Source organism: Zootoca vivipara, chromosome 12 (genome assembly GCF_965207765.1).
Source record: "Zootoca vivipara chromosome 12, rZooViv2.hap1.1, whole genome shotgun sequence".
NCBI classification, from domain to species: Eukaryota; Metazoa; Chordata; class Lepidosauria; order Squamata; family Lacertidae; genus Zootoca; species Zootoca vivipara.
In genome coordinates, this window is record NC_142595.1 from 35,865,748 (window position 1) to 35,996,163 (window position 130,416).

At 43.9% G+C, this 130,416-nt stretch overlaps 5 protein-coding genes across 6 annotated transcripts; 3 read left to right on the plus strand and 2 right to left on the minus strand.

The window, feature by feature from the left end:
• The first annotated feature begins 2,409 nt into the window (after nucleotides 1-2,409).
• LOC118095495 (galactoside alpha-(1,2)-fucosyltransferase 2-like) lies at nucleotides 2,410-3,936 on the plus strand. Its single transcript, XM_035136745.3, has one exon. The coding sequence runs from the start codon at nucleotides 2,410-2,412 to the stop codon at nucleotides 3,613-3,615; it is 1,206 nt and encodes a 401-aa protein (XP_034992636.3). The 3' UTR covers nucleotides 3,616-3,936.
• Nucleotides 3,937-7,014: 3,078 nt separating this feature from the next.
• Nucleotides 7,015-44,752, minus strand: LOC118095496 (scavenger receptor cysteine-rich domain-containing protein DMBT1-like). The gene is made up of 11 exons (XM_088654730.1): nucleotides 44,740-44,752; nucleotides 43,196-43,543; nucleotides 34,852-35,157; nucleotides 32,509-32,835; nucleotides 29,469-29,774; nucleotides 25,176-25,484; nucleotides 24,946-25,074; nucleotides 13,456-13,761; nucleotides 12,463-12,765; nucleotides 10,773-11,078; nucleotides 7,015-7,722 (listed from the first exon to the last, which is right to left on the minus strand). The coding sequence occupies exons 1-11, from the start codon at nucleotides 44,750-44,752 to the stop codon at nucleotides 7,601-7,603; spliced, it is 2,775 nt and encodes a 924-aa protein (XP_088510856.1). The 3' UTR covers nucleotides 7,015-7,600.
• Nucleotides 44,753-62,164: 17,412 nt separating this feature from the next.
• On the plus strand, nucleotides 62,165-63,544 carry LOC118095498 (galactoside alpha-(1,2)-fucosyltransferase 2-like). The gene has a single exon (XM_035136749.3). It carries the CDS (start codon nucleotides 62,260-62,262, stop codon nucleotides 63,361-63,363), a length of 1,104 nt encoding a protein of 367 aa, XP_034992640.2. The 5' UTR covers nucleotides 62,165-62,259; the 3' UTR covers nucleotides 63,364-63,544.
• Nucleotides 63,545-69,266: 5,722 nt separating this feature from the next.
• LOC118095499 (galactoside alpha-(1,2)-fucosyltransferase 2-like) lies at nucleotides 69,267-70,405 on the plus strand. Its single transcript, XM_035136750.3, has one exon. It carries the CDS (start codon nucleotides 69,278-69,280, stop codon nucleotides 70,379-70,381), a length of 1,104 nt encoding a protein of 367 aa, XP_034992641.2. The 5' UTR covers nucleotides 69,267-69,277; the 3' UTR covers nucleotides 70,382-70,405.
• Nucleotides 70,406-79,051: 8,646 nt separating this feature from the next.
• LOC118094504 (leukocyte immunoglobulin-like receptor subfamily A member 2) lies at nucleotides 79,052-106,602 on the minus strand. Of its 2 annotated transcripts, XM_088656364.1 has the most exons (15): nucleotides 106,318-106,602; nucleotides 104,540-105,247; nucleotides 102,399-102,451; nucleotides 101,067-101,104; nucleotides 96,271-99,674; nucleotides 95,403-95,438; nucleotides 93,867-94,153; nucleotides 89,047-89,349; nucleotides 88,255-88,542; nucleotides 86,287-86,577; nucleotides 85,173-85,463; nucleotides 82,997-83,284; nucleotides 81,136-81,426; nucleotides 79,589-79,704; nucleotides 79,052-79,424 (listed from the first exon to the last, which is right to left on the minus strand). In XM_088656364.1, exons 5-14 carry the CDS (start codon nucleotides 96,300-96,302, stop codon nucleotides 79,589-79,591), a joined length of 2,223 nt encoding a protein of 740 aa, XP_088512490.1. In that variant the 5' UTR covers nucleotides 96,303-99,674; nucleotides 101,067-101,104; nucleotides 102,399-102,451; nucleotides 104,540-105,247; nucleotides 106,318-106,602; the 3' UTR covers nucleotides 79,052-79,424. The 2 variants fall into 2 exon arrangements, with proteins under 2 accessions (XP_088512490.1, XP_060137228.2); XM_060281245.2 differs by lacking the exons at nucleotides 104,540-105,247; nucleotides 106,318-106,602 and having other exon boundaries at nucleotides 102,399-102,585.
• Between the last annotated feature and the right edge of the window lie 23,814 nt (nucleotides 106,603-130,416).

The following is a 130,416-nucleotide window of genomic DNA, read 5'->3' on the forward strand; positions in this document are numbered from 1 at the left end:
ATCTGGCTCCTTATAAATCTCCTGTTGCTTCAGTGACCAAAGAAGAGGACTTTAACTTCTAGGAAATTTTGACTCCTGGGAATTTTACTGTGTTGCCATATACCTGAATGTGGTCAAAAGTGGCAGAATACTATCTTAAGAACAAAGAAGTGAGGAGACAGGAGGCCTCCCTTCTTGACACTTGCAGTTAAGAATGTCTTTGGTTATGCAAATACATTAGAAAACTTAGGCAGGAATTTATTTTCAATTCTAATTTCAAGTAATTAGCAACAATTAATTTAGATCCAAAAAACAAGGTTAGATAACATATGTGCAGGGCCGTCTTAAGCATATCTGCCGCCCTGGCGCCGTGGTGCGAACTATCCCTCCGGCATGTATAGCATAAAGGGTCACAGTGACATCTAAGTCAGGACTGACGTACGACTGACGTATTATTATTTATTATTATTAAACATTTTAAATTGGTTTTACAAGATTTTTTACATTTTAACTTTAACCATTTCTTAAAAGACTGGAGTAAATTCTTAATTTATTTAAAGGGTCATTGTAAATCGTTAACATCATTGGCAGGGATGTAATGACACTAGAAATGTAGAATTAAGTATGGTAACTACAGGTATTTAATAGATGGATAAAGGCTGTTTCTTATTCTTACTCAGGCAGGGCATGTCGCATAGGAGGGGTGCAATGCTACATGGAGGCAGATAAAACAAGATTCGCTTTTTTCTGGAGTCCTGCCCACATTTCTCAGAACACCCCTGTAGCCTGGCTGCAACTTAGAACTCCAGGTTAATTCTTGCCTGCGACCAGGTGAGAAGCAGTGCTGGGAGATCTATTTGCTTACTATGTGTGTGTGTGTGTGCGCGCGCATGAGAGGGAAGAGGCAAAACACATGCAAGAAGCAAGACTAGGTGGTGGAGAGATGGAACAGTGGAGGGATTGGAGAAGCAAAGGTTAATCACCTCTCCCTACCATGAGCAACAGAACATGGGAAAAGTGGATGCTTTGCTGGGAACTGAATGGACCGGTAGAATAGAACCTGATATCAAGGTGCTATGGAGCAAATAACTTCATATGGAGAAAGAAAAAGAAAGAGGGGAAATGATTGTTCACGGAAGAATGACAGTGTTACAACCTGGGATAATCATAAAGGGTATCTGGCTCCTTATAAATCTCCCATTGCTTCAGAGACCAAAGAAGAGGACTTTAACTTAGATCAGTGATGGTGAACCTATGACACGCAGAGCCCTCACTGCTGGCACGCGCCCCATCGGCCCATTCACACTGTTGTTGTTGTTGATTCCCTCCCCCCATTTGTTCTCCTGCTCCTCCTACAGCTTGTCTCCACTATAGCTTGTCTCTGCTACAGCTTGTCTCCACTGTTAAAACCAGGATCCTTTTTTGTTGTTGCTGCTGGTAGCCAGAGATTGGTTTTTTAACCCTTTCTGTGCTGTTTTTTTCTGGTGCTTTGGCAGACTATGATTTGGTGTAACAGCGTTTGTTTTTTAACCTGTTCTGTGCTGGGTTTTTTGGCACTTTGGCAGACTATGTCGGTGCTGCGTGTTAGTTCCAGCGAAGGTATTATTTGTCATTTATTTCTGTTCTCTTCCCCCCCCCAAAAAAAACCTTCAAAACTTTGGTCAGCAGTTCCCCCCAAAAAGCTCAACAACTCTGGGCACTTTGTGATAAATAAGGGGTTTTTGGTTTGGTTTGGTTAAATAATGTAGTTATATATTACAATTATACATTTTTGTTATTTAAACTATAAATATCGCAAAATTATGTTTTTTCCCTCGAAGTGACACACCACCTGAGTTATTTGGCAAATTTTGACACACCAAGCTCAAAAGGTTGCCCATCACTGACTTAGATGGACATCTAGGAAATTTTGACTCCTGGGAATTGAACTGTTTTGCTATATACCTGAATGTAGTCAAAAGTGGCAGAATACTATCTTAAGAACAAAGAAGTGAGAAGACAGGAGGCCTCCCTTCTTGGCCTTTACAGCTAAGAATGTCTTTGGTTATGCAAATACATTAAAAAAAAATTGGACGGAAAGTCTAATTTCAAGTAATCAGCAACAATTAATTTAGAGACAAAGTTGAAGTAAAAATGCACAAATTTCCACAAACAAGATTAGACTAGATAATAAGTGAAGAAATGGGAGAAGGATTTGCATAGTGCAAAGGCTGGCTTTACTTTAAGTATCCTTCTAGGCATTTGTGTAGTGGCTTTCAAGCTTATAAATTCAAAATGGAACTTGATACACATTATGGACATGTATAGCATAAAAAAGGGTCACATTGCCATCTAAGTCACGGCTGACGTACAACAGTGGTTCTGCATGTTGATCTTACCTGTCTTTTCACCCCACTTTGCTCTTCTTTTAGGTGTTCCTATTGTACACTTATGGATCTCCCCCAAAGATGTTCCTTCAGCCAACCTGCCCTCGTATTCTTCCTTTACTTCTTTGGCCTCCTGTCCTTCTCTACATTCTTGTACTTGTGTGAAAAAATGCCATACCAGCAGTGGAGGAATGCTTCAAGTGGTATATGGACAGTGAACTCCATTGGCCGTTTGGGAAACCAGATGGGGGAATATGCCACCCTCTATGCCTTAGCCAAGATGAATGGACATCAAGCCTACATCTATCCCGCCATGCACCAGTACCTCTCACCAATATTCAAGATCACCTTGCCTGTGATCAATGGTGATTTGGCTGACGAAATCCGCTGGAATAAAATTGGTCTACACGATTGGATGTCAGAGGATTATAAACATATCAAAGGCAAGTACGTCCGGCTGACGGGCTACCCGTGTTCTTACACCTTTTATCACCATATCCGCCAAGAGATACTTCAGCAGTTCTCCTTCCATGACCACATCAAGGAAGAAACCAATCAATATCTTCAGGAGCTACGGGGGCAGCGCCAGGAGGTGACATATGTTGGCGTGCATGTCCGCAGAGGGGATTATGTCTATGTGATGTCCAAGATCTGGAAAGGTGTGGTGGCTGACAGGGGCTATTTGGAGAAAGCCATGAACTATTTTAGAGAGAAGTACCCCAATCCCATCTTTGTGGTGACCAGCAATGGGATGAAGTGGTGCAAGAAAAACATTAATGCCTCCAGGGGGGATGTTTATTTTTCTGGGGATGGGCGGGAGTCCTCTCCAGGGAGGGATTTTGCTCTCCTTGCTCATTGCAACCACACAATAATGACAATTGGCACTTTTGGCTTCTGGGCCGGCTACCTGGCTGGTGGGGAGACCGTCTACTTGGCCAACTACACCCTCCCAGACTCTCCCTTCCTTAAGCACTTCAAGTCCTCGGCAGCGTTTTTGCCCGAATGGATTGGAATCCCAGCGGACCTTTCCCCTCTGCTGTCCAAGAAACCAGCCAAGTCCAGAAGCCAGAAGCTTGAGCAGACAGTTGTTGAATCATGTCTAATGTTACTGTTGGAGGGACTTGTCTGGGCACTGATTCCACAAAGCATGTATGTGAGAGTGGTCACCCGCACTCCGGACAGTGGGCTCAAAGACCTAGCTTTGTCAAACACATTGATTCCACCTCTTTTAGACCTCACTTTGCAGTATGGTGAAGAGGTTGGGACATAACCATTTCGAAGCCCTTACACAACCAAGCCCTTAGCAGCAATATGTACACAGGCATTATTTCCCCCCTCCCTGGTTTCATTGTAGAACTTTTTCTTGCCCCCCTATTCCAGATGTAGATCATCACTTTACCCCTTCTTCCCAGGCACCATTTTGTGGTTCATCTCAGGTGCCAAAATGTCTTGGGCCAGCTGCTCTGATTGCCCAAACCTTTGCCTACCACAGATGTATGGTCACTAAGTTATAAGAAAACCAGTAGCTATTACTAATAATTGGCTCTCTAATAATAGGCTTTGGAAGGAATAAGAGCAGTAAAACTTTCCATACAAAGCAAGGAAGGTGTTTTGCTTTGGTCTCTAGGCTGGTCAGTCATAAATAATGCTTTTGGAGAGGCCTACCTCCAGCACTCCCGACTGCTGCCTTGCTTCTTAGTGCCCCCTAGGTAATCCCATTGCTTCCCCACTTTGGGAAATACAGAGTAGTATAAGGTACTACCTCCTGTCAAATTCTTAACCCCCACCTCTGAGTTTGATTGAAGACATCACAGGATATCATGCCTTGGGAGTTTCAAGGCTATCACACTCGGGATCATGTGACCATCCTATGATGATTTTAGGTCACTGTGGACCAATAGGCAGAGGTATTTAACCACCTAGCACATCAGCGAAAGAGGAAAGTGGACATGAATCAAAATGGGATGTCAGATGCGACCACTCCAGGATGACAGAAGCAGTGGTGGAGCTTCATGCTCCAGCACCGGGGGGCAGAGCAGGCGGGCATGGGGCTGGTGCGTGTCTCGGGGGCATGGTGCACCGCCCACAGGGGCGTGGTGTGCATCCTGGGGGCGTGGAATGCTGCCTACGGGGGCGTGGCGCCCAGCGAAGGTAGGAGGCAGCTGCGATGGCACCCACCGGGATCGTGCTGCCAGGGCCGATGTGCTCCCCCTGCACTCCTCTTCATCCGCCAGTGGACAGTAGGTCATCATGGATCAAGAACATGAGGTTTGGAAAGCCCTAGCCAGTCAGGAGAGGGGGAATCTGGACATGCTGCAGACTGGCTTTTTTTTTTTTTTTGCACATACCGGTAGCCACAAGCTACCAGTAAGGAAAACAAGTGATAGACAAGTTGATTAAAAAAGGGCAAACTTGATTTTAGAAACTTCTAGAAGTCTCCTTGCAACCTTTGTAATTTTCCAGTGTATTTGAGGAAGTGATTTGTCTGCTTGTTGAGTGTCAACTAATTATACATGTCCTTACAAGTTGTACCATGTTTCGCACACTGTACCATGATTTCGCACACCCTACAGGTGAGCAGGATGACTCTCCTGATATGCATATCACATAAAATGAAGTGGTGCCGCAGACCTGTGTTTCAGAGGATTATCTTGTTTATTGATCACATTGTAATTTTTGTATATTTCAACAAGTCTAGGCAGAAATGCAATCGAGTCATTTGAATTTAGTTAATTAGTTAAAAGCAGAAGAGCAAGTGGACTGGTGCAGTAGTTGTTCTTTCTGAGTAACACCATGCATTTGCTCCTGTATCCCGTTGCCGCTGCTCAGCAGCCTTATCAGGGCCCTCACTTACATCTTGCCAAACAGGTGGGTCATGATCTACCCTCTGTGGCCACTGCACTAGACTATCAAAAGCAGAGGAGATGGATGCTCCCTTTCGTCAGGTCCCTGTCTCTGGCTTCTGGAGATTTCACTAGATATATTCCATGCATTGTAAAGCTCCCGTCTCCAAAACCACGAGCTTAAGACTTGAGCTATTTTTCAAAACAAAAATTCTGGGTGTTTGTCTGAATTCTGGGTGTTTCCCAGAATTCAGAATTCCTCAGCCATCACAACATTCTAAGCTTGCACGGAATTACAGAAGACTCAAAGCACTGTATTAAGGCCATGGACACCATAAGGGACAAATCTAATTAGAGAAATTCTACATTCAGTTAGTAAGATGCACTGCTTTAGCAGGTGAACTTTTATTATTGTTGTTGTTGTTGTTGCTTCAAGTGCAGGCAGAAAACAAGTGGCCAGAAAACCTCAGACAGTTCTTACATCTGATGCATGTATCTGGTGTGGAAATTGGCCAAGAAACCTGCCCAAATCCAGAAGCCAGAGGCTTGAGCAGATAATTGCTGATTCAGCAATTAGATACTGCTGGAAGGACTTGTCTTGATTCCACGTCAGCATACAATTGGAGCCCACAAAGGAGCATATTTTTTAATGATGTGACTATTTAGCCTGGACTATGTTAGCATACATTTTCTGATGTCTTCTCAAATGGAGGTGGGTCCTTAGGAGCACTGTTTGGGTGAATGAGGTTGCGTCTCATCTTAAAGCACAGAACCAGGGAGTACCTGGTTCCTGCCTCACCTTAAACCTCCAAGATTTACTTCTCCAGAAAAATCTGTTTTCTCCAAGAGCACTTTGATCTAAATATTATGTGATTACTGAATATTATGAAACTTGTGCAGACTAGCTAGGTAAACCACTAACAGAGCACCTAAATGAATGGGCAGTTGGGAGATTTTAATACTCAAAAAAGTAAAGGAAAACTACAAAAGTAAGCTCATTGTTGACTGTATATTATAAAATATTAACATCTATTCTTAGCAAATAAAGTCATTTTAACAATATTGAATAATACCAAGCAGGTTTCATAAAAAGTAGAGTACTAAATATGAACATGAGACAATCAGTGTTATTAAGAATATTAAGGACCCAGGGGACATGTCTTCCAGAAATCAAAGGGACAATCAGGTGAAAGCTCTTGTTTAGAAGTCTGGTGTGTAAACAGCAGGCAAAAGAAAAGGCATTTAATACATACAAATAAAATGAGGACATGATGGAAAAACATAGACACCAGCAGGAGCAGGGCCAGATTTAGCTTTGACGAGGCCCTAAGCTACTGAAGGTAATGGGTCCCTTTATATGTCCAGCTGTCCTTTGTCAACAACAAATTGCCGCTGTTTTTTGTGTTGAATATATGCTATATGATAATTTATGGACCTAATAGGTATCTAAAGCCATTTGCACATAACAAAATACAGCGGTACCTCAATTTACGGATTTAATCCGTTCCGAACGGAGCTTCGTAAGTTGAAATATTCATAAGTCGAAGACAATGGGGGGAAAAATAAAAAAATCGTAAGTCGAAATCGCATCCAAAATGGCGGACGGAACTCTGTAACTCAAAACATTCGTACATCGAGTCATTCGTAAGTCGAGGTACCACTGTATGTATTTTATCAAAGTAATTGTTGAACTGAAATACAATTAAGAAGAAGTACAGTGGTGCCTCACTAGACTAATTTAATTCGTTCCACGGGTCTATTCTTATAATGAAAAATTTGTCTAGCGAATCCCATAGGAATGCATTGAATATTTTTTTTTAAAAAAATTGCCCATAGGAACGCATTAATTGAATTTCAATGCATTCCTATGGGAAACCGTGATTCGCTAGACGAATTTTTCATAAAACGAATTTGTCTAGTGAGGCAACCTCCGCTAGAAAAATCCTTTCTTTAAGCGAAAATTTTGTCTTATGGGGCGTTTGTTAAGCGAGGCACCACTGTATATTAATAGTGAAATAATGATTAAATGATTTTTTATTCATATTTTTGTTGGGAGGGGCAAGAGAGTGGGGCTCTAAGCTATAGCTTGTTTAGCTTATATGTAAATCCGGCACTGAGCAGGAGTCAAATGGGACAATTAGGAGAACCTACAACCAGGATGTCTTTGACTATTTACATTTTCTTCCAGTTGTAGATCTGAAGGGTTAGGCAGGGAGCCGTCACATGAGGACATTTCTCTCTACACAAAGATTCTTAGTTTCTTCACATGGAATAAAATTGAGAAGAGGTGAGCAAAAACAGAAAGCCTTGGCATTATTTGCAAACAGAGCTGGTTCTTGGGATTTTGCTTGGAGCGTCCTTGCGTGCATGAGGACAGGGTCTTGGCCATTGAAATGGTTCAGTCAGGGCTACTTAAAGCTGCCCTCTCCTCCAGCTGTACACAGCCTCAGCCACGATCAGCACCAAGACAAGCAGGACCAAGCCAGACACTCCCAGGCAGATGTTGCCCTCGACAGATGCGTCCCCTGTAAAAGCTGGAGAAGGAAGACTCTGTCACTTATTCATTGCAAATCAAAAGATGAGGCTCCTGCAAGCTGCTCACATGTCACTCCTGCATTGTTTTGTTTTCCTCTATATGCCCACAAACTGGTGCAGGAAGTCACACCTGTTTTTTGGGGGGGGGGGGCTCTTCAGCTTCTTGTGCCTTGTTCTATCCCCTTTCTCTTACAAGCACACCAACACCATCTTGTCTTGGTAAGAATAACTTCTTTATTCCATCTTCATATGTTTACTTAAGATAGTGCAAACTCAACTGTACTGCTCCCTCTGGTAGCCTGAGAGAGAACACATACCTGGGTTGTCCTGTATAGTGCAGTTTTGAACCTACATAATCTTCTGAAATAACCTAATCAATGGACCCAGAACATCCTTTTCTACTTATCCAAGATTCTGCAGGGAGTGGGGTATGCAAATGTCAGAGATTCGGGGAGATAGTGCCAGTTTTAGGGCGGTATGGGCAGCTCCCCCTTTACAGGGCGCCCAGCCAAGGGGGCGTAAATTGGATAAGATTCATAATTGAGAAAATCCATTTGGGGGTGCCAAATCTTTGTCTCACATGGGGCGCCATATTAGTCTGCCTCTGATGAAGATCTCAGTTCAAACTCAAAAATAAAAAGGAAATTACTTTATAAATACCCCATCAATAATTATTAATGAAGTGAACAATAGAGAGACATTATATTTGCAGGCAGGGACGCGGGTGGTGTTGTGGGTTAAACCACAGAGCCTAGGGCTTGCCGGTCAGAAGGTCGGCGGTTTGAATCGCCACGACGGGGTGAGCTCCTGTTGTTCGGTCCCAGCTCCTGCCAACCTAGCAGTTTGAAAGCACATCAAAGTGCAAGTAGATAAATAGGTACCGCTCCAGCGGGAAGGTAAATGGCGTTTCCGTGTGCTGCTCTGGTTCACCAGAAGTGGCTTTGTCATGCTGGCCACATGACCTGTACGCTGGCTCCCTTGGCCAATAACGCGAGATGAGCGCCACAACCCCAGAGTCGGTCACGACTGGACCTAATGGTCAGGGGTCCCTTTACCTTTACCTATATTTGCAGGCAGTATTTCCCATAAGGTATCAATTACAAGAACTTGCGGGCACTTGTAATTGACTTGTAAAGGACTGGGCATTTCACAAGCTACACGGTAAAGAAACATGTCCTGAGCATCTGGGACTTGCTGTTTTCAAAGGGATAATTTGAATTAGCCTGCCTGCAATGCCAATAGTGGTCTCATTCTGCATACCTGCCAAGTTGCTGTCAGAGAAATAAGGGACCGGGCTGGAAATAGCAGACCGGAAGTAGCGCTGCCGCCATTTTGGAACTGGGCGGAGCATGCTCAGAAGTGACTTTTGATGCTGCTTTGCCCAGTTCCAAAATGGCCGCCACGGCAGAAGTCACACTGCAGCCATTTTGGAACTGGGCAGAGCAGCATCAAAAGTCGCTTCTGAGCATGCTCCGCCCAGTTCCAAAATGGCCGTCATGCCAGAATAAACCAGGGGAAAACAAAAAAAATCCGTTTTTTCAGCTAGGAACAGCTGGAAAAACGGGGATTTCCTGGGGAAAACGGGAGACTTGGCAGCTATGTCATTCTGTGGGGCACACCTGACTAGGGTCCACCATAGTCTTCAATCAGCTCTGCTCCTTGGGGATGAAAGTGCTTATCCTATTTATGGTAAATGCAGAACTTTGCTTTTCTAGTGAAGAGTGAACATGTTCTTGGTTATTTCTCTCTCGAATATACCATATTGGCCTGAATATAAGCCTCACTCCACACACACACAAACACCCATTCTGACCATGAAAAGTTAAAGTGTGGCTTAAATTTGCGAGCTTACAAAAAATGGGCTTTTACGATCTTGCTGCTGAAACAGACATATGGTAAAACAGAACGGGTATAAGTGCCTGCAGAATTTTAAGGTGGCGGCTTATTTTTGGGTATTGTCTCTCCCCCTCCCCTTGAATTTTAAAGGTGCTGCTTATATTCATGTGCGGCTTATATTTGGGCCAATACGGTACATCCAGTAGGAGCTATGTGGCCTTGCCACTTAGCAGAGAATTGCAGGTGCGGTTTGGGATAACTATTACTGCGAAATTCAAGTTAACCTGCTGCACAGCCTTGCTTTCCTAACTAGTCATGTCCCAAGGAAACACAGCCCTGTGCAGGACTTGCTTGGCTCTGTTTCCCCCAATCTGTTAACTGCTTCCATGGCTCCCCTTGTTTGGGGAAGGGACATAGCTTAGAGGCAGAGCATCTACTTTGCATGCAGAAACTCACAAGTTAAATCCCTGGCACCTGCAGGTAACGTGGGGAGAAACTTTCCCGAAATCTTGAAGAGCTATGGCCAGTCAGTGCAGACGCTACTGAGCTCGATGGACCAATGGTCTCAGCCTCTCTAAGGCACTTTCCTGTGCTCACCCCGCCTCTTACCCAGCAACTTAGCATGGAGCAGGAGGAAGGCAGAATGGAGTCCCCAGGGCCCTCTAGGGGAATCATGCACACAGCATGGTTTTCCTGCTAAGGAATGGAACGGGCCATCATTATGTATATATGTATTTATGTATGCATTTATGTATTTATTGAATTTCCACGCTACCTTTCACTTGAGGATCAGAGGGTGGCTTATAGTATAAACACACAAAATACGCAGCAGAATAAGAAACAAAACAATAACCCCTAGACTTTAAAGATACTCTTTTAAGATGCCAGTACAGTCATACCTCGGTTTAAGTACGCCTCGGTTTGAGTACTGTACTTTCAGTTTAAGTACTCCGCGGACCTGTCTGGAACGGATTAATCCACTTTCCATTACTTTCAATGGGAAAGTTCACTTCAGGTTAAGTACGGACTTCTGGAACCAATTACACTCATACTTCGGGTTAAGTACGCTTCAGGTTAAGTACAGACTTCCGGAACCAATTGTGTTTGTAAACCGAGGTACCACTGTAATAAAATAAGAATACGATCTCCAGTGATCTCAGAGGTCTAAGCCCTCTACTGGGCTCTCCAATTACAACTTCCTCTGCAAACGTACCTGAACACTCCACACTGGCATCCTGGCTGTGGTTGCAGCTGTGCTCTCCCCAGAGAATTTGGGGGCAGTCATTCAGGGAAGCTTCTTCCCCAGTGCAGTTGACTCCCTCCAGCCAGATGGGACCAGATCCTTGTCCAAACCATGCTCCACTTAATGCTTTGGAGGCATTTCCACAGCCCAGTTCCCTGCACACAATGTGAGCATCCTGCAAATCCCAGCCAGCATCACACACAGTCCCCCACTGGCGGTTGTGCAGCACCTCGATCCTCCCAGAGCAGCGACTTGGGCCATTCACTAGGCGGAGCTCTGATGAGACAAAAAGAGTTGATCATAGTAACAAATATGTGGCCTTGGATCTTGCTTGTTAAAGAGAAGGGTTAAGAATTGGGAGTCCTGGGCCTGCTATTGTCACCAACCAATGATCTTCCTATGTGGTGAGAGGGGATCAAACCTAAGGCTTCCTGGGAGCCCCACTCTGCATCTCGAAAGCCTCAGGTTCTGATTCTGCAAGTTTCATTCATTCATTTATACTTTATTTAATATTATTTGAAAACCCTTAAACAGAAAAAGAATATACATTGGAATTATCAATAAAAGTCACCATTAAACAGAGATTAAATAAAGTATGTAATGTTATCATGGATATTAAAACACATGTCAGCATTACATCTTTAAATAGGCTTGTTTAAACAGATTTTTTTAACAAAATATTTTTTATTTGATTTTGCAAATATAAATTTATAACAAAACTAAATACAAATCCATATAAAGAGATTTCTCTGAATCTTGAGACGTCCTCCCATCTCCTCCATGGTTCCTATTATAAACATTTTCTACTGCATATCATTTCATAATCTATATTTTAAATGATCCATATTATCCATAGTATTTGTTACAGCACAAGTGAGGTTAAAATCCTGCTAATGTTTTCATCTGCTTACAGTAGTCTTCTAAATAAATTGCAAATTTCCCCCATTCCTTTTTAAAGGTTTTGTCCTCTTGGTTCCTGAGCTTTCCAGTCAGTTTTGTCATTTCGGCATAAGTCCATCAGTTTAATTTGCCATTTCTCTCTTCTTTCCATCAAAAGAAATTTTTTAATGAAGTGCCACTTCCTGGGTTCAACCCACCTACTCTGCTATGTTTGCTTATCAATAGATGGAGAGTACAAAGTGGGAAGAAAGAGAGAAATGTTGAATTTCGAGGCACCAGATATCAGGGCTCTCCCTTTCTGGACTCTGCTCAAAGAATTCTGGGCACTGTAGTTTGGTAAGGGTTGGTGATAAGTGTAACTCTGTGAAGGGTAAACTACAGTGCCCAGAATTCTTTGAGGGCAAGAATGTGCACTGGATTCACTTTAAAGGCATAGGAGCATGCAACTCCAGACATGATGCCATGGCTATGAAGGACATCAAACGTCATTTGGATTTAGAACTCCTCTAGGGAATATTACTCACACCTAGTGCTTATCTAGAAAGCTAGAACGGCATTGGTACACTTGTTTTGTTTCTAGAGAAAGCTGTATCTACAACAAAAATGACACAGAATGAAAATTATACTGTGAACTGCACCTCTTCCATGCTCCTCCGAGCTCAACTATCAGCATCAGAACTCTTCAGCAACCTTCTCTTGGCAAAATAGACTTACTAGTTGAACTTGCAGCCAGTTTCCAAGGCCACACTATGGCTATTACCTGAGCACACAACATGGGCAACTTCTCCATGGCTGCAATCATGTGTTCTCCACTGTAAGTTACAGTCCTTGAAGGCAGCTTCTGTCCCCTGACAACTGACACCAGACAACCAGGTGGGACCATTTCCTCTTCCAAAGTGAGCTCCTCCTGCAGCCAGCAAGGCTTCACCACATCCAAGCTCTCTACATACAACTTGGGCGCCGGTCAGATTCCATCCGTCATCACACACAGCCAGCCACTGCCAGTTGCGGAGCACCTCAACTCTTCCAGAGCAGCTGTTTGTACCGTTCACCAATCTGATCTCTGTTGAGAATGGAAACAGCTTCAGCTAAAACTGAGTCTACTGATAGATAAAATTAATAAGATGCAAGTTCAGCTGCTCCCCTCCACAGTAAGGATAACAAAGATGGAGAAGAGGACAGGATGTTGCATAAAATCCACACAAATCATGGTTTGAACCTATTTAATGTGGTGCATATGAAGCGAAGGAAAGACTGTGAAACATGGGCGTAGGCGGGGGGGGCAATTGCCCCCCCCCCCGAAGCAAAAGGCTGAGGGGCGCAGCATGGCAGAGGCACGGAGGAGGCAGCCACAGGCTTGCGTTCCCCGCGCGCCTCTGGAGCTTCATGCCGGGAGTGGGAGCCTGGGGCTGCCTCCTCGGAAGAGCTGGGAGGCGCAGGCCACGTAGCCCCGCCCACATTCCCACTGTGGCCCCTCCCCTCTCGTGCCTTGGCCCCGCCCCTTGCCCCCCTAATTTTGATCCTCCTTCCATTGGTATGATTATCAGCAGCAGAGCTGAAGGAAATGTGTTGATGACAAAACAGACATGTTGATTCAACTTGTAACCAGTTTCTAACCCAACTGTATGGCTCCTATTAATTAATTTATATATTAAATTTGCATACCACCATTAATCTGTATATCTCAGAACAGTTCACGTAGCAATACAAGATAAAAACACGATAAGGACTATTTCCTAATTGTAATTTTTACCTGAGCATACAACGCCAGCATCTTCTTCGTGCTTGCAGTCATGTTCTCCCCAAGGCTGTAGGGGGCAGTGGTGGAGGGTAGCTTCTGTCCCCTCGCATCTGACCTCATCCAGCCAGATGGGGTCATTGCCTCTGCCAAAGTGAGCGGCTTCTTTGACCGACAAGGCTTCCCCACATCCAAGTTGCCTGCACACGACTTGGGCGCTGCTCAGATTCCAACCATCATCACACACAGTCCCCCACTCCGAGCCGTGGAACACCTCAACTCTTCCAGAGCAAGGGCTTGTACCATTCACCAATCTGATATCTGCAGGGTTTAAAATGGTCAAAGTCCATTTTGTGCCTCCATCTCCCAGTTCCTCATTTTTTGTAGCTTCCATGGGAAATGTTAAGGGTTCTAGGTTAGAGCATGGATAGGGAATATCAGGCTCAGGGACCAAATGCAGCCCTCCGAACCTCTTCAGTCGTCCTTTGCACCTTCTTGGAGTTTCTCTTTTCCTGAACTGGCAAGTGGTGGTGGGATAATGCTCATCCGACCCCCTTGGACCCTCCAAAACATTTCTCCTCTTTCCATTCTGCCAACCTAGCAGAACCTCTCTCTTGCCTTTGCAGCATGGCTTACTGGCTGCAAAGCAGAGAGCCTGTCCATCAAGAAGCAGCTGCAAACACAGCATGGAATTTGAGCGGGATTCTGTGGGTATCAAGGTATGGGAAATACAAGAAAGTGAGATGCTATAGAATAGGGAGGAGAAAAGCTGTGATGAAGCAAGGGGGACTAAATGGAGAAGGAACATGGGGTGGTGGGAGGAGAGGGAAAACAGAAGACAGAAAGTGTGTGGTGGGAGTGGGTGGTGGTGGGAGCACAGTGGTGGCTCACAGCAGCGGAGGAGGCACCTGACAAGCACAGGGTGCTATCTATGGAGGTCAGATCTGCCATCACCATTAGTCAGCTGATCATAGAATCATAGAGTTGGAAGATACCACAAGGGCCAAACAGTCCAACCCCCTGCCAAGCAGGAAACCCCATCAAAGCATTCCTGACAGATGGCTGTCAAGCCTCTGCTTAAAACCTCCAAAGAAGGAGACTCCACCACACTACTTGGCAGCAAATTCCACTGTCAAACAGCTCTGTCAGGAAGTTCTTCCTAATGTTTAGGTGGAATCTTCTTTCTTGTAGTTTGAATCCATTGCTCCGTGTCCGCTTCTCTGGAGCAGCAGAAAACAACCTTTCTCCCTCCTCTATATGGCATCCTTTAATATATTTGAACATGGGTTTCCTATCACCCCTTAACCTTTTCTTCTCCAGGTGAAACATGCCCAGCTCCCTAAGCCGTTCCTCATAAGGCATCATTTCCAGGCCTTTGACCATTTTGGTTGCCCTCTTCTGGACACATTCCAGCTTGTCAGTATCCTTCTTGAACTGTGGTGCCCAGAACTGGACACAGTCCTCCAGGTGAGGTCTGACCAGAGCAGAATACAGTGGTACTATTACTTCCCTTGATCTAGATGCAGCCCAGAATTGACCTATTGATGCAGCCCAGAATTGTATTGGCTTTTTTAGCTGCTACATCACACTGTTGACTCATGTCAAGTTTGTGGTCTACCAAGACTCCTAGATCCTTTTCACATGTACTGCTCTCAAGCCAGGTGTCACCCATCCTGTATTTGTGCCTTTCACCCCCCCCCCAAGTGTAGTACTTTACATTTCTCCCTGTTAAAATTCCTCTTGTTTGCTTTGGCCCAGTTGTGTAATCTGTTAAGGTCATTTTGAAGTGTGATACTGTCCTCTGGGGTATTAGCCACCCCTCCCAATTTGGTGTCATCTGCAAACTTGATCAGGATGCCCTCAAGCCCATCATCCAAGTCGTTTATAAAGATGATGACCATTACTTTAAAATTTAAAGGGGACCTTTCCCCCCCAAAATGCTGGATTGGAGATATTTCTCTTCCCCTTTCTTCTTTTTCACACATACTCACATTCCTAAAACACCCCGAGCCATTTCCCCCAATAATACATCAGTGGAAAGATGCTCTATCTGGATGTCATATCCCTTGGGAGGGAGTGTCCTCTCTATTTGCAGAGCAACCTGCTGAAAAAAACACCATCTTTGAGGAAACATGACTTCCAGATACACCTGCTTTCCACAGAAGTATTATGAGGGAATATGGTCCTGGACCAATGTGCCAATGCAACTAACCACAATGGCAAAGCATTTTCAAGAAAACATTGAGGAAAAATATGCTTTTAATATCCTGAATTTCAAAATTGAAGTCTTCCTCAAAACGTTTAAATAGATTTCTGCTGGCCTAATTGGCAGAACAAACCTGCCTACTTTCATGGCAAAAGAATGGGGCTATGGATAAACGGCATGCATTCTGCTGCACACAATCATCACCACTGGAAATGTGCCCTTATTCCTTTTCGCTGATGCAAAATCTGGTCAAATTAAGATAATGTTGCTGATTATAAGTGAGAATGTATAATGGATGAGCATGAAAGGAGCTGATTCCTGAGATGCTGCTGAAATATTGATATGTCTGGAATGTTAGGCTAGCAAGTTATTCAATCCTTGGCAACTGGATGAAATTAGTCAAGTTTCAGGTTAGTCACCACTTTTGAAACAAAAAAAGAAAGGCGAGAATGTAGGGAAAGAGCAGAACAGGAGCCCAGAGGAAGAATTGTTCTTAAAGAGTGCACTTGCTGTATTGGCAAATACTAGTAAAGAAAGATTTGGCAGTTACAGCCCATTTAAAGTTGTGCCTGGTTCTACAACATAAAATCTAGAAAGTGGTGTACAAAAAAGGGACTAATATCCCTCCCTTCCAATGAAAAACAAGCGGTCCTGATGTTTATACTTGCTGAAAAAGCATTTGATAATGTTTCATGGGATTTTTATGAAAAAAGTTCTTGAAGAGATGAACTTTGGGCAAGATTTAGAAAAAGGATTTAAGCTATATATTCTGATCAAAAAGCCAAATTAATTGTGAAACAGGTAGTAACAGAGCGATGTAAAATGCAGAAAGAAACAAGTCAGGGATGTCCCCATCACCTCTTTTATTTATTTTGGTTTTGGAAGTCCTGGTGAGAAATATCAGGGCAGATAAAAACATTAAAGGAATTATGGTAGGAAAAAGGAATATAAGCTTAAAGCATATGCAAATGACCTTGTAATTATGGTGGAAGTTCCTAAAAATTCTCTTTTGAGGGTATTAGAGAAAATACAGGAATTTGGGCAAGTGGCAGGATTTAAGCTTAATAAAAATAAAACAAAATTATTAGTAAAAAAAATTAGCAAGAGATGTTAAAATAGAATTACAACAAAATGTAGAAATAGAGATCCATTAAAAAATCACATATTTGGGGGTCTGGTTAACAACCAAAAATACAAATATTTTAAAAGACAATTATGATAAATTTGGAATGAAATAAAAAGGAATCTAGAAATATGGAGAAGAATGAATTAATCATTATTAGGGAGGATAGCAGTAATTAAGATGAACGTATTGCCAAAAATGTTTTTATTTCAGTCAGTCCCGGTAATAAGTAACACAGTATGCTTTAAGAAATGGCAAAAAGATATTTCTAAATTTGTCTGGAAAGGGAAGAAATATAGAATAAAATACAAGTTACTTACAGATATTAAAAATAGAGGAGGCTTCTCCCTTCCAGACTTTAAAATATATTATGAAGCTGCCTGTGTTCCCTGGATCCAGGACTGGATCAAATTATATAATACAGATGTATTAGAATTGGAGGGATATGACAACAAATTCGGATGGCATGCCTACTTATGGTATGATAAAGGGAAAATACATAAAGGATTCTATAACCATATAATCAGAAGATCACTTCTAAAAGTATGGGAGAGGTATAAAGATTTATTAGAACAAAATACCCCATGGGGGCTGTCACCAATAGAAACAACATCAATAACAAAAATAGACAAGAAGAAAAAAATGGCTTACATACAGGGATCTCTTAACGGAAACAGAAGGGAAATTTGAAAGATTGAAAGGGAAAGTTGAAAGATTTTAAGGATATTAGAGAGCATGTAAATGATTGGCTACAATATTTCCAAATATTGAGGCTTTTTAAAGAGAATAAATGAGGCTTTTTAAAGAGAATAAAAAGAAAGGTTTTAGTTATACTTTGTCCAGATTTCAGAGAGAAATGATAGATGATAATACAGTACCAAAATTCTGAAGAAGACATACAGTCTGCTGTTAGAGTGGGAAACTAAAGATGAAGAAATCAAGTCTGTAATGATTAAGTGGGCACAAAATATAGGGCATAATATACAAATGTAAGAGTGGGAAAATAATGGAAAACTGATTTAAAATTTACAGATTGTGTAATTTTGAAAGAGAATTATATGAAAATGATGTATCGATGTACATGACACCAGTTAAGTTTCAATATATGTTGGAAGTGCAAGGAGAAAGAAGGGACGTTTTACCACATGTGGTGGAATTGTTAAATAATTAAAAGTTATTGGGAAGAGATTCATAATGAGATGAAAAAGATGTTTAAAATAACATTTAATAAAAAACCAGAAGCTTTCTTATTAGGCATTATAGGCCAAGAAATACCAAAAGAATTTAAGGACTTATTTATGTATGCAACAATGGCGGCCAGGATCCTTTTAGCCCAAAGACGGTAGGACGACAAGATGCCAACGAAAGAACACTGGCAACTTAAATTGAATATGCAGAGATGGTGAAACTCACAGCAAGATTAAGAGATAAAGACAACAGAGGTTTTTTTAAAAGTTTGGAATGTGTTTACATTATATATGCAGAAGCATTGTAAAGAATTAGATTCATTAGCAGGGTTGGAGTAAACACTTATAATTAACAAAATAGAATATGAAAAAGGAAGGATGATGAGTTGAAAACAAACAAGTATAATATGGGATTTTAATGGTTTGGCATAAATTTTGGGGGAAATAGAACAGTTTAGGTAAAGGAGAATGATATTAAGATATACTAAAATATGCAGAATGAGAAAATATTATAAGGAACCAGAAGAGGCGGTTGAGGGAAGTCCTTGGTTGGGGGGAGGGGGGAAAGGGGGTGTACGTTTATTTCTTTTTGTGATTTATGTGGATGAATTATGCTTTTTAAAATTGTAAACACTTAATAAAAAAAACTTTTTATAAAAAAATCCCTCCCTTCCACTTCCCATGATTTTCCGCAAAAAACCTCAAGTGGACCCTGCTGTTGAGAAAAAGGCTGATTCATTTTGTAGCCAGTTTCTCTCAACCTAGAATTACCTGAGCACACAACACTGGCACCTTCTCCTTGACTGCATTTACGTCTTTCCCAGTGTAGGCGACCTTTCTTAAATTTGTATTTCATTCCCTGACACCTGGCTGCAGCCAAGGAGGTGGAACCGCATCCTCTTCCAAAGGGAGCTCCTCTTGGGACAAACAAGGCTTCCCCACAGCCATGTTCCCTGCACACAACATGGGCGCCGTTTAGATCCCAGCCATCATCACACACCGCCAGCCATCGCTGGTTGTGGAGCACCTCCACTCTCCCAGAGCAGTGGTTTCCACCGTTCACTAACCTGATCCCTGCGGAGATTGAAAAAGGCTTTTTAACTTTTCAGTTCTGGTTTTGGTTTTCCTCAACAATACAATCAATGAATAAAAACAATAAAAAGAAGAAGAAGAATCAGCAATGTATCATAGCAATCTGTAGTGCCATATTGTACACTGTTGTGGGAAATACAGTCAGAACAAAACTGAAATGGAGAAAAGGGGATTGATTGGTGGAGGAGGGAGGGAGCAAAAGGGTTTGAATAGGCTCCAGCAGAGCCCATTCAGAATAAACATATTTAGGGTTAGGCTCCAGAGGCTGTTCATAGCTGCAGTCCTACTATTGATCGGCACAGGAGTTTTGACCTGGAAGTACTGACCTGCTGCAACAGGTTTAATTAAATACATCAAGGGGTACCTACTGGATGGTCTTGCTGGTTATCTATGGCCTTGCCTGTTTATTTAAGATAGGTAAATAAAATAATAATAATAATAATAATTATTATTATTATTTATTTATTTATTTATACCCCGCCCATCTGGCTGGGTTTCCCCAGCCACTCTGGGCGGCTTCCAACAGAAGAATAAAATAATCGATTAAAGATTAAAAGCTTCCCTAAACAGATCCTACCTAGGACGAGTTGCATTTCCATGACCATTCATTCATTCATTCATTTCATAAAATTTATAGTGTACAAAACGTCAAAGTGGTTTACAAAGAGATAAAACTATAAAATCCGAAAAAAATGGCAACACATCAAAAACCTACAAAACCCAAGAGACTCAAGCAGATTAAAATTCACACCAGCATTTCGAAGCACCTAGGTAGGTTTGTCTGAACAAAAGTGTTTTTAACAGGTACTGTAAGAGAGTACAGTGAAGGTACCAAATGGATTCCAATAGGCAGGGAGGCACTGCCACACTAAACAATTGAGTACTTACAGATGCAGAATGGGTATTATGTGGCACCTGTAGTAGTGCCAATTCCACCAACTGAAGTGGTCGAGAGGGCACATGTGAGGCAATATCATCTCACCATTTACATGCCCACCCAATCACGGCACTCTCTGGGAGAAGGTCTCCTGCAGACAGCATCTGATCAGGAGGTCCATAAGAACTCAGCCTTCAGCCTGGTGGAACCCACCCTTTGCAACTTCCTCCTGTGACATATCAGACAGACGCCATCTCTATTGCCTTTTTGGTATTGGATTTGAAATTTTGTAATATACTTATTTGCTTTATTAATTGAATATGTTATAATTGTTTATACATAAACATTTTCATTGTTTTGATTGCTATAATGATTTGAGACATTTCATAGGAAGTGAGTTTTAAATGGAATAAAAAAAACACCAAATTAATATTACCTGAGCATTCAAAATGACCATAACCCGTGCACATCATTCTAGGGACATATCTTCCTTGGCAGTAGTTGAGAGAAGCTTCTGTTCCCTCACAGGTGAATTTTTTTTCTGGCACAAATCTTGGTATAAGAAAACCAGATACTGCTCCGTGTAGCAGGAAGGGTCCACAGCCAATTTGCCTGCACATGACTTGGACAGTGTTCCGATCCAAATCATCGACACATAGGGTGATCCAATCCCGGTTGTAGAACAGCTGAAATCTCCCAGAGCAAATATTTGGACCACCCACCAATCTGATCTCTGTTGGGTGTAGAATGTTTAAAGACAGATTTATATCTCCACCTCTCACATTGCTCATCCTCCCTTTTTATTGCCCCTAGTTATCAGAGCTTATCGAAACAGAATCTATTGAAGTGTTTTGTTCGTTGGAAGTCATGCCTGAAACTGGGCACTTCTTTGACAATGATAGATATTTGTCTGTTGCTTCTCACTAGGGGGGCATCGTTTTCATTTTAAAAATATCCTTGTACTAAGCTAAATATTCATTTTGACACCCACCCACCCCAATTTCCAGAATTTTGGAGGGAAGGGCAGTAATTTCCTCCTTGCTATGGTTATCATCATCATTTGGATATATTCCAAATTTCAGTACAGCAGAGGAATTTCTACCCCCCCTTTTGTTTCCTCACTAGTTTTTACCATTGTAGCAGCAAGTGTGGCGAGACTCCCAGGGCACCCCAGAGTCCCTGGAAGGGCACTCCTTCCCCTTGCACACCCTCCCCCAGAAGAGCTGTGGGCAGAAATAGCCACTGAATATGTAAAAGGTCCATAGTACTGTAATTAGGTTTTCTGGAGATTTCTAGTTATTTCAAATTCAGCCATTGCATTAAACTGGTATGGTGTCCCTTCAACTCCCCAGCCCCCACCCCAACTAAAAGTGAATAGAAAGGACAAAAATGATGCAGGAGGCAGAACAAAGCCTAGAAAAAACACTGCGGGAACCTATATAATGTGGTGGTGAATTGTGTTCTAGATGAGACCCAGAAAAGAGTATGCAACAAAAAGAGGAAGGTTCACCCTCTGCCCCTTCCCAGGATGATAAGAGCTCAAGAGAAGCCAGCTTTGGCATAACAGCCATGATTCAAATTTCAGCCAGTGTCTAAGCCTACAGTATTTCTGTTACCTGAGCACACAACAGCAGCACCTTCTCCATGGCTGCAGTCTTTTGCTTGCCAGTTGTTTGGGGTGCACTCCTTGAATGTGGCTTCTGTTCCCTGACAATGGACACCAGTTAACCAGGCAGGACCATGTCCTCTTCCAAAATGAGCTCCTCTTGGGACTGACAAGGGAGGGCTGCAGCCAATTTCTCGGCAGACAACTTTGGCGCTGTTCAGGTCCCATCCCTCATCACACATGGTCAACCACTGCTGGTTGTGGAACACCTCAACTCTTCCGGAGCAGGGACTTGTTCCATTCGCCAATCTGATTATTTGGGGGTCTGTAAAGATTAAAGGAAATTTTGTTTCTTCACCCTCCAGTTCATCAGTCTTCCTGGCTTCCATTTAGGCTGAGGCATAACAAGTGGGCAGGTGGCCATGCTGGCATTTCCAGCTAGTATTTTTCTCTGTTGCTCACATTTCCCACTATACACAAACATGAAATTTTAACCAGGGGTAAAAATGTCCAAACTCCTTATAAAGATTTATTACATATACATCTTTCCTAGCCCCTCTTAATTTCTATATTAAATATTTAAGTATTTTCTAAATATTAAAGCTGATTATAATCAATTCCTATAACGGTTATTCACAATTCCTGTTTTACATGTTTTGCAATTCCTGTTTTACATGTTGAGCTACTGGATTGCATTTACATGATTTTTCTATTGAGATTCCTTGATTTCATCATGTAGGAGCCTTTTTTTACAATTTGTTTATGTTCGGTATGAGAACACTATTGTCATTGTCATCGTGCTGTTGGGGGACAAGAGCAGGGGGGGGGGAGGGAGAGAGATGTGGGGGAACCATGAATGCTTTACCTTGAAATGCTGTTATATTTTACTCTATTTGTGGTTGTGTGCTGCTTTGAGCATTACAGCAGCATACAAATAAACTCATAATTATCTCAACATTTTAACCTTCTCATAAGACTGCAGTTTACCAGATAATTCAAAATAATTGGGCTCACTTTAGGGCTGGAATGAACAGACTCTGAAGCACCAATTCTCACAAAACATGAAGCATCATTCTTTATCCACAACTATAATTACACTTTCTTAGATTTTTGTCTTAAGAATGATAAAAAGTAGCTCTTTTTGACACACTGTCATATTAATTGGGTTTCTTGGTGTAGTCAGTTTCTATGGCTATTTTATGGTACCCTCTGAGCACATGACACCGGCATATTCTCAATTCCTGCAGTCATCTTCTCGGAATCCTTGGACACAACCTTCAAGAACAACTTGTTTGAGAGTACATCTCATATGAATATGCCAGATGTGACCAACTCCACTTCCAAAGTGAGTTCCTTTTGTGTCAGACAAAGCAAATCCACAGCCAAGTACCCTACACAGACTATGGGCTGTTCTCATATCCCAGGAGTTTCCACACAGGGAACTCCACTGCTGGTTGTGCAGCACCTCAACTCTCCTACAACAAGGACTGGAGCCATTCACCAATCTGACTTGTCCTGGAAAGTATAAAAGCAATATTATTTATTCTGCCACTTCTTCATCTGTCCTTTCTTCTGTTCTCTGTTAGATGGGAGACATTCAAACTGAGACCTCTGGGTATAGGGTGGTATATGAATTCAATGAATGAGGTTATACTAGTGCTGTTTTGAAAGCAATAGGAACAGCACATGGGTCTGGGAACAGCTTTTACCATGTGTAGGGGGTTCTTTGAAGCTCCTTCAACACCCTCCCCTCATAGGCATCTAATTCCCCCCCCCCTCAACACCGGCAGGAACTTAGATAAAGCCAGGGACTGTCTTAGAGCTTGGCAATACAATTACCAGCAGGCTGCCACCACTCCCCGCCCGTACAATCCCATAGAAGGTTTAGGGAGACTCCTTCTACCCTTATCAGGGTTGCACGGCTTAGTTCACAAATTATAAACCAAATTAGCAGCAAAATATCTAGTAGCATCTGAATGGTCCGGCTCTGGACTCAGCTTCACTCATTCAAAGGCAGGTAAGACAAAACAAGAAATACTTTTCAGTATTTATTGTAAAATAAAATACTTATAAAGAGGGTGCACATTTCTTACAAAGCATACAAATTAAAATAAAACCTTATTCTAACTAATGTACTCACACCTAAAAGTTCAATCTTAATATTAAATCAAAAAGTCTCTCCATCAGGTCCCTGCACTCCAGCAAGGGGCATGGCGAACACTCTGGCAGACTTCCAGCAATCTTCTCAACGACAGACATTAGCATTGACAAAGGTTGCCAAAGGACAGCAATTTGCACCTCTAGACGGGGAGTATATATCCTCATTAACCCCACGAGGTATTGCGATCTTAAACCAATTGAAGGGATTCTTTAATCAGTCAAGATCCAATGATTAAAGACCTAGCTCCTAATTCCACATATCAAAACAATGTAATACAGCTGTGAGAATGTTAATTCACAAACGCCCTGGGGTATGAATCCCTCCCGAATTTCCCAGGTCTGAGAATTTCCCAGACCAACAGACTAATTACAATTGATTGCTCTTTTACAAGCCAAGACCCAGATAACATCTTCTTTCTTCCAGGCAGGGCAGTAAATCACCTCCCAGCAATTAAGGAAACCCAAGGGGGAACGTTTCTCTTTAAAGAAGAACGAACCCCACATTCCATTCTCTGCATACTAGGATTCTACACCCCCAGTGTCAGGAGTATGGGCAGGAGTTAGGCTCTGGGGCCTGTGGTGCTTTGCAGGACTGGGGCCTGCCTCAGCTTGTGCTGGAGAAGCAAGGCGTGGCCACACAGGTGAAGTCCTCAGCTTGTGCTGGAGAGGCAAGGAGTAGTCACCCAGGTGAGGCCACTTGAGATTTCACTGCACCTGGTGGCAGGAGCTGGGAGGGTTAAAAGCTCAGCTTTTCCCTTCAGCTCTTTGCCACAGCAACGCTATCCCTGCCTGGTTGCATCTGGCCTCCTGCTCCTTGGACCCTTGCCTTGCTGCCGCCTTGCTTCTTGTTCCTGGATCCTCCGCCTTGCTCCTTGCTCCTTGGACCCTTGCTTTGCCTTCACCTTGCTCTTGCCCCGTGGACCTTCGCCTTGCTTCTTGTTCCTGGATCCCTCGCCTTGTTCCTTGCTCCTTGGACCCTTGCTTCGCCTTCGCCTTGCTCTTGCCCCGTGGACCTTCGCCTTGCTTCTTGTTCCTGGATCCTTCGCCTTGCTTGCTCCTTGGACCCTTGCTTTGCCTTCGCCTTGCTTCGTGCCCCGTGGACCTTCGCCTCTGCCTTGCTCCTCGACCCTGCTTCTTCACCACCATCTTGCCTCTAGTCCTGACACCCGCCGACCGGACCGTGACAGTTTGCTGTGGCCAAACCCCGTCCCGGCCAGGGTGAAAGATGGACGAAGCCTGGCCTATAGACCTCACCGCTGTGCTGCAGAGCCTCCACACGCAGGTAGCTACACTTCAGGGGGAGGTGCAAGGACTTTGAGCGGCCCTTGCTGCAGCCCCAGCCCGACGGGCTCCCCCCGTCCCATCGCCGGAGAGCGTGGCGCCCTGCAGGGTTTTGTAAATCAGTGCCGGTTGTTGTTCGCCACCTGTGCTGCGGACTTCCCAACCCAACGGAGCCAGGTGTGCTTTATGGTGGGTCTGCTCACGGGCCCGGCCCTTGCTTGGGTTACACCATACCTTGAGGCCGATGACCCTCTGCTGGGGCAGTTGTACAATTTCATTGCCGCCCTGGAAGGCATGTTCGGGGAGCCGAATCGTGCTCAGACGGCTGAGATGGCCCTGCAGAAACTCCGGCAGGGGGCCCGCCCGGTGGCTGAATATGCCGCCGAGTTCCAGCGCTGGGCTGCGGACACTCAGTGGAATGAGGCAGCCTGTCGGTTCTATTTTCATCAGGGACTTCATCCCCGCATCAAAGACGAACTGGCGCGGGTGACCTCCCTGGCAGCCCTGGCAGACTTTATCACGTTGTGTATTAATATTGACACCCGCCTTTCTGAAAGGGATTCTGAATGCGGGTCCAGGGACCCTCCGGGGGCTAGCGCTGCAGGGGGGTTGGAAGAGGAGCCCATGCAACTAGGCGCAGCCCGCTGTTCCCTCTCTAGCCAAGAGAGGAGTCGGAGGCGGACCCTTGGACTATGCTTGTATTGTGGGGAAAGGGGCCATTTCGCAGCAGAGTGCCCGGCGAAGAGGTCCGCGCCGAGAAAACGTCAGACCCCGGCTGAACTAGGAGGGGTTCAGCCAGGACCCAGCCTTCGCGCACCCCACTTCCTGCTCCCTGTTTACTTCCTCCTTCCCCAGGGAGGCACGCTGACCCTGGAGGCGATGATCGACTCTGGAGCCTCTGGCGTTTTCATGGACATAAATTTCGCCAAAAAATACCAAGTACCGTCAGTGGCGGGTTGGATGGAACTCCCCTCGCTTCCGGCCCCGTTACCCGTGAGACCTGCCCGCTGGCCATGTTAGTGGCACCCCGACATCAGGAACTATTAGTCTTTGACCTGATCCAGACGCCTAATTTCCCGGTGGTCCTGGGTAGTCCCTGGTTGATCCGGCATGACCCCGCCATTTCGTGGGCGCAGCGGACACTGTCTTTTTCATCATCCTTCTGCCAGGATGTCTGCGCTCAACCCCCAGTGTTACCTCCATTGCCACCAGCGCCGGGGACGCCTCACCAACCGGCCCTTAGTTCTTCCACCTTACAGGGGACTGCCCCTGACGGAATAGCATCTCTGGATGTCCGGATACTCCCGGAGCCCTACCGGGACTTGGTGGACGTGTTTGAGAAGAAAGGGGCCGAGACTTTGCCCCCCCCATCGGACTTATGATTGCCCCATTGATCTGCAGCCGGGAGCAGAGATACCCTTTGGCCGCATTTATGCCTTGTCGGCCCCTGAACCTGGGGCCCTCCGAGGGTGCCACCCACGCAATCATCCCTGCACCCCCGTAGCTTCTCTCGTGCCTTCCGCCAATGATCGGGTCTCCCACATCCAGGAGACACAAGCCGACCTGGCACAGCACCTAGAGAGGGCCAAAGCGGACTATAAGGTGCAAGCGGATCGGCGGCGGTGGCAAGGGCCTGCGTTCCAGGTTGGGGATAAGGTTCAGTTGTCCCTGGAACGATCTTGGGAACCAGCTGACTTCGTGCACGCGCCCGCCAAGGTTCGGGCCTTCCATCGGAAGTTTCCAGATAAGCCTGGGCCATGACCGGGGGTGGAACCCCGTTTCCCTATGGGGGGGGAGTACTGTCAGGAGTATGGGCAGGAGTTAGGCTCTGGTGACCTTCGCCTTGCTTCTTGTTCCTGGATCCTTCGCCTTGCTTGCTCCTTGCTGCTTGGACCCTTGCTTCGCCTTCGCCTTGCTTCGTGCCCCGTGGACTTTCGCCTCTGCCTTGCTCCTCGACCCTGCTTCTTCACCACCATCTTGCCTCTGGTCCTGACGCCCGCCGACCGGACCGTAACACCCACCATCAAGCTACGCAGGGCAAGAACCAAGGTTTAATCCTTCCCCCAAATTCCCCTCGCACTACACCATGTGTATAATCTTTAGTTTTATATATCGTATATTCCGACGTAAAAGACGACTGGGCGTATAAGACGATCCCCAACTTTTCCAGTTAAAATATAGAGTTTGGGATATACTCGCCGAATAAGAAATACGACCCGGCGTATAAGGTGATCCCCGACTTTTGAGAAGATTTTCCTGGGTTAAAAAGTATTCTTATACGCAGGAATATACAGTACTTATTTGTGAGAAGTTCTAGAGCAGGGGTAGTCAACTTCCAGATGGTACCAGATGGAACTCCCAAGAGACTGCGATCTACTCACAGAGTTAAAGACTGGCAGTGATCTATCCCCTTTTTTGGGGTTCAGCTCAAAGTTGCTGAGCTTTTTTTAGGGAGGAGGAAAGCCCTGTTTGGGGGTGTGTGTGTGCAGGGCAACAGTTTTGAGCTTTTTTTAGGGGAGCCAAACTTGTTGAGCTTCTTTGGGGGGAGCCAGTGATCTACCAGTGATCTACCACAGACGTCCAGTGATCTACCCATAGATCACGATCTACCTGTTGGATGTGCCTGTTCTAGAGGAAAAGGCTGACAATTTTCTCTAAGGACAATGTGGAACGCGTAAGAACTGAATGCCTAAGGGACTTCCAGTTTGCCGCGAATGATATTGGAGTGTGAGTCTAGTACTCTGGGGCAGACTTGATTGTTGCAAGGGATTTAGGGGAAACGTAAATGTATCCCTGGAAGAAACCCAAAAGGGTGCTGGGCATCTGACTGTGCTCTTAGTGAGCTATCTTGGTTCTGATCCACTCTGCAAGATGGGGGAAGGAGGCGAGATTGAGCCACAAGTGCTAGGATCCATTCACTACCCTGCGGTGAGAAGCCTCAGGCTCTGAGCAGTTAAGCTCTACAATAAATTTAAAACAGGTGGGAATTTCTGGAAGGATCTCATTTTCATACAAAGAGGAAAAGCATAGATGTAAGGACAAGTCAGTTTTGAAAGGAATATAAAAACAGCTTGGAGTCAAAATAACTGAGGGAGAAACAGGCCTGGAAGATAGAGGAGATAAACAGGAAGAAGAGAAACAAAGACTCATAAAGTGTGTGTGTGTGTGTGTGTGTGTGTGTGTGTGTGTGTGTGTGTAATAAGATTGGAAGAATAGATTCGAAACATTTGACATGGAATGTTAATGGACTGAATAATAAATTAAAAGGAAATAAAATAGAAGACGTTTTAATAAAACAAAATTTGGATATAATTTGTCTTCAGGAAACACATGTTGCAAAAAAGCACAGAAGAGTCTTAATAAACAAAAGATTAGGAAAAGAATTTATAACATCACACACACACACACACACACACACACACAGGGGAGTGGTAATTTATGTAAATGACAAATATGACCCGCAGCAAATTTTTAAAGATGAAGAGGGAAGAATTGTAGGAATATACGCACCAAATAAAAGAAAATTGGAATACTACAAAATATTAGAGGAAAAACTGTTTGATTATATGGATCAGAAAATAATTCTGATGGGGGATACTAACGGGGTAGTCTCCCTGGATATTTGTCGGAAAATAAGGAAATCGGACTCAAAGAAAGGGAGTGTTACCTTTTCAATTTTATATGCCTGTTGTCTTTGTCAGAGACAAAGAGACATCACCTTGCCGACAAAGGTCCGTATAGTTAAAGCTATGGTTTTCCCAGTAGTGATGTATGGAAGTGAGAGCTGGACCATAAAGAAGGCTGATCGCCGAAGAATTGATGCTTTTGAATTATGGTGCTGGAGGAGACTCTTGAGAGTCCCATGGACTGCAAGAAGATCAAACCTATCCATTCTTAAGGAAATCAGCCCTGAGTGCTCCCTGGAAGGACAGATCGTGAAGCTGAGGCTCCAATACTTTGGCCACCTCATGAGAAGAGAAGAATCCTTGGAAAAGACCCTGATGTTGGGAAAGATTGAGGGCACTAGGAGAAGGGGACGTCAGAGGACAAGATGGTTGGACAGTGTTCTCGAAGCTACGAACATGAATTTGACCAAACTGCGGGAGGCAGTGCAAGACAGGAGTGCCTGGCGTGCTATGGTCCATGGGGTCACGAAGAGTCGGACACGACTAAACGACTAAACAACAACAACAACAACCTTTTCAATTTAGTAGAAAAGCTTAAGGGATATATGGAGATTTAAGCATAAGGACAAATTGATGGATAAATGATCCAGCTCTTGGCTCCTGTTTAGGAGGAACTAATGCCAGTTTTAGAGCTAGCATTTTCTACCTGAGTACCTGGCAAACATTTCTGCCATTCTCTCTGTCTCAATTATTTTCTGCCACCCGAAGAATGAATCCATCTAGCTTTCATCTAGAAATACTTGCTTTGGGCGTTTGGCCCTGCACAGGGTGCACTAAACAAAACCTCTCCTACAACACCTACAACATTACCTGAACACGCCACACTTGCATCCTGGCTGTGATCACATCTGTGCTCTGCCCATGACCTTCTCGGGCATTTGGTATGGGATGCTTCTTCTCCCGTACAGTTGACTCCCGCCAGCCAGATGGGACCAGATCCTTGGCCAAACAAGGCTCCACCAAATGCTTGAGAGGCATTTCCGCAGCTCAGTTCTCTGCACACAACATGGGCATCCTGTAAATCCCAGCCAGCATCACACACAGTCCCCCACTGCTGGTTGTGAAACACCTCAACCCGCCCAGAGCAGCGACTTGGGCCATTCACTAGGCGGATCTCTGATGGGGGAAAAGAGGGGATTTTTAAATTTAAAAAGGCACAGCTGTCATATGACCTTGTTTGTAGCTTGGGAACTAATGAATGAAATAGAGGAGTTGAGAATTAAGCCACCTACCCTGCCCCCCCCCATATCCTCCTATCACCCTTTCCACGATACAGGCAAACCTTGGTTTTCAAATGCCTTGGGAATGGAATGTTTCGACTCCTGGACGACTGAAAACCAGAAATGATTGTTACAGTTTTTGAATGTTCTTTAGATCCCTAACGTCCCATGTGAATTCTGCGGCTTCTGATTGACTGCATAAGCTTCTTGCAGCCAATTGGAAGCCGTGCCTTAGTTTCCGAATGTTTTGGAACTCGAACGGACTTCCAGAATGGATTCCATTTGGCTTCTGAGGTACCACTGTATCTATAAAGAAAGGGGATCTGGTAGCCAGATTTTGTACAATAGGAATCTCAAATTCTTATTCTGTAATGTAAAATTGATTTATTTTGTGAAATAAAAAAATTCATTCAGTAGCACCTTAAAGACCAACTAAGTTTTTATTTTGGTATGAGCTTTCGTGTGCATGCACACTTCTTCAGATACACTCCCATCAGATGTCTGACTTTTAGAAGACATCTGAAGACATCTGAAGGCAACCCTGTTAGGGAAATTTTTAATGTTTGATGTTTTATTGTGTTTTTAATATTCTGTTGGGAGCTGCCCAGAGTGGTTGGGGAAACCCAGCCAGATGGGTGGGGTAGAATAATAAATTATTATTATTTTATTATAAGTGGGCAAGTGGGCAGTAGAAATGGAGTGGAAAAGGTGGGTGTCAGTGGGTGCATAGTGGTGGCAATGCAAGTGGTAGGTAGAATTTCCTGTTTTGCCAATAGCAGCAAAATATCCAGGGCCCAGGAAATGCACTCTGAGCATGCTCAAAGCCTCTCTTGTCATAGGACTTAGACCAACAGGCAGACAACAAAAGGGGAGATTGAGTCAAGTTGTTTTCCCCTCACGTACTGCTGCCAAAGCAACAAAACCAAGTCTCTGATCTCAAACCTGAGACATGTGGCCTGGAATATAAAATCCCACAAGCAGAAACTCCAGAAACAGTGCCTCTTGTTCTTCTTACATGTCAATTCAGTTGACACACAAATCATTTGGTTTGACCTTCTCTGCTGAGGGTTTTCTATAGGTACTCAAGCTCCAAGCTGCAGTTCATGGGGACAGGAGGATGACTCCACTCCTCAGCTGCAGCCCAACCCAAAAATTGCCCTTTGTGGCACATTTAGTGTTGGTGGGGGGCCAGGGGAACTGCTATTACAGTCAAACCTCAGTTCACGCCTACCTCGGCGAGCAACCACTTCGGCGAGCGACCGCCACAGACCCGGAAGTGTTTACATCCAGGTTCCGCGGCATCGGATGTGCAGATGCGATCTGCGCAGCTTGCGCGTGCGCAGAAGCGATCGGCGCAGCGTGTGTGTGTGCAGAAGCGCTCTATCGGCACTTCGCGCATGCGCAGAAGCGTGCCTTTGATGAGCGACCAATTCGGCGAGCAACTGCCTCTGCGGAACGGATTGCGGTCACAAACCGAGGTACCACTGTACACAGGCGCGGCGCTAGGGCTTTTTGCGCCCCAAGCAAAAGACCTTCTGGCGCCCCCCGGGCGCACATGCGTCATGACGCACGCACGCCGATACCCCTGCGTCCCCTCCATTGGCGGGAGGAGCACGAGCCAAGAGGGCAGCTCGGCGCCATCCTGCCTGTGGAGGGAATGCTTTGAGCTCCTCAGTGGCGGCGGCTGCAGTGAGTGAGCAGCGGCGGCAGCAGCGTCCATAGCTGAAGGCTTCAGCTGCGGGCGCTGCCGCCGCTTGCTCACTGCAGCTGCTGGGGAGCTCACAGCGTCTCCTCCATAGGCGGGAGGGCGCTGAGCTCTTCTTTTGGCTCACGCTCCTCCCACCTGTGGAGGGGACGCTGTGAGCTCCTTGGTGAGCAGGCAGGCGACGGCAGCGCCCATAGCTGAAGTCTTCGGCTGTGGGCGCTTGCCGCCACTACTGCCGCCACTCGCTCGCTGCGCCTGCCGCCGCTGGGGAGCTCTCAGCGTCCTTTTCATAGGCGGGAGGAGCGCGAGCGTGCGCCTTGGGAGGGTGGCGGTGGCACGGCGGGTTTTTTGCGGGGCACGCTCGGCAGCGCCCCCTCCATTTTTGCACCCTAGGCAATGGCCTAGTCCGCCTAAATGGACGCACCGGGCCTGACTGTACACCAAATGAAAGGCTTTTATTCAGGGCCTATCGTAGTCGGTGGGAGCCATTTTCAGCACAGGAATCACAGTGCAGTATCCCTCCCCTAATCTTTCAAACACAGCTTTTAGTCTAGAGGAAAAACCATTCATTCCAATAGCAAGTTTCCCTCCAAGCAAAAACCTATGATGTGGCCTGTATAAGGGAACTCTCCTTTGCAGTGCATATGGCCTGTGTGTCAATTGTTCCCCACCATTGCATTAAAAAACCCTTCTAAACTTCCAAGATCCACCCTTTGAAAATATAAGAGCTACAAGATTAGATTTTGTGTCAGACATAAGCACAAAAATGGAGAGAGATGTGGGAAAAAGGAAAGATGTATTGTGGAGTGTATCTCTTTCCCCTTCTCATGACTACCAATACCAATATGCTGCCAACAAAAGAGACAGACTGATTTAACTTAAAAACCAATTTCTATGTCCACAGTATGGCATTCACACCCATTACCTGAGCACACAACACCAACATCTTCCCAATGGTCTTCAGCATCTATTTTTTTTGCTCCCTGTATGTACTTTATTCGACAGTATCTGAGAGCAGATTCTCCCCCAGTACAGACAATATCTTCCAGCAAGAAGGGGCCATGTCCTATTCCGAAGTGAGGTCCTTCCTGGGCTGACAATGCAGATCCACAGCCAACTTCCCTGCACAGCACTTGGGCACCATGCAGATTCCAGAAATGAGAACGCAGTGTCCACCACTGCTGGTTGTGAAGCACCTCCACCCTTCCAGAACAAAAGCTTGAGCCGTTCACCAATCTGACTTCTGGTGGTTCTAGAATTTTTAAAAGGCACATTTGTTGTTTCTGTGCGATAATCAGCCTCATATAACCAACAGGCTTAAATCTAATTAATGCATGAAAGGATTAATAAAGTCAGGGTGCTTAGCCAGAAATTTTGCCTGAGGTGAAGCCTCCAGAGGGTGCCATTGATGCTCTAAGCCAGGCATCCCCAAACTTCGGCCCTCCAGATGTTTTGGACTACAATTCCCATCATCCCTGACCACTGGTCTTCTTAGGCAGGGATCATGGGAGTTGTAGGTCAAAACATATGGAGGGCCGCAGTTTAGGGATGCCTGCTCTAAGCCCACCAGCCATTTTACTGTCTGGGCTTCTGTCCTGCCCCTTCTCTCTTTCCCAGGCACCCTCCCCTGCAGCCCTGGGGGACCCCTTCACCCCCAAAGTCAAAACAGGGAGCTCACCCAACCCCAGGAGGGAATCACAGTTAATACTGTCTCTACGTGTTTCTAGTTACAGGTAGGTAGCCGTGTTGGTCTGATGTAGTCGAAACAAAATTTTAAAAAAATCCTTCCAGGAGCACCTTAGAGACCAACTAAGTTTGTCATTGGTATGAGCTTTCCTATCTGAAGAAGTGAGCATGCACATGAAAGCTCATACCAATGACAAACTTAGTTGGTCTCTAAGGTGCTGCTGGAAGGAATTTTTTTTATTTTGTTTTGCCTCTACATGTGTGCAAGTGTTTCTGTGAAAGAGTGCACACTTGCTGGTTTTTACAGCTCTACTATTATGTATTGTTTACACTCATTTAATGTAACATGTGAACCTCTGTAATATGGTTTCAGGGACAGAAGATGTTTCCTTCAGGTGTTGTAAGTCTTCATAGAATTGGTCAATTTCAGTTTCTTCAGCACCAGTAGTTGGTACATAAACTTGGATTAAAGGTAAAGGGACCCCTGACCATTAGGTCCAGTCGTGACCGACTCTGGGGCTGCAGCGCTCATCTCGCTTTACTGGCTGAGGGAGCCGGCGTACAGCTTCCAGGTCATGTGGCCAGCATGACAAAGCCGCTTCTGGCGAACCAGAGCAGCACACGGAAACACCGTTTACCTTCCTACTTTGAGGTGCTTTCAAACTGCTAGGTTGGCAGGAGCTGGGACCGAGTAACAGGAGCTCACCCCGTTGTGGGGATTTAAACCGCCAACCTTCTGATCGGCAAGCCCTAGGCTCTGTGGTTTAACCCACAGCGCCACCCGCGGTGGATTACTGTGATGTTAAAAGGTCTGCCTTGGATTCATATCGAGGTAATTCTATCATTTATGAGATTGCATCCCAGTACAGCTTTCGCCACTCTTTTGTTGACTGTGAGGGCCACTCCATTTATTTTATGGGAATCTTGCCCACAGTAGTAGATACCATGGTCATCCAAACTGAATCCGCCCATTCCTGTCCATTTTAGTTCACTGATGCCCAGGATGTCAATATTTATTCTTGCCATCTCATTTTTGACCACATCCAGCTTACCATTATCCATGGTTCTTACATTCCAGGTTCCTATGCAATATTTCTCTTTACAGCACTAGACTTTCCTTTCGCTTACAGGCATATCTGCAACTGAGCAACCTTTCGGCTTTGGCCCAGCTGCTTCATCAGCTCTTAATCTACTTGTACTTGTCCTCCGCTCTTCCTCAGTAGCATGTTGGACACCTTCCGACCTGAGGGGCTCATCTTCCAGCATCATAACTTTTATATGCCTGTTGTCTTCGTCCATGGAGTTTTCTGGCAGGGATACTGGAGTGGCTTGCCAGTTCCTGCTCCAGGTGGATCACGTTTAGTCAAAACTCTATGACCTGTCCATTTTGGGTTGCCCTGCACAGCATAGCTCATAGCTTCTCAGAGTTATTCAAGCCCCTTTGCGATGACAAGGCAGTGATCCATGAAGGAGATAACTGGATATACTGCAATAATAATCTGAACTTGGTAGTTGGGATTTTCAAAACTTCCCCCTACAGAGGTTTTTGTTGAGTGACTCCTAAGAGAGAACCTTGCCTTACCTGAGCACTCCACACTTGCATCCTGGCTGTGGCTGCAGTTGTGCTCTCCCCAGGGACCTCTAGGGCATTCATAGAAGGATGTTTCTTCTCCTGTACAATTAACTCTCCCCAGCCAAATGGGACCAGATGCTTGGCCAAACCAAGCTTCACTTCGCACTCTTAAGGCATTTCCACACCCCATTTCTCCACATACAACGTTGGCATCCTGTAAATCCCAGCCAGTGCCACAGACGGACCCCCACAGCTGGTTGTGAAACACCTCTATCCGTCCAGAGCAGTTACTCGAGCCATTTATGAGATGGAGCTCTGATGGAACAAAAAAGACTTATAGTAACACATCCAAGGAGGAAACCTACAGAAATGCCTGCATGTCTTGCTGCTCATATTAAGATTCATGCAGGTGGAGGGGAAGATCACATAGGGATTTTAGTCAGTAGTAATGAAAATAGAAACAGATGCAGCCATTGCAGATATTTGTTGATTCATCCCATGTCCAGAATGGAAATCAATCCAGCAAATACAATCGATATTCTATGTTGTTGCTTTGAGGCCCCAAAAGATGCAATTGGTGGCGTTTGCTCCCCAATTCCATTGTGTTTCCTTTGCACTAAAATGAATGAGGCAGGAAAATATAGTGGCGCCATAAAATATGTAATTAATTGCATAATTTTACCACAGTCCACAGTGAGAACAATGACTTGTCAGAAGACAAACTGCAGTGGAAGGGGAACAATTGTCAGGAGCTGCATCCAGCCAGCTTACCCTCCAACATTCCTCAGATGAAAATAGGGGCATTAGCATATAAAGCCAGTAGCAGCTTAGGACCAGTTTACCTATGAGTATACCTATCTCCCTGCCTGGCAACTCCACTCCTCAGATGGGGAGCACAGCATACTCCAAATGTGGGCTTAGAATGTGTGGAGACTGTGCTTTTCATATTGCAGCTCCAGCCCTCTGGAATAAGAGGTCAGCTGAAATCAGAAAAGCACTTAGCAATTTGATACTTAGGCACCTTTGCAAGATTTTTACTTAAACTCAAATTGTTTTATTTGCAGCTGTATAGCTGAGTCCACAGCTGACAACCAAAAAACCAAGCTGAGAGCCACATCACACCTACAAGTCTGCAAGAAATGATGTCAGAGGTTTATGCCCAATTCCAGCTCTCTTGCCACACAACCCATTTCAAATTTGTTTCCAGGGCTTGTTGGAAAACTTGCCGAGATTGGCGCCAGGGAAGGCTTCCGGTTCCCGCGGACATCTTAAAGGGAGCGCAGGACAACCCCTCGGGGAGTCCTGAGCTTTTTGGGGGCGCACGGAGGCATTGCAAAGGCTCTGCGATCCTCCTAAACCCTAGGGGGGGTTACCCTGGGGGTCGTGGCACCCAGCGGCGTCCAGCGTGCTCTCCTGCACCCCGGTTTTTTGCTGTTAAGAACCGAGGAAGGGATCGAGCTGCGGACGCGAAAGGGAGAAGACCACTAGCCCCATTAAGCGCAGTCTCTGGCTCCTGATGTGAAGCGGTGAACTTCCAAAAAAGAATAAATTCGTGATATATAGAAGGAAATTAAGGATTACCTGAGATATTTGGCGAATTTGGATGGCTGAGGGCGCAAAAAGGGAGTCCGTCCCAGCAGCGGTGTGTCTATGACGCAGTTGTGAAATCGCAGGAATGGAGAACTCAAAAGTGAAACTGCCTGCTGAGTGAGGTATGCCAAAGTCCTTTGTTACTTTGTAACGAGGCAGCTGTTCTTTTTTTTTTTTGTTTAAGAAGTGAATGGGAGTTCTTTAAAGAGTTACTTTGTCTTCTTGCTGGGAAAACGGACCCTGCTGTGAGCCTCAGGCTATAAGTGTCTGATTTCAGCTCAAAGACTTGTCTGCTACGTAGCAACGTTTAACTTTGTTAAACCCTTGGTGAAGGGAGTGAAAGGTGGAAAAGAATTTAAATTGTAGCAACACTGAGGAGGGGAAAGAACTTATTTAACTGTATGTATTAGCCGGTGGGCTTTGCATATATATATATACACACACTTTTATTTTGTTGGAGAGTGCAGCGAAACCCGATCTCTTCGCTCCCTTGGGATCGGCAGAGGATCCAAGTGGATTAAGCCAGCAGTGGCTGAAGAGGATTTATCTTCTCTTTTGTGTTATACCCCCTCCTTCCATTGCTTTTATTGTTTGGATTTTCGACGCCTGATTTCTCCTGTGAAGACCTGGTTCTGACTTGCTGTGGCTTTGGTGTTTAAAGTTTATATTTTCCCTCTAAAATTTTGGATTAGGCCATCAAGAGGCTGAAGAGTTGCGGGACTTGGCTTCTTTTTTACAGGTACCGTGGTGGATTAGGCCAGTGAGTGGCTGAAGACGGGAAAGGAAAGGGAAAGGGAAACTAACTAATAGAACAATAGACAAAACTATATCTGTGTATTGCATTGTTTGAGTGGTGGATGGAAAAGTACTGAGAGGGGAGAAGAGGGGCGCCACCCGGTGGGCAGAAAATTATTGCATGATTATTTGGAAAGTATATTGGAAGTGTATTAGAGCGCCATCTGGGGGTTAGCCCAGTATTGCATGCATTTATAATTTTGGTATTAGAGCTCCACCTGGGGGACATTGGGGTATTACATCTCTTTAAATTTGTAATATTTGAAATAGGAGCGCCACCTAGAGGATAAAATTATAATTTCAGATATAATTTGAAAAATGGCAGGAAAAGAGATTAAAGATGGGGAAAAAGGATCGGCAACACCATCAGAGAGAAGAGGATCAAAGCAAGAAGAAGTCAAGGATCTGGACGTTTTATGGCAGAAAATTAAAGATGAATTAAGACAAAATGAGAAACGCATGGAAAAGAAGTTAGGGGAAGTACAGGATAATCTAGATAAAAAATTTGAAAAGGTGGAAGGGGCAGTGGGGGACCTCACAACAAAAATAAAGGATTTAACAGTGAGATCCAAAGTAACTGATGAAGCGGTGAAGAAAAATCAGAAAGAAATTAGAGATGTCAAGAAACAATCGGATAAGGTGAAAGAAAAAGTTGATAAATTAGATAAGGCCCATGAACAGATGTTGGATAACTTGGCAATGATGGAAATGAAGCAAAAACAATTAAATCTGAAATTAAGAGGTATACCAGAGGAACAAGATGAAGATATTAAAGCAAAAATCACCGCAGAACTAGCGAAATGGATGGAGAAAACAGACGAAGAAGTGAGTAACTCCATTGTCACTGCATTTAGGATTAGAGTAAAATCGGCCAAAGCCAGAGCAAGAAAAGCACCAGGAGATTGCTTGGTGATCTTCAATTCAATGGAAATGAAGAATGAGATTTTGAAATTAAGTTTTACTAACAAGTTAATTATCGGAGGAAGACCCATAATCGTCTTTAAAGAAATACCGGGAAGGTTCCTTCGCAAACGGGACGCGTATAAATCAATGGTGTCTCTACTGAGGAAGAACGGAGTACAACATAAGTGGGAGTATCCCGAAGGAATAATGTTCTATTACAAAGAGAAGAAACATATATTGACGAGTATGTTAGACATCGGGAAATTTCTAAGGAAATATGAGAAGTTCCTGGGGCCGTTGGAACCAAGTTTAGCAATTTTGGCTGCAGAGACGGAGGAAGAAGAAGAAGACGTTAGACCAAAGAAGAAAAAAGAGAAAAAGAGAGAAGAAGAGGAAGAAGATAAAGAAGAAGGAGAATCGGGGGAAGAATCTAAACCAGAGGAGGAGGAGGAAGAGGATAAAGATAGTAATAAAATACCCATCCAAGACTAAATCAGATCTTGTAACAGAATTTGAACATGGCACTCAAGGTGTTGTCATGGAATGTAAATGGATTAAATGATAAGAAGAAAAGAAATAAGATTGAACATATTTTGAAGAAAAGGAGTCTGGATGTGATTTGTTTGCAAGAAACTCATGTAGCGAAGAAACATAGTCATATTTTAATCAATAAAGGATTAGGAAAAGAGTTTATAAATTCAATTGCTAATAAAAAGAGAGGAGTAGTCTTTTATGTGAAAGAGAAATTGGATCCGAAATTGATCTCGAGAGACGAAGAGGGAAGAGTGATCGTTGTACAGATAACATTTTATGGAGAAAAAATGTTTTTGGTTGGAATTTACGCACCGAATGAAAACAAGGCAGAATTTTTTAAGAAGTTGGAGGAAGATTTAATAGAATACATGGATCAAAAGATTATCTTGCTAGGTGATTTTAATGGAGTTGCGATACCTGAATTGGACAGAACAAAAAAGAGGAAGCATGATGGAAAATTACCTAAATCGTTCTTTGAACTTACGGAAAATCTGGGGCTAGTAGATGTATGGAGAGTGAAACACCCGACGACGAAACAATTTACCTTTTTTTCAGAACCAAACCAAAGTTCGGGAAGAATTGATCATATGTGGATTTCTAAAGAATTAGTACCCAGGACAACAAAAAGTGAAATAACGCCACGGACATTGTCGGACCACAATCCAGTATTCTTGGAGATGAGAGGGAAAGAACAGAATTCCTTTAGATGGAGAATGAATGAAGAAGTGTTGGAAAATAAAGAAACTGTGGAAAAAGCAAAAGAAATCTTGAAGGATTATTTCCATTGGAATTTGCATAAAGAAACTGGAATAGATATAGTCTGGGACGCAAGTAAAGCAGTAATGAGAGGCTATTTAATACAAAAAAACAGTTATTTAAAGAAAAATAAAGAAAAGAAGAAAGAAGAAATTCTGAGACACCTCATGGAGAATGAGAAGAGGCTGATCGACAAACCGTACGATCAGCAAATTAAGAATAATATAAAGATGTTGCAAACACAATTCTCCATGTTGGTGAATCAGGAAATAGAGTGGAAGATAAAGCAGATGAAACAAAAGAATTTTGAATCGGCAAATAAAACAGGGAAATGGTTGGCCTGGCAACTGAGGAAAAGATAAAATCAAAATATAATAAACAAAATTAAAGTTCAGGAAGAAATAATTGAAGACCCAAAAGAAATCAGAAGGGCCTTTCAAAATTATTATAAAAACCTGTATAGTAAAGGAAAAGAAGATGCTAGAAAGATAAATGAATATTTGGAGAAACATAAGTTAAAGCAAATTATGGAAAAAGAGAAGAATATATTAAATGCCTCAATAACTGCACAAGAAATCCAGAATGCGATAAAGAAGATGAAGCAAGGAAAAGCGCCAGGACCGGATGGACTATCGGCAAAATATTATAAAGTACTGAATGGACAGTTGATCCCTGTATTAGTGGAAGTAATGAATAACATACTTCAAGGAGGAAAGACCCCAAACACATGGAAAGAAGCTTATATAACTTTGATACCGAAGCAAGGTTCAGATGGTTTAGACGTAAAAAACTACAGACCAATTTCATTATTGAATAATGACTATAAGCTTTTTGCAGATATAATGGCAACAAGATTGAAAGAGATCTTGAAGGACTTGATCCATAAAGACCAAGCAGGTTTTCTACCTAACCGACAATTAAAAGATAATGTAAGACATATTATAGACGTGATAGAATTCTTGGAGGTTAGGATAGATAAACCTGCGGCGCTGATGTTCATTGATGCAGAGAAAGCTTTTGATAATATATCTTGGCATTTTATGAAAAAGAACCTGGAAAAGATGAAGGTAGGGGGATGTTTCCTGAATGGGATTGAAGCAATATATTCGGAACAAAGAGCAAAATTGATAGTAAATAATGTTTTGACAGATGAATTTGAAATCACAAAGGGGACCAGACAGGGATGCCCGCTGTCCCCGTTATTGTTCATTACGGTCTTGGAAGTGCTACTAAACAGAATTAGAGAAAAACAATCCATCAAAGGAATTAAATTAGGTGCGAAAGAATTCAAACTGAAAGCATTTGCAGATGATGTAGTTGTAACTTTAGAGAACCCCAAAGAAAGTGTTGCTGAAGTGATAGAAGTGATTGAAGAATTTGGACAATTGGCAGGATTTAAAATGAATAAACAAAAGACGAAAATGATGATAAAAAATTTTGGTAAAGAAGAGAAGGAAGATTTGCAGCAAAGATATGGTATTGCGATCGTAAAAAAGGTACAATACCTTGGAATATGGATGACAACCAAAAATATAAATTTGTTTAATGATAATTATGAATTGGTATGGAAAGAAATAAAGAAAGATTTAGAGATATGGAATAGGAGGAAGTTGTCATTCCTTGGTAGAATTGCAGCTGTAAAGATGAACGTATTGCCCAAAATGTTATTCTTGTTTCAAACAATACCTATTATAAAGGGGACAAGACAATTCAAGGAATGGCAAAAAGATTTACAAAGATTTGTCTGGCAGGGGAAGAAACCAAGAATAAAATATAAAATATTGGTAGACAAGACCGAAAGAGGCGGATTCTCCATGCCAGACTTGAAATTATACTTTGAAGCGTCATGTCTCTGTTGGATAAAAGAATGGATAACATTGGAAAATACGGACTTGTTGGACTTGGAGGGATTTGACAACAGAGCAGGTTGGCATTCATATCTATGGTATGATAAGAAAAAAACCCATAAAGGATTTACGAACCATGTTATAAGAAGATCGTTATTTGAAGTATGGGAAAGAAATAAAGCCTTGTTAGAGACCAAGACGCCATGGTGGATCTCACCAATGGAAGTGATCATAGTGAAAAAAGTGAATATGGAAGGTGAGAGACCAACATATGAAAATTTTCTAAGACAATCGGAACAAGGTTGGCAACTGAAACCGTATGAAGAGGTGAAAGTATATTTGACGAGTTGGTTGCAATATCATCAAATTAATGATGTATTTGTGCAAGATAAAAAAATTGGTTTTGAGGAGAGAAGGTCCAAATTTCAAACAGAGTTGCTAGGGGGCAGAGTAAAATTGTTGTCCAAAATGTATAACTTGCTGGTAGAGTGGTATACTAAAGATGAGTTGACGAAAGAGGTAATGATAAAATGGGCTAAGGATTTTGGGCATAATATTGAATATGATGCGTGGTTGAAATTATGGAACCAAACAATAAAATTTACAGCATGTACTGCTTTGAAAGAGAATGTTTGGAAGATGATGTATAGATGGCACTTAACTCCAGTGAAATTAGCGAAAATGTATAGAATGAGTAACAGAATGTGCTGGAAATGTAATGAAAAGGAAGGGGACTTTTATCATATGTGGTGGAAATGTGAAAAGGTTAAAGGATATTGGGAAATGATATATAACGAACTGAAAAAGATATTTAAATATACTTTTCCCAAAAGACCAGAGGCCTTTCTGTTAGGACTGATAGGCCAAGAGATAACTAGGGAGGATAGTACCCTTTTCTTATATGCGACAACCGCGGCGAGGACATTATTAGCCCAAAAATGGAAAACCCAGGACTTACCGACAATTGGAGACTGGCAGACAAAGATGATTGAATATGCAGAATTAGCGAGACTGACTAGCAGGATTCGAAACCAGAGGGAGACAAGGTTTCTAAGGGATTGGAGTAAATTTGTGGACTATATGGAAATAAACTGTAAAGGTTTAAAGACACTTGCAGGCGTGAAATAAATCCTACGAATTGACCCTAAAGATTAGATACAAAGGAACTGCGAGATAAGAACTGATTAGAAAACCTTTTGAGGGGAGGGAGGGAAGTCAAGCTCGGCGGAGCATGTTTTTTTGGGATGTTTGTATTTTTGAATGTTTGTTTATGTGTTTGTTTGTCTTGTATAATGTTTTAAATGTGTTTATTTTGGAAAATTTAATAAATAACTATAAAAAAAAAGAGAGATTGGTGCCAGGGAAGACCATCACACTGCAATGTGTAGCATGTTTACTCAGCAGAAAGTTGCATGGAGTTTAAAGGTATTTATTCCTAGGGAGTGCATTGCAGCCAAGAGAGAATTAGTGCAGCAAGAGGAGCCAGGGCTCATACGAAGGGAGAGACCTGCTGCAGTCAGGAGAGGCTCCTGTAATTCTGCCCCCCCCCACAGCTGCTTTCGTCCTGCTCCTTGCCCCTAGGCTCACTTCAGCCAGCCACAAGCCTGACTCCCTGCCTTGCCAGTCCCACTCCTTTCCCCCACTCAGCTGCATACCTTGGCAACTCAAATTTCAGTGGCACCCTGTGAGGCCGAAGCCTGCCTCCCCAACTTCTTGCCTTCTATTGGCCGTAATAGTGATGGCGCCTGCTGCACAGCCCCAGAAGCTCTGTGCCCTGTGCCACCACACCAGTTACACTTAGGGCAGTTGGTGGATATGAGTCAGTCCATGACAACAGTGCTGCAAACACCTGCACCAATTCCAGGATAGGAATTACTTCTTCCCAAGGCTTCTTATTTGAAGTACAGTAATGCAGATAATGAACTTACTTGAGCATACAACTGCAGCAGCATTTAGATAATTGCATTTCAGTTCCCCCCAAGACCTTGCTGGGCATTGACTGAGAGTTGATTCTGTCCCTGTGCATCGGACATCATTCAGCCAGGTGGGGGCAGTGCCTCTTGCAAATTCTGCATTCCATAGGGCTGATCTTGCATCTCCGCAGCCCAACTGCCGGCATACAACTCTGGCATCCTCCATGTCCCAGCCGTGACCACAAACTTTGCCCCACTGGCCATGAAGGAGCACTTCAACCCTTCCGCTGCAGTGACTTGAACCTCCTACCAGCCTGATCTCCGCTTGGGATGACTTTGCAGCATCTGAGTCTGAAGCTGCACCTGGGTCAAGCAAATGCCAGAGAGTGGGTGAGGAAATGGGATTACAGAAATTCATCCTGTGTATAACCATTCTGCAAGTACCGGTAGCCACAGGATATAAAAAGTGGGTGAGATAAAGGGGAGCAGCAACCAGTCAGTCAGTCAGGGCATGAAGCTGGGAGCCATCCCATCCTCCTTGCTGGAATTTTATTGGTTTTTGTTTTTTATATTGTTTTGTCAGCTGTTTATAAGCTTTTAGGCAGAAAAGATGACATAGAAATATACCCATAGCAAACTTAGAAAGATAGCCTTTTGATTCTTTGCACTACTCACAGCGGACCAATAGATAAAAAGTATTTAAAAACCACCTTTCATCACTACATCACTTAGCATATAAGTAATCCTAAGTAAACCATTCCTGTTGATGGTGGCTGCTCCATTTGCACTGACCATGCTCAGATTTGAGTGACAGCAGGGGGAGAGGAGCTGTCCTCTTCTAGCAGCATTTAGCACCTCCAGGAGCCCTCCTAAACCTTTACTCTGATGTGGGAAATGCCAGTGGTCAGCACATGCATAACAAATATTCACCACATGAAATGTATGCGGTAAATTAATCTTATGTTTACAGAGGTGGTTTTGTTTTAACCAGGTTCCCGCTTGCAATTATGAGAGCAGCTCAAAAGGCACAAATTTGTAGCAGATCTTTCTTCTATTCCTTGCCATGAAAAGCTTTCCCTGCTGAATCTTGAAGATCAGTCTGGTCTTACAATTTTCTGCAGTAGATTAGGAGTGTTTGGGTTATTGCTACTACTTTTCTTGTCAATTCCCATGGCAACCTTTAATACAATATGCAGCGATGCCCCCCATTTATGGATTCCTTTCCCCTTGCAAATAAGGCTGTCACCAACCACTGTAAATTATTTGTGCCAGCTAAAGATCAATTTATCCAATAGGAGTCTCTCTGCCTCCACATCTGAGCCCCTCCCCACGAAAAAGGGTGCCTTGCTGGTGGCAGAGAGGAGGAAGAGGAGCCGCCAGCAGCCACCGTAACACAGATGTGTGACATCACACACATGATGCACAACATTGCGTCATTTTTTGGGGGGAGCACCCCTCAAAAAACGTGGTGCAACATCGCGCGCTGTGCGTGTGACGTCACACACACAATGTGCAGGCACGTTACGGCGGTGGGCACCCCTGACCCATGGCATCCCTACCATAAAGGACCATTCTGTGCCCTCAGTCTCTACCCCTCTATATGACTCATGTGATTTTGTATGATTTTGACAACAATTATGGTCTGTGTTGTGAGAATAGGAACAGGTCTGGCAAAGGCTTTGCACTGGCTGCCTTCAGGGTCTGGGAAAGGGCAGATCACGCCTTAGTTTTTGAACTTACCTGAACACACAAGAACAGCATAATGACATTTCATTAAGAACACCCCTCCTTGGCACTGATGGATGGCTGATTCTGTTCCTGCGCAATAGGTATTTCTTAGTGTGATTCCTGTTCTCCATTGTTCCTCCTCTGTAGTGAGGATTACATCTCCACAGTCTAGCTGTTGGCATATAGCTCTGGCTTTCTCAATATTCATGCCATTGTCACAAACAATGTTCCATTGACCATTAAGGAAAATTTCAGCCTTTCCACAGCAGCGATTTCGGCTTTCCACCAGCCTGATTTCTACGAGGCCTAAATCTGCAATAACTGTTGGATTATTCACACCTGGGTAAAGCAAATTCAGGATAGTGGGTAAGAGGAGCAGTCTAAGGGGGACAGCTCCGTTGTGCAATTATGTTGAAAGAAACATCAAGTTAGAATAAGTGGATAGCTTAGAAGAGCATAACTACTATCTTGCTGGATAAGACCAGCCGGATAAGACCACCCACACCCTCTAGGTGCCATTAGCTGCTCACAAGCCCCACATAGCAGTGGTGACCATCCTATATCCTTTGTCTTAAATACCCAGTATCCTGCCTCTGACAGTGGAGGTTCCAATGAGCTATCCTAGCTGGAGTCTGTTGAGGGGGCCATTCCTTCATGCTAATGTACCTGCAGGACTGAGAGGGAGAAAAAGAAGGCATACTGTTTAAAAGTCTTTCATATGCCAAAGAACCATATTTATCACTAGTGAAGCTAGGTACTATGGACATACACCTGCCAACCCTCTGCAATCAGTTGTGAATCACACACTTAGCATTTCTCTCCACTCTCACCCCCCCCCCGCTGTTATTCCATGCTCTACATCTGCTTCTACATTCCTGAAACGTGAGAAGAGCAAAACAAGCAAACGACAGTTGGCCAACCCTGATTGGGTTGACGGTGCTTCCAGATGACTTGTTTATTGAGCTGTGATGCTGATTGGTTTGAAGGAAAGCTAGGTGACATCTCAAACTACCCAGTGCGTTCTCCCATTATTCTCCTTACTAGTGTCATTCAGCCCGTTTAATAAACGAGCGCTAGAACATTCGGCCTTTTTCGGTGGCAGCGGCGCGTGGGGGGCTTTTATTCCTCGTCTAATTGATTGTTCCTCCCCCCTCCCTTTGATCCTTAATTTATCCCTAATTTTCTCCCCCCCCCGGTTCCCAAACCCCAAGCCAAAGCCCCCCCTTTTTTTACCTTTACAGCCCGGGCTCGGCTGGGGGGGGTGCGGGGGTATTTCTTCCTTTACCCCCTCCGAAGCTTGTGTTTGGAGTGCGGATCCCTCACCACCCTGTTTTCGCGCGCTTTTTGTGCCTGCCGTTTGGTTCCTATTTTTTCCCCATCAATAGCGCTGCTGCTGCCAGGGCCCAGTGGCCGAATTCTGTCTCCTGGACGGCCCGGGCGGCTGCTCCGGGGTGTACGCCCAGTTTTTCGGGGGTGGTGGGGGTGGGGGTGGCTCCCGCTACTTTTGTTGGCCTCCGCGGCTGTTTTTCAGTCGCCTGCGGCGTCCGGGAGGGAGCTTTGCCGTCCGCGGGGCTTGCGCCCACCCCGGCACTTTCTGAGGGTCCCGCAGTTGGCGCTGAGCATTCGGTGGCCTCCCTGCGCCTTTCCTGGCTGTTTCGGCCCAGCGGGGGTCTCCCGGTTGCTTGCGCTGTTTGGGCCTCAATTTCGGGCCTGTTAGTGAGGAGAAGCCAGGGCCTCGATTTTTTGGTCGTCCCGGCTTCCTCCTCAGGCCCTTGGGCACGTTGAGAGAGGGCCTGCCCTGCTTAGGGGCCTTGCTGCCTGCTCCTGCCTTCCATCTGGTGGCCTCTGTTTTAACTGCTTATTGAGCCAGTGCAGGGCAGAGGGGTGGGGGGTGGGGTGGGGAGAGTGTATGTGTGTGTGTGTGCGTGCAGTCTCTGCATCCAATCCCTGTGTCCCTGGGGCACATGCTCAGTAGCGCGGAAAACAGGACACATGGAAAACTGGACGCAGAGACACTTGCACTTTATTATATAGGATGGCAAAAAGTCTGATCCTTTGGCAGGGTGTGTTTGTATGAGTTGCGGCACAACTTCTCCTACTCAGATTTAATTTCACAGCCTAAATTTGCCAGTATGTGGTTGAATGTAGTTGAATCCAACCCCAAAAAAACAACAACCAGGGATCGTCTGGCAGAGCCCAAAGTCTACGTTTTCTGCAAATAAGCAATACTGATTCCACCATTTTGGAATCAGTATGTGTGAAAATATATTTTAAAGAAATAATAAAATGAGCATCTGTAACCTTGTTTCAAGACGATTGATTGATTTACTGACATATGTACACATACACATGTAATTTTTATTATGTTTTGACCTGTTATGGATTTTTTTAATCTTTTAAAGTATTCTATGGTTTCACTTTTCCTATTATTATGCTTTATTATGACGAATGTTGGGTTTTTCCTTTTGTTTTTCAGAATTGTAATCTGCTCTGAGATGCCATCTTAGCCATGAAGAGCAGGCTGTAAATATTTGAAATAAATAAATCCTGATAATGTGAAAACCAACAAACATGTAGGATCAATCCATAGTTATGAACTCACCTGAGCACACAACACCTGCATCCTCCTCATGTTTGCAGTCATGTTCTCCCCATGGCATTTTGGGGCATTGATAGAGGTTGGATTCTGTCCCTGTGCATCTGACATCATCCAGCCAGATAGGGCCAGTGCCACTTCCAAATTCGGCAGCCTGTAGGGCTGATTCTGCATCGCCGCAGGCCAACTGCCGGCATACAACTCTGGCATCCTCAAGGCCCCAGTAGTGACCGCATACTGTGCCCCACTGGCCATTATGCAGCAATTCAACTCTTCCACGGCAGTGATGTGAGCCGTCCACCAACTTGATTTCCACTCGACTTGAGTCTTCAGCATCTGAATCTAACATCATGCCTAAGGAAAGCAAATTCCAGAGAGTGAGGTAGCACATGAGACAAGATGTAGTTCTCTTCTGCATGATCATTTTGAAAGTAGGACAATGGATAAGATAAAGGGACAAGCCATAAGGCTAAAAATAGTCCTGCTTCCTGTGAGGCAGGCTTCTTGCTTTGAGAATTCAGGCAGACTGAAGGGGAGACTTGGAAAAGTGGAAGAGAAGCAAGGGGAAAAGCAGTAATGTTTTTTATATATGATTTAAGGGACTTAAAAGACTATGAATCAAAATAGAGATGCTATATGTACTTTTCCTTGTTTATTTGTTTAATAAAAACAATTTTTTAAAAAATATCAACAACCTCAGATATGCAGATGACACAACCTTGATGGCAGAAAGTGAGGAGGAATTAAAGAACCTTTTAATGAGGGTGAAAGAGGAGAGCGCAAAATATGGTCTGAAGCTCAACATCAAAAAAACCAAGATCATGGCCACTGGTCCCATCACCTCCTGGCAAATAGAAGGGGAAGAAATGGAGGCAGTGAGAGATTTTACTTTCTTGGGCTCCTTGATCACTGCAGATGGTGACAGCAGTCACGAAATTAAAAGACGCCTGCTTCTTGGGAGAAAAGCAATGACAAACCTAGACAGCATCTTAAAAAGCAGAGACATCACCTTGCCGACAAAGGTCCATATAGTTAAAGCTATGGTTTTCCGAGTAGTGATGTATGGAAGTGAGAGCTGGACCATAAAGAAGGCTGATTGCTGAAGAATTGATGCTTTTGAATTCTGGTGCTGGAGGAGACTCTTGAGAGTCCCATGGACTGCAAGAAGATCAAACCTATCCATTCTTAAGGAAATCAGCCCTGAGTGCTCACTGGAAGGACAGATCCTGAAGCTGAGGCTCCAATACTTTGGCCACCTCATGAGAAGAGAAGACTCTCTGGAAAAGACCCTGATGTTGGGAAAGATTGAGGGCACTAGGAGAAGGGGACGACAGAGGACAAGATGGTTGGACAGTGTTCTCATAGCTACGAACATGAGTTTGACCAAACTGCAGGAGGCAGTGGAAGACAGGAGTGCCTGGCGTGCTATGGTCCATGGGGTCACGAAGAGTCGGACACAACTAAACGACTAAACAACAACAACAAAATTTTTAAAAACCAACCCTGGGGCTATGTTCCCAACTGTTCTTGGGGTTAATTCCATATTGAAGGACTTCAGTTTCTCCAAATTTAATACTCATAAGTGTAAAAACAAAACAGTTGTGACCAAAAGAGTGAATGGAAGTGAATGGCAGTTCTGAAGATTTGGAGTTCAGAATCTGAATTTGGATTGCCAAACCTAGACTCTAACTGCACCAGTGGGCAGGGCTTGCACAGCGCTTGTATTTATTTACCACTTCAGAGAGCCAGCTCTTCCCTTATTCTCCTTTTACCTGTCAACAATACTTTCAAAAGAAAAAAATCACCATCTAGAAAGTAGCTAGTAAATTAATCTTGGGAAGGCTTGGTCACATCTGGGATTGACAATTTTATTACTGGTCTCTGATTTGGGGCTTTAAAAGCAATTGGCCATGTAAGCATTGTGAGGTAATTATGCTTCTTTCCATCCAATGAAAAGCTTCACTTGCAAGATCTTGCATATCAGGCTGGCCTAAAAGGCACAGGATTAATTCAGGGTACATTTTCTGATCAATTGGCAACTCTAATGTACATGGTGGGACGCGGGTGGCACTGTGGGTTAAACCACAGAGCCTAGGGTTTGCCGATCAGAAGGTCGGTGGTTCGAATCCCTGTGACGGGGTGAGCTCCCGTTGCATGGTCCCAGCTCCTGCCAACCTAACAGTTCAAAAGCACCTCAAAGTGCAAGTAGATAAATAGGTATTGCTCCGGCGGGAAGGTAAATGGTGTTTCCGTGCGCTGCTCTGGTTCACCAGAAGCAGCTTAGTCATGCCGACCACATGACCTGGAAGCTGTACACCAGCTCCCTTGGCCAATAAAGTGAGATGAGCGCCGCAACCCCAGAGTCGTCCGCGACTTGACCTAATGGTCAGGGGTCCCTTTACCTTTACTAATGTACATGGTAATGTACATGGTAATGTAAAAAGCAAACAAAACAGGACTTGACATAAGTGATCAACTTACCTGAGCAGACAACACCAGCATCTTCCTCATGTGTGCAATCATGCTCTCCCCAGTTGCTTGCAGGACACTGACTGAGTTCTGGTTCCGTCCCTGAGCATCGGACCTCATCCAGCCAGATGGGTCCCGTTTCCCCCCCAAATTGTGCTTCAAGTGTGGCTGATATTGCAGGTCCACATCTTAGCTGTCGGCACACAACTGTGGCTTCCTCAATGCCCCAATCGTCATCACAAATGGTGCCCCATTGGCCGTTATGGAGAAATTCAACCATTCCATTGCAGTGACTTGTACCATTCACCAGCCTTATCTCCCACGGTCCTGCATCTGCAATAGATGAGTCCACCACCACACCTGGGCAAACCAAAGTTCAGAGAACCAGTTAGCAAGTCAGATGAGATTTCTTCCCACCTATTACAATTTTTAAAATAGCATCAGGCTGTGACAACTGTCTTGCTGGCAGGAAAAGGTCTTTCTGTTTGTTTTGGTATAAAAAGAATTGGCAAAACAAACAAACAAAAGAGGACAAATAAACAACAACAAAAAGAAAAAAAATCCTTCTGGTCCTGCATGTGACTTTTTGCCATGATAATTCAGACTTTTCCCCTCTGCTAGCTGCATACAGTCAACCTGGGTATAAAACATATTCCAGTGTGACTTAATTAGATTCCTTAAGTACAATTTTTAAGAACTGTGGGAGACAACCAAGAATGACATTAAGAGATGGAAACTGGAAGTTTTCACTCTAATGGATGGACTAGCTCTAACTAAAATGGTTATCCTCACTAGATTGACTTATTCAGTGCTCTCTTTTTTCTAGGAGAATAGGTGCTGGTACTCACCATGAAGTTGTTATACTAAGTGCCACACTTTTTAACAACAATAAGAACAGAGGTGCCAGTACTGTGTACCCTTGGGTACCCCCTAAAAATAGAGAGCACTGGACTCATTTACAGTGGTACCTCTACTTACGAATTTAATGCGTTCCGAACTCACATTTGTAAGTAGAAAAAAATTGTAAGTTGAATCCCATAGGAATGCATCAGGAGAAAAAAATTGTAAGGCCTTCCCTATCTAAAAATTCATAAGTAGAAAAAATCCTATCTAAACCACATCCAAGATGGCGGACGGAGCTCCATTCGTAAGTAGAAAGATTCGTAAGTAGAGTTATTCGTAAGTAGAAGTACCACCGTATTCCAAACTTCCCGTCTGAATTTTCCCTTAACAATTAGCCATTTGATAGAGAAGACTTAATTCTTTTAATTTTGCTCATTAGAGACCGAGTACTGGGCAGAAATTTCTTCATTTTTCAGCTCAAGAGGGAGGGTGCTATTTTTATATCTCCAATTTAGTTGTGCTATGTTGCAGATTGTCAGGAACAAGTGCTGGGTTCACGTAGAACTGGAAAGGTAGATAGCATTCCCTTTGATGTCTCCAAAAATAAAATTTGAACCACAGTCTTTCTGAGTTGGCTCAGAAAAGCTGCTGTTCTAGTGCCTACATTGTCTCCTTCGATTTCTTAGGCATTGCAACCCACTTTTTATAATAAATGCCATGCTGATGACAGAGGCCAGCTTTCGGCTTTCAAATTTCAGCAGCACCCTGTGCAAACCCAAAATTCAGAGCCCTCCTCCCTCTCGCTTTCCCTTCTGCTCAGTTCACTATGTCGTGGTTGTGGCACCTTGTGACACACCCTAGGCTCAGTGCCCAGTGCAGTGGAACCAGTGCTGTTGCCCTAAATCCACCTCTGCTGATGGTGTCAGTGGGCGGCATGCCAAATAACTTTATCATCAATATGATTTCTGTGACAATGCTGCTCCTATTTCAGAAAGGCAAAAAAGACAATCACAGGAATGTATAATCAGAGCAAAGACAAAAATATGCCTTGATAAATCCCTGAATGATACTAAAACTCAACTAATGATAACTCAAAGAAACATAATAGGTTTAAACTTCCCCAAAGAAACTTGGTATAGAAAAGACATGAAAGTTTAGGGGCTGGTAGTGTGAGGCCATTGACTATCACAACTAGGAGAGCTTTTACAGTCCTTTACTTAATCTTTTCCTAAGAGCAATGATATACATTAGTTGAATTGTCCCATAGGTTAGCTAACCTTTAGTTTAAACAACGACTATAGATCTGTGGAGGGCGGCATCTTATCTTGGGGAAGTTTATCCCTGACTGCTATGTAATTTTCAATTCTTTTCAGAGTTTACAGCTCCTGTTTAGTTTTTGATTATAAGGAAACCTCAGCCCCTAAACATTTTCCTTCTGAGGAAACAGATAGAAATTTTCCAGTGAAACGAGTCACTTAGCCGGCACCTCGTCAAGGTTTACTTTATTTAGAGGTTACTTTGGGAAATTCATGTCTTTTCTATACCAAGTTTCTTTTGGGAAGTTTAAACCTATTATGTTTCTTTGAGTTATCATTAGTTGAGTTTTAGTATCATTCACTTCATCAATCTCATTTCAGGAATTTATCACGGCATATTTTTGTTTTTGTTTTCGCTCCTATTTCAGAGCAGCAGCTAAGACACAGGTTAGGGGACACCCATTTACCATGGCTGTTGTGCTGCCAACTCATAACTGCCAAGTCTCCCGTATTCCCCGGGAAATCCCCATTTTTCCAGCTGTTCCTAGCTGAAAAAAATTGTTTTTTTTTGTTTTCCCCCGGTTTATTCTGGTGCGACGGCCATTTTGGAACTGGGCGGAGCATGCTCAGAAGCGACTTTTGATGCTGCTCTGCCCAGTTCCAAAATGGCTGCAGTGCGACTTCTGCTACGGTGGCCATTTTGGAACTGGGCAAAGCAGCATCAAAAGTCACTTCTGAGCATGCTCCGCCCAGTTCCAAAACAGCAGCAGTGCTACTTCCGGTCTGCTACTTCCGGCCCGGTCCCTTATTTCTCTGACAGCAACTTGACAGGTATGTGCCAACTTTCCACATTTTAAATAAAAGGATCACATGGGAAGCCACCACCCACTGATTATTGGATTTTGATAACTTAGTAAAACATAGCATTTCATAAAATTTATATATCCCTTGGTTGGAAAATAAAATAAAATCAAAACAGTTTAAAAAGCAATAAAGCAATTAGGATTCAGGAAAGTGTTTTATCTTTTTTAACTGGTGTGTGTGTGTGGGTAGGTATTTTTCCTGGACAGGGGCACTGTGAAAACTGCAATAAACCTTTCCTCGCTAGCTTCTGTTTCATCTCAACTCAGCTTGAGGAAACTCTGTCATCTGTACTGTCAATGTTCCTGCGGCTTCAGCTGGTATCTTTGAGAATGTCATACGGTGGCAGCCTAAGCATGAGGCAAAGGAATGCCATTTGCCTCACGTAGGGGACCTGAATCCCACCCCACCCCTGCTCCACCTCTGCTATTGTGCCACTGTCAGCCCCACCTATGCTGTCAACGCAGCACCATTGCCCTCACCACTGCTGCTGCACCCTTGCCACTGCACCCTTGTTGATGTGTCGTGGCAGCAGCATAGCTGCAGTGGCAGATTAGGGTGGTACAGTTGCAGTGAAGGAGGCTGAGGGCAGTGCGGGCATGATGGTGGGGGCAAGGAGGGCGCAAGTCAGGGACCCAGATCTGTGGAGGGCGGCATCACCATGGGGGTGGGGGCAGAGTTAGGGTGTTTGTCTACAGCAGCATAATGTCTCAGGCCAGCAGCACCCATTGATCCAACTCAACTCTCCTGTATCATCTTTTCTCTCTTTCTCTAAGGGGCACAGCCCATCGCTGGGTTACTGCTGGGTGTTTCAGATCATCTATATTTTCACTGTCACTGCATATACCAAGCTCCTGAATGATTACTACCTCTAGCATTATTATTATTATTATTATTATTATTATTATTTAAAATTCTATACCACCCTTCATCTGAAGATCACAGGGTGGTCTACAATATAAAAGCAAAGAATACATAGCATAAAAACAAACAAAAATAATACCCCACCAGTATTCGACTCTCTTTCAAAACTCCTATCCAATCGCCACTCACTTCCAACATCCCAACCACACAATCTCCCCCACTAACACCTCCCCTCATTGACCTAATATACTTGCCTACACATTTAGCGCAATACATACCATCACATACAAGTTTACCATAATCAATATTTACACAATATCATGGATCCAGACAGCAGAACCTTGTACATGGCAAAGGGGGAGCTGTCGGGGATTGAAGAGGCACTGGGGACCAAGGCATGTCTGAAAGCAGCCTAAAGCCCACAGAGGGGACCCAGCCCATCATTTGAGAAACAGTGGTCTACATTTTACTTGGGTTTGCCTACATAAGTCATGGAATTGATGTCAAATATGAAAAATGTCATCCTCCTGGTTCAGTTCCTGACCCACATAGTCTCCCACTTTCTCTTCCTTGCTGCTGCTCCTCTCCATCAACTCTTTAGAACGTGCTCCTTCCCAGCTCTGGCTGGAAAACTGGAGGAAATCTTCAGCCAGGGTTGGAAATGTCAGGAAGAACAAGAAATGCAAAAGCTGGAGAATACCCAACACCCATTTTGGGTGCTTTATGGTGGAAATTGCAAATACACAAAGACTAAGTAGAAGTAAAACTCGATAGAGTTCCTTCTCTCCACAAGCGTGTAGAGCCTGGGAGAGACAGTCTATGGAAAAAAGCCCTAAATGCTCCATTTGCTTTCAACCTCAGATTGCTCACTTGGAGCTGCCTGGAGTCCTGCAACCTGACCCTCTTCATTGCTTTCCCCTAGGTATGGTAGCAGTGGTGCAAAATTTGGAAGGATGTAAAGCACTCAGAACTGTGTTTGGAAGCAAGCATCTGCTCTGGCAGGAACCGACTGGGATGCCAAACCTATAAAGGACGACCAGAGGTAAAGCTGGATGGAGCTGCAGAACCAGTGAGGTCCAAGTTGGCAAGTGCAGCTTGCCATGAAGATGTAAGAAAAACAGCCCTGGGTGGAGAGGAGAAGCCACGGCACTGAGCTCCTATTTTGCCCCATCCCACTACCCTCCCAAATTAATATTCTCTTGCCTGCTGATACTCAACTCCAAGTACTCTTCTCTGACCAGGCAGCCACCATTCTGGAAAGGAGATGATTCTATTAATAAAAAAGGTATCTGAACAGCAGGAACTAAAGCTGGGTCTCTGGTCCTCCCATCCAGCCATTGCACTGATCATCAGTGATACTAACCCAGGAAGAAAATGCTGAAAGGGAACTTCATGCTGAAAGTCCATTCAGCCCAGTAGCCAGGTGTGTCCTTTTCTACTGTCCCATGAAGGAAGATCTCCTCTGGAAGCTGCAGCATCTCAACTACCACACTCCCCTGCAGCATAGCTATTTCCTATCAGATATCATTTCTTTTGATCGGAGGGGATGGTTTGCCTTTGTAACCAACCAGCACCACATGACAAAAACTTCTCTTATCAGTGTGCAGTCACTGCATGCAGGAAATAGGAGCCCACAAAGGAACCTATTTTTAATGTTGTGAGTGTTTAGCCTGGACTATGTGAACGTGCATTTTCTGATGCCTCCTCAAGCAGATTATCGGATCCTTAGGAGCATTGCTATGGTGAATGAGATTGAATCTCACTTTAAGATTTTGAAGCTGGGGAGGTGGGGATCTGGATTCTGTCTCATGTTAAACCTCCAAGGTATACTTTTCCAGGATGTGCGGAATCACTTAGTTACCAGACCAAGGCATTTAAGCGACTTAGTGCATCCAAATATATATAAAAAATAAAAAAAGTTCAGGAGCACCTTAGAGACCAACTAAGTTTGTTCTTGGTTCTTGGTTCTTGGTATAAGCTTTCGTGTGCATGCACACTGAAGACGTGTGCATGCACACGAAAGATTATACCAAGAACAAACTTATATATATATATTTTTCAACTGCGTCAGACCAACATGGCTACCTACCTGAATCTTAGTGCATCCAGTCACAGAACAAAGCAGCTGATAAGTTTGTGAGCTCCTGGGACTTTGAGGAAGATATTAGCCCTCCAGTAGCCTGGTTCAAAGGACATGCCAAGCCCAAACTTGACTTAGCAGGGAAAGGGAAAGGAACCCTGGATGATTAAGTCCAGTCAAAGGCGACTATGGGGTTCCGGCACTCATCTCGCTTTCAGGCCAAGGGAGCCGGTATTTGTTCACAGACAGCTTTCCTGGTCATGTGGACAGAATGACTAAACAGCTTTTGGCACAACGGGACACTGTGGTGGAAACCAGAGCACATGGAAACACCATTTACCTTCCCGCTGCAGCAGTACCCATTTATCTACTTGCACTGGTATGCTTTTGAACTGCTAGGTTGGCAGGAGCTGGGACAGAGCAACAGGAGCTCACCCCGTCGTGCAGATTCAAACAGCTGACCTTCTGATCAGCAAGCCCAAAAGCCTCAGTAGTTTGGATCACAGCAACATGTGAACATGATGTGAGTGCCCTGATAAGGCTGCTAAGCAATGGCAACAGATTTGGGAGATACAGGAGCAAGAACAGCTGCCTCACCCTTCAACTTCCTCTTCTACTTTTAACTGATTAACTAAATCATTTCTGCATAGACTTGCTGAAACAAACAAAAAAATACAATGTGATAACTATATCCTTGAAATCTTCAGCTGTGTCGTGGAGATCAGAAAACAAGATAATCATCTGAAACATACACCAGAGGCATTACTTCATGGCTGACATTTATTATGAATTATTCTAATTAGAGAACCCCTTTCGGACTGTTTGTGTGAAAAGGAAAAGGAATGAATTTCAGACATTTGTGTCTGAAGATTGGGGAAACATTACTTAGCAGAAAGCAGAACAGTTGTATATCACCCTAGCAGGAATGTTTTGAATAATTTCTTTTATGTAACTGGCAGACAGAAAATCAGAAATCCCCTTTTCTTCTCCTTTTCTTGCCTTTCCCCCTTTCTTCTTTCTTTTTTTCTCCCCCCCCCTTTGGTGTCCTCTGTCCTGGGTCATTACTGGGGTCCAAGGATTAGACACACATGGTTGGTGGAAGAACCTTGAGTGAGAGGCAGGGAAGGGAAATCTCCCAGGATGAGAGACTGGGAGAAGAATGAAAAACTCTCAGTTGAGAGCTAAGAGAGCCCACCACTTTCTGTGTGCGACAAGGGTTAAAAGCTAACTTTGAGAGCGGACTCTGCATTTTCTTTTCTTTTCCCTGTTTTTGTTTTTATCTATATTAATTCCTTTTATCTTATTGTATTATGAAAAAGCTTCAGAAAAATCAGAAAGCTAGTTTTGGATAAAGAGACTTGTACATTGTTTCTGCACTTTAGATCTGCTGCTGCAGGTTTTCCTCCCGTTAATTTTTCTGGAGGCTGTTATTAAATATGTTTTATGATTGCACCTGAGCTGGGTTTTTGTTTTCTTTATAAGCACTTTGAGTTGGTTTGGCAGGAAAAAGTGATGGATGCATTTAATAAATAATAAATAATATTTGCATGAGTTAAAGAATTAATTGCTGGGATGACATAGTATATAATTCAACATTGCTGTTTGGTATGGATTATGTACTATTAGGGATGCGGGTGGCACTGTGGTCTAAACCACAGAGCCTAGGGCTTGCTGATCGGAAGGGCGGCGGTTCGAATCCCTGCGATGGGGTAAGCTCCCGCTGCTCGGTCCCAGCTCCTGCCAACCTAGCAGTTCGAAAGCACGTCAAAGTGCAAGTAGATAAATAGGTACCACTCTGGCAGGAAGGTAAATGGCGTTTCTGTGCACTGCTCTTGTTCACCAGAAGTGGCTTTGTCATGCTGGCCACATGACCCAGAAGCTGTACGCCGGTTCCCTCAGCCAGTAAAGCGAGATGAGCACCGCAACCCCAGAGTCATTCGCGACTGCACTTAATGGTCAGGGGTCCTTTACCGTTATGTACTATTATGTATCATTATGCATTTATTATAAATTGTATTTATATAACTCTTAATTTTTTTAATTGAATGACTATTATATGTTGACATACATTGTTTCTTATGTTCTATGCTTTCGACTGCCCTGCGGTCTATTGAAGCAGTATAGTGTAGGTGTGTGTTTGTGTGTGTGTATAAATAGATGAGGGAATATATGGGCTTCTTTCTCTCTTTTTTGCTTAAAGTGCATACAGAAAAAACCTGAGTGGTGAATCATGAGGAGGTCTGAAGTCCAATCCTTTTATATGTCACATTATGACCTGCATGGGTTTCATGATGGGTCTGTACAGAAGTCATACTCACTTGTTCAAATTGTGTTAACGTCCGTCAATGTAAAGCAGTTACCCACGGCCCTTCCTTATGCTATTGCAGTATCTAGGGAGCACATCTCCCAATCACACATAGAGGCAGAGAAAACAAAGCTTGACTTTTCCTGAATTCAGACCTGATAGAACACCTTTGGAGAGACACTGCAGGTTAGTTCTCCAATTTAATACCGGTACTTCAATGTCAGCAGGTCAGGGATAGTGATAGATGATCTCTTTGCTGTCTGTGTGCACGTCTGTGTCTGGCTGGCTGTGTGTGGTTGGGGGGAACCAAAAGGAAGGCAAGTCTAGGTGCGAGAAAAGTTGAACAATGGAGAGAATGGAGCGTCATTTGGCAGGTTAAGCTGAGAGACAGAAACATCACATTTCCAACCAATAAATTGCACCCCCAGACTCCAGGCACTGCAGTTGTTCCTCCTAGCCTCCTCTAAATACGTATCATTCTAGGGAGCTACATATTAACTAGATATGAATTAATTCTTTACTAAATTCAATTTATAAATTATTTGCAGGGATATTGACTAATAGAAAAAAAAAGATTTTGAAGAGTATTATCAATGGCTATCAAGCGGGCTTCCTTCCAGGGAGGAAAATGTATAACATATTGACTAATAGATAAAAAAAAATTTTTTGAAGAGTATTATCAATGGCGATCAAGCGGGCTTCCTTCCAGGGAGGAAAATGTATAACAACACAAGAATGGTGATTAATTTATTAGAATATTTGGCCATGAGGCTTGATTTTAAAAAAGCTGCACTGATGCTGGTGGATGCTGAAAAGGCTTTTGATAATGTGTCTTGGGAATTTATGGAGAAAACTATCGATGAAATGGAAAAAAGGAGAAAATTGGATGCGGCATAAAAGCGATATATAAAAATCAAAACGCCAAATTAATATTTCTAAAGCCACCAGAAAAGGCTGCCCACTATCACCACTTTTGTTTATAACAATATTGGAAACATTATTAAAGCAAATTAGGGAAGAACCAAGAATAAAAGGAATCAAATTGGAAAATAAGTCTTACAAATTAAAAGCATTTGCCGACCACCTCATCATTACAACAGAAAACCCAACAGAAAGTAAAACAGAAGCAATGGCAAAAATGAATAAATTTGGACAGGTTTCAGGCTTTAAATTGAATAAAAATAAAACAAAATTATTAGTGAAAAATATGAACAAACAAGAAAGAATAGAGCTAGTAAATAAGATGCGGCTAATGATTACATACAAAGTTAAATACTTAGGAATCTGGATTACGGCAAAAACATAAGTTTATCTAATAATAACTATACCCAAATATGGAAAGAAATAAAAAAAGACCTGGAAATTTGGAGTAGGCTAAATTTGTCACTATGGGGAAGGATAGCTACAATAAAGATGACTGTGCTACCGAAAATGTTACCGGTAATAAGAGATCACTCAGGTGACAAGGTAAAAAAGGAATGGGATTGCTTTAAAAACTACCTGACAAAATATGGTTCCAAAACCAATACTTGGTTGTGCTTAGTTTAATCTCACAGATATAATGGAAAAAACTGATTTTAACAAATGAATACAGATATTTGTCACTTAAGAGAAGTGTTGAAACCCCAAAGAGATAGAGGGAAGTCAATTAAAATAGCAGGGATTCAAACTGCAGTGGTACCTCAGGTTACGAACTTAATTTGTTCTGGAGGTCCGTTCTTAACCCGAAACCGTTCTTAACCTGAGGCTCGCTTTTGCTAATGGGGCCTCCTGCTGCCACTGCGCCACCACTGCACAATTTCCGTTCTCATCCTGGGGCAAAGTTTGCAACCTGGAGCAACTACTTCTGGGTTAATGGAGTTTGTAACCCGAAGCGTTTGTAACCTGAGATACCACTGTAGTTTTCTGGAGCAGAAAGAAAGTGACTGGAAAGAAAGAAAGAAAGAAAGAAAGAAAGAAAGAAAGAAAGAAAGAAAGAAAGAAAGAAAGAAAAGGAGGATTACAAATGTAATTTCTTTCTGAGAAACCGGCATATAGAATATTCAAATCACTGTTTGTAACCTTTAAACAAATTTGTGTACTTGACTAATTATTTTTTGTTTTTTATTATTTATCTTTTTAATTTTCTTTCTTTTCTTTTTTCTTTTTCTTTTCTTTTAATATTTTTATATTTTTGTATTTTTTCTTTTCTTTTTGAATATTTTGATGCAATGTGTATGCAATTCATGCTTTCTGTGTAATTTTTTAAAATACAATAAAGATGATGATAATAATAATAATAATAATAATAATAATAATAATAATAATAATGGCTCTGTGAGTAGGATGGCTAAATGACTAGGAAGAAAGAGGGAACGTGTGAATCTCAGTCTAAATTATTTTACTACATTCATACTTCGGGTTGTGAACACTGTGGGTTATGTGTTTTCGGGTTGCGCTCTGCGCTGAAGTACTGGATGGGTTACTTCCGGATTTTGGCGCTCGCGCATGCACAGTAACGCAAAAGTACATCATACGCATGCACAGAAGTGCTGAATCACACCACGTGGGTGCGCAGATGCAGCGCTGCGGGTTGTGAACGTGCCTCCCACACGGATTACATTCGCAACCCGAGGTATGACTGTACTTCTTGTTCTCTGGTACATGCATGCCATGATGACTACAACATTTTACTGATCTGACCGTCTCTTCATCTGTTAGAGGCAAGATAGGGGCGCCGACTTACCCTCCACATTGAGGAGGCCCAGCATCATGTGACCCATCCTGGCATGCTAATGCTCTCCCTGCGGTGGGGGGGGGCTGATGAGGGTGGAGGGTAATCTTCACCCACCACGCCTCCTGCCCAGTAGGCCAGCGCTCACCCATCAGTAACGGGGAGAGCAGAGGATGAAAATTACCCTCTGCATATCCCACCGCCGCCCGGCATGCCAGTGCTCGCCTGGGGTGGAAGGGAATGGCGGGCCCCTCATTGGGGGGGGGGAACAAGTCAGCGCCCCTGTCCTGCCTCTAACAGATGCAGAGGAGGTCAGATGATGGTGTAGTTGCCAGAAAGGGTATTGTTATCACTTTCCCTAAAAAGAAACTTTGACTTCAAATAGAACAAAGATGTAAGTTTCATTGAAGTCAATAGGATTTACTTCTGTGGGTTCTGAAACACAGAGCGGTCAAGTACAACATCCCTACAGTGGACATAAAAAGGGGATGTCTGGACCAGCCATTCAGAACTTCCTGTTTCCTCCTAGACTGGGACAGACTTCCTCTACATGTGACCAGAGGTGGGCGTGACCTCACTTGCCAGGTAACAAAAGAGCAGGACTGGCCAGCCATCTCTTTCTCTCTCTGACCACATTCGTCGAAGAAGCAACATCTGCTTAGCAGTGGTTGCTCCGGCTTGGGGGGCGGAGAGCAGGCGGGGGCATGGTGAGACACGCATTTTAGGGGTGTGGCACGTGTTTTGGGATGGGGCATGCCGCATGCTAGGGCGGGGCACCCAGCGCAGGCAGGGAGACAGCCGCGATGGCATCCTCGGGATCGCACTACTAGGAGCGATCCGCTCCCTACGCACCCCTATTCCTACGCCCCTGCTGCTTAGCCTAAGATGCTCTCATGGTTTCCAGCCAGGAGAGAACAAAGGGGCTGTCTCCTTATTGGATAGTTTCCAGGTGTATATTACTTTTGTAACTTGAGTCTGCCTTAAGGGATCCATTTGTGAACAGAATGTGTGAGTAAACTTTATAGACTTTTATAGAAGACTGTTTCGTGTCTATCTTTTTATGAGGGACTAAAGGGGAAATTACCAAGGTAACTTATTTTAGAGGCTTTAGCAAGCCTGAGCATGTTACTGTGCTAAATTGTAGAACATGTTAACACAAGGTGGAAAGAATATAATGAAACAATATATCCTCTCCTGCATCCCTGAACATTCCCACAGCTTCCACATAAACATGTATCATATGAGGTGTGGCAACATAGTCCCAGTCAATACTGACATATATCGGTGGTTGTGATCTCTGTGTAGATCCTACCTGTCTTTTCACTCCACTTTGCTCTTCCTTTAGGTGCTCCTAATGTGCAGCTATGGATCTCCCACGAAGATGTTCCTTCAGCCAACCTGCCCTCTTCCTCTTCCTCTTCTTTTTCGGTCTCCTGTCCCTCTCTTCATTCTTGCACCTGTATGACAAGATGCCATATCAGCGGTGGAAGAGCAGCATCAAGAATGCATCCAATTTCTCAGGGAAGGGACATCCTGCCTCTCTCATCATCACCACCACCACTTCGTCCAGGTCATCTTCTAAGATCATAGATAGCGGCATATGGACAGTGAACTCTGCTGGCCGTTTTGGGAACCAGATAGGGGAATATGCCACCCTCTATGCCTTAGCCAAGATGAATGGACATCAGGCATATATTCATCCCACCATGCACCAGTACCTGTCACCAATGTTCCGAATCACTTTACCAGTGATCCATGCTGAAGTGGAGAAAAAGATCCACTGGAAGAAATTCCCTCTGCATAATTGGATGTCAGAGGATTATAAACACATCAAAGGCAAGTACATCCGGCTGACGGGCTACCCATTTTCTTACACCTTTTATCACCATATACGCCAAGAGATACTTCAGCAGTTCTCCTTCCATGACCACATCAAGGAAGAAGCCAATCAATATCTTCAGGAGCTACGGGGGCAGCGCCAGGAGGTGACATATGTTGGAGTGCATGTCCGCAGAGGGGATTATGTCTATGTGATGCCCAGCTGGAAAGGTGTGGTGGCTGACAGAGGATATTTGGAGAAAGCCATGAACTATTTTAGAAAGAAGTACCGCAATCCCATCTTTGTGGTGACCAGCAATGGGATGGAGTGGTGTAAGAAAAACATTAATGCCTCCAGAGGGGATGTTTATTTTTCTGGGGATGGGCGGGAGTCCTCTCCAGGGAGGGATTTTGCTCTCCTTGCTCATTGCAACCACACAATAATGACGATAGGCACTTTTGGACTCTGGGCCAGCTACCTGGCTGGCGGGGAGACCGTCTACTTGGCCAACTACACCCTCCCAGACTCTCCCGTCCGCAAGCGCTTCAAGCCCTCAGCAGTGTTTTTGCCCGAATGGATTGGAATCCCAGCAGACCTCTCCCCTCTGCTGTCCAAGAATCCTTCTCAAGTCCAGAAGCGAGAAGCTTGAGCAGATAGCTGCTGATTCATGTCTAATTAGATACTCTGTGTTCAAGCATTTGGCTAAATACTGCAGGCAAATACTGAAGAGCAATGTTGGATTTATGTACAAGCTAAACAAGCTGTAGCTTAAGGCCCCACTCCTTTGCCCCCCCCAAAAAAAAAATTAAATAAAAAAACCTGGATGTACATTTCCAGAATATAAGATAATAAACAAATAAAATAAAACCTACATACAGCAACAGTATTTTGTGTTGTAAAGGCTCCTATTTGGTCCATATATGGTCCATAAATTACCATATACCATATCTTCAGCACTTAAAACAGCGACAATTTGTTGTTGACAAAGGACCGCTGGACATATAAAGGGCCCCATTACCTTCAGTAGCTTAGGGCCTCATCAAACCTAAATCCAGCCCTTCTGAAGAGTTCCCTGGAAAGTGACGCAAGCCCTATTAAAATTATATTTTAATTAGGGTTTTATTACAAAGAAGTAGCAGCAAGTTGTAAAATGAAACAACAACAACAACAACCACAAGGCACACTACTTGAGGGGTTGTCAAAGAGACAATAGTCTCTAGAACAGTGGTCTTCAACCAGTCCAGACCCAGAATAAGGGACTCACTTCTACATTTTCACTTTTAATTTAAAATTAATAGCACTAGGACATACCACATATCACACACAGCGATATTGGCATGATATTTCTTTTCAGTACAGGTGAACCAATATTTCATGTCTTATTGGTCAAATTTTTGAAGCCTTTCAATGGTTGCATCCTCTCTTGTATATCTGGGACCATTTCTTTCGTGAGGGCAAGTCATCATCACTATTAGGTTTGCATTTTCTTATCTAAAAACCCTTTCTGTCATTTTTCTCACTTTCCATAACTTTCCGCACCTCCTTTCTATCTTTGTCACCTGCTGGTGCTTTTTTCTCCAACTCCCTTCCTGCTATTATTTTGTCCTCCATCCTTACTTCCTCCTTCTGCTTTCTCAGCCTTTTTTCCGTTGCCGCTTACTCTCATCTCACCATCTTGCACAGCCCTTTCTATCACAAGCTATCTGCCTGTTGCCTTTTAAAAAAACCACATACAGAAATTTGGAGAACCAAACTAAGACTGGAAATGTGAGAACCCAAAATTTGCAGATATGCTCATCCCTAGTGATAGACTGGGAACAGCAGTTGGATTTTACTGCTTTGTGTAGTTCAAATTTAAAGACTCATTTCCCATTTAACGAGGCAGGATATCCCAGGTGTTAATGTGCAAACATTGTTTTATGATCAGCTAGCTAGTGCCCTGAGAAGGCTGCTAAGCAATGGCAACAGATTTGCGAGATACAGGAGGAAGAACAGCTGCTTCACCCTTCAACATCCTCTTCTACTTTTAACTGATTAACTAAATCATTTGCACGGAGAGGCGGAGACCCCCCCCCCCCAAAAAAAACCGGGCGACACCCAAGTGGAATAATGACTCAAGACAATGTGTTATGGGATTAAAATTTGGCCACAACTTTAGTAAAGCTTCAGATATAGGGAGACCTATAAATGCTTAGGCATTGGGTGTTTATCCCTCCCAGTCCCCGACCTGGGAACTGGGGAACATCAGGGTTATCCAGAATGTGTGGGAATTGGGCTGGCTCTGGTGAACACCTGTTCAAGCAGAGAGCCCGCCCCCGCCCCCCATTTTTGCCGCTGTCACAGGGGAGAGCAATGACAACCTATTGGTGGATGGCCAATACCTCCCCTTGAAACAACCCCTTTAATGGGGAACCTTGGGATTGCCATCGCAGGGGGGGGGCATGGGTTACCGCTTCACGCCCCCCCCCCATTTAGGGAAGATAGACTAAAGGATTCCGCCCAAGGCCTGAAACTGCCAAAGTTGTGACGTTTTGCTACAGGGAAGGCAAATCCTGCCAATGCATGAAAATTCCTTTCCGGCCCTTCAACAGCGACCATAACGTAGCATTGCCCAAGTACCTGTGAAGAAGCGGTTATCCTGCAAAATAAGGCTTCACTGAGGGATGGCAGGGCAGGAGATGCTCTGAAGCTGATTGAGAACTCCCAGGTAAGTTCCGCCCACTACTGCGTGGGCAGGGAGGTCCCTCCCCTTACCTGGCCAACTCTCTCCTGGCAATGCCTCCCGAGCTGGGATTGGGTAACTGGCAGAGGTAGGCGGCTACCTCCAGGTGTTCAGCCTAGGGGGGGTGAATCCAGTCTGTACTGCCAGGAGCTGCATGTGATCGGGGGGGGGGGGCAGCACGTGACCACGCAAAAGGCACACACACCCCTTTGATGTGGGGAGTGGTCATTCTGCATAGACTTGCTGAAACAAACAAAAAATTACAATGTGATAACTATATCCTTGAAATCTTCAGCTGTGTCGTGGAGATCAGAAAACAAGATAATCATCTGAAACATACACCAGAGGCATTACTTCATGGCTGACATTTATTATGAATTATTCTAATTAGAGAACCCCTTTCGGACTGTTTGTGTGAAAAGGAAAAGGAATGAATTTCAGACATTTGTGTCTGAAGATTGGGGAAACATTACTTAGCAGAAAGCAGAACAATTTTATATCACCCTAGCAGGAATGTTTTGAATAATTTCTTTTATGTAACTGGCAGACAGAAAATCAGAAATCCCCTTTTCTTCTCCTTTTCTTGCCTTTCCCCCTTTCTTCTTTATTCCCCCCCCCTTTGGTGTCCTCTGTCCTGGGTCATTACTGGGTACAAGGATTAGACACACATGGTTGGTAGAGGCAGGGAAGGGAAATCTCCCAGGATGAAAGACTGGGAGAAGAAGGAAAAACTCTCAGTTGAGAGCTAGGAGAGCCCACCACTTTCTATGTGCGACAAGGGTTAAAAGCTACCTTTGAGAGCGGACTCTGCATTTTCTTTTCTTTTCCCTGTTTTTGTTTTTATCTATATTAATTCCTTTTATCTTATTGTATTATGAAAAATCTTCAGAAAAATCTTCAGAAAAATCAGAAAGCTAGTTTTGGATAAAGAGACTTGTACATTGTTTCTGCACTTTAGATCTGCTGCTGCAGGTTTTCCTCCCGTTAATTTTTCTGGAGGCTGTTATTAAATATGTTTTATGATTGCACCTGAGCTGGGTTTTTGTTTTCTTTATAAGCACTTTGAGTTGGTTTGGCAGGAAAAAGTGATGGATGCATTTAATAAATAATAAATAATATTTGCATGAGTTAAAGAATTAGTTGCTGGGATGACATAGTATATAATTCAACATTGCTGTTTAGTATGGATTATGTACTATTATGTATCACTATGCATTTATTATAAATTATATTTATGTAACTCTCTTAATTTATTTGAATTGAATGACTATTATATGTTGACATATATTGTTTATTACAGGGGTCCTCAAACTACGGGCTGAGGGCCCGATGCCGCCCGCCAGGGTTGTGAACCCAGCCCGACCAGCCATTGCAGAACCCGCCGCTGTCTAGTGCAGAAAAGGCCAATCCGAGTGCCGCAATGGGTCTGACGGGCTTCGGCCCTGACCAATAGGGCGCCACCTGGGAGGGTCGCTCTTGGACTCCTCCTCTTCGCGCTCACTGCCAGTGGTTGTGTGCTGCGTTCTGGCGGGTGAGCAATTTTCAGCATCCCCCCCCCAAACCAAGCGGCCAATCGCCGCTTACAATCTTGGGCTCGCACTTCATTCCAGTAGGTGAGCGATTTTCGGCATTGGCCGCTTGATTGTTGGGGGGCGGCGAATGCTGAAATTTGCTCATCCTCCGGAATGCAACACACAACCACTCACGTTGCAGAAACCACCTATCAGCTGCCTGATCACCGCCAATCACTCTCCCTCTTGTTGCGACAAGGGCAGCTGTCTATTGGCTGCCGAAGTGGTAATAGGGAAGATGAAGTGATCTAGTGCAGCAGCAGCAGCAGGACCCCCACCCGCCGAGAAGACTGCAGGCTGGCAGAGTCCCGGGTTTTTTCTGCCTCAGCTGGGGTCCCCGGCCGGTAGCCTGCCTGCGAGGGAGAGCGCTTCTCCAGGGCACTGCCAAAAGGCCTCTTGCTGCCTTTGGCCTCAACCGTCTACGGGTCCCAGTACAACGGAGGGGGGCGCGGTAGAAAAGGCAGGCATGTGTTCAGAGGAACGGGGGAGGAGCAACCTTCAAGGGAGAACAACCCAGGGGGGGAGGACTTCCCTCCTCTGCAGGAAGGCTCCAGGGAGAGACGGGCATCTTGAGGATTCAGTGCCAGGTAAAAATGGGACATGCTTCTGGCCAGCTATCGCAAAGCCTCCCTGTGTTTTTGCCATAAGGCTGGGGAATGGGAAGGCCACAAAGCTTCAAAAGTGGGTGAGTTAAATATTCGTTCACATTTTTTTCAAACCATAGTCCGGCCTCCAACAGTGTCTCGGGGACAGTGAACTGGCCTGCTATAAACTGTCCTGCGGTCTATCGAAGCAGGATAGTGTAGGTGTGTGTGTGTATAAATAGATGAGCGAATATATGGACTTTCTTTTTTGCTTAAAGTGCATACGGAAAAAACCTGAATGGTGAGTCATGTGGAGGTCTGAAGTCCAGTCCTTTTATATGTCACATTATGACCTGCATGGGTTTCATGATGGGTCTGTACAGAAGTCAAACTCACTTGTTAAAATTGTGTTAACGCCAGTCAGTGTAAAGCAGTTACCCACGGCCCTTCCTTATGCTATTGCAGTATCCAGGGAGCACAACTCCCAATCCCACATAGAGGCAGAGAAAACAAAGCTTGACTTTTCCTGAATTCTGACCTGATAGAACACCTTTGGAGAGTCACTGCAGGTAAGTTCTCCAATTTAATACTTCAATGTCATAGGGCCAGGGATAGTGCTGGGTGATCTCTTTGCTGTATGTGTGTGCATCTGTGTCTGCCTGTGTGTGTGTGTGTGTGTGTGTGTGTGAGAGAGAGAGAGAGAGAGAGAGAGAGAGAGAGGACCAAAAGGAAGGCAAGTCTAGGTGCAAGAGAAGTTGAACAATGGAGAGAATGGAGTGTCGTTTGGCAGGTTAAGCTGAAAGACAGAGACATTACATTTCCATCAAATTAATTGCACCCCCAAAGTCCAGGCACTGCAGTTGCTCCTCCTAGACTCTAAGGCTGGAATTCTAAATATGTATCATTCTAGGGAGCTACATATTAACTAGATATGGATTAAAACTGTCCTGCAAGTAGGATGGCTAAATGACTAGGAAGAAAGAGTGAACGTGTGGATCTGTCTAAATTATTTTACCTCTTGTTGTTTTCTGGTACATGCATGCCATGATGACTATACCGTTTTACTAATCTGACCCTCTGTTAGAGGCAAGACGGGGCACCGACTTATCCCCCACACTGAGGGGGCCGGGCGTCACATTACCCTTCCTGGCCCTGCCTGGCATGCCAATGCTTTCCCTGTGGTGAGGGGGGGGGACTGGTGAGGGTGGAGGGTGATCTTTACCCTCAAAGCCTCCTGCCCAGTGGGCCAGCACTTGCTTATAAGCAATGGGCAGCACAGAGGATGAAAATCACCACCTGCATGTCCCGCCCCCACACAACATGCCAGCACTTGCCCGGCCGCGGCGGGGGATGGTGGCCCCCTCAATGGGGGAGGGGGACAAGTCAGCGCCCCTGTCCTGCCTCTAACAGAAGCAGAGAGGGTCAGATAAGTAAAATGGTGTAGTTGCCAAAAAAAGGTATTGTTATCACTTTCCCTAAAAATAAACTTTGACTTCAAATAGAACCAAGATGTAAGTTTCATTGAAGTCAATAGGATTTGCTTCCGCATAGACATATATCATATGAGGTGTGGCAACATAGTCCCAGTCAATACTGACATATATCGGTGGTTGTGATCTCTGTGTAGATCCTACCTGTCTTTTCACTCCACTTTGCTCTTCCTGTAGGTGTTCCTATTGTGCAGCTATGGATCTCCCACAAAGATGTTCCTTCAGCCAACCTGCCCTCTTCCTCTTCCTCTTCTTTTTCGGTCTCCTGTCCCTCTCTTCATTCTTGCACCTGTATGACAAGATGCCATATCAGCGGTGGAGGATCAGCGTCAAGAATGCATCCAATTTCTCAGGGAAGGGACATCCTGCCTCTCTCATCATCACCACCACCACTTCGTCCAGGTCATCCTCTAAGATCATAGATAGCGGCATATGGACAGTGAACTCTGCTGGCCGTTTCGGGAACCAGATAGGGGAATATGCCACCCTCTATGCCTTAGCCAAGATGAATGGACATCAAGCCTATATTTATCCCGCCATGCACCAGTACCTGTCACCAATGTTCCGAATCACTTTACCAGTGATCCATGCTCAAGTGGAGAAAAAGATCCACTGGAAGAACTTCCCTCTGCATAATTGGATGTCAGAGGATTATAAACACATCAAAGGCAAGTACGTCCAGCTGACGGGCTACCCATGTTCTTACACCTTTTATCACCATATCCGCCAAGAGATACTTCAGCAGTTCTCCTTCCATGACCACATCAAGGAAGAAGCCAATCAATATCTTCAGGAGCTACGGGGGCAGCGCCAGGAGGTGACATATGTTGGAGTGCATGTCCGCAGAGGGGATTATGTCTATGTGATGCCCAGCTGGAAAGGTGTGGTAGCTGACAGAGGATATTTGGAGAAAGCCATGAACTATTTTAGAAAGAAGTACCGCAATCCCATCTTTGTGGTGACCAGCAATGGGATGGAGTGGTGTAAGAAAAACATTAATGCCTCCAGAGGGGATGTTTATTTTTCTGGGGATGGGCGGGAGTCCTCTCCAGGGAGGGATTTTGCTCTCCTTGCTCATTGCAACCACACAATAATGACGATAGGCACTTTTGGACTCTGGGCCAGCTACCTGGCTGGTGGGGAGACCATCTACTTGGCCAACTACACCCTCCCAGACGCTCCCTTCCTCAAGCGCTTCAAGCCCTCAGCAGTTTTTTTACCTGAATGGATTGGGATTCCAGCAGACCTCTCCCCTCTGCTGCCCAATAATCCTTCTCAAGTCCAGAAGCCAGAAGCTTGAGCAGATAGCTGCTGATTCATGTCTAATTAGATACTCTGTGTTCAAGCATTTGGCTAAATACTGCAGGCAAATACTGAAGAGCAATGCTGGATTTACATACAAGCTAAACAAGCTATAGCTTAAGGCCCCACTCCCTTGGGGGCCCCCCAAAAAATTAAATAAAAAAACCTGGATGTACATTTCCAGAATATAAGATAATAAACAAATAAAATAAAACCTACATACAGCAACAGTATTTTGTGTTGTGTAGGCTCCTATTTGGAAATGGCTTTAGATACCTATTAGGTCCATAAATTACCATACACCATATATTCAGCACTACAAACAGCGACAATTTGTTGTTGACAAAGAACCGCTGGACATATAAAGGGCCCCATTACCTTCAGTAGCTTAGGGCCTCATCAAACCTAAATCCAGCCCTTCTGAAGAGTTCCCTGGAAAGTGAGGCAAGCCCTATTAAAATTATATTTTAATTAGGGTTTTATTACAAAGAAGTATCAGCAAGTTGTAAAATGAAACAACAACAACAAGGCACACTACTTGAGGGGTTGTCAAAGAGACAATAGTCTCTAGAATAGTGGTCTTCAACCAGTCCAGACCCAGAATAAGGGACTCACTTCTACATTTTCACTTTTAATTTAAAATTAATAGCACTAGGACATACCACCTATCACACACAGGTATATTGGCATGATATTTCTTTTCAATACAGGTGAACCAATATTTCATGTCTTATTGGTCAAACTTTTGAAGCCTTTCAATGCTTGCATCCTCTCTTGTATATCTGGGACCATTTCTTTTGTGAGGGCAAGTCATCATCACCATTAGGTTTGCATTTTCTTATCTAAAAAAGTCTGTCATTTTCTCACTTTCCATAACTTTCCGCACCTCCTTTCTATCTTTGTCACCTGTTGGCGCTTTTCTCTCCAACTCCCTTCCTGCAATTCTTTTTTCCTCCATCCTTCCTCCTTCCGCTTTCTCAGCCTTTTTTCTGTTGCCACTTACTCTCATTTCGCCATCTTGCACAGCCCTTTCTATCACAAGCCATCTGCCTGTTGTCTTTTTAAAAAAAACACATACAGAAATTTGGAGAACCAAACTAAGACTGGAAATGTGAGAACCCAAAATTTGCAGATTTGCCCATCCCTAGTGATAAACTGGGAACAGCAGTTGGATTTTACTGCTTTTGTAGTTCAAATTTAAAGACTCATTTCCCATTTAACGAGGCAGACTCTCCCAGGTGTTAGTGTGCAAACATTGTTTCATGATCATCTAGCTAGTGCTCTGAGAAGGCTGCTAAGCAATGGCAACAGATTTGGGCATAGCTGTCAAGTTTTCCCTTTTCTCGCAAAGAAGCCTATTCAGCATAAGGGAATTTCCCTTAAAAAAAGGTGGAAACTTGACAGCTATGGATTTGGGAGAAACAGGAGCAAGAACAGCTTCACCCTTCAACATCCCCTTCTACTTTTAACTGATTAACTAAATCATTTCTGCGTAGACTTGCTGAAACAAACAAAAAATCACAATGTGATAACTATATCCTTGAAATATTCAGCTGCGTTGTGGAGATCAGAACACTGAAACATACACCAGAGGCATTACTTCATAGCTGACATTTATTATGAATTATTCTAATTAGAGAACCCCTTTTGGACTGTTTGCGTGAAAAGGAAAAGGAATGAATTTGAGACATTGTTTGATGATCGGCTAGCAGTGACTGGTTGTAGTTTTAATAGGCAGCAGAGACATCACAGTGGTACGAGATGCAATTGCTCACAATCAGTCCCCCATCCAAGTTGCCATTTTGATTATTATCTTCTTTTGGATTGCAATCCCCAGCTGGTAACACCCCAAACCTACAGTTCTTTCTCATAGTGACCTCTTAAAGAATGTCCTTGAGTCAGGATCACTTGCCAAAGGGTCTCACATCCCCTGGATCCGAGCACATAGTTGCAATGCAAACTTCCCACAAAGTTCTCTGAGCAGGAACTACTAGACTCTAAACCCAGGAGCACCAGATCTTTTGGGCAAGTTGTCTGAATTAACACAGCAACCTCTCATACTTGTCAATGCTTACATAGGTCCCCAACAAAGAAGGTGGGAATCACTTGAGGCGATTCTCATGTGCCCAAGGTTATGATGACTCCAAATCAGAGCACTGTGCCCTTTCAAACTGTGCCCTTTCAAACTATGAATGCTTCATGCTGTTAAATGTTTAGAAACATTTTTTTAAAAAAATCAACATTTCTCATGTGAAACAAAAACTGAGTTACGAAGAGTATTATCTCAAGATCCTGCCGTTGTCCTGCTTGGTGGGGGGTGGGGCATGAATACCTGTTCCCCAGCCAGGTATTTCTCAGTTATTTTCTATAAGGAGCTCTCACCAGTAGAAAGATAGAAAAAGTGGTCCTAGAGGATTATGTGAGACTCTAACCAAGTGAGCTCCTCAGTGTCTTTTTCATTCTAGCTTGATTCAAAAGGACATGGAGCCTTTTAAATGAAATATTAGCTGCCCTGTATGGGGCATGGAGGCAGCAATAAAGAAATCAAAAGATTCTGGCCATATATATGACAAAACAGTCCTGAAGTTTCTCAGACTATCTACTTTTTTGAGATTCTGAAATAAAGTAAAATATTATACAATGTAATGAACGAAAGAACACAAACTGAGATGAAAACCCCATCTTTATTATTTTTACTATTATTATTTATTATTATTATTAATTATTATTATTATTTTTAAATACAGTTTAAGAGTAACACATCTAAAACATCAAATACTGGTAAAAAAAAACCAACACCATTACAAAATATAAATTAAACCAAAGAGAATAAACACATGGGGCCTTGAAGAGCAGCCCCAGTAATTAAAATGTGCTTCTTGTAATGGATCAATTGAAGACTTGTTTAAAAATGGATGCACCAAAAATTACTTGGCATCTTTTTGCAAGGAAATGAGAAAGATTTGGGGGAAACCAATTCATAGGTTGTAGCCAGTGATAAAAAGAAGCTTGCTTATCAGTGTGCTCCATGTAGTGGTGCATCTGGTATGTCTGAGTGTTGAAAAAATAATAATTTTGTATTCTTGTTGTTGTATGTCTTGAGAAAATGATCTTGTCATCATGGTGGACTCGTGGAGTTATCTTTGCTTGGCTTCTTGGCCAATGGTTTCAACATCTCTTGTACTTTTGCACATCAAAATCTAAGGGCAATATAAATATCCTGTAAGTATAGTGGAAAAGGCATGAGATAACAATAGGTAAAGGACCCCTGGACGGTTACGTCCTGTTAAAGGCGACTATGGGGTTGCGGCGCTCATCTCGCTTTCAGGCCGAGGGAGCTAGCATTTGTCCACAGACAGCTTTTCAGGGTCATGTGGCCGGCATGACCAAACCACTTCTGGAGCAATGACAGAAACCAGAACGCACGGAAACACCATTTTCCTTCCTGCTGCAGCGGTACCTATTTATCTAATTGCACTGGTGTGCTTTGGAACTGCTGGGTTGGCAGGAGCTGGGACAGAGCAACAGGAGCTCACCCCGTCGTGCAGATTTGAACCGCTAACCTTCTGATCGGCAAGTCCAAGAGGCTCAGTGGTTCGGACCACAGCACCACCCGCGTCCCAATAATAACAATACAGTGGGGGTGGGGTTGCAACCTGGATTAATTAGACACTGCCATTAGAGGCTGAGCTGTGTACATAACTTGAGGGGGGACGAGAGGGGGCAAAGCTGCTATTCATTGGGAAGTTTCCTAAAATCAACACTAGACGGGTGGTATCATTGTTATCCCTACCCCATCTACTCCTGGGGACTTCCTGAGCACAGAAAGGCACCAGGTTGGATAAGGATAATAGATGGGATACAAAGAGGCTTGTAAGTAGTGTCCATGGGCCTCTGGAAGTCAACAGGTTGGTGGTTTTCTTTCTTTGAACATGTGATACCGATGTAATATCAAAAAATGTGTTTGAAAGTCCTTTGGCTTTGGAGGGTGATTGTCACATAGTCATGGTATTGAATCATAGAATCATAGAGTTGGAAGAGACCACAAGGGCCATCCAGTCCAACCCCCTGCCAAGCAGGAAACACCATCAAAGCATTCTTGACATATGCCTGTCAAGCCTCTGCTTAAAGACCTCCAAAGAAGGAGACTCCACCACACTTCTTGGCAGCAAATTCCACTGTCGAACAGCTCTTACTGTCAGGAAGTTCTTCCTAATGTTTAGGTGGAATCTTCTTTCTTGTAGTTTGAATCCATTGCTCCGTGTCTGCTTCTCTGGAGCAGCAGAAAACAATGTTTCACCCTCCTCTATATGACATCCTTTTATATATTTGAACATAGCTATCATATCACCCCTTAACCTTCTCTTCTCCAGGCTAAACATACCCAGCTCCCTAAGCCGTTCCTCATAAGGCATTGTTTCCAAGTCTTTGACCATTTTGGCTGCCCTCTTCTGGACATGTTCCAGCTTGTCAGTATCCTTCTTGAACTGTGGTGCCCAGAACTGGACACAGTACTCCAGGTGAGGTCTGACCAGAGCAGAATACAGTGGTACTATTACTTCCCTTGATCTAGACGCTATACTCCTATTGATACGGCAGCCGATGTGATACGAGAAACACAAGCTAGCCCACAGCTCCCTTGAATGCACGGAATTATTTGTATGTTTCTTTGAATGTATAGCAACCAAAATAAGGATCAGCCTTCTACTATATCAGACCTTTAATCTACCTCCCTCTTCTCGACTGTCTTCTCTGACTTGCACCTATGATTCGCATCCTGGGAGCTTTTCACCGGTCATTATTTCAGCAGAGAAGCTAAGAGATGTGACTAAACCTGGACCTTTCTTTCAAAATGAAAAGTATATGAACAGTGGGCAAATGCAAAAAGTCCCTTGAAGATTACATACCATGTGCACAGAAGGAAACAGGAATTGAGATGTTGACAACCATAAGCCAGGGCTCTGTCTTCAGCCACAGGATAGGAAGCTACATTAGGGATTATGCTTTTCTCTTTAATGGAAGCCATATGATGTTTCAAAACAAGCACACAAGGAAATTAAACAACAGCAGTTCAAAACTATCATAAGACAAAGCAAAGAATACTTTAAAAAAAAGTAAAATGGAATAAATCATAAAAAGAGAAAGCCAGGCAAATACTTGTCAAAACAGATAAACTTTCACTTGCTGGTGGAATATAAGTGAATGGCTGTCTTATCAAATATTCTTTTGGATTCAGGCTGGCAATAAAAGGAACATTCAGAACGAACTTTAACAAGTTGTATTTGTTAGACAAGCATATGAAGCATGAAGCATAGAAAAGCAGATAACTTACAGCCCTTTCATTTTCTGAGAAACCCTCTCCTGAGCAACAGTACCAAATTTCTGATAGTAAAATCGCATCCTCTTGTGGTCTCTCCTTTTCAAGGTTTCCATTTGGGCTCTCCGCTAAGTAAAAACACTGCTGAGCTTTATATACCATGTTAGTGTCTTAAGCTGAAGTCACCAAACATTCCCTGTTGCTCGCACAGCCAACACATGCCTTCAAAGGACTGGTGAATAACCAAGGGAGATAGCTCACCTATCCTGTGCTAACCTCACAGCTGTCCAATGCCATCTCTGTAGTCTTGAATGGAAGCCCACCACTCCGATTAGCCTTTTCTCATGACATAATACAATTCTAGACACAACTGACTCCTTAAGAGATGCTGTCTAGAAGGATGACTACATAAGGCGTCAATGAGAGGACCCGTTGAATGCCATCCATCTTCTCATGAGATAGCAACTCAGCTGGTAGAAGGACACACAGGTCCAGTTTCCATGTAAGGCTAACCTAGAAAAAAAGAAGCAGCATCATACAAAGAAGGAAATGTGCTGGTTCTCAGAGAGACTGTGGCCACTTTGCCACTCCTCTGGCTTTGCTGTTTGTGCACCACTGTGAGCTAGGCTTAGCATTCTATCTGAACCCAGACTCATGCTTTATCTTCCTCAGGCAAAGCACAAGCTGTAAGCCATAGAACAAACTTTGGCTACAACTTGCCTGGAGTGACAAAAACAACAAGCCCATGTGAGAGCAGCAGAACTGAAGGAGGAGAAAAGCGGCTGTGACCTTCTCTCTGGGAACCTGCCCATTTGCTTCTTCATGCTATGCTATGGTTACAGGTAGGTAGCCGTGTTTGTCTGCCATAGTCGAAACACGTTCATTAGGGCCCTTTGGGCCACTACCACAAGCTGGCACCACGCACAGACTGCCCTCAAGTCCCCTGTACCAGCTTCTTGATCTGTCAAGTGTACAGCTGGACTTTTGGCAGGTATTTCTAAACTGCCTTTCTTCCCAGGGCCAACATGGATACTGTGGACTATTAGAGATTTCCCATTTCTTAAGAAGCCAATCAAGAGGCATGTGTGTGCAGTACAATTTATTTAAAACAGAAACATTAAAAGGTTTTATCATCACTTAGAGGGTAGAGAAGCATATGGTTTCAGTTTTGTTTTATCTTATTTGGTTATTTTGACTCATTTAAAACAATACTGGCCCTGCTCCCCTCCAAATACACTCTCTCCACATCCATAACCAACTGTCACTCCAAGTTCAACTTCAAACTCAACTGCCTCTCTCAACTGTCCCCCAGCAGCATTCAAACTCCTTTTTCAAAACTTCTATCCAATCACCATTCACTACCAACATTCCAAGCACCTGCCTCCCAACAACAAACGCCATTAATTTGCATATTGTTCTTGATTTGACATGGTTTATTGTATTTCTATGATGCTTTTCTTTCAAAAGTATCTCAAAGTGGCTTGCAAACAATAAAAGTCATATAACAAAACATACCAGAACTTCCCAAATACAGTATAAATCATAGTAAAATAATTCACAATCAATAAAACAATTAGAATCCATAAAAGACTATTAATGAAACAGCCACTGATAATAAGCTAAACATCACATATGTAGCACAAGTCATACTTTACGATAAACAAATTAATATGGCATGTATAATCTATAAAACAATAGTAACAATAGTAACAAAATAGCAACTAAAAAAATGAACTAAGCTTGCCTACACACTTACCTCATATAACTCTAATATTATTACATATACATACAATACTACCCTGTTTCTCATATTTTAAGACATACCCATAAAATAAGCCATAGCAGGATTTTTAAGCATTCAATGAATATAAGCCATACCCCGAAAATAAGACATAGTGATAGGCGCAGCAGCAATGCCGGCTGCGGCAGGAGGAGGAGGAAAAAAATAAGACATCCCTTGAAAATAAGCCATAGTGTGTTTTTTTGAGGAAAAAATAAATATAAGACATGTCTTATAATATGAGAAACACGGTATTTACATAAACACCAGAACATCACAGTTGACCTCAATGATTTTATGATTTTCTCACTTGAAGCGGAAATGTTACTAATAATTGCAAATAATAACATATTTTACAAGGGACATTTGAACACTGTTATTTTCATTTACATATAAATTATGTTTTTTCCCCCATGTAGTTGAAAATGAATCTTTTGTGTTTGTCTTTTTTAAAAAGTTTGTTTGAATCTGGGAAAATGTAAAGGAAAGACGGGAATCAGTGGTCCTGTTGTAAGCCAAAAAAAGGCTTATCTTCTGAGTTAGCCGATAAAACTCAGAGACAAGAGGAGTTAGGAGTCCATTATGTTTATTGCAAAGCAATAAGGTTACAGTCAAATCTTTTCGCAAAACTGCAACCCCGCCCAAAGGTCGGGCAGGAATTTATAACATTTCAGACAAAGGATTTTGATTTAACCAATCACATAAAGCATTACATCATTTTATATTTAATATTCATCATTATCTCATTTCATATTTAATACGTATGCCGTTACCTAATCTAATACGCATGCGCAATAAGCATTGCTAACTAGGCCAAGGATTGCTAGCTAGGCCTTTGATTCTCAATAATATGTTACATTGTGAGATAATATGCGTGTTGGGAACCTGTGTTACGTGTACCATGTAACAATTTGTGTTCTAGCTTATGAAAATTATATCTTTGTGATTTGCGTGTTAGCTGACCTTCTATCCCAGTAGGGACGGCTTCTTGCTGAATCATCAGTTTCTTTAAAGCAACACGTTACCATAATTCACTAATATAAGCATATTTCAGGATTTATAGGGATTTACATTATCAGCTTAATTGGGGCCCTTTGGTCCCCTGCTACAGTCCTCCAGGTACTGCTGCTGTACTACAACTCCTAGCAGCCTTAGACATCACATGCGGGGTACATAGCTGCCAAGTATCCCGTATCCGCCGGGAAAACCCCTTTTTTCTTACCGTTTCCCGGCGGTCTCCCGTTTAGCGGAAAATCCCGGTATTGTCCCTTAAATCGGGACACTTGGCAGCTATGAATGGAGGAGAATTACCGAGCCATTTTTCTGGTGCCGCTTGCCCTTCTATGGGCACCAGAAAATGGCGGCGCCGGCGCCGGAAGTCACTTCCGCGCATGACCGGGAGTTGCGTGACGCGACTTCCGGTGGCGTTTTGCCCTTCTATGGGCATCAGAAAATGGCGGCGCCGGCGCCGGAAGTCGCTTTTACGTGTTTCCGGTCATGCGCGGAAGCGACTTCTGGCGCCGGCGCCGCCATTTTCTGATGCCCATAGAAGGGCGAAGCGTCACGCAACTTCCGGTCATGCGCGCACTGCCGATCCCGGATCTTTACGACCCGGACTTGGCAGCTATGGCGGGGTAATGAGAGCACTACAGTGGTACCTCGGGTTACAGACACTTCAGGTTACAGACTCCGGTAACCCGGAAGTAGTACCTCGGGTGGATAACTTTACCTCAGGATGAGAACAGAAATCGCCAACTGGTGGCACAGCGGCAGCAGGAGGCCCCATTAGCTAAAGTGGTACTTCAGTTTCAGAACAGTTTCAGATTAAGAATGAAGCTCCGGAACAAATTAAGTTCTTAACCTGAGGTACCACTGTAGTTTGGTCTGGAAGGTACCAGGCAGGCCAATGTAACACACATGTGAAACCACCTCCGAAGGCTTCACCTGAAAGACAGGATAGAAATATTTCCCTTATTCAATACCACCCAGCTGTGGGCTCTTTTGTAACATCAAGAATCCCCAAGCACCCCAAAAAACTAAATTTGGGTTTCTTTGTTTCCTTGTTAAAGAGGAGGCACATTGAGTTGGAGAAGAACAAGTTATCTCACCTAGTGTATACGCCCCCTTTGGAAACGCCGATCCAAAGTCAATATATAGCCAAGGAGTACGGCGACCAGACCACCTATGACAAAGCGAATGATGTTCACCAAGGTGTGATCGCTGTCTGAAAATGAAAATAAATCAAGTTGTAGACCCACTCACAGTGACTCCTGCCCCGGGGAGAAAAGGCCTAGACAATGTTAGGTGTAGCAAACTGCACAAGACAATGTTCTGGGATTAAACAAAATAGCTTTTATTGATTACAGTGGTAGGTAGGCTTCGGCTGAGGCATTTGGTGTATATATATTCTTAGCCTTCAAATGGAAGGCTGCTGAGCAGGGTCGTGCCTGGGATTAAGGGACCGCCGCAAGAACACTGGTCTACCTAGGTGGTCCTCAAAAACCACTGCTGGGAGTTCTATGGCCTGTTTGGTCTTATGCTTGGCTTCTGGGCAGATTCCCCACTAGACCCCTCTAATGGGTACCCTGTGATCACACCTGCTTTGGACTGGAGGTGTTGCACCACTTTACCCCGACTCAACATTAGACGAAAGGATTCCACCCAATGCCTTATCCGCCCAAAGTTGTGACTATTGCTATGAGGAGGGCAATCTGTATGCAGGGAAATTCCTTCCCAGCTCTGAATACAGCAACCATTAATGAACCATAGCAAGGGCAATGATCCACAGTTACACACTTACAAATTAATTCATGGTTCAAAGTAGTGCATTCAGTGTCATACTGTACCTGACAATGTCTGTTAAGACGGTGTTTTGTTTCTCGTCATAGCAACCCTAAAAAAATTAATTATTTAATAATGGGTCCATGTGCTAGAATGCAGTCTGAGAAGTTAGTTAACCTTTAGTGCTGCAAAAGCAACTTATTTTTAAGAGGATATCTTGTGGCCCTTTGGCCCAGTACAAATCTTCATAGGGGGGATCTCCTATATTCTATCAACATTCCAGAATGTTGGTGTATTTTAATTTTTTTAAAAAATCACTATGTAAATATCTTTCAGATATTGCTTTGAGGCAACTTGACATCAAATTTCGATAGAAAGGCACCCACCCAGCAACACCATCAACTGCAAGATATGTATTTTGCCACATTTGACAGCTTTTTACTGGCCCTGATTCTATGCTCATAACAGTTGTTTCCATGTTAAGTAGGTTCCTGTAAAAAAAAAACCACCACTCCCTGCAAGGAAAAGGCATTACTTGTTTCATTTCTACATGATGGACAGCTGCAAAAGGTGATCAAGCAGGAAAACAGTGTTGAATCTCTATTTTGTACCCAAGGTTGTACGTGTTCAGTTTGTACCCAGTAGCATTTTTCATGATTCGTGTCAAATTCAGAATTAACTAAATAAAGTTCAAAGAATTTGGGTGATAGCCAGCTAAGTAATACTCAGCGTAGATCCATTGAAATCAAGAGATTCACCTTAGGTCCATTGATTTCTAGGGCCCTACTCTGAGTATGGCTTAGTTGGATAGGAACCTGTTAAAGCAAATAATATAGTAAGGCACACTGTTAGATAGCCAAGTCAGAAACCATACCTGATACCAGGAGTTCTATTGGGTCACTCTGTAGTGAGAAAACCTTTGGCCTTTTTTCTGCTACATAGCTGCAACTGTAGCTCCCTTTGTTGTCCCAGCTGACATTGTGAATGGACACTGTACCATGATATAATTCACTTTCCATGGTCCAGTTTAGTGATGGGTCTCCATCCTTATGGAGATAGAACATCATGGCTTCTTTCCCAGTTTCACACTTGATAGTGACTTGTTCTCCAAAGGCAACCAAGTTGCTAGGAATCATGGAAATTGTTGGTATATAAAAATTAGGATCTGTCCACAGAAGAAGAGCAGAAGTGAGATGACCATCAGCACAATATGGCAGAAACTATTCTCTGGTACAGGATAGCAAGCTGAAGCAGGATCTTAGGAAGATAGGAAGCTTATACAGTGGTACCTCTACTTACGAATAACTCTAATTACGAATGTTTCTACTTACGAACGGAGCTCCTTCCGCCAATTTGGATGCAGTTTAGATAGGATTTTTTCTACTTACGAATTTTTAGATAGGGTTGCTTCGACTTACGAATTTTTTCTCCCAATGCATTCCTATGGGATTCGACTTACAATTTTTTTCGACTTATGAATGTGTGTTCGGAACGCATTAAATTCGTAAGTAGAGGTACCACTGTAGTGAATCAGATCATTGGCCCAGCTAGCTCAGTATTTTCTACACTGACTGGCAGTGGTTCTGGCAGAGTTCCAGGCAAGGGACACTTCCAGCCCTACTTGGAAATGCTGGGAACTGAACCTGGGACCATTGGCATGCAAAGCAGATACCCTACCAGTAAGCTATGGTCCACCCCCTTAGAGCAAGGGTAGAGAACATCTTCCAGCCCAAAGGCTGTATACTCTTCTGGGCAACATTCTGGGGGCCAATGCCATTGGTTAGTGGGGCCAATGTGGAGAGAACAATGAATACACACTTTAACTTTGAACGATAGGATAGTTTCCATGCACACCCCTCTCTGTTTTCCACCCAGGCAAGCAAACAACATTGTCTGAGTTCAAGGGCAGGCAGAAGCACACATAGCTGAACTAGACACATAAACAATAAGCAAAACACAATGAAAAGTACACTACTGATTCGAGCGATTTGTACAGAAAGCATAATAAGTTCTATTCAAAGTATTTTAACAAATATAAAGTTGTTGTCAATAACAGTGACAACCCCACTTCTGCCCTTAGGCTAAACAATACCCTGGTCCTCCCCACCCCAAACCCTTTTCTTTGGCAGAGTGCCTCTGTGTGGGCAAGGGTGTCCTCTACTGGGAAAGACAGCCAGGTAGATGATGCTACTCAGAGGGTGAATGTCCTATTGGGCAGCCGGCCAGAGTCTGGAATGTGGGCCAGAGCCAGGCTGCTGCATACCACTTCCCTCCTCCTGCTGCTGCTTTGGCTGGCGGATACTGGTCTTGAGGCAGCCGTCACCTCCGTCCTGTATGCAGCCTGTGGGCAGCCCTGAGGAGCCACCCACTGACTGCATACACCCCACACCACTGCTACCGCCAGCAGCAGCAGCCCCAGTGGGGCGCTCAGTTCGTGATGGCCACCTCTGAGGGAACCTCCAGCCACTCCTCGCTGTCTCCCCCACTGCCCCCCAAGTGGGGTCTAGCAGTGCAGCAGCCAAGCAATGGCCACCATAAAGGGGAAGGCAGCGGGAGAGCCATTCCCAGGCACCATTTATCTTGATTTGCTTGCACAAAGCTCATGTGGAGATTAGAGCATATCCAGTCTTGGCTGAGCATTCATTCTGATTTGTTATAGGGCAGGTTATACCGAAATATGCCACGTTGGGCACCAAAATTCATTAGTCTAGAAGATTGTGAATGAAGATCCTCACCTACTAGGTAAAGGTCCACGGTGTTACTTGCTTCCGAGATGAAGGACTCTGATTGGGGTCTATAATTGCAATAGTAGCTCCCTCCATCAGCTTCACTCACATTGTTGATGAGGAACACAGCATTAGAGCTACTTGTCTCCACTGACTGTAATTCCTTCTTACCATCATCCTTATAAAGATACCATGCCTTGTATGAATTATTGACAGAGCACTGAATGGTGATGTTTCCCCCCAGCTGTGGCATTGTACTAGGATGAAAAGAAATGTTGGGCCTGGGTAGATCAGGATCTGTGGGGAAAAAAGCATATGGCATCACTATTCGACTCATAACTGAGGAGCTAAACCAGGCATCCCTAAACTTTGGCTATCCAGATGTTTTGGACTACAATTCCCATCTTCCCTGACCACTGGTCCTGTTAGCTAGGGATCATGGGAGTTGTAGGCCAAAACGTCTGGAGGGCCGCAGTTTGGGGGTGCCTGAACTAAACCATTTCATCAGCAAAAATATTACACTGCTGCTAGCTCATCCTCTAGACAAGGGCAGTCCTAAAATGTGCGTGTCTAGAGGATGAGCTAGCAGCAGTGCAGTATTGGCAAACATCCTTAATCCGCTTGCTAGCTGTATTGTCCATACAGTTATCATATACTCAGATTCAGACCACACTGATGCCCTTCGTGCTGAATCAAGCAGTTCTGTCTTTTGAGATTTCACAGACATTGTGCTAGCAGTTTCGAAGTTATCCTCAGCAATATTGCGCTGGGAACTTGCTCTTATTTTCAGAGCGGGGGAAAACTGCCAGTCACTATTCTTAGCTGAATTCTGCGGTTGTTCCCTCTTTCTCCGCTCATGTGACATCATTGCATCTGTTCCTAAAAAGACTTACTTAACCTGCTGATGTCGTGCCATCGTGTATATGGACCTCAGAATAGATTGGCATACTTGTAGCAATTGTTGGTTCTCTCCTCAGCTGAAATGTTCTAAAGTAGTTCTTGGTTAAAATCCATGAACACCCAACCCATCCCCAGACTGTCACTGTCAGTTCATCCCTTCTACGCTCCTGTCACACAAAACTCCAGAGCCAATAGGTGCAGAGGTGCCCACCTGACTCTGGTGCCATTGCAGCTTAGCTGGGTGGAGCAGGGTGACAAAGCCAATCTCATGCTCCCACTGATGTGCCTGGACACCCCAACCTCACCAGCACCCTTGCCCACTCCAACTCCATCCTGGTAGACTGCGGTGGAGCTGGTGTTACAAGAGTGGCTCCACCCCATTACAGAGATTGCTACTGCCCCAATCTGTTAGGAGTCACAACTATACAACCTGGGTATTTACAAACAACAACAACAACAACAACAACAACAACAAAACAGCCTAGTAACTGCAAAACATGATGCAGAATTCTAAGTAGAGAAAATTGGTGGGGGCAGTCTTTTTAGTTTCTCTCAGGTCCCTAGGGCAGGAACGGGATCCTAAAGAGCATGGCACATGTTAGGAGCATGGGAAGCTGCCTTATACTGAGTCAGACCATTGGCCCATCTAGCTCAATATTGTCTATACAGTCATACCTCGGTTTAAGTATGCTTCGGTTTGAGTACTTTCAGTTTAAGTACTCGGCGGACCCATCTGGAACGGATTAATCCACTTTCCATTACTTTCAATGGGAAAGTTCACTTCAGGTTAAGTACGCTTCAGGTTAAGTACGGACTTCCAGAACCAATTACCCTCATACTTCGGGTTAAGTACGCTTCAGGTTGAGTACTCCACGGACCCGTCTGGAACGGATTAATCCACTTTCCAGTACTTTTAATGGGAAAGTTCACTTCAGGTTAAGTACGCTTCAGGTTAAGCACAAACTTCTGGAACCAATTGTGTACTTAAACCGAAGTACCACTGTACTGACCAGGAGCTGTTCCCCAGAGTTTCAGACAGAGGCATTTCCAGTCACACCTGGATATGTTGGGGGTTAAACTTGGGGCCTTCTGCATCCAAAGCAGATGTTCTACCACTAAGCTACAGCCCTTGATATGTCTGTCCAGTTATCCAGAACATGCAGCTTCCTTTGTACTTTCCTATGAAACATAGAAGGCAGATCCTGTAGCTACAATTCAAATAATACCCAAAATTAAGAACAAGGCATGGGACTAGGTAGGATAAGGGCAAAGTTAGTTCTCGTACCTGTTATCTTGATTGTCACCAAGTCACTGGGCTCTGAGATGCTAAAAGGTTTCTCCTTAGCACTGTACCTGCAGCTATAGTTCCCTCCATCCTCCAAGTTAGCATCTTTCATGAAGAATGTGCCCATGGTCCCATTAATCTCTATGACTTGAAGAGGCATTTGTTTTCCAGTCTTCTCGAAAAGGAACTTTGCAGCCCAGGGCTGGCTATGGCAATTGATGGTGGCATTTCCACCCCGGACAACCCACTGAGTGTGAGCCAGGGTGATGTTGGGTTTGGATAACTTGGGATCTGTGCAAAGGAAGAAATTAATCGGTGAAGGCTTTTCCAAACCAATATTTGCTCTGACAATGGATGGTGACATTTACCCCTGAGGGTGATCCATTGTGTGTGGGTCAGGGAACTGATAGACTTGGGTAACATGAGAACTGTGCAAAGGAGGAAATGAGACAACAAGGAACCACCCCCATCACCAGTGCTGTGAATGTTAACAGCCTTCTGTAGGATTAACCAAGATGCCTGCCATGTTGTCCATCACTTCAGGGAACCAAAATATATTCAGTCAGCCTGTTGGTCTTCGTTTTTTTCATGTTAGAGCACCTGGTCCTTTAGAACTCCATGATAGATAGACATTGTAAGTTTCTCCCAATAGAAAGATTTGGCAGTTTGCTCTTATTTATTTATTGAAAACCTTTCTTTCTTTCTTTCTTTCTTTCTCTCTCTCTCTCTCTCTCTCTCTCTCTCTCTCTCTCTCTCTCTCTCTCTCTCTCTCTCTCTCTCTTTCTTTCTCTTCCTTCCTCCCTTTCTCCCGCTCCCTCTTCCTCCCTTCCTCTCTTTCTTTAACTGACTAAGATGTCTGCACTTGTTACAATTTCTTCCCTTCATTCTCTGCCTTCATTTCAGTCCCAACCCAAAGGTTTTCTTCCTGAGCTTCCCTTGTGGATTGCATCGTATTTTCATTTCCTTGTTCATGAAAACTGGTGTTAAGCCCAAAGTGTTTGTATGAGGACTTTCAGCTAGAAATTGAGCCCTCACCTGTACTAGGCATTTAAAGCACGGATATACCAGTTGTTTCTTCCCACAAATAATACTGGGACTTAATTGGTATCCTCACCTAGTACAAACAGCTCCACACGGTCACTGGTCTCTGAAGAGGTGAAAAACTGGGAGGGCTCTGTGTAGCTGCAGTAGAAGCTCCCTCCATCCTCCCAGTCCATTTTGTTGATACTGAAGTTCTTCCTGTCCTCATTTGTCAGTGCTATTTGTAGATTCTTCTTGTCTTCAGCCTTATGAAGATAGAACCTCTTGCTCTGACCTTGGGCTGAGCACTGAATGGTGACTTTGCTTCCCAGTTGTGCAATGTAGCCTGGGATCAGGGAGATATTGGGTCGGGCTATGTTCTGATCTATGAACAGAAAGCAGATTAAATAGTGCATGTAGCATCGCAAAACATCCATCCATGCTTTGTACACATTGTACACAGTGTAATTGTACACATGCTTAGGATGAGTAAGTCTCATTGAGTTTCGTGGTGTTTAGGATTGAATCCTAGGCCATTTTGCAAAGAGAAACATGGTGCCTGGAGGAGTTAGTTTTCTCAATAGTCAGAAACAAAAGCTGACATCCATTTTTTGTTTTATGTAAGTGGTCATTTGTAAATTACCAATCCTATGGATCATTGTAGCGAAGTTACAAATACAAATACAGTAAAACAAAGAAAACACTCCTTCATGAAAACATCATAATACTATCACCAGAATAATCAGTAATCAAGGACTTTTGTTTCTGGGCAGGCCTCTCAGAAAAGAAAAGTCTTATGCATTTTACAAAATATATAGTGTCAGAGCCTTGTGTCCTTTCTCCCAATGTAAACTAGCATACAAACATTCATTATCCGTCTTCTGAACTTTATTGTGCCAAAATTGCCAAATGGGAAATTTTTTTTAAAAATGCTGATCTTTTTTGAAATCTCAGCCTTGCTGAAAACAATTATTTTATTTTAAAATGCAGTTATTAAGTGACACAGTAGCACGTGCGACTACGGAAAAGACATGGCATGTGTTGTGTGTCCCACTCATGACAGAGATTCTCATCCCTCTCCTTGTGTGAGAAGGATAATCTCTGGGCACCATTATTCTGCCTTTATCAGGACTATGCAAAATGGCCCCCTATGGATGTTGCTGGACTACAGCTCTCATCAACCCTGATCATTGACTATGCTGGGTGAGGCTGATAGAAGCTGGAGTCCCTCAGCATCCGAAAAGCACCATATTGGCTGCCCTGATTAATATATGGTCCCTTCTGCATCCTCAACAAGACTCTCACTCATTATTCCTCAGGCTGATAACCAAGAACATTATTTTTAAAATGTAGCTGGGATGCAGTGGGTATCCATCTTCTCGGGTATCTCAGGTTCAAAGCGGCCTTCAATAATTTAAGTTATCTCTCACGCCATAGTAGCAGCTTTCTCGTGGCACTCAGTTTGGGAACGACTGAGCTTTCTTCATGAATACCAGTGAATGCTTGTTCCCTCTGAATGGGGCCACCTCCAGGTTTGTGGAACAGGGGTTGGGGGAGGACTCGGCAAAGTGCCCATTCGTTGGCCTCTTCCTATTTCCATGGGTCTTCCGGTGGCTTTACTTGGCGGCGGCAGCAGCAGTAAGCAGCAACTGCACCCCAGTGGAGCCACCATGTTACTTTCCCACATTACGTTGGGGCATCATGGGAAATTAAAATGGCAGCATCCATTCCCCACAGCTCTCATTGGAACCTCATAAAAATGATTTGAAGTGTGGCCAGGGACTGCAGTGGGCCCTGCTGGGGCTCTGACGGCTGCCTGAGGATGTCAAATGCTAACACTATCCCTGCCTCTGAATAAAATCTAATCTGAGGGAAACAAAGACAGGCCCTATTTTATCCTGTACTGAAATACTGATTACAATTGTAACCCTATAAATGCTTACCTGGGTATAAGGCTCATTGAACTCAATGGAAGCTTATTTCTCAGTGGACATGGTGCACCTAAACCCCAAATAAATAATGAGTCATGGGAGAGGTATGTAAATGCAAAGTTCACTCTTACCTGTCATTAGCAATCTCACAAGTTCACTAGTCTTTGAGATGATGAAAGGTTTTGACTCGCTGTACCTGCAGCTATATTCTCCTGTATGCGCCTGGTCTACGTTGGAGATGAAGCATTGAGCTGTGGCCTCACCAGTCCCCAAGCATGGCTGAAGCATCTCTTCTCCAGACTTTTGGAGATAGAACCTCATGGGAAAGCTTTTGCTTTGACATTGGAAAGTGACATTTCCCCCAAAAGCAACCAGCTCAGTGGGGCCCAGAGAGATAATGGGTCTAGGAAAGTAGGGATCTGTAAGAAGGGAGATGTTGGTTAATGAAGGACTCTCCATCTTTGCTGTGGGCTGTTTACACCATGCAATTTTGTGTGGTGGAACGGTGCATAGTAGAAAGGGAAACGCTCCATGTTGTCCCTCAGCCTGGAAAGACATCTACCCAACTCTACCCAAGCGACAACACTTTCCGGAATAAAGATGGAAGTTCACTAATGGAAGCCACTATGATGCTGTAAACCAGGAATTTGGTGGGAAACACGAGAAGAAACGGGAAGGCCTTTTTCATCCCCTTTACTTATGTGACCCTCCGAATGTCCTTGGACTCCAGCTCCCATTGGCCACTGCAAGTATAACCAATGGTCAGAGGATGATGGGACTTGTAGTCCAGCAACATCGAGGGGAAGGGATACAGGTCTCCCAGCCCTGCTCTACATAGTCCAGGTACTCTAAGGCCACGTTACAAACATCCAGCAAGCTGGATCAGTATATTTGTCTGAGAGACAATGAATCAGAACCCTTACCTATGACAAACAACTCCAAATCATCGCTGAACTTGGAGGAGATAAAATCCCCCGATGGTGCTCTGTAGCTGCAGCTATATTTGCCTGCATGGTGCGTTTGCACTTCTCTGATGTTAAATGTAGCCGTGTCTCCATCTGGTTTCACAGAATCTGGTTTCATCTTATCTGCATCAGTATGGAGATAGAACCTCTGGATTGGACGTTGGGTTGCGCCTTTGAATGAGCACTGAATAGACACATTACTTCCCAGGTAAATCAGCTTCTTTGGATAAAGGATGATATTTGGCTTTGGTAGCTCGAGATCTGTGAGAAGGATGAAGTCGACTTAGAATGTGAAAATAATGAGGATGAATGTATAAAGTGCATGCCGCTGAACGTAGCCAATTGCCACAGGGTTACGGCCAGCAGCAGCATAACAGGATGGATTGCAGATGAAAGTGGATGCACTATACAATAGCGCAGAGGTTGCCAACTTTTGGGGGGCTAGTAGGCACGTTTCAAATGTTGAGGTGGTGTCCTGGGTGCCAGTTACAAAATGGCTTCTGAGGGAGTGTGGCATAAGACAAAATGGCCGCCACATCTAAAAGAGCTGAAAAAGAAACAGGGTCACACAATTGTGCAGGCATGCAGTCACTCAGATCCACCCCCTCCCTGTCAATAGGGAAAAGGTCCCCACATCAGCTACTGACACACTCACAGAAATGTTATTTGCACCTAACCTTTGTTCAGAAAAGATTGGGTGTCCAAACTGGCATCAACTGAAATGTGGGCCTGTTTAAGGATGTGGGTTCAATGCAGGTAAGAATGAACCATGAAGAGTGGACAGGGTCTCCTGCATTGCAGGCCTGTCTTTTTAAAGACTTTTGTGAGTGCCATAGGGGGTAATGGCCAGGACACTGGCACCCACGGGCATTGCATTGACAAACCCTGTGATAATGAGATGTACGCCAGCTTAAACACAGGAACAGGAACAGGAATGTCTATTCAGCTCTAAATGATCTGCAGCTCCATTATATGAAAGTGACCAGCACAAAACCCTGGACCCACTTGTCTATATTTTGTCAGGTTTTACCCACCCTGCAGGGAATACCATGCTTGTAAATATTACCCAGTTCTCTCATTTTTTATTTTTTCCCATTTTACATTGAGTGGTAAAGGACCAAGGTTCAGATCCAGGTCCAAAATGCTTCAGACTGAAGCAGAGGGCTCTCAGAAGCATCATATCAGGGTCCAAACTTTGGACTTGTCCACACTGGAGTCTAATGTGGACTTGGAAGTTGCTTATATTCTAATAATTTAGTGTCATCCACTGCAAGGAACTGTGATCTTGCACATTTTGAATCCAGCTTTCCCCTGAATCTCACTCTCTGAATTTGAACCAGCACACTGGTGGAGGAAGAGGGGGGGGAGCGCACCGCCCCCGGCACCACGATCCCAGTGGGGTGCCATCGCGGCTGCCCCCCCACACACACACTGGGCACCACGCCCCTGTGGGCAGTGCACCATGCCCCCAGGACGTGCGCCGCGCTCTGCAGGCAGCATGCCATGCCCCTGCAGGTGGCGTGCCACGCCCCACCCCCCAGGACGTGCACTAGCCATGCCCCTGCCTGCTCTGTGCCCCTTGGTGCTGGAGCATGAAGCTCCGCCACTGAACCAGCAATCTAATTTTGCCAACTAAGATACCGTGAAAGTACTGCGGTGCTGGGAAAGAGGTGAACACCTTTTTATTCCTGAGGAGTGGACCAGAGTGAAGCCTTCTTATGGACCCACTCTGCTCCCCTCCCCAGGAAAGGCCACCCCCCCCCCACAGAGCCATCTGTCATTGGTCAATTTGCAGGCAGGCCCTATTCACATAATACAGGTGATGGGCTATTCCTGAAGTCTCCTGTTCACCAGAGGACCTGGCAGGAAGCGATTCCTTCAAGCAATGGCAGGGGGGAGGAAGAGGTGGGGCATCTGGCCACAATGCCACACCAATTGAAGGTGAACAGAATTGGGCCTGTTTTTGCAGACAGCATCACAGGGCTGCCTTGGCTATGACTGTGACCCCTATATGGTTGTCCTTGAGTGACTGACCTGAAGTGAAGACACGAGTCGGGAGTTGATGCATGTGAGCTGTGCAAAGAGCAAGCTCAGCAGAGGCTCCTTTTATTAACACAAATGCACACGTGTAGGAACAGTCTGACCGTTAGGGCTTTTACATCATGAGCTGACACATATGTTTCCTCTGGTATTTGGCTGAACTTGCTCCACCACGTCATGTTCCTACCAAATGGGAAGTGAGCCATGCCTTTCAAAAGGGAGGCAAAGGTCACAGACAGGACATGGTAGACTACTGAGAAAGCCAAAGGTAAGAGTGAGGGTAAGAGTGAGGGCATGACGTGCAGACAGTGTGGCTGTCAGGAGTATGGGCAGGAGTCAGGCTCTGGGGCCTGTAGTGCTTTGCAGGACTGGGGCATGCCTCAACTTGTGCTGGAGAAGCAAGGCGTGGCCACACAGGTGAAGTCCTCAGCTTGTGCTGGAGAGGCAAGGAGTAATCACCCAGGTGAGGCCACTTGAGATCTCACTGCACCTGGTGGCAGGAGCTGGGAGGGATAAAAGCCCAGCATTTCCCTTCAGCTCTTTGCCACAGCAACGTTATCCCTGCCTGGTTGCATCTGGCCTCCTGTTCCTTGGACCCTTGCCTTGTTGCTGCCGTGCTTCTTGGACCCCTGCCTCGCCTTCGCCTTGCTCCTGCCCCGTGGACCTTCGCCTTGCTTCTTGTTCCTGGATCCTTCGCCTTGCCCCTTGCTCCTTGGACCATTGCTTCGCCTTCGCCTTGCTCCTGCCCCGTGGACCTTCGCCTTGCTTCTTGTTCCTGGACCCTCGCTTTGCCTTCGCCTTGCTTCGTGCCCCGTGGACCTTCGCCTCTGCCTTCGACCCTGCTTCTTCACCACCATCTTGCCTCTGGTCCTGACGCCCGCCGACCAGACCGTGACAGTGGCTTGCCTAGGGGGGGAAGTGTGCCTCACGCCTGGTGCTCAAACCGCGGCCTGTCTGTGGGGCGGAGGTGTGCCTCACGCCTGTGGTCAAATCCCTACACTGACCTGTGGTGTCATCACTGGGACAGCTCCTGATTTTGAGGCAGGAGGTGATATTCCCATGAATGTTGCAGTCATATCTGCCATTTCACTGATTTTTCTGAATGGTGAGTGCATGGGCGTACCCAGCATGGGGCAGGGGGACAGCTGCCACCCCTAGAAGCAGGGCAGCTGGAGAGGACACTGCCTGCTGTGCTCCGCCTCAGCCTGCTTGGCTGAAGCGAAATGGCAGCAGCGGCAGCAAAGCTGCCTCCATTGAAAAAAACCTGGACCTGGACCTGGGCTAACTTCAGCCCACACTCCTTCAAGTCACAGCGAGCACAGCACAGAAAGTGCTGCCCCACAATGCTCCATGGCACCTCATACATATACTCCCAAAAACCACATACATATACTCCCAAAAACCACAATGAGAGAAGATTTTCCCTTAGGTCACTTCAAATGTGGAAGATGCAATGTATGTAAATATTTGTTACAGGTAAAGGAGTTTTCTGATCAACACTCCAAGTTTAAGTTCACCATCAAACATTTTAGCAACTGCAATACAAAAAACTGCATATATGCATGGATTTGCCCTTGCCAAAAAATGTACATTGGAAAATGCTCTAGGCCCATCAAACTTAGAATAAGCGAGCACCGTTCCAGAATCCGTAATCACATTTTGGAGGTGCCACTAGTCGAACATTATACTCAATTTAAACATGCAGAGGATGACTTCTCATTCTTTGTAATTTGGACGTTGCCGCAAACCCGCTTTCAGCGAATGAACAATGACAGACTTCTACTCCAACAAGAATCCAAATTTATCCATCTCTTCAACACATTACATCCATGGGGCTTGAACAACAGTCTAGACTTTACACCATTTCTATAATCGTCTTTGCATTTTGAAACAACATTGAACTTGACTATGACCCTATGCCTTTAAATGGTCTTAACACATTTCAGTACACATAGATGTAATACTGTCTCTTTAATTTTGTTACAACCTCATTTCCTCTTTCATTTAAATGCTGCAAACAATTTGAGCTAGCAAGGCAAACATATTTGGTACACTTTGACCTGTGAATCTTTGGTAAGCTACCTCTGTTTATTATAAGTAATATAACTTTGTCTTTAGAAAATTACATGTATTCCTGAAATAAGGATTATTATTTTAAGATGGTTTATCATTTAAAGCACAGACAAGCTATCTTTGTACATTATAAGCAATTTAACTCTTTATTTAGAAAACAGAATGTAAGTTTGATGTAAGGTTAGTTACTCACAGATATACCTGTTATGTTCATTTAAACATAGTCTCTGTCTTTTACATATGATAAAACTTTGTTTAGAGACCTGAATGAATTTTTATTATAAGGAGAATTATTCTAAGATTCATTTCAAATTTCTCAATATTCCAGCTGACGAAGAATAGTCAAAACAGGGCCTTGTCCTGATTTTTACTGGAATTTACCTTTATTTGCCTTCAACATTGGGATTGATTCCCATTTAAACTCCACATCACATCAATAAAACCTTGTGAAGATTTATTTGAAATCCATCTTCTTTTGGCCTGAGTTCTTGCAATTTATCGTTTATTTCTGGACTTTCCCAAGAACTCAAATTTCTACTTCAATCTACATTATGTCCTTCACTTAGCTGCAGATGGAAATATTAACTGAGGCTAATGAACCAAGTTTCGGTGGCCCTAGGATGCTATTCTGAGATACTGAGGTGGAATCTGAGCCAAGACCATACCTGTTATCAGCAACTCCAGTGGTTCACTGCATTCTGAACTAGACTTGCTTGAATTGTAATAGAAACAGGTGTACATTCCTCCATCCTTTAAGCTTGCGTTAATGATGGGGAAATGAGCCGATCCTTTGTCTCCTGGTCTTGGACTGGCTATCATCTGATGATCTTTTTTCAGGTAGAAAGTCAGCCCTTCGGTGATGGGTGCCTCACAGAGGATGGTGACATTTCCTCTAGGCAAGACTCCCCAACTGGGAATCAAGGAGATTTTGGGAGCAGGAAGGAGGATCTCACTGGATTAACAGGGAAAGGAGGAGGAGGAGGAGGAGGAGGAGGAGGAGGAGGAGGAGGAGGAGGAATAATTTATATCCTGGGCAGGTCAAAAAATGCACACTGCATGAAACAATTGATTACTTATGAAATATGCAAGGGCCACCAAAATGCTGTCTATGAGCCTGATGGCACCCTTGAGATCTTCCCTTGGTGCCCACGAAGTCTCTGAGTCCCCTCCTGAAACTCACTGTCCCTTTGCTCATGTTTCTATGTGGGGGATGGGGAGGGTGATGAAGCCCTATGTGTTTTCCAAGGCTCAGATTAATTATAAGCCACACTTTCTCTGGGTAGGTGGGTGATCCAGGGGAGGGAACAGAGACACGACCAGGGAGTTTGGTACCCACTCAAAAATTTAAAAGGCCCAAGCAGCCCAGATTTTTTTTTAATGCAAGGTATGTACCGTATGTGCACAGTCCTGCTTCAGCTGCAGGAAAACATTTAGACCAATTTGCATCAGAATGAATAATGAACACTTCTAAGTATGGTAGAGTTTGAGTCTGGTAGAGTTTTTCTAGGTTGCTGTGGAAATGCTAGTAGCCATCATGCTTGCGTCATTTGGGGGGGGGGTGGAGCTGCCAGAACATTATTAATCTGTAACTAAATTGATATTAATGGTGACATCTTTTTTGCTTAATCTGTTAGAAGCAAATAGGTAAGACTACATAAAGAGCAAGTGGCTAGGTGCAGCTCTGACTAAAGTATCTTTACTCTTGGTTCATCAGTGATTATATATATATATATATATATATATATATATATATATATATATATATATATATATATATAAAACTCCCCTGCCCCAGATCTCAGTTCTCTGTGGACTCAGTGTGCTACATCTTTTGTACTCCATGGTCTAGTGGGAAGGGAGTGAACAACCTTGAAAAGTCAATAGCTGATAGGGTTAGTAGGAAGAGTGACACACTGATCCTTAGCTTGGAAAAGTCCATAAAGGTGAGGCATTTGAAGGCAGAAGGCCATTCAAGGGAGAGAGGGGCTGCAACTGCATGGCCTGAAGGCCATGGTTTTCCTACATGTGCAATAGTACTGAATAACCCATACCTCACAATGGGAAACTGGGTCCTGCAAATCAACCCTTAGAACCTGCAGGATATTGTAATAGACAAATCTCCCTCCCTCCTCCATGCAGACCTGTATCAAAGCTCCACAGGTAACATAATCCAAACATTCTTCACCCCAACATTTCCTTACCTTTGAACATATTTTTCTCTTGATCTGGAGAGCAACCTAGAAAGAGGGGGGGGGGACAATTACTGAACAGGTCCCATGGCAATATCCCTGCCAAACATTCAACATAACTATTTCTCCATCTGCATGCCTGCAGACAGGGCTTAATCGGAGGTGGGGCTCTGGAACAGCGCCTGGCCACTCATCTTCTATGGCAGGGGTCCCTGCAGGTGTTGCTGAACTGCAACTGCCACCATTCCTGGACATCATTCCTGGTCCTTGGGTTCCTCTAAAGAATCAATTTGTAACACTAGGGTGGCTCTTAGTGGAGGACAATATGCTTCGCTGCCGAGTTATCACAATCATATCCCCCTTTCATTTTTGACTCAGGTCAGAGATAAGGCACTTGTGGCCTTCAGGTGTTGCTGGACAACAAATCCCATCATCCCTGCCCATTGGCCAAGCTGGCAGGGACTGGTGGGAGTTAGAGTCCAGCAATGACTAGAGTACCACAGGCTCTCCACCCTTGATGTAGATCTGTAAGTTTTCCCCGACTAGACCCCATGACACTTGTCATTTCTGAAATTAAACATCTCTCCCTCCCCATCTCTTAGTCTTTCATGGAAAATGATGTTCTCTCCAGTTCCCAGTTCTAGGCAGTCCTTGGCTTTTGAGAATAATAATAATAATAATAATAATAATAATAATAATAATAATAATAATTTATTATTTATACCCCACCCATCTGGCCTGGTTCCCCCAGCCACTCTGGGTGGCTTCCAACAAAATATTAAAATACAGAAATCCATCAAACATTAAAAGCTTCCCTAAACAGGGCTGCCTTGAGATGCCTTCTAAAGGTCTGGTAATTGTTGTTCTCTTTGATTCTCACCAAAGCAACAGGATGCTGGCAGCAAGAGTCATGAGGCAATGTTGGGTCCCCAAGGGCTAGATCCAACCTCAATGTCTTCTGCTCTGTTAATGCTCTGCTTTTCTTGAGCCCCCAAATTTGATCTAAGGACACAGGAAACTAGGTTCAGGCATTATCTACCACCCAGTCTATAAGTCATGAGGCTCTGACATGCTCCCTTATAATCAGCAGGAAATATCTCCTGTGATCAGATATCCATTGACTCAGGAAGGAAGGCTCTTCAAATACAAATGTTCGCAAAACCCATTCTGTGCTGCTGAGATTAGATTGCTGACGGTTACGGAAAATAAAGATGGTAAAATTCTGGCTTTGTACTAAAAGAAAAGATAAATAAGCCTTTCAAAGAACTTAAAGGCCAGTTCACCTTTATAGGCTCCTTGTTCTTACTCTGTTGCTGCCTACTGTGCAGGGAGATTAAGGATGGGCCAATATGTCAATGTGAGTTTCTCTCTCTTTCTCGTTTTTCTAGTCTTAAGATCAAGGCTCCACATTTTCATGTTTGGAGTTTTTTAAAACATTTATTTGTAAAAGATAAGAATGGAATGAGATGCCAGCTGAGTGTTGTTTTAATTGCGTGGACAGGCGGAGTCCCCCAAACCCCCAGGCAACCCGCTGAGTGGAATAAAGACGCAAGACAACGTGCTATGGGATTCAAATTGTCCACAACTTTATTAAGATTCAGATGTAGGGAGACCTTGGCTCAGGCATTTGGCATTATCCTTCCCAGTCCCCAGCCGGGGTTCTGGGAGGCTTTGGGGTTATCCACATGTATGGGGGTTGGGGCTGGCTCTGGAGAACATATGTTCAAGCAGAGAGAGCCCGCCCCCCTGTTTGCCGCCGCTGGAAGGGGGAAGTGATGACGCCTATTGACATGGTCAATGCTTCCCCCAATACCCCAATCTTGTTGCCGCAAAGGGGGTGGGGTCTCCGCCTCACGCCCCTCCCTCTAGGAAAATCGCCAAAGAATTCCGCCCAGGACCTGACACTGCCAAAGTTGTGACGTATTGCTACGGGAAAGGCGAAACCTGCCAATGCAGGAAAATTCCTTTCCGACCCTTCAACAGCGGCCTGGACGTAGCAGTGGCTGTGAACCTGCAGAGAAAATGTTAACCTGCAAAAGAAACTTGAATGAGGGTGTGGAAGGTGGGAGAAGCTCTGGAACCAACTGGTGCTTGGAGGTAAGATTCAAATTCTCTTGTGTGAGCTGGACAGTCCCTCCCCTTACCTGGCCATCCCCTGGCAACACCTCCTCAGGCAGGATTGAACACTAGGCTTGGGTAGGCGGAGACCCCTGGCATCCTACCTGGGAAGGCGGTGCCAGCCCCGAACTACCAGGGAGTCGCCTCTGGGATCAGGGGGCTGCGCGCGACCACACCAAAGTCGCCCCCCATTGATGTGTGGAGCGGTCATTCTCGAGTCTGGTCATTTTAATGGTGACAGTTCCTTCTTTAAAATCAATCTATCTGAATTTATTGGAACAGGTGGAAGCGATGAAAAAAACCAAAAAGACAAACGGTTAAGATTGAACTTGAGGTTTGCCCAAACGTCATCCCCCTCCCAAAAAGAAGGAAGGAAGGAAGGAAGGAAGGAAGGAGCAGAGCTGTATACCATGACAAGAAAGTCGTGGTATTTAATAAGGAAGTGGAAGTTTTCAGCCGCCATTTCTTCTGTTCCTGTTGTATGTATTGAACTAAGCACAAGTATGTGCCATTCCTGAAAGTGAAATAGCTGGTCTGTTATTTTGTTTTGTTTTTCAAATATATTTTTTATTTTGTAACAAACAAAGACACAAAAGCAGACAAAATACAGAATACAAAAAATACAAAATGCAAAAAATACAAAATGCAAAAAATACAAAATGCAAAAAAAACATAAAAAAGAAAAACAAAAATTCCAAAACTTCAACATATATCTATTCTAATATCGGTGACTTCCTCATATCCCTTCCAACTGTGTTACATTGTAAATCCTCTTTAGTAATTTCTAAATCTTGTTCTTATACCTTATTTACCATAGAACTATTCTTTTTTCTAATCTTATCTTATAGCATAACACAACATCTCACACTTACTGTTTATTTATAACTACACCTCAATATCAATATTTATCTAAACATTTTTTGTTCCTACAACCTCCCTGTACCTCCTAGACTTCTATTCTTTCCAATAATGTGTTTATATTATTACACTTTAAATTTTTTCCAATCTTCTTCCACCGCTTCTTCCCTCTGGTCTCGGAGTCTCCCGGTTAGCTCTGCCAGTTCCATAAATTCTATCATCTTCTTCTGCCATTCATCTATCGTTGGCTGGTCTGTTATTTTGTAGCCTTCATCAAGAGGGTAATGCACCAAGGAAGAAGACAAAGGGAACTTTCTGTCGTGGCTGTAATATTTTTTAATAAAGATGTAGATTTCCATTCAACAGAAGAGAAGAACAACAACAAAACATCGAAGCACAATTTCAGGCAATGCCAGCTATGGATGTTTTGCAACAATCAGTGGCTTCTTTTAAAGAAGGAAACAGCAGTAAATGCACGTTTAAATTGCTAAATTATATGATACAATCCTTAAAAAGAAAAAAAATAGGTAAGGGCAGGTCTGACAGCTGAACCAGCACTAAATTTGCTAGTAAAGGTTTAAAACAATTGCTTGTATTCCTTGTTTGTAATTTAAAATCTCACTCCAATATAAAGTCACTCTCACACCACACTGAGAAACCTGTAGGGCATCCTTTTTTAGTATGGTATAATGTCTCCTTCCAAAATATGCATTTAGACATGTAGGCTGGCAGAGGGCCTTCTCGGTAGTGGCGCCCGCCCTGTGGAACGCCCTCCCATCAGATGTCAAAGAGAAAAACAGCTACCAGATTTTTAGAAGACATCTGAAGGCAGCCCTGTTTAGGGAGGCTTTTAATGTTTAATAGATTATTTTATTTCATTTTTCTGTTGGAAGCCGCCCAGAGTGGCTGAGGAAACCCAGCCAGATGGGCGGGGTATAAATATATTATTATTATTATTATTATTATTATTATTATTATTATTATTATTATTATTCCCATATTCCAAAGACAACAAAGCTAGAAATGAATGCAGGGACATTCACTGGCCAATCCAATCCAATCCAATCAAGGGACTCCTGGAAATCTAGCTCTCAGCCCTCAAATAATCCTCCTTATTATTAGAAATCCATGTTATTCATCTTCCATCTGAGCTTGGACTCCCTTTGAGTTGTGCTGGAAAACTGCAGGATAGACTAAGTCTTCAGAGCCATCATAAGATTTGGCTTCCTCTTGAGTATGTTGGGTTTCCCTCTTCAGATCAGCATAGATGATGTTTTCAGTCTCAGTTGGGGCATCGTGCTTTGGAAGCTGTAGGGAAATGAAAAGCATTCATCACGGTGGCAGAGTAGTACAGTGGTACCTTGGTTCTCAAACTTAATCCGTTCCGAGAGTCTGTTCAACTCCTGAAACAGTTCGAAAACCAAGGCGTGGCTTTTGATTGGCTGCAGCAGCTTCCTGCACTCAATCGGAAGCATTGGAAGCCATGTCGGACATTTGGCTTCCGAAAAAAGCTCACAAACCGGAACACTTGCTTCCAGGTTTGCAGCGTTCGGGAGCTGATTTGTTCGGGAGCCAAGCCGTCTCAAATGTGTCCATTTTTTCAGGAATATCCCTAGTTTAATAACTTAATTATACACACATGCATGCACTCACACATATTTACATTTATTTGTTTATAATTGCAATTATTTAAGTCTACAGTCATACCTCGGGTTGCGTCCGCTGCGGGTTGCGTTCTTTCAGGATACGAACGCGGCGGATCTGGAAGTGTTTACTTCCGGGTTCTGCCACTTGTGCATGCACAGAAGCGCTCTATCGCCACTCGGCTTGAGGACTTTCCGGGGTGCGAACAACACCCCAGAACGGATTGGGTCTGCAACCTGAGGTACCACTGTACCTCATATTTATAAAACACCTATATCCCATCTTTAAAACAGAATTTGTTTAGCACAAAACCTAACTACTGCAATGTGTCTTATAACATACAAACCAGAAGCATACACAATTCTTAAAAAGTTAAACCACAATACAATCAATGGTGAGGAGTGATGAATTCTTGATCCAGCAGCTCAGATAGCCCCCTCCTTCCCTGCCCCCCCCCGCAAGCTCTCCAAGATAAAATAGTATCTGTTGTCCTCTGGAAAGCCAACAGTAAATAGACGTGATGCGTTTCCTCCAGGAAGCAATATCCAGAGCCTCAGTGTTATCAACCGAGAAGGCTGGCTCCTCGTTCCTTTTGGGTTTGATTAATTTGGGAGCATCATTTCCTGAGATTATTGTGAGATTTGTACTTTTGTAGTTTCTCTGAGTACAGAACACTACAACTCCCATGATTCCATGAGGAAATGACACGTTATGTCAAGTTCAGGACTTGGGCAACCATGTTGAGCCCCGCTTGTTATTGTTTATTCATTCTGCCTCCACATTTGAAGGGTTGTGTTGCGTTTCTTACAGTTGAAGGGGGGCAGGGAGGGTTAGCAACAGATTGTGCTGCTAGTGAGCAATTTCCATTTTTAGCTGTGTGTCCAGATTCAACTGGGTTCTGAGTCTAGGCCCAATTCAAGACTGGCGGAGGAGTGGTCTCCTTTTTGAGCTGAGAAGTTCACATGTTCAGCTCCTGCTTGAATTTCATTGGCAACTCTAGTTCGACAGCACATGCATTAGGACTTTTAAAATCACTAATCTTCAATAAAAACTCACTGGCTTATGTATCCGAGTTCGTCCAACTCCTAAGGTGCCTGCGGATGAAAGATATTCAGTGTGAGTTTTCAAAACATTAAGCTAGCCCAGCCCACTGCTTGGAATGAACTAGTTTGGCTTAATGAAATTCACTGAATTTGTTGAAAAGTCTCTGAACCTCACCTGAAAGTAAAGGTAAAGGGACCCCTGACAGTTAAGTCCAGTCGCAGACGACTCTGGGGTTGCGGTGCTCATCTTGCTTTACAGGCCGAGGGAGCCGGCGTTTGTCCACAAACAGTTTTTCCGGGTCATGTGGCCTTAGCATGACTAAGCCACTTCTGGCGCAACAGAACACCGAAACCAGAGCAGCGCACAGAAACGCCGTTTACCTTCCCGCCAGAGCGGTACCTATTTATCTACTTGCACTTTTTGGCATGCTTTCGAACTGCTAGGTTGGCAGGTGCTGGGACTGAGGAACGCATAGCTGCCAAGTCTCCTGTTTTTCACGGGAAGCCCCCGTATTTTAAACCATTTCCCGCTGGCAGCCCGGTTTGGGAAAAATCCCATAAATCCCCCGGATTTCCTACCTGCCAGGGAGGCTCCATTTTGGGTCCTGGCGCCACCCGATTTCTGGTGCCCAGACATGGGTAGCGTGGCACCGGAAGTTGTTTCTTCCATGTCCGGACATGCGTAGAAGCAACTTCTGGTGCTGCGCCACTGCTGATCCCACATTTTTCAGCGGGAGACTTGGCAGCTATGGAGCAACGGGAGCTCACCCCATTGCGGGGATTCAAACTGCTGACCTTCTGATTGGCAAGCCCAAGAGGCTCAGTAGTTTAGCCCACAGCGCCACCTGCGTCCCTCCTCACCTGAAAGTAGTTCCTCATAACAACCAGGTAAATTGAATGTGAATTAAGTTCATTTTAGACAAGAACTTTGAAAACTTTTCTAGTTCATCTTCAAGTTCATTCTCCTACATGTGATTTTTACTCTTTGAGCCTTTGAACTTAAACATCATAATTGCTGGGGGGAACAAATTAAATCCTTCAGTACTGTAGTGATGTCATCCCATATTAATAAGTGTGAGGAGGTTGAAACATCTGGACTGAATGTCTGACTTAACTTAAAGTGTGCTTATGTCCCCTTTCATAAAAACTCAAGGCTGTGAACAAATGTAACATTCAAACACACAGGGAGCAATATACTGTACTTTGCACTGACAGTGTGAAATGGAAGATACTTCACTTCCAAATCAAACCCTCCTCCAAAAATGCCATTTACTTACTAGATTCTATCTACCACCCACAGCAATTCTCCCCCCCCCCTCCAGGCGATTCACACACAGTTACTTACTGGCAGGAGTTGCCACCTGGCACCTCTTCATCACTCTGAAGGATGGTTCATCACTAACGAAGAGAGTTAAAAAAAACCAACTTACTATGAAATATTGTTTAAATCCCCAGCCCCTGCAATCTTCTTTCACTAAATCTGCCCTACACTGAAGGTCAAAATCCATTGTCCCTTTTCCAGTAAAAGTCAGTAATGCTGGCTCTCAGCATACACTGTCAACAAAATAAGAAGAGAGGCAACTATAAAAGCCAAACTGAGTGGCTGGGGAAACCCAGCCAGATGGGCGGTTTAGAAATAAATTTATTATTATTATTATTACCAAACTGGGCAAAATTTCATGCACACACAAATCATCTAAAATGGAAAAAGACAGTGCAAATAAAGAGTTCTTTGTGTGACTTTTAAAAAACCCCACTTCACATTGCTTTTCTCCCAGAGAATACAAGAGTCCCATCTTCCAAAGTCTAAACAACCAACCTCATTCCTGAAGAATCTAGCAGTCCTTTGCTCAGATGTCACAATGAGATGCAGTTGTAAAGGAATGTAAGGGTCATGGCTCTCCAGGCAGTCTCTACCTAGACCGGGGGTAAAGGTAAAGGGACCCCTGACCATTAGGTCCAGTCGTGACCGACTCTGGGGTTGCGGCGCTCATCTTGCATTATTGGCCAAGGGAGCTGGCGTACAGCTTCCAGGTCATGTGGCCAGCATGACAAAGCTGCTTCTGGTGAACCAGAACAGCACACGGAAATGCCGTTTACCTTCCTGCTGTAGTTGTACCTATTTATCTACTTGCACTTTGGCGTGCTTTCGAACTGCTAGGTGGGCAGGAGCTGGGACTGAGCAACGGGAGCTCACCCTGTCACAGGGATTCGAACCACGACCTTCTGTGGGTTAAACCACCTCCCTAGGCTCTGTGGTTTAACCCACAGCACCACCCACGTCCCTAGACCAGGGGTAGTCAACCTTTTCCCACCTACCGCCCACTAATGCATCTTTCTTGATAGTAAAATCTCCTTACAGCCCACCAGTGCTTGATGGAAGGAGGATTCTTCTAGATTCACACTTTCCCCAAATTCTGCAATGCAGTTCTCCAGGAAAGTAATGTACATAAAAATGCATGTGCTATGATGAACTATGCATTAAAATGTATATATTAATGAAAATAGCATACAAAAATGCATAATATTATCTTCTCACCTCTTATATTCTAAATTTATCACTGCATTCTTCAGGAGAGGTTTTCTGTTTTAATTGCTTTTGTATTTCTGAACTGACTGGGAGAATCCGCGACAAGGGAATGAAGACGGCAGAGGAAGAATGGGGGAAGTTTAAGTTATATTTGGAAAAGAATTATAAGATTAAAGATGGATAATAAGGGAAGTGGAAGTACAATGAGGCTATAGATGCAAGAGTATAAAGAAGAAAGGAGTTAGTTTTATAGTTTAGTAAATATAAGAGGTAAAGTTTATAATTACAATTTTATAGAAAGAAATTAATTGTAAACAGTTATAATGTTTAGATTTCAGAAAATGTTAAGAATGAGGAAGGCGAGAGCGCTGTATTAGGCAGTAATAGAAACGTGGAAGGGAGGAGGGAGGAAGTCACAGGTTTAAGAATTATTCTAGTAAATGTTAAATAGAATCTTTTTTCTTTTTTCTGTTTTATGTATTTTTATTTTTTGTATATTTTTATCTGTATTTTTGTTTTGTATTTTTCTTTTTATGTCTATTAGAAAATTAATTAATTAATTTTTTTTAAAAAAATAATTAATTACTTTTGTATTTACCACCCTGGGCTCCTTTGGGAGGAAGGGTGGGTATGAATTGACTAAATAAATATAAGCAAATAATGAATTTTGTTGGGGGGGAATGGTTTGCATAAATGTTGTTATTAGGCAAAATTGCAGACAAAAGAAGCTTAAATGCTAGTGAATTTTCGTGAGGACAATCACAAGCCAATGTGAAAATGTGAAGAACTGAATTGGAAAAAGGAGAAATGGAGAGAAATAAAAAAAGGACAGATTCGCTGATCCTTGGCGGCTCTGCAACCTGGCCTAATCCAAAGAAAAACCTTCTTCACTTTGAGATCAGTACCATTTTTTCAGCATCAAGTGCAGTGTGAAGTGAAGAGCTGGGATCTCTTACCTGCTTTGTGTTGCTTGTCGTATTGCTTTAAAAACAAAAACAAAATGAGACTCAATTGGAAGAAAGCCCTCTCCCATTCCCAAGCCCATAAACATACAAGTGATTAGCAAAACCAACTTCTCTCAATTCAGAATATAAGGGTGTTTTGCTTTTGCAAAATTCACGGTGTACAGATTTGACTTGGGAAAATCCCATTCTGAGAACCTCTCCTCCCATGACAAACCTTCTCATCTATTAGCTTTCCCTCCATTCCCCCACAATTTCCTACTTAAGGGCCACATTGCCTCAGGAATAATCTATGAGAACCACATACCATCAGTGAGTGGGACCAGAGCAAGAAGTTTTTTGTGAAGTCACTCCCTTTCCCTTCTCTTTCTTCCACCACCCCCCGCCCCCATTTTCCTCCCCCCTGGCCACCTGCAGGAAATTAGGACACAGTGTGCTAGAATCTTGGACCGTAGGCTTCAGTACGCCTGCTGTAAGGGAAACAAACCCATGAGAGAATTTACTAAGACCCCTTGGCCTCCCACACAAGCCTTATGAACCTTCTCACCAGGAAGACATACGTACAGTTGCTTTTTCCCTTGAACCAAACGAAGGCCCCAGCTGACAGAAGAAGGAAGACCAGACCCACAAGTATTCCTGAGACTACAACAAGACTTTGATCGATTTGAGCATAATCGCTTATTTGATTGATTGAAGCATCATCTGAAGAAAGGGGGGAGAGCAGTTAGAGGAGAGGGAAAAGGCTGCTTCCTTGAGAACCTCCCACTCAAGTTGTGACCACCACCCATTTCAGTGATTGTTCTGGGCTTTTGGAGAACCCTTGAACAAGATTCCTTCAGTGGGCTCACTTGTGGAAGGGATGTATCTCCTCCTTGCTTGCAGCCTCTCTGTCCAGTCACACGCCCTTACACCCTTGACCCAGTCGACACAGACACCCAGAGGCAGCTTAAGGCTGCTGCTCCTCTCATCACTCTTGCCACTGCTGGCATGCTCAGAGAAGGAAGGTGAACCATACAGTGACAAGAAAGAGCAGGCAGGAACAGTGGCGGAGGAAGGGGGGTACAGTAGGTGCGGCCCACCCCGGGTGTCATCCCTGAGGGGGTTGACATCACTGCGCTGCCCCCTGGGACTCTCACAATGGACGGCGCTCCCCTGGGACGCTCGCCACTCGCCACGGGCAGCTAGCTCCACTCCCGCAGGTGGCTATTCCCTGCCCCTGGGTGCACAGCATGTGCGCCACTACGGGCGCCGGAGCAGCTAGCTTCGCCTCTGGCCAGGACAAGAGGCTTCAGGGGTTGTCAATGGGTCCTCTGCAGGGGTGTGGGCCTCAGCAGGTGCCAAGGGGATTTCCACCCCCTCCCACAAACAAACAAAAAAAGGCATCAACGGACAACCGCAGGCTGTGCCCTTTCGACGCCCTTGAAAGATATGGGGAGGCATGCCCCTTACCCCCCCCCCTTAATCTGGAACCCCTCCTGGGCACCAGAGCAGCCAAGAGGGTGACTTGCTGGGTTCACTCCAAAACAGGAAGTCCAGAGAGGAAAGTTTGTTGACCTGCATTGCCATAACCAACTGTCAGGGGTGATGAGAATTTTAGTTGGGGAAGGTTGATTGGAAGGCCTCTGGTGGCATGGGACTGCCTCAGTTCATAACTGGGCCAAGACATAGTGCAGACCATGACCTCTATTTGTTTAAAAAACAAAAAGCAAACAAAAAAATAAGTAAAAAAAGCAGTGGGGTGCCGGGGGGGGGGAATAAAACAGATACTGCACCTGATACCAAAAGCTCCAAGGGATGGCTGTGATTTGACAACAGAAATGGGCTTGTTAATTTTGCCCAGCTGCAACTATAGTTTCCTTCGTCCTGCAAAGTGATTTTCCTAAGGTAAAATGCAGTCACATGTGCATAAGAATCTCGGGCCCTTTTTTTTATTTCTCCAGTCTTATGGAGGTAGACCGTGGCAGGTCCCTCTACAATTTCACACACGATCGTGACATCTTTCCCAACATGAAAGGGCCTCCTTGAGGAGATGGAGATGGTAGGTCTAGGTAACTGGGGATCTGGGCAGAGAAGGAACAAAAGGTGAGATGCTAACAACCTCAGGACTAGGTCTTGTCCTCTTCCGCATGGCAGGGACCTGCACCAGGTGTTTCCTTCTGGAGAGATTAGGAACCTGAGGCCGTCCAGATGCCTAGTCTCCAACTGGCCATCTTTTTGGGGAAGCTTTTCCTTTTTCCCTTTTGCTACTGTACTTCAACCCCAAAACACTCAGGTTATGCAACCTGACCCCGTTGAAGCTCATCAGATTAGGCTCTCTCTCCCCCCCCCCCTCCAACCCGAGCCCTCTCTCACAAATAACAAACCGGGAAATGTTTAATTACTCCCCATTTCCTCCAATGTAGGAACTGGCTCCTCAAAGAGACACCACCCACTGATCCCTCCCTACAGTTGTCCTCTCCAAAGAGCTCCTCATTGATATTCTAAAGACCAAGCAGACTCTCCAGCTAAACTCCAAAACTTAAGACATGTGGTTGAGATGTGTGCATGTGGAGTTTGCCCCTTTACCTGTTAAGAACAATTCCACAAGGTTACTTGGCTCAGACAGGAGATATGGTTGCCTCACTGAGGTGTAACTGCAGCTGTATCTTCCTGCATCCATCTTGCTCACATAACTCTTGGTGAACATGTTCATGTCACTGTATATTGACCAATCCTGAAAGTTATCCTTTTGCAGATAAAACCTTTTTACTTCTCCTTGAGTTCCACAATACATAGTGACTCTCTGTCCAATGATGATTTCTTCCATAGGTTCCAGAGAGAGGACTGGTTTGGGGAAGCTGGGATCTGAGCAAAGGAAGAGGAGAGACATTGATGGCCCTTAAGAAGGAAGGCTTGCAACCAAAATGACATTGCTTCCAGACACATTCAAATTTTGCCCATCTCTATTGCCAGAGTACCCTGTTCCCCATCAGAAAGCCACCCACTTTCCCCACTTACTATATTTACTCAAAGGTAATGCACACCTTTTTTTGTCAAATTATGTCCCAAAAATTAAGGTGCATATTAGATTCAATGGCGCATTACATTCGAGTAAATACGATACTTACCCTCCTAGAACAATATTCTTTGAATCACTCTTCCTTCTCCCACTACTTTCATTTGCTAAGGTGAAAACCAGCAATGTCCAGGTTAGCTTGCCTGCTCAGTAAATAATAATAATACAGTGGAACCTCGGTTTATGAACACCTCGGTTTATGAATTTTTGGTTTACGAACGCCGCAGACCTATCTGGAATGGATTAATTCACTTTCCATTACTTTCAATGGGAAAGTTCGCTTCAGTTTATGAATGCTTCTGTTTATGAACAGACTTCCGGAACCAATTACACCCATGCTTCAGGTTAAGTACGTTTCAGGTTGAGTATTTCGCGGACCCGTCTGGAACGGATTAATCCACTTTCCATTACTTTCGATGGGAAAGTTCGCTTCAGTTTATGAAAGCTTCAGTTTATGAACAGACTTCCGGAACCAATTGTGTTCATAAACCGAGGTACCACTGTATGCAATTACTATCTATTCCGTGGGGCTACATTTAAGTACTCTGAAAGTAGACAACACTCATTTGAATATTCTTTCTGGTGTAGCTCCAATGTCCTTTAATCCTTTCTTAATGAGATAGGTTGTCCCCCAGCCACATATGGAAAACATTGGTTGGGGTGGTGTTACTGCACTTCTGCAACACTGTAATTTAAGATGTTATCTCCATTGGTCAACACATCGAATCAAGGCCTGAAACTTGCAAATGAGGTCCCCATTGCCCCGGGATGCTCCTCTGAGATGCTGAGTTGAACTTTGAGCTCTTACCTCTTATCAGGAGCGTGTAATCCCTGGATCCTTCCTTTGGACTAGTCCATTCAGAAAAAACATTCTGACAAGTATACATCCCCCCATCCATTCTGCTCACATTAGTGATGAGGAAAGTAAGCTTTGTGCTGGTGTAATTTCTGGGGATCATGACAATTCCATCTTTCACCAAAGAGATGCCCATTGTCAAATTATAAGGATTGTCACAACTGATTGTGACATTTCCTCCAAGGGAGGCTACCAAAGGGGAATTCACAGTTGTAGAGCTGTGGAGAACGGGAAAGGTCTCCCTGGTTTAAGAAAACAAGAAAATCACATGTTGGCAAGGGAGACACTGTAGAACAGGCACCTTCAGACTGCGGCCCTCCAGATGTTTTGGCCTACAACTCCCATGATCCCTAGCTAAGAGGACTAGTCATCATGAATGATGGGAACTGTAGTCCAAAACATCTGGAGGGCCGAAGTTTGGGGGTGCCTGCTGTAGAAGATATCTCATTTGTGGGCCTATTTCAGTCCAAGGATCCAAGAGAATTCTTTCAAGAATAAATGGAAACAAAATGGAAACAATTTAACATGATACATGTTTTTCAGAATGTCTATATTTCTCTCGGTTTAGAGCCCCTGCCGTCGCATAAAATATCTGTTTTGGTTTTATTCCTTTCATGGCTACACATACCACGACTGTTCATCTGAAGAGCTGTAAACTGTTTGCCTCTGGTTCCTTTAAAAAGTCTCACCGTTATCATCATTCCCTCTAACAGCAAACTCATGTGCTGAGTGCTGAAATAAATGGGGCCAAAATCAAGCCACTGATAAACTTCTTAAAACCTCTGTGGGGAAAGTCCCCTGAAAAACAACACAGTGAGGACTAGGTATGGTCACTAGTCTACGAGTGATTGTCAAAAGAAGAAGAAGAAGAATGTTGAGAGTCAAGGGCCCAGCCAAACTTCTGCTTCTCCAGCAGCTTTCCCTCAGGAAAACCTTTACCACTGAATCAGAACAAACATATAGATAGCATTAAGCACTCAGACCAAAAGAGGCCAGAATAATTACAACGCCAAAAATCAGAGGCGTTCTAGGACACTCTGTAGTCTATTATATGGTGTGTGTTAGCACATTTAAATAAATTAGCTGAAAGACAACTTTATAAATCTCTGAATATAACACAACTAGGAGTTTAAACACTAAGGTCACAAGTTAATAATGGAACCACACACCCTGCTGTATAAAATGAGTAGGGAGCTTGTGCCTCACACCCCAAAATCCACTGCTTTTACAATGGGAAATCATGTTTAATAATTCTATGTACTCTGGGTAGAGATGATTCAGGAAAGAACAATCAGTCTTTGGGCTGATTTATCTATGTACCACTTTTCATAGAATGACATAGGACATACCGTGCACTTAGCAAAATATAGCACAGTGGAAGCAGCCGCCTGATTATGAATAGTAGCAGCGGCAGCAGATGCTGCAATTAGAGTTCAGTTTATATGCCACCATTTGTCCAAAACCACAGGGAGATTTATAACCTTGCTTAGGTTTAAGGCTTAGATCTCTCCTTAACCTTGCGGCAAGCTGGGCTTGGGGCTTGGTTTCTCAGCCAACAAAATGGGCACATGACGAAGCAATCAGGGTAGTGATTTCGTTACCTGCAGCGTCAAGAACTGTTAAGCAATGAGTACCGCAAATATCACTATGTGAAAAGAAGCTATGGTGCAAACCCACTCTTCCAGAATCTGGAGACTTATAAGGGCCACAGCTTCCACTCAGATAGGGAAAATCTGTGGTGTTTAAATGTTAGCTATTCAGCTACGACGAGTTCTTACTTTTCAAACCCATTTCCTCCTGAATAAGAGAGCAGCCTGAAAAAAAGAAAAAATAATTACTAAGCAGGCCTTGCAGCAAGCTCTTTACCAGACCACAGCACCCACTTTTTCCAATCACCCTCCCAAAAACACAAATGGAATCCTATTTGATGAAGTCATGCTCACAGCAGACCCATCAAAAACAATGGAATCAAGTTACTAATGCCAAATGTAAGCGCACTGACTGACTGATTGATCGATATTTAATCTCTATACCACTTAATATATTGAAAATATGCCTAAGCAGTGTACAGAAAACTGAGGCAACAACAAACAAGTACACACACACACACACACACACACACACACACACATTTTCCTTCTGACACGCCATCCCTCTCAGCCTCCAGGCTCTCTCCCAGGGTCCAAGAAACTCTCAGCTTGCCCACAAAAGTCTCACAATGAGAAGGGTTCCTGGAAACAGCAGGCATCACACTAGTCTCTCACTCTAGACTTGCTTTTAATGGGCAGGCCCAAAGTGGATGGTCCTTCCTCAGGCTCCCCACAGCTTGTCCTATTCAGCTGCACTTTCCACACTCAGTTCCAGATGCAGCAGGTTTGATTGCAATGGATCTGCTCTGGAGCATATCTTCGCTTCTAGTATCCTTGTCCTTCAAGCATCTGATTTATGTGAAATTCTCCAGGCTGGCTTAGATTGCCCAACTTGCCACCCCGGCCTTTCATTTCAGACCATTGCCAGCCCTCTCTCGCAGACATCTAGCTTCCACCAACTCACTGCCACTAACTGTCCTTCTTTCCAGCTGCTTTATATCATAAACCTCATGCAAAAGCTTTCTAACTCCTTTTAATCAATAGCTGGGCCTTTGTGATTCTCACCAATATAAGATGATGGAGGGCACAAGCATCTTGGCAGATCACCCTTAGTGTCCACAAGATCCGGTTCCAGCGCGAAGGTCCTCAACCCTTGCAGTTTTGTGCTGTTTTCTGTGTGCCAGCCCAGATTACATCTGAAGCTACAGGAAACTGAGGGGAGCAGCATCTCTGACACACTCATGACTCTCGGAGACTCACAATCTGCTTTAAACATCTCTGGCAGTCAGATATTGCTTCATGTACAAAGTCTACTACGCACTAAATATTTATTTATTTATTTATTTATTTGCAAAGCATAAGTTGGTAGGAATGCACAAAATGCAGATTTAAGTACGATGCTAGAAAAGATATGCATGGTTAAGGTTCATGTGCGCTGTGGGTTAAACCACTGAGCCTAGGGCTTGCTGATCAGAAGCTCGGCGGTTCGCATCCCCGCGACGGGGTGAGCTCCCATTGCTCAGTCCCTGCTCCTGCCAACCTAGCAGTTTGAAAGCACGTCAAAGTGCAAGTAGATAAATAGGTACCACTACAGCAGGAAAGGTAAATGATGTTTCCGTGCGCTGCTCTGGTTTACCAGAAGCGGCTTTGTCATGCTGGCCACATGTAGGGTTGCCAGACTCAATAGAGGACAGGACTTCTGTGCCTTTAATTGCCCTGCTCTCTTTTGAGTCTGGAAACCTTAAAGAGAAACCAGCAGACCCTTTGCTTGGAAATTAAACAAAGGGTCTGCTGGTTTCTCTTTAAGGTTTCCAGACTCAAAAGAGAGCAGGGCAATTAAAGGCACAGAAGTCCTGTCCTCTATTGAGTCTGGCAACCCTAGTCACATGACCTGGAAGCTGTACGCCAACTCCCTCGGCCAATAACGTGAGATGAACGCCGCAACCCCAGAGTCATCCGTGACTGGACCTGATGGTCAGGGGTCCCTTTACCTTTACCTTTATGCATACAGAAACATCAAAAGGAACCATCTTGTTCCGTTTGAAAAAATGCAAAATAAGATTAGTTGTTATTATTATATTTATTTATATTCCCCTTTCCCCTGGAAGTGACTCAAGAAGAAAATAGAATTCCCAACTCACTTTTCCAAAAATGGTAACTACAGTAAGCCGATGCAAACCTCCAAACTCTCCACATGGTGGGGATGTTGCCCTAGAAACGAGACTACTGCTCTTAAAAGGCAATTTCCTTTTCAATACAGAGGTGAACTCTCAATATCCCCATTCATTTTGCTAGGTAAGTGCTCCTTACGCAAGGAACAGTTCAAGAGCACAGATATAGCCCCTGCATTAAGTGTACTGCTGCTTTAAGAATGCAACCTTTTGTTGAGAAAGGGGTTTGATGTAAAGAAAGCATTGTTCCCTCACTGAAATATAGCTGTGCTACATAATTCGGGGGAGGGGTTTTTTTGCACAAGTGGGAGACTTACATCGATTTGTGATTAAATAGGTCTATCGTGTAAGACTTTTAAAATGCTTGACATTTGCTTTCTCTTGCTGCACAGCCTGTCCTGCATTAACAAATAACTCTCAGGCGGGGCAAAAGCAGAAAGGTTCAAAGGCCTTTTTTATTGTCCTGTGTAAAATAAAAATAGCCCCAGTGCCTTTTAAACAAGCTATTATGTAGGAGCGGAATATATCTCCAGTCAGTGTTGCGAGGAAGATTCTCTGCTTTCAAGACAAAATTTACCATTTTGGTGGCGGCGCAGAAATATCTCCTGTAAAACTAAAAAGTCGCTCATTTATTTATTTTGTAAGGTGCCACTGTTTAAAGTGCTGCTACTGCTTATCCCCCCTCCCCCCCCCCGACAACAATACACTGAATCTTCTTCCTGGATTAGTCACACAGGTAATTCCACTCGATTTGGCATCGCACATTAAATTGGTTGTGTGATGCTACACAACCAATCAGATTTGGCTGTGTGATGAAATCACGGAGGGCAACTGAAAGACGCCACTGAGGACGAAATCAATTCTTCTGCACAGTGCCTCAAAAAATGTCGAACTTTTCTTGAAGTTTTTTGCCCTGCTGAACAAATATGCAAAGGAACAGCAAGTTATTTCAGCTCACCCTTAGCGACAGTAAATGCCAAAGCTCTGTGAATGTTATTAATATGCAGAAAGAAGAAAAGCCTGCATCCTGCATCCGCACAATCGGACGCCTTCATCTACTCCCGCTGTATTGATCTCTACAGTCACAGCAATCACTGTAACTCTCCAATGGCTTGACTGATACCCCTGAAAGCCCACGCTTCCATTGTCTCCCAAGACAGAGAGAGGCCAACCATCTTAATATACAATATTTCTTTCACATTTTAGAAGACCCTTGAGAAACCACTGACATTTGACAGCAAAGTTCAGGGAACAAAGGCGACTTTTGACCGATAGTCAATTTTCCCTCACATTTTTATTGTTTATTGGTAAATGTCAACGTTTTCCGAGGCAAGTTGCTAAGCGCTCAAATGAAGCTGAATTCTGCCTACCCCCTTTCACAATCTTGGACATTTTTAGGCTTTTCTTTGTAAAGTGGCCATATCTTGAGTAAATGATGCCGTTTCTGTGAGTTGCTGAAATTGGATACAGTATTTGGCTTTTGAAAATTACCAGAAAATGTCAGAACTCCGACCCTCGTGTTTGCTTCAGATATTTTCTAACATAACTTGGCAAATTATGACATCTGACAGTAAATTGTGAAAATGAGAGAAGCCATGAAGGAGGGTTTTCCATTACTCTTCTTAAATTATGCCTCTGTGTGTGTGTGTGTGTGTGTCCAGGTAGGGTGAATATGGAAAAGAAAGGCAGGTTCTGCAGTTTATGAGTCCTGACTGTCCAAAGCTTAAACCATTAATGGTTTCCACCGGGACATTTCTGATCCCCTGGGAGCATTTTCCATGCATTGATTTGCAGGCCTCGGCACTTTATCGCTGAGTGTAGAGAGAGAAAATAGAGTGGTTGGAGGGAGCTTAACAAAGAGAGAATGAAAAAATAAAATAAAATGAATGAACTGATAAATACAAGAGGAAGGAAAACATAAAGATATAAGAAGTTGAAAGGCAGACCTGGACTCTATCCCTCCTCATTTTTCAGTTCTTCCCCATCCCCATTCTGGCTCTCTCTCTCTCTATCCAGCTGTCCATAAACAGCTGGAGAGGGACACCCAAAAGCAGCCAATCCCAAAGGGCCAGGGGGAGGGGCTTGTGCTTGCCTCCTTTTCAACTCAAGGCAAATTACAGATGCTCGGGGGATTAGCTGGGATCTATGTTCCCAACAGTTGGTCTGAGGGAGCAGAGGAGAGTAAAAGTGAGTGAGAGGCATCCTTGACGGCCAGGAGACGAGAATTAAGGGAGAGAAAAGAGGTGACGAGAGAGAAGGGGGAGAGAGAGAGAAGATACAGCGCTACTGAAGAAGAGAAAGAGTGGCCTGGAACAAACTAAACACTTCTGAGAGAAGATGCAGGGATGTCCACATGTAATGGGGTAAGTGGTTTCTTTGCAACAGATGCCCAGGGTGGGAACTCAAAGGCAATGGACGATTGCAAAAAGGGTTTACAGCAGGTTGCAGCCAGTCGTCTTTTGGTATTTGCCCTAATGGACCCTACAGGTGCCCAGTCACCTTCAGAAGAAAATAAGTTATAAAACGGTTTGTCACTAGAATGTGAGAGAATTGGAGAGGCAGCGGCAATCAAAGTGGATAGAAGGAACAGAAAAAGGGAGTAAAACAATATGTACAAGCAGGGGGGGGGGAAACCAACCACCTCAGATTTGCTACTGTACTTCTGGTATCAGTATAATGCTCTGGTTTCAACCCTGAAGACAGAAAACACAGGAGGCTAGACTCTATGGAAGAAAGGAGGAGGCAGAATGGGGACATGAAGTTTAGAGATGAGTGGCTTGGAGGGATGTGGAGGGATGGATCAGTGTGTGGATATAGATTGACAGATATGGTACAGAGAGAAGGCAGGCAAGGTGGCCAATGGCTCTATGTAGACAGTGCTGCTTAAAAGACAATATGCTGCAGTCAAATCCAGATTGCAAATACCTACTCAGTCAGAATAGTTGACAACCTGCCAGCTCAGCATTTTGCTCTGTAAAATGGGAATACTTGTCTCTTCCGTTGACAAATGAGAGAGATACAGAATCTTATTTTTAAAAAGGTCTGTTGAAATGCCCTTTTGGAGATGCTCTTACAGACTAGACTGCTTGGGAATTTCAATCAGCACAAAATCTAGCAAACAAATGGATGACATTTTGCCAGACTTCACTCCTTGCCAGTCTGGCTACTGGTCTGTTTCTGAGCCCAATGGAAGGTCTTGCTTCTTCTCTTTAAAGTCCTCACCAGCTTAGCCTTGGTATCCAAAATACTGCCTTCTTTAGGAGCCTGTCTGACTATTTAGACCATCCACAGACACCCTTGGCCAAATTCTCACCATTTCTGAGGTGATGTTCATGTTGTTGTTGTTGTTGTTGTTGTTGTTTAGTCGTTTAGTCGTGTCCAACTCTTCGTGACCCCATGGACCAGAGCACGCCAGGCACTCCTGTCTTCCACTGCCTCCCGCAGTTTGGTCAGACTCATGTTGGTAGCTTCGAGAACACTGTCCAACCATCTCGTCCTCTCTCGTCCCCTTCTCCTTGTGCCCTCACTCTTTCCCAACATCAGGGTCTTTTCCAGGGAGTCTTCTCTTCTCATGAAGGTGATGCTCATAGAAAGGGCCTTTTCTGTTGTGATACCCCAGCTATGAAATGTTCTCACTATTACACTGGCGTCTGTTTTTCTTCTTCTGTGAACTGAACGCTTATTTAGTTGCCTATTCGTTTTTGGGGTTTTTTTAAATCTGTTTTTATATTGAGATGATTCTGGTGCTCCAGTTGTAAAGCATATTTATGATGTTATCTGAGTGGGGTAACAGACAATTGCAATAAATAAAAGTTTAAATGGACACCACTGGGAGTCAGCATTTATACCCTGACCTTATCTCTACCTTATAGAGACCCAGACCAATGACTTTGATGCTGACCTCTATCTATGAGTACAGTGGTACCTCGGGTTAAGAACTTAATTCGTTCTGGAGGTCCGCTCTTAACCTGAAACTGTTCTTAACCTGAGGTACATTTAGCTAATGGAGCCTCCCGCTGCCTTTGCACCGCCACTGTGCGATTTCTGTTCTCATCCTGAAGCAAAGTTCTTAACCCGAGGTAGTATTTCTGGGTTAGCGGAGTCTGTAACCTGAAGCATCTGTAACCCGAGGTACCACTGTACAGAGAAAAGGGTTGAGATGTGAGAGGAAATCATGCTGGATTTATTCCTGTGGCTAGAGGCTAGGGGCAAGACAGCCACTTCCCTGTAGGGCTAATAGAGGTAAAATGTTATGTGGCTGCTATGTGGCTTCTAGATGGTGGACTTCGATTTTAATTTGGTTTGTCACTGCTTCAGGTCAACAGTGGCTGGTGAATCCATACGATATTGGTCTGCAACCCAGCTATGGAAGGAAGACGTGGGTTGGAGAAATTTAGCTCCTGTGGTAGGTTTGATTGTCATATCAGAAGTCGAGGGGAATTTATTCCCCAAAATCAAATGGGATGGAGCTCCTGGAGGGTTGGAGGATTTGTTTTTTAACCTTCCATCTCCAAGTGGTTTGGTTTACTTGTTTAGTCCTCTGAATTTATTTGCATGCTAAATGCCTGCTCAAGCGTGTTTTCTTTTCTTGCACACTTTGGTTTGGTTGTGAAGGTTTGGTCAGCGAAGTGCTGGAAGGTAGATATTAATTCCTTTGGTTAAGAGATTGGATTGCCCTGTACTGAGCGACATTTTGGTGCTCCCAATGAGGTTCTCCAAGGAATTCCACAGAAGGAGGAACATTTGAGCCTATGGTTGCTCAGCCTAAAGTTTATAAAATAGGCCTCCATCCCAAACCCTCTGAGGATAGGTTTGGGGACTGGATTGCTTCCCTCAGGCCCAGCCCTACCATTAGGCAGAGTGAAGCAGCTGCTTCAGGTAGCAGATGCTGGAAAGCAGCAGCAAGGTATTGGTGGTTAGAACTGTGCATGCCATGTAGCCTGCCCTACATCCTCTAGGTGAGCTTACTGCACTCAGGTGTGAAGTAAGATTCAAGACATAGCTGCCAAGTTTTCCCTTTTCTCGCGAGGAAGCCTATTCAGCATAATGGAAAATCCCTTTTAAAAAGGGATAACTTGGCAGCTATGATTCAAGAGCTAATCCAGCTGGCTTCTGTTTATGGAATGCGAACCACCATCTTGTATTTCACCCCAGGCAGCAAAATGTCTTGGGCCTGCCTGGCTTCCCGGTAATCAATTGATTCATTAGGAATCCATACCCACTGTAATGGTGCTGTTGCGGCTACTCTTGAGTCCACTCTGTCTTTAAGAGTTTTATTGTGCATAGTATTTACAGTGCAGAGATAGCAGAAAACATGACCTCTCAGTCACTCGCAGAATCCGGGAGTGGACGTTTCCTGTTACGTGCCCAGCATAAGAGTTTGGGCACCCCAAAACGCCTCCTCCTGACCTTACGTTTGGTGGCGCGCCTTAATTCGGGCGCCGGAAGGGGCTGCCTGTTCTCCTCCACCTCTTGGTCAGGGCGTTGCAATGGCTCTCTAGCATAGCCGAGCCCTGACTCCTCCAACTCACTAACTTCCTCATTCCCCCCCCCCACCTGACCCGCTGCTGCTGCGCTCACTGGGCGAAGTGCTGGTCAACAGGAGAGGTGGAGGCTCCCTGTATGGAGGTCCCCTGACACCCACCAAGTGTCCTGGAAGAAACAGTGCATCCCAATTTTATTTTATTTTTGCACGAGATCACGGCAGCCATTTTGGGTGCTGCAATCTTGCAAGCTCGCGTGCCACGATCTCAACCCCCCCCCCAAAAAAGGAGCATTTTTGAGGGCTGACATCGCAGCATGGGTCAAGCGACTCGCCCGGGAGTGCATCCCGGAAGATGTCCCAGTTTTTGATGTGAAAAAATTGGACAGTATGGCAATCCGCAAGACTTCTTGGTATTTCAGCAGAAGTCAGACTTCACAGCGGAGGCCAATGGGTAGATTATTCAGCGGAATTTCAGAGGTTAGTGTTTGCTTCCAACCATCTGATTCTTATGATCTGCGTCACTCAATATATATTTTGTCTACACAGAAGTAGTCACAGACAATAGACCTACAAAACCCCATTACCAGTGTGGTGTAGTTGTTAGGTGTATTGGACTAGGACCAAAGTGGCCTGAGTTTTCATCCCCTTTCAAATAAAAAGGAATGATCACTGGGACAATTGCTCAACATACCTCTCACAGTGGTGTTGTTGTTGTTGTTGTTTGTTGTTGTTGTTTAGTCGTGTCCGACTCTTTGTGACCCCATGGACCAGAGCACGCCAGGCACTCCTGTCTTCCACTGCCTCCCGCAGCTTGGTCAAACTCATGTTTGTAGCTTCAAGAACACTGTCCAACCATCTCATCCTCTGTCGTCCCCTTCTCCTAGTGCCCTCAATCTTTCCCAACATCAGGGTCTTTTCCAGGGAGTCTTCTCTTCTCATGAGGTGGCCAAAGCATTGGAGCCTCAGCTTCAGGATCTGTCCTTCCAGTGAGCAGTCAGGGCTGATTTCCTTCAGAATGGATAGGTTTGATCTTCTTGCAGTCCATGGGACTCTCAAGAGTCTCCTCCAGCACCAGAATTCAAAAGCATCAATTCTTCGGCGATCAGCCTTCTTTGTGGTCCAGCTCTCACTTCCATACATCACTACTGGGAAAACCATAGCTTTAACTATACGGACCTTTGTCGGCAAGGTGATGTCTCTGCTTTTTAAGATGCTGTCTAGGTTTGCAGAGTTACTGTGAACATAAAGTGAGGATCATGACAGATGTGTGGAAACTCAAGGTTCAAAGAATACCAATTTCTGGGTGACAACTTCAGGGGGAGGGTCTATTGGAATTATATCCTGTTTGTGGCCTTCCTAGAAGCAGCTGATTGGTCACTGTGAGAAACCAAGTGCTGGACTAGAGCAATCTTATATTCTCATCAGTAAAGCCATATATCCCACCCTAAGATCTTTGGAGGAAGGGTGTGATAAAATTGCAATAATACATTGTACACATTTATTTGTACTGATCACTGGTTTTAATAAAAGAAAAGTGAAGCTTGCAAAAAATACAAATATAATTATATCATTTATTATTTCCAATCAGGTGTTAAATCAATATAACCCAGAACAGACTAATTATATAGCATGGGACCTAAAAACAATCACTGCTAGGTTCCTTCATGTAATTTTTAAAAGGTGTAAAGTTCTCCACCTTTTCGGTTAGTTGCAACCTTTTTGGTTCTTAAAGGGAGTACAATGTTGTCCCTCTCCTTAAGAGAAATTATGTTTTTTAGTGCTGTGGTCTCTCATGCAGATAAATTAACATGCACAAATGGTGTGAAGGTTGAAAAAGTTGTTTTTGTTGTTATACCCCACCAGTGCCGGATTTACATATAAGCTAAACAAGCTATAGCTTAGGGCCCCCCTCTCTTGGGCCCCCCCAAAAAAAATTAAAGGAAAAAACACTGGGTGTACATTTTCAAAATTGTTGTTGTTGTTTAGTCGTTTAGTCGTGTCCGACTCTTCGTGACCCCATGGACCATAGCACGCCAGGCACTCCTGTCTTGCACTGCCTCCCGCAGTTTGGTCAAACTCATGTTCGTAGCTTCGAGAACACTGTCCAACCATCTTGTCCTCTGACGTCCCCTTCTCCTAGTGCCCTCAATCTTTCCCAACATCAGGGTCTTTTCCAAGGATTCTTCTCTTCTCATGAGGTGGCCAAAGTATTGGAGCCTCAGCTTCACGATCTGTCCTTCCAGGGAGCACTCAGGGCTGATTTCCTTAAGAATGGATAGGTTTGATCTTCTTGCAGTCCATGGGACTCTCAAGAGTCTCCTCCAGCACCATAATTCAAAAGCATCAATTCTTCGGCGATCAGCCTTCTTTATGGTCCAGCTCTCACTTCCATACATCACTACTGGGAAAACCATAGCTTTAACTATACGGACCTTTGTCGGCAAGGTGATGTCTCTGCTTTTTAAGATGCTGTCTAGGTTTGTCATTGCTTTTCTCCCAATAAGCAGGCGTCTTTTAATTTCGTGACTGCTGTCACCATCTGCAGTGACCAAGGAGCCCAAGAAAGTAAAATCTCTCACTGCCTCCATTTCTTCCCCTTCTATTTACCAGGAGGTGATGGGACCAGTGGCCATGATCTTGGTTTTTTTGATGTTGAGCTTCAGACCATATTTTGCGCTCTCCTCTTTCACCCTCATTAAAAGGTTCTTTAATTCCTCCTCGCTTTCTGCCATCAAGGTTGTGTCATCTGCATATCTGAGGTTGTTGATATTTCTTCCGGCAATCTTAATTCCGGTTTGGGATTCATCTAGTCCAGCCTTTCGCATGATGAATTCTGCATATAAGTTAAATAAGCAGGGAGACAATATACAACCTTGTCATACTCCTTTCCCAATTTTGAACCAATCAGTTGTTCCATATCCAGTTCTAACTGTAGCTTCTTGTCCCACATAGAGATTTCTCAGGAGACAGATGAGGTGATCAGGCACTCCCATTTCTTTAAGAACTTGCCATAGTTTGCTGTGGTCGACACAGTCAAAGGCTTTTGCATAGTCAATGAAGCATATTTAAATCAAAATATGATTTTAAAAAACTAATAAAATAAAACCTACATACAGCAACAGTGTTTTGTGTTGTGTAGGCTCCTATGATGTAAGTAATGGGTCCGTAAATTACCATATAGCATATATTCAACACAAAAAACAGTGACAATTTGTTGTTGACAATGGGCAGCTAGACATATAAAGGACCCCATTACCTTCGATAGCTTAGGGCAGGCATCCCCAAACTGTGGCCCTCCAGATGTTTTGGCCTACAACTCCCATGATCCCTAGCTAACAGGGCCAGTGGTCGGGGAAGATGGGAATTGTAGTCCAGAACATCTGGAGGGCCGAAGTTTGAGGATGCCTGGCTTAGGGCCTCATCAAACCTAAATCTGGCCCTGTCCCCCACCCATCTGTAATGAGGCAAGTTTTTAACTGAACCAGTTCCATGAATGCATTGGCATTGTTATATATTTATTCTTTAGTCTGCACTTTCCAGAAGATTTTTAAACATTTAAAAACATAATATTGTAAAAAAAAAAAAAAAATCACCAGTGACCATTGACCAATAGTGGATTCTACAGCCAGAAATTTGCAAATTGCTGCTACAATCCTGGAAATTCCTGTTGACTGTATATGTTATTGCCCTGCTCACATTACCTGTGTCTATGCAATAGCGGTTGGACTTACATCAGGGCACCGTGGTGCAACATTTTATTGACTGACTTAACAAAACGTCACCTTACCAGATAAGACAGCTTTCAAACCAATAAGACCCAACAAAGTAATGTCGCTGCTGAAAACAACCGAAACACAAAAATACAGCTTGTCATCAGTTTATTAAGGTAGCGCTTTGGTTTTATGTTAGGAACAGGGACTGTGCCGTACATTGTAAATATTGTTGTGACGTTTCGATTTGTTAGCTAAGAGGGTTTTTTTAATGTTTGTTACTTGAAGTGCATTTATAGTTTGAATTTCAAACACAATTCAAAATATAATATCTCACAAAGTGTAATTCCATAGACCAACACATCATGCAAACAGAAATTAAAGTCCAATGGGTGGTCAGGAGATAATGTCCATTCGGTTCCTAAATTGGCATATTGGCAATAACCACAATATAGTATGCTTATCTTATGATGTTCCATGTATCGCTGCTTTGAGGATTCTAACGTTCCTTATATGTAGATATCAGATCAGATGGAAAACTTGAAGGTACAGTATAGCACGACAAGGATTCTGAGATAATACCTTGTTTCGCCCAACCGGGCTCCATCAGCCGTGCATACTCATATTCTTGTAGGATGGAAACATGGAACAAAATAAATTCAGTTTATATCTACATACAAGGAACATTAGAATAAGTATACCATATTGTGGTTATTGCCTATATTGGACTTTAATTTCTCTTGATATGTTCTGTTTGCATGATGTGTTGGTCTGTGGAATTACACTTTGTGAGATATTATATGTTGAATTGTGTTTGAAATAGAAGTTACATGGTCAAAAACAGCCTGTTACGTTGTGTGTGTTGTAGCTTAAGGAAAATAAGCAAGCCACGTGCCGAATACTACATTCCTAGAGTTGCACCTTTTGAATTAGATGGAGAAGAACAAGCAGGTACTTCATATGTTCCTGTTTACCAGGGACTGTCACGGTATTCTGGTCCCTTGTAGGTCACTGTCCCTGCTTTTGCCTTTGAGGATATTATTAAGAATGCCCTTAGTGTGGAGTGTAAGGTCAGTTACTCTTCGGGTTTCAGCTCTTTCATCCTCATCTCTAGAAGGGAAACCTTTGAGTGTTGGGTGGATGCAATGCTTTTTAAAAAAATTAATAAATGTTTAGGGATACTCTCATTTTGACTCAAGAAAATCACCATTTTATAGTTCAAATTGGGGGAAAAAATAAATACAGTAAATGGACAAAAGTACAAAGATTCACAAAACGTTTAGGGGTATGCATACACCTGCGTCCCCCCCAGACAAAAAGCACTTGCTCTTAGGAATACACGTGCAAGAAAACTTAAGGACTGCACAGGGACATTTCACACACTGCAGCTGAAGTGCTGGTAACACACTGCAAATCAGATGCGTGTTTTCCTAGCATATCTTTAACCAGAAGGAGAAACATCCTCTTGCTTCAGCAAAGTGTAATTGGGCAAGGGAGAGGATGCAGAGGAGCAGAGGGTAGTTAAGAATCGGGGTGTTACAAGTGAGTCCTTATTCTCACCTGTAAAATTTTGGAGGGTAAGGGGGGGGGAGAACCAGTTCAGTTCTGAGCAGCTCCTTTCCCAGAAGCAGAGAGCTTCTGGTTTCCTTGCTGTGACTAGTGACTGACAATCACAGCGCATGAGAAGCTCTTAGCTGGCTGGCAGCTCCACGGATATCAGCAATTCAGCACGAGGCTGAACACTTGATGGGTCTCTCAGATGGTATGTGAGGCAAAGGGCAGGCTCAAGGGCCCCCAAACCCCCTCAATGCCAATCAATGTTTTTTCCCCATTAAGAAAATATATGTGCTTTGGGGAACAGAAAGAGTAGGTGTGTCTTCAGAGTATTTCTTTAGTTCCACAGTGGTATACTCACCTGAGAAACTCCCTCCATATCTTTGGCTTGAGAATGAAAGCCAGTCCTTCACATGGTTCAGTATGGTAAGGTACTGTTGCAAGTGGTTGTGTTCATTTATTCTGCTATCATCCCTGTCTGTTCACTGGTTTTGCAGGTTTGTATAGCAGGACAGTCTGACTGGACCCAGTAGTGGGACATATCAAATATGTGTATCTTGCGCACTACAATATAAGTAGACACATGTCGTCTCCCAAGCCACTCTGTAAAAACATTTACCGCCAGCTTTTTATTCGCTTTCTTAAACTGCCCAAGGACCATATCTCAAAGCATAGGAGCCAACTCCTAGGGGCTGAGGTGCCTTCGGCTCCCCAACAAAATATTAGAGGGGGCCAGGCTTCGCCACAGTTGATGAGCATTGCCATTGAAAGCGGGGGGGGGGGTGCCGTGCCATGGGATTTAGTATGTGGAGCGGGGCTTCCCTGGGCCCCACAGTTGGCACCCCGTCTCAAAAGTAGTGATTTGATTCTGAAAAAGAGAGGCGTTGGGTGTCAAATATGTCAAGAAGCTCTGCCTCCAGTCAGGGCTGTCTCTTAAGCATATGTGGCACCAGGGTGCAAAGATCCACCCGGCACCGCCCCCCCCCCCCGGTTTCCCAGTCCCAGGCACGCAGGAGGGCAGAGCCAGCCGGCCACCTCAGTGTCTCACTGGCTCGGTCGCCCCCAAACTCTCGTGGTACAGAGCCGCCCGCAGCAGAAGAGCCCACCATGGCGCTCTGACCGAGGGGCGGGCTCTTCCTCAGACTCAACTCTCGGGCTCCGGATTCTTGGCCTGGCACCCCTGAGAGCCTGGTGCCCGGATGCCCCACACCCCTAACGCCTATGGGTAAGACGGCCCTGCCTCCAATTTAAAGGCCTGCCTCCTAACGTGGGTGCCATAACCTCTGGCCTGAAGACCCCTGCCTAATCTGTAAACTGGGACCTCTAGTTTAAAGCTCTGCCTCCTCACCCAGAAACCTTGCCCTCTGTTCTGAAGACCCTCCTTCTGATCTGGAAGCCATGCGCTCTGGTTTAAACCTCCCCTCTTCAATCCAGAACCCATGCCCTCTAAACTGAAACCCTTTCTCCCACTCCCAAATGTGGGTGTAGTCCATAGTGATTTTCCTTTTCTAGTCCTCAGTATTTTTTTTTCTAAAGAAGTTCTGTGATTAATTGCAGTGTAGGGGCTTCGATCCTGCACGGGAGTGTGAAATTGGCTCCCTTCTAGGTTTACCCTATAGAGAAGAAGCCACCACAGCCCAAATCTTTTTCTAGTTGCCGGAAGACGGCTCCTTCATCCTATTCTGACCTTGAAATGAGCGGCTTCCCAAAGCATTAATAATGTATCCAGAGGCAACTTAAAACTTTCAGCAAAACAGGGTTGTGTGTTTGCTTTCCGCTCCCCTGGATTAATTACAGATTAAAAAGTGGCTTTAAAGTTCAACTCAGGGTTTGTCTACATGGGGAAGTGAGCTTAATCTGTATTAATTTGGGTGAGGATTTGTGGTAGGGGCTAAACCCCATACTTACATTGAAATTGTAAAATTATGTGTGCTACCACGTGCGCCCACACACATGACACACACACACACACACACACACACACACACACACAACACAAAGATCATTTGGATTCAAGTACTGTTATGCTGCCTTGAATCGCTTCAAGGAAAGGAGGGTGGTGAGCTGGTTTGCACATCATGCTAAACCATCGTTTCTTTTAAAGTTTAGCTGAGTTGAGAATGTGCCTCCTACTCCTGTGTCGCTTCCCCCCATTCTTGTGGCTGCCACAGCAGTGCAACCAGATCATAATATGACTTGTTGCCTAATGCAAGCTCGTGAAACAAACAAACCATTATCTCAGTACAACAAACCATTATCTCAGTACAACAAACCATTATCTCAGTACAACACGCCATTCTGTGGCTTATTTGTGCCACTTGTTTGTACAGGGGCAGGAGACACGTTCCTAATTAAGTCGCAGGGCCCCCGTGCCAGTCAAGTCTTTAATTTCTGTCCGTTCACATTGGCATGCATATCACCCTTCTGCAATGGCTTATGGTACAGATTTGTAGTTGAGTGCATGAGCTGATTCCACTGCAAAACATGAGTTCAATGGCGCTTACTCCCAGGTATAAGATTGCAGCCCTCCTTGCTTACTTCATTTACCTCATTTGTATCCAGCCAGTGCTCCCAAAGGTTCAGGTTAAACCCTAGAGCAGGGGTCAGCAACCTTTTTCAGCCATGGGCCGGTCCACCGTCCTTCAGACCATGTGGTGGGCCGGACTATATTTTGGAAAAATAATAATAATAATGAACAAATCCCTATGCCCCACAAATAACCCAGAGATGCATTTTAAACAAAAGCACACATTCTACTCACGCAAAAACACCAGGCAGGCCTCACAAATAACAAAAGGACACATTCTACTCATGTAAAAACACTCTGACTCCCGGACCGTCCAAGGGCCAGATTGAGAAGGTGATTGGGCCACATCCGGCCCCCGGGCCTTAGGTTGCCTACCCCTGCCCTAGAGAGTCTGTCCCCCGCTTTAATCCTCACGACTTCCCTGCGATGTAGGCTGTGCTGAGGGAGAATTCATAGCTGGGCAAGGGTTTGCGTCTGGGGTCTTTCCGGTCACAATCCAACACTCTACCCTCATACTGAGTCAATCATTATCAGTCAATCAAATAACATTCATTGAAATAAGATTTATTTAACTGGAAGACAGCAGAAGGTATTAGGTCTGCTACGTTCCATTTGATCGCTGCAACCTAAAGCAATAATTTGCATGTCATGATCGGAATTGCTGATCAAATACTACAGGTGCGCTTTTGTGCTCTTATAAGAGGTAGGCAGAAGGTAGATAAGGATCTACTAGTACATCTCTTGATGAGTTGCAGTAGATCGGGAAGGGGTTTTGACTCTGTTTGGTTCCCCCCCCCAAAAAAAAATACTAGCAATGAAACAACATTTCCCATCAAAATTAGGCTGTTGAAATGAAGAATGCTAACAAGGAGTGGGTTTCTGTGTGAGCTCAGTCCTGGTACTAAAAACAAGTCCCTATGTTCAGAATGTGCTCAAGGAAGCACCCAGTTGTTTCGTTCTAACTGTATGTCCTTTGCACCTGGTTCCCTTGGGTAGATCTTGTGGTTCTAGTAAAAAAAAACACAAAGCAACCTCGTCAAGCCTGAAGTCAGCCCAGCCCTGCTGTGGAATATAGCTCAAAGTCTCTTAACAAACTTTGCTGAGAGGAATGAAGTGATATATCTGAATGCAGAAACCACTCCTAAATCAGAGCAATGCTATTTTTAAGTTGCGGTACTTTTCAGGGCTACAACCCTAAGCACAATTCCTAGGAAGTAAGCACCCATGGAATCAATGGGATACTTGGGATCATTCTACGTGTGTTTATTAATCTGCCCTGGCACAAATAAAAATAAATAAATCCATGCATTAATTAAGTAAACCTCCCCCTCACAATCTAATCCACTAAATTCTATGATAAGCCAGGAACCTCCAATTTCCCTTCCTTGGTCTAACTTACCACATTTAGAAATGGAATTATTAAATGTAAAGGTAAAGGGACCCCTGACCATTAGGTCCAGTCGTGACCGACTCTGGGGTTGCGCGCTCATCTCGCATTATTGGCCAAGCGTATAGCTTCCAGGTCATGTGGCCAGCATGACAAAGCCGCTTGTAACTTACGTTAAATGAGGATGGCAGAGATATATAGCTGCTTGAACAGGAGGGAGGTGTGTGTGTGTGTGTGTGTTTTCAATGTGGAACCAGGGAGAACCCAGGGATACGAATTTTCGTTCCTAACGCTCCCTTGGACTCTGTTCCAGGTTTGTCAGCAGAATTTTTGCAGTGAGGGGTAGGGAATCTCCGCAGGGCAGCCGGAACATAAAATACAGATGGCCTCATTTATTAAATTGTATTTCTTTTAACATTAGTTCTTAGTGAGCAATTGGATAGAATATGGCTTCTAGAAGAAGAGGAAAAAGCTAATGCAGTCTTTTTCAGGGAGTGGGGACTTGGAATAACCTTGAGGGAGGAACAGCCTTCTGTTATTCATGTGCTGGCTGTAACTCATTCTGAGCCTCCCGGTGCCTAAGATGGTCTCCCTTGCATCTTCTCTAGGGCCCACACGCTCTCCTTCTCTGCCCGAATCCTAAATCCGGCAGGGACCAGAACAGTTTAGCATGTGGTGTCCTCTGGGCAGCCGTTCAAGGGCAGCTGACTTCTGGCACCAGCAACAAGGTTTTACTCTGGCTTTCCGGCCCTGATAATTAATCAGACCAGGAGCATGGCTTTAGGAGATGGACACACACACACACACACACACACACACACACACACCAAGCAGACAGATGCAATTCCATCCGCTTGTATTATATAGCTGGAGAAAACCCATAGTTTGTAACACCTCCCCTGTCCCCAGATTTTATAACTGGAATCCCTTTATGAAAACGAGAGCAATGTGTATGGAAAAATGTGTGGATTTATTATGATTTATTTATTAAAACCCCTTGATAACCACCTTTCCGTATGCTCAAGAGTCTATTACCGGGGGGGGGCACAATTATTTAAAAAGAAAACAGTACCAAATGAAAGATAAAGGGGGGACGGTTTGCAGCCTCCAGAATGCGAATAGAGAGAGTGGAAAAAATGAAACTCCATTTATTCTACCACTTTGGGGCAACCAGTGTAAAGGCCCTGCTTCTAAGTGCTGCAATTGATACCTCAGTTAGAGGTGGCACTCAAAACAACTGGAGAAGGGGACAAAAGGTACAATATAGGGAGAGTTTTAGTATTATCACTGTCATTTATTTATTTCTGCCCTACCTTTTCCTCTGATGGGACCTGAGGCAGGTTACAGATAAAAACAAGAATTGCTAAAAACATAGAAGAAACAATAATTTAAAAAACATTTAAACATTAATACAATTAAAACTGTATACATACATAAAATCTGTTGAAAACATAGAAATAATTACAATAAAAACTTATATACTTATAAGTATATATATATGCCATTAGTTTCTAAAACTTTCTGTTTCATTTTAAAAAAAATCATTTTTATTAAGTTTCCATTTTATATAATATAACATACTCAATTTTTTCACATTATATTCCGCTCCCACGAGCACTCGACTCCCCTCCCTCCCAGCCCATGATTACCTTAAATTATATCTTTTTTAATTGCATGTCATATTTCCCCTCTTTAGTCTCTATTCAATTCTGATAATCACAGAATTATGTTAATTGTAAATCGGTGCTTTCTATAAACTATCAAGCTTTAAATCAGTCCTGTCAGTGTTGTTAAATGTTTACAATTATCTTTCAAATACTCTATAAACTTATTGCAGTCTTTATGAAACATTTGGTCCTGCTGGTTTTGGATTTTCCCAGTCAATTTCACCAACTCAGCATATTCCATCATCTTTGTCTACCAGTCCTGGATTGTTGGTAAATCTTGTTGTTTCCATCTCTGTGTTAGTAAAACTCTTGCTGCAACAGTTGCATACCTAAACAGTTTTCTGTTTCTGTTTCAATTGCCTCAAAGAACCCAAGTTAAACAATAACAGCCACAAAAACGCTTTATTGGCGCTTCGCGCGTGCGCAGAAACACCACTCTGGATACGTACTTTTTGGGGTGAGAACGGCACCCCAGATTGGATCAAGTACGTATCCAGAGGTACCACTGTAGAATGTGTGTTTATTTAAAAAGGCTTGGGATTCATCTAGTCCAGCCTTTCGCATCATGAATTCTGCATATAAGTTAAATAAGCAGGGAGACAATATACAACCTTGTCGTACTCCTTTCCCAATTTTGAACCACTCAGTTGTTCCATATCCAGTTCTAACTGTAGCTTCTTGTCCCACATAGAGATTTCTCAGGAGACAGATGAGGTGATCAGGCACTCCCATTTCTTTAAGAACTTGCCATAGTTTGCTGTGGTCGACACAGTCAAAGGCTTTTGCATAGTCAATGAAGCAGAAGTTTTTCTAGAACTCTCTTTCTCCATAATCCAGCGCATGGTTGCTCTTTGGTCTCTGGTTCCTCTGCCCCTTCGAAATCCAGCTTGCACTTCTGGGAGTTCTCGGTCAACATACTGCCTAAGCCTGCCTTGTAAAATTTTAAGCGTAACCTTGCTAGCGTGTGAAATGAGCGCAATTGTGCGGTAGTTGGAGCATTGCCCTTCTTTGGAATTGGGATGTAGAGTGATCTTCTCCAATCCTCTGGCCATTGCTGAGTTTTCCAAACTTGCTGGCATATTGGGTGTAGCACCTTAACAGCATCACCTTTTAAAATTTTAAATAGTTCAGCTGGAATATCATCATGGAACAAGCACTTTACACACATACACACAAAAAATGGATGTGATAGAAAAGGTTTGATGGCATGTGGAAAGCTTTTCCACAATTCTGGTATCACCCCAGAGAGGGCTCTTCTCCTCACCACTAAATAATCTATTTCCCATGGATACTGGGCATAAGGCAAGTCCCCAGAATACAGTATGTTAAAACACAGCAAAGTTCAGCTTTTCCAGGCAGGTGGCAGGTGAACTTAGGTTTCATTTTTTAAAAGATAAATTAATCTAATTCTGCTATCTATCTGTAGAAGTAGGTATTGTAAATGTAATATCGTTACTACATTCCTCCTCTACCACAGCCATAAAACAACATAAATGGTAGAATAGCAGGAAGGCAGGGGGAGGTGGCAAGGTTTTGGGTGCTTTGAAGAGTGAGTAGGTCAACTGGATCCAACCAGTTCTTTGTAGATTTGAGTCTTAGGCTTTCGCAACACACCATTAGAAGGACCTTTTATCCTTCTTTTGCCCAGAGGAATTCTAGGAATAATGATATCTTACAAAGGCAGTGTTCCATCTCTTTTCGTGTGTGTGTGTGTGTGTGTGTGTGTGTGTGTGTGTGTGTGTGTATCCAAAATGGTGCTACACACTTAGAGATTATGCAATTGTATGACAAGGCTTATATTGATAGTCCCTGCAATCCAGGAATCCTTCAGGTGCTCTTAATTTGTCTCCTTGTTGGCACAATAATTTGC

What these genes read in the sequence shown, in the direction of transcription:
- LOC118095498 (XM_035136749.3), top strand. Translation starts at nt 62,260, where the DNA reads ATGGATCTCCCACGAAGATGTTCCTTCAGCCAACCTGCCCTCTTCCTC.
- LOC118094504 (XM_088656364.1), bottom strand. Translation starts at nt 96,302, where the DNA reads ATGACTCTTGCTGCCAGCATCCTGTTGCTTTG. An exon ending in TGTGAGATTGCTAATGACAG is followed by an intron (nt 86,578 to 88,254) that starts GTAAGAGTGAAC and finishes TTCTGTTCATAG; the next exon opens with ATCAGAACATAGCCCGACCC. An exon ending in CGTGGACCTTTACCTAGTAG is followed by an intron (nt 81,427 to 82,996) that starts GTGAGGATCTTC and finishes TTCTGTGGACAG; the next exon opens with ATCCTAATTTTTATATACCA.
- LOC118095496 (XM_088654730.1), bottom strand. An exon ending in TGTTGGTGTTGTGTGCTCAG is followed by an intron (nt 29,775 to 32,508) that starts GTAATGGGTGTG and finishes TTCCCCCATCAG; the next exon opens with AGATCCGCCTAGTGAATGGC. An exon ending in TGCAAGTGTGGCGTGTTCAG is followed by an intron (nt 25,485 to 29,468) that starts GTAATGTTGTAG and finishes AACGTGATAAAG; the next exon opens with TCTGCCAGGGCTGCCAGGGA.
- LOC118095495 (XM_035136745.3), top strand. Translation starts at nt 2,410, where the DNA reads ATGGATCTCCCCCAAAGATGTTCCTTCAGCCAACCTGCCCTCGTATTC.
- LOC118095499 (XM_035136750.3), top strand. Translation starts at nt 69,278, where the DNA reads ATGGATCTCCCACAAAGATGTTCCTTCAGCCAACCTGCCCTCTTCCTC.